At 47.5% G+C, this 144179-nt stretch overlaps 1 protein-coding gene across 1 annotated transcript; it reads left to right on the top strand.

Moving 5' to 3' along the window:
• Nucleotides 1-61710: 61710 nt before the first annotated feature.
• LOC127582109 (prostaglandin G/H synthase 1-like) lies at nt 61711-131820 on the top strand. The gene is made up of 11 exons (XM_052037134.1): nt 61711-61911; nt 62007-62054; nt 75017-75133; nt 77887-78030; nt 110670-110813; nt 114157-114338; nt 118340-118423; nt 120468-120714; nt 123331-123617; nt 129242-129389; nt 130868-131820. The coding sequence occupies exons 1-11, from the start codon at nt 61905-61907 to the stop codon at nt 131224-131226; spliced, it is 1767 nt and encodes a 588-aa protein (XP_051893094.1). The 5' UTR covers nt 61711-61904; the 3' UTR covers nt 131227-131820.
• The last annotated feature ends 12359 nt before the right edge of the window (nt 131821-144179 follow it).

Raw genomic sequence — 144179 nt, 5'->3', positions numbered from 1 at the left:
ACGTCCAGGGTGGGTGGGATCCTTGATTATGTCGGCTGCTTTTCCAAGGCAGCAGTAAGTGTAGACAGAGTCCACGGAGGGGAGGCTGGTTTCCGTGATGTGCTGAGCTGTGTCCACATCTCTCTGCAGTTTCTTGTGGTCCTGGGCGGAGCAGTCACTGGACCAAGCCGTGATGCATCCTTCAGGTGTATGGGAAGACCACCATCAGGTTCCCCTCCAAGCTGTGTACCATCCTCATCCTTCATTGTGGCTGGGTCTAAATCCTGGAACTCCCTCCTTAACAACACCAGGAGCATCTTCACCAGAAGGACTGCAGTGGTCCAACACCTCTTAAGGGCAGTGGGGATGACCAAGGTATGCTGGTCTTGTTAGTGATGCCCAGATCCTAAAACATAAATGAAGAGTGGAGCTGAGCTCCAGGATGAGTTGGGATCACACTGAATAGCAGAGCAACCAAATAGCCGTCTCCTGCTCCTGTTTCCTGATTGCTCGCTTGGACACTGGGACACCTGCTGTTCATAGGTGAACAGTTGCCGGGACCTTTGGTTTAACGTCAGGTTCCAGTGCGCCACCTCTCAGCACACTGCTCCAACCCCCACTCCCAGTGGAGATGGTTTCCAAGAATACATGAATACACGTAATTGTAGGGAAGATTTACAAGGTCGCTGCCAGGACTCAAGGGCCTGAGTTATAGGGAGAGGTTGGGCAGGCTAGGACTTTACTCCTTTGACTGTAGGAGACTGAGAGGTGATCTTCTGGAGGTGCATAAGATCATGAGGGACATAGATAGGGTGAATGTGCACATTCTTTTTCCCAGGGAAAGGTGAGGGAGAAAAGATTTAAAAGGGACCTGAGGTGCAATGTCTCCACACAGATGGCAGCATTGTGTGTGGAGTAGGCTGCCAGAGGAAGTAGCAGGTACAATGTCAACATTTAAAAGACATTTGGATAAGTTCCCAGATAGGAAGGTTTCGGGGGATATGGGTCAAACACAAGCAAATGGGACCAGCTTAGGTGGGCACCCTGGTCGGCACGGATGAGTTGGGCCGAAGGGCCTGTTTCCGTGCTGTACAACATCTCTGCTTCACCAAAGCACCAGTCAATGAGACCACTCAGAAGCTGCTGCTATGGTCGGTCAGGGTCACTCTGCCGATGTCAATCTCCTCCCCACGATTCTGTCGTGCTGGAATTATTTCCCCTTTCTCTGCCCTCTCTTTGTCCATTAATCACCTCATGCAGCATATAAAAACTTACATCAAACCCTGCTGTTTCGTTTAAAGTTCAGCCCATTCATTTAAATCAATCAACACCACTTTTGGAAAAACGATTTGATGCAAACGGCCATTTAATATTAAATAATTTCCAGCTGATAGTTTCTAATGGATCTCCCATCCTGTGTAAGAGAGCAGGGACCCTCTGTACAGAAGGAGCCCCATCACATTGCCATCTCACAGCCCCCTGTCTGCTCTCCGTACTTGCTCAGTTTGGTTTCTCAATTTAAGTCTTTCCCAGTGTTTATTTCTTGCCCAGTTAGCGGAGATTCAATCCATAAAGGAACTGGCCTCTTGCAAACCTGATCCAAGTTCTAATAAAACCCTTCTCTTCCTCCTCTGCCTCTCATTATGACTAATTTCCTGTTGAGTCTGTCAAGGTTGACGGGAGACCAGAACATTGCATTTCCTTTAACTCATTGTCTTAAAAAGCTTCTCCCCCCCTTTCCATCTCTCTGTATCTCCTCAGGTTGCTGCCAGTGCCCACAGTAACCAGAGGGCTGCTGTTTTCAGCAGTAACTCCTACCCAGGCTGTTGGGAACTATGGGACCATAGTCTCATATCCACTGACCTCATGGTTGACTTTCCCATTTAGAATATTGTGAGGAATTTTGTGCCCGGTATCTGAGGAAGGATGTGCTGGCCCTGGAGAGGGTCCAGAGGAGATTTACAAGAATGATCCCGGGAATGAAAGGCTTAACCTATGAGGAGCGTTTGATGTCTCTGGGCCTGTACTCGATGGAGTTCAGAAGAATGAGGGGGGATTTCATTGAAACCTACCAAATACTGAAAGACCTGGATATAGTGGATGTGGAGAGGATGTTTCCATCAGTGGGAGAGTCCACTATCCGAGGGCACAGCCTCAAGATAAAGGGACGTCCCTTTAGAACAGAGATGAGGAGGAATTTCTTCATTCAGAGGGTGGTGAATCTGTGGAATTCATTGCCACAGATGGCTGTGGAGGCCAAGTTATTGGGTGTATTTAAGGCAGAGATTGATAGATTCTCGACTGGTAAGGGGGTTAGGGGTGTTGGGGAGAAGGCAAGAGAATGGGGTTAAAAAAAAATCAGCCATGACTGAATGGCGGAGCAGACTCAATGGACCGAATGGCCTCATTCTGCTCCTATAACTTATGGTCCAATGATTTTCCTTGATCTGGGTACTAACTCCTTCCTTCCAGCTGTCCCACACCAGATGTCTCCAACTCCTCCATCTTGAGGCTTCAGTGGTCAGTTCTCTGCCTCTTGCCTCCAACGCCCAAACCTCCCCTGTTGACCACTGCACATCACCTACTTGTTTATACTCCTGCCTCTCACCGAGAGGACTGAAAGTTACCAATTCGACAAACAACTTGGGAGAGAAAAGTCAAGTGAATTAACCACCAGAAAATTTAGTGACGATTACATTCCAGGTCCAGCAGAACTGGGAATCAGATATGTGTTCAGTGAAGTTTCCTGAAATGGTTGGTCACCAACACGGCTGGGATGGTAATGGGAAATCTTTCCACTGGAAACTCTGCCATGCTCCACAAACTCACCCCAAACTCTGCAGGCAGTGTGCCGTCTACATTGTCCCTTCCCGAACCTGGTTCCACAAAATAACACTCATCCTTGTAGTTAGATCCCATCATTGCCAAGTTCCGTGACTCTGCCACATCCCAGAATTCTCTTCTTGATGGTCCTGCTGACAGCTGCATTACTTGATGCCACCACCTGGCAGCAGTAGCGAGCACATCAAGGTCTCAGTGAGATGGTGGTTATGGAGGGGGATGGGATCTTAATCGTTAGGAGTTTGAGGAGATTTGGTATATCACCAAACACTCTTACAAACTTCTATAGCTGTACGGTGGAAAGCGTTCTGACTGGTTGCATCACCGCCTGGTACGGAGCCTCCAATGCGCAGGATTGCAAGAGGCTGCAGAGGGTTGTAGACTCAGCCAGCTCCATCATGGGCACAACCCTCCCCACCATCGAGGACATCTTCAAGAGGCGGAGCCTCAAGAAGGGGACATCCATCACTAAGGACCCTCACCACCCGGGACATGCCCTCTTCTCGTTACTACCATCGGAGGAGGTACAGGAGCCTGAAGACCCACACTCAGTGATTCAGGAACAGCTTCTTCCCCTCCACCATCAGATTCCTGAATGGTCCATGAACCCATGGACACTACCTCGTTATTCCTTTCTTTTTGCACTATTTATTTATTTTTGTAATTTATGGATTTTTTTTGTCTTTGCACTGTACTGCTGCCGCAAAACTACAAATTTCACGTCATTTAAGTCAACGATAATAAACCTGATTCTGGTTCTGGTTCTGAGTCCTTCCATCTACAAACAAGGCTGAAGTTCAATGTCAGCTGCAGGTGATTGGTCCCGTGCAGAGATGGGTCCTTTGCTACATTGTGGCCATCTGGGATGGTCAAGAGACAGAGTTTACCCTGATGCTGACCCTCCAGTAATGGGTGTGTCTTCCCATCAGGAAGTGTGCACCATGGTCAGTGAGTTTTGTTCAAGCCATCCCCTGCCCCTGTTGTTGGGGCAGAGACCAGGACCGAACTACAGTGTTTATTGGGAGACTCCAGCTGGCCTGGTTTGTGTACAGAGAATCTAAAAGGCAAATTTTACAGATGCTAGAAACCTGAAATAAAATATGGAAAATGCTGGAAACACTCAGCAGGTTAGGCAGCATCTGTGGAGGGAGGAACAGAATTAACCATTCATCAGAACTTGCATCAATCTACAGAAGCAGATTACAGAAGCCCCTCCCTCAGTACCGCCCCTCCCACAGCGTGCCCCTCCCTCGGTGACCCTCCTTCAGTACTACCCCTCCCTCAGTGTGACCCTCCCTCAGTACCGCCCCCCCCCACACGCTCTGTCAGCCTGGATTTTCCGTGCTGGTTGGGCTTTGAACCCCTGACCCCCTGGCTCAGTGACCTGCTGAGGCAGGGTCAGAGGCTGCAAACAGCTGAAGTTGGAGCTGATGAGTCGGGTGGACATTGTGCTGCCTGTAGTGAACAACCGAGCCCAGGCTGAGAGCCCAGACCCAAAACATGGCCACTCACCTCCACCTTCAACCCTTGCCCATGGGTCATTTTCAGGAGACTTGCACGGCTCAGGTACCTGTTCAATGAGGGGCTTTGGTGGGTCGTTTACAGTGAGCTGATGGACTGGAGACCTGTTGGCTGAGGTACCTGTTCAGTGGTGGGCTTTGGGTGAATAGTTCATCTTCAATCACACAGCATTTCCAAAGAGACACCTGGCTCCCATTTACTGAAGAGCTGTAACTGTGGTAGGTCACACAATTCACCCACCTCTCCGTGGATTTGGAAGAATTCCTTACATTAATGAAATAAACTAATTCACACAAAAAGGTCTGGAAAGTTTTTTCTAATGAATCTGGTAAGTGTAAATGATGAACAGTTCATCCACGTACCTGCTGTGATGTGTGGCACTGGCTGACCTCAAGGAGCTGCCTCCTCCCCTGAGCTCCCGGCTGCTCCACCAGCCTGACTCTCAGTGTTAAACACCGTGAAATCCCAATAAACCCATTTGAGTGTTCATTAAACACTGCAGGGTTCCAATACAGCACAATATTTAAACTGGTTAAATTTATCAGTCTGGGAACAGCTGTGTTCACTGGTGCAGAGCTCTGTGCAGTTAGAGAAGAAACCAAGTTGTCACGACATTACTCAATCCTTCCATCAGCTCCAACAAACTTCCCATGGGAGTGGAGCTCATCTCCAGGACTAGTGGGAAGCAGTTCAATCTGCAGAGGCTATAGTCCAGCACTGAGGTCACTCCAACCTCAGGAGTCAAGCTGCAGTCACACTCGCTGAGGCTGAGCTCCAAGGTGTTGGTGACTCCCTCGTGGAAGCGTACACAAAGATGGGCCTTAAACTCAACATCCACGGGAGCAAAGGTCCTCTACCTACCTGCACCCACTTTACAATAATAATGGTTCACGGTGAGACCCAGGAAATCATGGACCACTTTTCCTCTCTCTGGAAGCAGCTCTTGGTGAAGGCAGATGCAATGATGACATTCGCCACCATCTTCAATGCACCAGCACAGCCTTTGTCAATTGAGGAAGAATGTGTTTGAAGATCAAGACCTCCAACATGGTACAGAATTGATGGTCTACTGGGCAGCAGTCATCCCTACCATCCTGTTTGCTCTGAGACCCAGACTACCTACAGCAGCCATCTCCAGGGACTGGAAAGATATTGCCAATGTTCCCTCCACTAAATCCTCCAAGTTCACTGGAGGATAAGCAAACCAGAACAACATCCCCAGTACTGAGGCTCTGGTTATTCTCAGTTAGCTCCATGGGACTCCCGAAACACTCGATTCCAGCTCTGGGATGGAATGGGATTACCAGGCAGAGGTTCCTTGTAGAAATCCAATATCCCCACTGACTCCAGGGAACCTCTGCCCTGTGACCACTCAAAGTGGAGAAGGAATGTTTGGGATGGTGTTGAGAATCTGAAGTCCATGCATCAGGCAATGGGAGTGCACCAGCTCACAAACTACCCACCTGCCCCACCAGTAGTTCCCACATCAGCCACCTCAGAACCCAACCAACCAGAGTGGAAGCAAGTCAACATGGGCCGATGGGACTAGTTTACATGGGCATCTTGAGTTGGCATGGATGAATTGGGCTGAAGGGCCTGTTTCCCTGCTGGATTACTCTATGACTCTAAGTCATCCTCAGTCCTGAGGGAATGGCTGAGAAAATAAGAATGGCCAATTTATATTGCTACTGCAGTACGTATTGAGCAGTTCTCAACTACTGAAGAGAATCAAACTCACTCACATTTTTGTTAGATTCATTCAAGGGGCGTGGGCTTCACAGACTGAGCCAACAGCTATTTGCCCGTCCCTAGTTGCCCTCGAGAAGGTGGTAGTGAGCTGCCTTCTTGAACCACTGCAGTCCTTGAGGTGTGGGTGTCCCCACGATGCTATCAGGGAGAGAGTTCCAGGGTTTTGACCCAACAGTGGGGAAGGACGGCGATGTATTTCCCAGTCAGGGCGGTGTGTGGTTTGGAGGGCAACTTCCAGGGGCTGGTGGTCCCCAGGCTTCTGCTGCCCTTGTCCTTCTAGCTGGGAGAGGTGGTGGGTTTGGAAGGTGCTGTCTGAGGAGTCTTGGTGAGTTGCTGCAGTGCGTCCTGTAGACGGTACAAACTTCTGCTACTGTGTGTCAATGGTGAAGTAAGGGAACAGTTGTGGATGAGGTGCCCATCAATCCGGCTGCTGTGTCAAAGCCATAGTCAAAGTCGAGTTTATTGTCATCTGCACAAGTACATGTGTGATGAAAAACTTACTTGCAGCAGCATCACAGGCACAGAGCATCAGATACACAACCTCCACAAGAAAAACATAAATTAAACATAAATTATATAAAAATGATACAAGAAAGAACACAACTAGAACAAAAAAAAAGTCAAAGAAAAAAATGAAGTCCTGTTTGGTGTTGTTGAAACTGCAAATCTGGACTTGGTGATGACTAGACTGTAAATTTAAGGAATGGTTAGGAGACGGCAGGAGATGCAGTGCTCACACTTGTGTTTACCACTAGATAACTCTGGTCCAATCCATTGATGAACTCAGGAGCTATAAATGGGATCCACGACACCATATGTAGCAGCATCTTAAAGGCTTAAATCTTCTTCTCTTATTGGGGTCCAAATGTTTTTGTGACATTTCAAAGGATCCAGCAATGTTGGTGAACCATGAACCAGGAGGTCCCTTCTCAGTGTGGTAATTCCCGACAGAGAGAGTCAGGTTCTGGCAAACCACAGTTACTGTGACCCTGTAGGGTGGAGCAGCAAGACAACAAACTACATGATGAAGGAGAACCTTCTTGCTTTGAGAACACCCAACCCTGAGTCTGAATCTACCAGGAAATGAAAGCTTATACCACATCACATCTCCAAGCACCATCTGCCATCTGAGGAAGAGCCTTGAACATTTACATCAAAGTACAGAAATTATTTGAAACTTTTTGAACTACATACCCCAAATATTGGGTTACAAATGGGACAGAGATTGAGAGCTTCGCTCAGGACCTTGTACATGGCGGTCAGTCTCACCTCTCACTTGTCACTGTCTCAGAGATCATCCCTAGATCCAGCAATGGAATCAACTGGTTATTTTCTAATTCAGAAAAAATATCACTGGAGTTACCATCAATGGTACAACACTAATCACTGCTTTGATCACTTTGCACTAAAATTGACTTTTTTTGTTCTAATTGTGTTCTTTCTTGTAAAAATTGTGTTTAGTTTAATTTGTTTCTCTTGTGAATGCTGCTTATCTGATGCTCTGTGGCTGTGATGCTGCTGCAAGTAAGTTTTTCATTGCACCTGTGCATACATGTAATTGTGCATCTGACAATAAACTCGACTTTGACTGTCGTGGAGAATACTTCAGATGAAAGGGTTCAGTTTGAGAGTTAATCTCAGAGTAGCCTTTAATTTCTTTACATAATGTAAAATATGAGACAAGTGTAACCTTAAGAATTGTACTCAGTGACCAAGTGCTCTCTGTGTTCACTCAGGGCAGAAAGTTCAGCCTATTGGGGAGAAGCTGCCTGTGTGCAGTGAGTAAACAGTGGGGAAGTGCAATCATCTCTCTGTATGTTCCTTTGTTTAAAGTACCATCTATCCTCCAGTGTCTCAGTGAAAGAGTTAGCGAGACACACAATACACTGCTGCCCTTTGCCAGCACTCTACATCCCAAAGCACTAAACCTCTGTGACAGTGAGGGAAATATTCCATAATTAATAAAGTGGGAATTTCATTTGCCTTTTCCTGTCCTCTGGCTCTACACGTCCTCCTCAGTCATCGAGTTTATTGTCATGTGCAGAAGTACGGTGAGGTACAGGTACAATGAAAAACTTGCTTGCACATAGGTACAGACAACATACAGAACATAAATTATACAAGACAATGAAGAAAGAGAGAAAAAAAACTGTGCACAGACAAGACCTAGGTGCAAAAACAAGATACAATCAGAGACAACTCCATGGCAGTGCAAGAGGTGGGCTGTAGTGTTCCATTGCTGAGGTAGGGTGAGGGTCGTGCAGGTCGGTTCAAGAACCTGATGGTTGTAGGAAAGTAGCTGTTCCTGAACCCGGTGGTGTGGGGCTTCAGGCTTCTGTACCTCCTGCCCGACGGTAGCAGCAAGAAGATGGTATCTGCACAGAGCTAACATTTCACAATAGCCCATAACATCTTACAGCCAATAAACCGTTTACAGTGTAGTCACCGATCTGATGTATTATCACCAAGTTAATGGAGCAGGCAGTGAATGGTGCCAGTGTAATGCACACACCTTCCACATATACTGCTTCATTCCTGAAAACACTCCCTCAGGAAGGACTTGGTATTGGTTTATTATTGTCACTTGTACTGAGGTACAGTGAAAAACTTGTCTTGCATACCGATCGTACAGGTCAATTCATTACACAGTGCAGTTACATTGAGTTAGTACAGAGTGCATTGAGGTAGTACAGGTAAAAACAATAACAGTACAGAGTAAAGTGTCACAGCTACAGAGAAAGTGCAGTGCAATAAGGTGCAAGGTCACAGCAAGGTAGATAATGAGGTCAGAGTCCATCTCATTGTATAAGAGAACCGTTCAATAGTCTTATCACAGTGGGGTAGAAGCTGTCCTTAAGTCTGGTGGTACGTGCCCTCAGGTTCCTGTATCTTCTACCCGATGGACGAGGAGAGAAGAGAGAATGTCCTGGGTGAGTGGGGTCTTTGATTATGCTGGCTGCTTCACCAAGACAACGAGAGGTAAAGACAGAGTCCAAGGAGGGGAGGCTGTTGTCCTTAATGCACTGGGCTGTGTCCACAACTCTCTGCAGTTTCTTGTGGTCCTGGGCAGAGCAGTTGCTGTACCAAGCCGTGATACCTCCAGATAGGATGCTTTCTATGGTGCATCTGTAGAAGTTGGTGAGGGTCAAAGGGGACAAACCAAATTTCTTTAACCTCCTGAGGAAGTAGAGGCGCTGGTGAGCTTTCTTGGCCGTGGCATCTACGTGCTTTGACCAGGACAGGCTATTGGTGATCTTCACTCCCAGGAACTTGAAGCTCTCAATGCTCTTGACCTCAGCACTATTGATATAGACAGGTGAGATGCAGAACACAGTTGTTGCTGGAAATCTGAAATGCTGATCAGGCTCGTGGTATCCGTGAAAAGAGAACAACTGAATTAACTGTACAGGCAGATTTGTATTGGTATTGGTTTATTATTGTCACTTGTACCGAGGTACAGTGAAAAACTTGTCTTACAAACCGATCTTACAGGTCAATTCATTACACAGTGCAGTTACACTGAGTTAGTACAGAGTGCATTGATGTAGTACAGGTAAAAACAATAACAGTACAGAGTAAAGTGTCACAGCTACAGAGAAAGTGCAGTGCAATAAGGTGCAAGGTCACAACAAGGTAGATCGTGAGGTCATGAGGTCATAGGTTATAGTCCATCTCATCGTGTAAGGGAACTGTTCAATAGTCTTATCACAGTGGGGTAGAAGCTGTCCTTAAGTCTGGTGGTACGTGCCCTCAGGCTCCTGTATCTTCTACCCGATGGAAGGGGAGAGAAGAGAGAATGTCCTGGGTGGGTGGGGTCTTTGATTATGCCGGCTGCTTCACGAAGACAATGAGAGATAAAGACAAGAGTCCAAGGAGGGGAGGCTGGTGTCTGTGATGCGCTGGGCTGTGTCCACAACTCTCTGCAGCTTCTTGCGGTCTTGGGCAGAGCAGTTGCCGTACCAAGCTGTGGTACATCCTGATAGGATGGTTTCTATGGTGCACCGGTAAAAGTTGGTGAGAGTCAAAGGGGACAAACCAAATTTCTTTAGTCTCCTGAGGAAGTAGAGGTGCTGGTGAGCTTTCTTGGCCGTGGCATCCACGTGGTTTGTCCAGGACAGGTTGTTGGTGATGTTCACTCCCAAGAACTTGAAGCTCTCAACCCTCTCGACCTCAGCACCATTGATCTAGACAGGTGCATGTACACCGCCCCCTCTCCTGAAATCAATGACCAGCTCTTTAGTTTTGTTGACATTGAAGGAAAGGTTGTTGTCATGACACCATTCCACTAAGGTCTCTATCTCCTTCCTGTACTCCGATACATCACTGTTTGAGATACGGCCTACAATGGTAGTATCATCTGCAAACTTGTAGATGGAGTTAAAGCAGAATCTGGCCACACAGTCATGAGTGTATAGGGAGTAGAGTAGAGGGCTGAGGACGCAGCCTTGTGGGGCACCAGTGTTGAGAATAATTGTGCCAGAGGAATTGCTGCCTATCCTCACTGATTTCGGTCTGTTTGTTAGAAAGTCAAGGATCCAGTTACAGAGGGAGGTGTTGAGTCCTAGGTCTCGTAGTTTGGTGACAAGCTTGCTTGGTATTATTGTATTGAAGGCAGAGCTGTAGTCAATAAACTGGAACTTGTTGAGTTTGGATTCAGCGCTCTCAAAAAATGAACCTTTCTCTTTCACCTTCTGACTCGGATTTGGCTGTTATTTTTCATGTTTTTTCATATAATCACAGAAATTTACAGCACAGGAGGACATTACTCAGTCCATTGTGTCCATGCTAATCTCAAATTGATCAGTTTAGATTCCTTCCACATCCCTGCTCTCCACCTGGAGTCCTGTAGCTCACAGCACTGCCAGTGCTTAGAATCATCAGGTCAAAGAATCATACAGCACAGAAATGGCCCTGAACACAGTTTAAATGTGTTCAGGGTTTCAGGCAACAAGTTCCAGACCCCCAGAGTGACATAACTTTCCATCATACGAGGTTTTCCATAAATATATTCTACTTCCCAATCTCAAACTGCTACACCACTTTGGTTCTCTGATACAAAAGCAATGCAGTATTTAATCGACAAACAATCTTCTGGAGGAACTCAGCGGGTCAAGCAGCATCTGTGGGGGGGTGGGAGCGGTGTGGAAGGAATCGGTGATGTTTCGGATCCAAATCCTGTATCTGTACTCGGCCCACTGAGTTCCTCCAGCACACTGTTTATTGTTCCATAGTTTATAGTCATTCATGTCCCAATTATCCTTTAATTGTATTGTTAATCTTTTGTCTAGTTAATCAGTTGTCTGTTTAATTGGTTGTGTGGTTAAGCTGTTGTCCAGTTAATTGGTTGTCTAGTTAATGCATTGTGTGATTAAGTTGTTGTCCAGTTAATTGGTTGTCCAGTTAATGCATTGTGTGGTTAATCGGTAGTGTGGCTCATCTGTTGTCCAGTTAATCAGTTGTCTGGTTAATGCATTTTGTGGTTAATCGGTTGTGGGCCACAGAATCAAATCAACTGCAGAATCAAAGTCCTGACCTTAAATGAAGACAAATTCGTCTTCTGATAAAGACAGCATCTGACCTAAAGTTGCCCATTCCCAGAGGCAGAGATCGTTAAACTCTGGGTTTGGGGCTGGCCACCAGCAGACTCCTGTACCTATGACCAGATTTCCCTTTAACCACCTCTTCATGTCTGAGCTTTTAATTCAACCTTCCATCAGTTGCGAGGGTTTGCAGAGTACGTGCTGGGGTCTGGATGTGACTGCTGGTGATCCTGTAATCCACACTGATCAACGTGCCTTTGGTTTGTGGCAGGACCCACAACCACCCATGCTGACACCAAAATTTGCTGAGCCTCATTTTGAAAGTTCAAATAAGAAACAAATATAGAGGCCGGTCAGGAAGTCTGTTAACCAGTAATCTAATACGAAGGAAGGAAGAACACAGGAAAAAGCTTTCAGAGCTTTCACCAGTCATATTCATCATTTTCCACCATCCAAGCTCACCAGCCACACACTGCTTCACTCAACTAAACATCTTTCTTGAGAGAATAAATGCTTCCAGGTTCTTTCGAACAAGGGTCAAGGAAGCATCTGCTGCCAATTATCGGGGTGATGCTGTGCTGCTTTGGGCTGGTTACCACGGTAACCCAGTAACAAACAGGAAGTGATCTGAATCCTGCTCTGGGATGTCTGCGGTGTCCTCCTTTAGCCTGAGGGATCTGTGAACTTGACTATGCTGTGCACCTTTGGGATGGGTATTAGGCCGCACTGTGCGCCCTGTCCTGAATTAATTGAAGCCACGTGACACATGGGCAGCGCAGTGGCACAGCTAGCAGGGCCACTGCCTCACAGGTCCATTGACGCAGGTTCGATCCTGACCTCTGATGCTGTCTGTGTGGAGTTTTCATGTCCTCTCTGTGACTGCGTGGGTTCTCCCCGAGTGCTCGGTTTCTCTCCTGTAGGTTGGTAGATTAATTGGCCGCTGTAAGTTGCCTCTAGTCGTAGGTGAGGGGTAGAATCTGTGAGGGGAATGTGGGGAGAATAAAATGGGATTGGTGCAGGATTAGTATAAAATAAGATGTTTTCATTAGTCACACGTACATCGAAACACACAGTGAAATGCATCTTTTGCGTAGAGTGTTCTGGGGGCAGCCCGCAAGTGTCACCACACTTCCGGCGCCAACATAGAATGCCCACAACTTCCTAACCCGTACGCCTTTGGAATGTGGGAGGAAACCGGAGCACCCAGAGGAAACCCACGCAGACACAGGGAGAACGTACAAACTCCTTACAGACAGCAGCCGGAATTGAACCCGGGTCACTGGCGCTGTAATAGCGTTATGCTAACCACTACACTACCGTGCCTGCCGTCAAGCTTGACAGCTGGAATGAACTCAGTGGGCTGAAGGGCCTGTTTCCATGCTCTCTCTCTCTCTCTCTGTGACTCTGACTGATTCAACAAGAGAATCAGAATTACTCTCCAGCCAGCTGAGGACAAGGATCCCACATCTCCACCAGGGTAAGTGTGGAGGTGATTCTCTCAGCTTAGCCTGAAGAAACCTACAGACCCCCCCTTCACATCACAGAGCAGTGTCCGAGTACCTGCCCCATTTGGGCCGGCCAGTGTCCAGACACTGAGTACAAGGGACACGGGGCAGAGAGGGAGGTGGGAACCAACGTGTGTAGGTCGGTGCCCAAGTGGAGTTCAATCGCCAGCACTGAGTGGCCTATCATTTGCTGCAGAGTCCGTGTTGAAATTACTGCCTGACGCCGGTGTTAGATGTTCCTCTTATGGACCCCCGGTGGCTAACCTGAGTTTTGAACTGATCTTCTGTATTGCTGTTTGATATCTTAAAGTCTGTCGGACGAGAAACACTCGTTGTTGACAACCTTTCAGATCTGGAGGGAACTAGACCAGCCCCAGAAAGCCACCACTTTACAGGGAAAATTGTAGGCATTTTCCCACAGAAAGTCTGCCCAAAAAATATATCAGTGGGATTGTGTATGCTCCTCATTCTCCCTGTTTTCTGCAGTAACTTTGATTTTCTTGTTGAAGAGTTTATAGAGTCATACAGCACTGAAACAGGCCCTCCAGTCCACTACCTCTGTGCAGACCATCAGACACCCAAGTTGGGCCCCATATCTAAGGAAGGATGTGCTGGTGTTGGAGAGGGTCCAGAGGAGGTTTACGAGAATAATCCTGGAAATGAAAGGGTTAACGTGAGGAGCATTTGATGTCTCTGGGCCTGTACTCGCTGGAGTTCAAAAGGATGAGGGGGGATCTCATTGAAACCTATCGGATACTGAAAGGCCTGGATAGAGTGGACGTGGAGAGGATGTTTCCATCAGTGGGTGAGTCCAGGATCCCAGGGCACAGCCTCAGAATAAAGGGACGTCCCTTTAGAATTGAGATGAGGAGGAATTACTTTAGCCAGATGGTGGTGAATCTGTGGAATTTGTTGCCACAGACGGCTGTGGAGGCCAAGTCATTGGGTGTATTTAAGGCAGAGATTGATAGGTTCTTGATTAGTGAGGGCGTCAAAGGTTACGGGGAGAAGGCAGGAGAATGGGATTGAGAGGGAAAAATAAATTAGCCATGACTGAATGGAAGAGCAGACTCGATGGGCTGAATGGCCTAATTCTGCTCCTATATCTTATGGGTTTATAGACATTTACACTGATCCTACATTAATCCCATTTCATTCTCCCCACACTCCCATCAACTCCCCCCAGATCCTACTCCTCACCTACAACTAGGGGCAACTTACAGCGGCCAGTTAACCTATCAGCCTGCGTGGCCTTAGGATGTGGGAAGAAACCGGAGCACCTGGGGGAAAACCCACGTGGTCACAGGGGGAACGTGCAAACTCCACACAAATGACACCCAAGGTCAGGATCGGACCCAGGTCTCTGGAGGTGTGAGGCAGCTTTTCAACAAGATGCACCATTTGCCACCCATGTGTGTCCGGCCAGAATGTCTGTGAACTTTTAAAGAACATCGAGTGTTGGGGAAACATGTCTATCACCAGTGAGGTAAAGTGGGTGGGACCACTCTGTTGGACTTGGCTCTCACTGGCTCTTTGGACTGTGTTGCAGAAGTGCAGTTTGCTTTGCCATTGTTACATTGATACCCTGATGCCAACAAATTTGCCGCCCCATTTGTCGTTTTGTCTGCCACTCATTATTTAGCCCTGCCTCAGTGGGTAGACATTGTGGGCATTGCTAAAACAATAGAGAGGCAGGGCAGGGGGGGATGGCATCACCATCGAGGGACATTGCTTGTCCAGTAGTCTGGTGAATTTATATATCAAACATCTCCAACTACTCTCCTGGAAGTCACTGGGTTTATCACTAGTCACTTTTGACACAAATTGTGACCTTGACAACAATTAAACTCACCAGATCTGGGGACAACTTGGCTAAACAGCCCATACTGGAAGCAGCAGTTTCCCATTGTCCTTCAGGACTGGGGACTTTCACTGCTCGACTCTCTCCAGCTTCCATCTTGGTGACAAAACTGGACACAGTTCTCCAGCTGTGCTTTAGTCCTGCTGAGCTGTGGAACACTGAGGAACATGTATTGGTACTGGTATTGGTTTATTATTGTCAAATGTACTGAGGTACAGTGAAAAACTTGTCTTGTATACTGATCGTACAGGTCCATTCATTACACAGTGCATTGAGGTAGTACAGAGTGCATTGAGGTAGTACAGGGTAAAAACAATAACAGAATACAGAGTAAAGTGACGCAGCTAAAGGGAAGTACACTGCAGGTAGACAATAAGGTGCAAGGTCATAACAAGGTAGATCGTGAGATCAAGAGTCCATCTCATCGTGTAAGGGAACTGTTCAATAGTCTTATCACAGTGGGATAGAAACTGTCCTTGAGCCTGGTGGTACGTGCCCTCAGGCTCCTGTATCTTCTGCCTGATGGAAAAGGGGAGAAGAGAGAGTGACCCGGGTGGGGTCTTTGATTATGCTGGCTGCTTCACCGAGGCAACGAGAGGTGTAGGCAGAGCCCAAGGAGGGGAGGCTGGTTTCCGTGACGTGCTGGGCTGTGTCCACAACTCTCTGCAGCTTCTTGCGGTCATGGGCAGAGCAGTTGCCGTACCAAGCTGTGATGCATCCGGATAGGATGCTTTCTATGGATGTAACATCAACTAGTGAACAGGTTTCTATTTAATTCAGAAATTATTTTGTATCTCACAATAAAATATGTATCACCTGCTTGTGGACTATTCAGACCAGCTAATGATGTGTGATGGTTGTTGGCTGAGGGATGGGAAGACATTCAAGCTTCCTGATCAACAGCCTGGGTAGATGATACCTGTGGTGCATGCCCTGTAAAAACCCCCTCAGAAACCTTACATCCCATTACATAGCAACATGTGCGACCCAGCTCTCCTGGTGCAGTGTGGAAGATGCTCTCAAACTGTGCACTAGCTTACATAGGGCCTACTGGATCTCATACACTTTGGGGCAGCACACTGGCGCAGTGGTTAGAGCTGCTGTCTCACAGCGCCTGAGACCTGGGTTCAATCCTGACCTCCGGCGCTGTCTGTGTGGAGTTTTCACGTTCTCCCTGCTACTGTGTGGGTTTCCCCGGGTGCACAGGTTTCCTCCCTCAGCCCAATGACGTGCATGTCACTAGGTTAATTGGCTGCTGTAAATTACCCTAGGTGAACGACAGAATCTGGGGGTAGTTGATGGGAACATGGAGAGTATAGGATTAATGTAACCGTGCTGTATAACTTTGTGACTCTATCTCGGTGCCACTCAATGTCTGGGACTGAGACAGAGACAGAGTTAATAAACAGTTGATGGAGGTCCAGTTGATTTGGATTCAGGCTCCTGTTATAAACCAGTAATGGTCCCCTTTGTATTCCAGAGTCTGCTGCCAGCCATCCCCACCACTCACACGACCATCAATCTTCCATCAATGTGCAGAGAGGGAATCAAGGGATACGGGGTTAGTGCAGGACAGTGGCGCTGAAGTAGAAGATATGGAGTGATACAGCATCCAAAACAGGCCCTTCGGCCCAACTCATCCATACTGACCTAGATGCCTATCTCAGCCAGTCCCATTTGCCTGCATTTGGCCACATCCCTCTAAACCTTTCCCATCCATCCAGTGATCTATCGCAAGGGGACAATTGGCCTCCTCCTGCCTCTGTTGCTTATGTCAGCTGCAGCCCGAGAGCACAGATTGTAGGCACTAGCCACAAATCCTTTCATTTCTTCCTCTGTGGTGAGACTGTCCACCTGGTCAATGTACCGGTGTCACCTCAGGGGGCTCATTACAGTCACTGGCAACTTCACCGCCCAGTCACCATGATATTAAAAGGATGTTATTGGCTGTTTAGAGGGGAGATACACTTTGAGTCTGCACATAGGAGAGATGATTCTAAATTTAAATCGCGCCTTAATTTAGTAGATGGAAAAATAACACAGATTTTTGTTGTAGATTTAAAGGGATAACACACCAGGTTCACAGATGTACTGAATACTTGATCTGGGGGAAAGAACACGTGAGAGAGAGAGAAGGTGTGAGAAAGAGAGTGTGTGTGTGTTTGTGCGTGTGTGTGTTTGTGCTGTGTGCGTGTTTGTGTGTCTGTGTGTGTGCAAGAGAGACAAAGTGTCTGTGAGAGAGATGGGAAAGGAGAGGTAGATACAACAAGAGTAGGAGAGAGAGAACAACAGAGAAAAAGCAACAGATTGTGAGCAAGAAAGAAAATGGAAGAGACGGGGAGTATAACAGTCCCCGTTGTGTACGTAAACTGTACACAACCTGCCCCTGTATCTTTATAAAGTGATGAAAGCAGAGTCCAACAAATTTGACCACATTTGATGTGACTGCCCCAGATCCATGATGTTTTAATATCTGCTGAAACTTGGAAACTGTTAGAAATGACTTTGAATCTTTGGTATGTTAATAAACAGATTTTGTTTCTCAGGAAGTGACTGAGTGCTTTCTAAGGACAGGGGATTGTAGTTACACAGACAGACAATCCGATGTGTTGGTCACTGTGGGCAAACTTCACTTGCCCTCTGGCCCAGACATTAATCATCCATGCTGTCGAAGGTCCACGTTGGCACACCGACTGCAGGGAGATTTCAACATTTCTCTCCAGAATATCGCACGTCATTTAAAAGTTTAATCGGGTTAACAAACTCTCGGCTTTGCTGCAGCTTTTCGTGTTGGTGCAGAATAGCCTGCACGCTACAGGAATGTGCGTGCACAACATGCAGTGGCCTCTCCGAAAGCAGAGAGCTCTGGAGTGAAATGGGGCCAGTACAGGAGCAGTGAACCCACACCACAAGATAAACATCAGTGAAGACACAGTTATTTCTTCTGGTAAGGTGTGATCACAAAAAGCCACATGTTTTACATAGTTACCTATTATGCAGTGAGGGGACCCACAGGCTGGCCTTCCTCTCTGAGGATGCTTTTATTACATTGGGAAATGATGTGGGAGACCAGCTTTGTACAGGCTTCTAAGCTTGAAGGAGGAGACGCCTACTTTGTTATGTCTACTGGAGAATAAGTGGTGGCATAAAAGGCATCAAAAGGCTTCCCGAAATAGCTTGGTGATAAGCCATATGTTCCTTCCCGATTCAAAGACAAAATGCTTTGAAACTCTTTACAAAATTGCCTTTACGACCTGTCTCCCTCACTGTTTTGTTGTATGTGGAGGAGAAATACGATAAGCTTATCAGATCAAATTGGGCAATACTGCATTTCTATGGCCATGGGTTTGGAGTTTGTGGGTCACCATTGTGTACGTTGATTTATCATCCATTATCTGGGTCACTTGAGAGAGACACGAAGATAAATATGCAGCACGTTATCGATGTCCCTTTCCAGGGAGAGTTGTGGCAAAGGTATTGAAGTTCCAGAGGAACTACAGAAAGGTTTGTTGTTAGTTAAAGAGCGTTATACAGAAATAGGTGTAATGGTAGTGAGGGGGACAAGCAGCGACTCTGCACTCTTGGGTCTGAGGGGATGTGTGGTGTTAAATCTTTGGCAGGTTATGAGCTGATACCTGGGTGGGTGATGTGAAGGAGTCAATGCCCCATTTGGATGGACCTCTTGTGGGGTCAGTGTCGGACTGCAGTATGAAGGAGCTGCCTAGAAATCGGGGCTGAATCATGGTCCTAAAACAAAATACCACAGATGCTGGAGACCTGAAATAAAAGCAGAACAAGCTGGAAACACTCAGCAGGTCAGGCAGCATCTGTGGAGGTAAAATCAAAGGCAACGTTCCATCACCAAACCAACACAGCCCCCGCAGTGATGAGTGTTGGTGCCCAATAATCCAAATGCACGTCTGCAGAGTGATTTCTGGTCTGACTGACCCAGGCCTGCGGGCAGTGATCTGAACCTTATTGTAAAGTGGTGGAAAACGGGACCAATTGGGCACAGCCTCCTGTGCACAGCCTCTGTTCTGGTGAAGCTGGTGGGTCCCGGTGTTCGGTGACAGAGACCTTTTAAGGATATCTGGCCAGAACTCGGTCACAGGATGGCAACGGATCCACCACCCATCCAAAGGATCGGCGCCCCGTACAAACTCAGGTGGAGAATCCCCGCAGTACGACCCTCTGCTCAGTGAGAACACACCAGCTCCAGAACCATTGTCAACAAATATTCTTTCCTGCTTTCCCTCCTAGGTCTCAACCAAAATCATCCAGAGGACACTGTACCCATACCAGCCCTAAAACCACAGGCGTTGGTCATCTCTACAGCTCAGCTCTTCTGCTGCTGAAACTCTGACCTGTGCCTTAGTTACGTCCAGATGTGGCCCATCCAGTGCACCCCTGGCTGTGCTCCCTTACTACACTCTCTATAGATTTGGGGACCTGAAGCCTGCTGTGGCACCCCCTTCCCCCGGCACCTCCATGCTTGCTGACGCCCTGACTCCAATCCTTGGTTTCAAATCCCTCCATGGTTCTTCGCCTTCCCTGTCACTGCCCTCTGCGATCTCTGGTCTCCTCCCTTCCTATAACCCTCCAAGGGCTCTCCTCCTGCCCTCTAACCTCACACTTCCTGCCCTCCTGCAGGATGTGGGTCCATTGGAAAGTTTGGGACCCTGCTGTGGTACTGACAGATGGACCAAGCCCATTCAGATGATTGATTCTACCTGAGCTAATTCCACAGAGCAGACCAAACAACACAACAGAGATGTGTGTCAAAACTGTCCTGACTGCCTTTATAAAAAGAGAGCCTGAGAGAGTCCTAAGGCAACCAGTAGGACAGCGCAGTCATAAACTCAAACACTCAGGAATCCAGGACACTAAACTGCGGTACACAGGCACTGCCACAGAGCCGTGGCTGGTACTTCTTGTGTCTTCGTCCTGTAGCAGTTTGTGAGGAAGGCATTTCATTAGTGTATGGACAACAACCTTGTGGCAATGGATAGTTCCTGATGTAACAAGTTCAGCTGGAAAGACAGACTTACATTGCTATAACATCTTCCACATCTCTGGCAGGGTTCTTGAAAAACAATGAAATGCTTTTCAAGTTCCCACACGCAGCAATGTGCCAAAGACCAGGTCATGTGTTTTTTTTTACTGGGGCCTTGATTGAGGAGAAAGCATTGGCCAGAACACAGGGGACAGCTCCCTATTTTTCTGCAAAATATTGTCAAGGGACCTTTTACGTCCAACTGAGAGAGTTCAGGACCTTGGGTTGGGATCTCATTCTTACCAAGGGATCTAGATGGAACACAGAACACAGAACAGGACAGCACTGGACAGGCCATTCGGCCCACGAAGGTGTGCCGATCTTGATGCCAATTTACACTAAATGTCCTCCTGTGTATCATCCACATCCCTCCTTTCCCTTCAGATTCATGTGTCTGTCTAAAGACCTCTTAAACTCCACCAAACTGCCCGCCTCCCTGGTGACCCGTTCCAGGCACCTACCACTCTCGGCGTAAAAACTTGCCCCTCACATCACCTTTAAACTTTCCTCTGGTATTGGACATTTCCTGGAGAACAGATTCTGTCTACCATATCTATCTATGCCTCTTATAACTTTAAAAACCTCCATCAAGTCTCCCCTCAGCCTTCAATGCTCTCGAGAGAACAACCCAAGTTTGTCCAACCTTTCCTTATAGCTCTGCCCTCTAATCCAGGCAGCATCCTGGTGAACCTTTTTGCACCCTCTCCACTGTCTCCACATCCTTCCTATAATGGGGCGACCAGAACTGCACACAGTCCCCCAAGTGTGGTTTGACAAAGATTTTACATAGCTGCAGCATGACTTCCTTATTCTTATACTCAACACCCCAATCAATGAAGGTAAGCATGCTGTACGCCTTCTTGGTAATGGTCCATTCTTGGTGATACGACTTCACCTGTGATGGTGCATTCCCTCTGTCCTCTACTGGACCATTGGCTGGGATTTCCCTGCTCATTCACTGGAGTTATGACCCGCCGAAGGTGAAGGACATAAGAGACTGGATCAGGAGTCGGTCGTTCAGTGTTGAATGAACTCAACGACTCCCGCACCCTCCACGGGAAAAAATTCTGAAGGTTCACCATTTCTGGTGAAGAGACTTCTCCTGATCTCAGTCCTCAATGTCCTGCCCTTACTTTAAGACCATGATTCCTAGTTCTAGAACCCCAACCAAGGCAGACCCTCCCCTGCATGCACCCTGATGTATGTTTTGATGAAATCACCTCTCATTGTTCTAAACTCCAGAAAGTACAAGCTTAATCTGCATAACCTTTCCTCTTCTGTCAAACCTGGCATCCAATCTGGTGAAGCTTCACTGCAGTCCTTCCATCCCAAGCTCATCCTTCCTCGGGGCAGAGACCAACCAAAGTGGAGCTGCTCCAACATCCTGATGATGTGAAAGGTGCTATACAAATGCAAGACCTTTTATTCTTATCTAATTCCTTTTGAACTTAAAGGAGGTTCGGCTTGTCCCTGAACACTCTAACAAACTTCGACAGATGTACTGTTGAAAGTATCCTAACTGGTTGCGTCACGGTCTGGTATGACAATTCGAATGCACAGGAAGGTAAGAAACTGCAGAGAGCAGTGGACTCAGCCCAATACATCACGGGCGCATCCCTCCCCACCATCAGGAGTATCTACAGGAGGCGCTGCCTCAGGAAGGCAACATCCATCATCAAAGATCCCCACCATTCGGGCCATGCCATCTTCTCGCAGATCCCATCGGGCAGGAGGTACAGAAGCCTGAAGTCCCCACACCACCAGGTTCAGGAACAGCGACTTCCCTTCAACCATTCGGTTCCTGAACCCACCGGCACAACCCTAATCACTACAGTTTAGCAACACTTGACCACTTTGATCACTTTGCTCTAAAATGGACTTTTATTTGTTCTAATTGTATTCTTTCTTGTAAAAATTGCATATAATTTATGTTTAATTTCAGTTTTTCTTGTGAATGTTGTGTATCTGATGCTCTGTGCCTGTGATGCTGCTGCAAATCAGTTTTTCATTGCACCTGTGCACACATGGACTTGTGCAGATGACAATAAACTCGACTTTGACTTTGAAGGTTTCCTTCCTTGTGACAGAACGAATTAGGGGAGACAATTATTGACAAAGCTTTGGCCATTTTCAGAAAGCACTGAGCTTCCTTCTCCAACTGTCACTGAGACGCCATCTCCCCTGTCCTTGACATACAGATTGTTTTAAATTCCCCTGGCTAGCGGCAGAATTGGAGTGAGGGGCTTGGAGAAAGCCTGGACCATTCAAACTCAACGGGCCAGGAAGGAGTCAAGCCGGGAATTAGTGAAGTCTCCCGTGGATCCTCAGACAATGCGTTTGATGGTGCAATCTTCTAGCCAGACGAAAGAAAAGCATTCTCTAAAGGAACCCCATCAGGTAGAACTTGTTATCACAGAGTGAAAGGAACAATTGCAAATTTGGAGGAGGTTCTCCCTGAGCGAGAGTGCTAGGCTGTCATTCGGTGTACTGAGAGAGTGACATGATGGCAGGTACAAACACCAATCCTTCAGGCACTGGGAACTACCTGGGGGGTGGTGGAGACTGGCTCCTCGCTCAAAACACAGCCTCAACACAGTCCGGCACAGGACACCGAGAACCACAGGACACCAGGGAACCACAGAGAACAACAGGAGACCGTTCGTGAAGGGAAAGGTGGTGAAGGGAAGGTCTCTCCCCCAACACTTCCTCGAAGTCCTACAGTTGTTGTCAGGAGCAGCAGAAGTGTTTCCACTGAGGATCTTGGTTAAGGGGGTTCCCACTCCCCACCCCAACTCAACACTGGCCCAAGTCCAACACCTCAAACCTCCTGCACTACCATCCCTCTCCTGCACTACCACTCAGGAAGTACTCCAGTATCCGTGGCCAACTTTAATTGGTCAGAATTTCAGCTCCAATCAACCTGCTGCATTTGCATTCACCTGTGTCATGTCACGGACAGACCATCGACCATATGGAGAGGTTGTACAACACCACCATTCTGTCTTCACTGTGATTTCTCTGCAACACCGCCAGCCCCAGGGGCACAGTCTGAAGACGGAGCAGGGTGGGTGTCAGGATGTGAGGGGAATCGGGGATGTGGAGAGAGGGCAGGGAGTCTGTGCCACGATCAGCCATGATCTTACTGTGTAATGGAGAAGGTTTGAGGGGCCGGTTACCAACGTTTTGCAGCTTAAGTATGAAGCAGGAACATCTTGTCTGCTGGACTTAATTCCCCACATTTACCAGATCCACTATTTCACGTCTATGGTCAAAAACTGTTTTTATTTATTCATTTTTGGCATCTAAGTATCACTGACATAGTCGATCCCAAACTACCCTTGAGAAGGTGGGGGTGAGCTGCCTTCTCGAACTGCTGCAGTCCCTCTGCTGAAGGTGCTCCCACGGTGCTGTTGGGGAGGGAGTTCCAGGATTTAGACCCAGTGACGGTGAAGGAGCTGTGATGTGCTCCCAAGTAAGGACTTGGAGGGGAAGCAGCAGTTGGTGGTGCTTCTTGCCCCCTGCTGTCCTTAACTTTCCCAGTGGTGGTGCTCACAGGTTTCGGAAGTACCGACAGAATAGCCTGGACAAGTAATTGCCGTGTATTTTGTGGATAAGATAAGTTTTCTTTATTATTCATATGTACATTGAAACACACAGAGAAATGCATCCTTTTGCATAGAGTGTCACTGTTCTCTGGTGGTGGAGAGAGAGAGAGTGTTTAGGACGGTGGCTGGGGTCCCAATCAAGCAAGCTGCTTAGTTCTGAATGGTAAATCGGTTTATTATTGTCACGTGTACCGAGGTACAGTGAAAAACTTTGTTTTGCATGCCATCCATACAGATCATTTCAAAACATCAGTGCATTGAGATTGTACAAGGGAAAACAATAACAGAATGCGGAATAAAGTGTTACAGCTACAGAGAAAGTGCAGGCAGACAGACAATAAGGTGCAAGTTCATAACGAGGTAGATTGTGAGGTCAAGAGTTCATCATATCGTGCTAGGGAACTGTTCAATAGTCTGATAACAGTGGGGTAGAAGCTGTCCTTGAGCCTGGTTGTACGTGCTTTCAGGCTTTTGTATCTTCTGCCCGATGGGAGGTGGGAGAAGAGAGAATATCCAGTGTGGGTGGGGTCTTTGATTATGCTGGCTGCTTTACGGAGACAGCGGGAAGGATAGAAAGAGTCCTTGGAGGGGAAGCTGGTGTCCGTGATGTGCTGAGCTGTGTCCACAACTCTCTGCAGTTTCTTGTGGTCCCGGGCAAAGAAGTTGCCGTACCAAGCCGTGATGCATCTGGATTGGATGCTTTCTGTGATGCATCAATAAAAATTGGTGAGTGTCAATGGGGACATGCCAAGTTTCTTTAGCCCCCTGAGGAAGTAGAGGCACTAGTGAGCTTCCCTGGCTGTGGCGTCCACGTGGTTGGACCAGGACAGGCTATTGGTGATGTTCACACCTAGGAACTTGAAACTCTCAACCCTCTCGACCTCAGCACCATTGATGGAGACAAGTGTATGTGAACTGCACCCCCCTTCCTGAAGTCAATGACCAGCTCTTTTGCTTTGCTGACATTGAGGGAAAGGTTGTTGTCATGACAACATATCACTGGGCCCTCTATCTCCTTCCTGTACTCCAACTCATCATTATTTGAGATCCAGCCCACTACATCAAGCTGCTTGGGAGTTGTTGACATTGCAGTCATTGAGGTCAGTGGTGAGTATTCCGTCGCAGTCCTGATGTGGCTTGTAGCTGGTGGAAAGGCTTCAGTGTGTCTCAGTGAGTCACTCAATCACCCAGGATAGTGATGGTGGGCGACCTGGCAATGGTAGTGCCAGTGAATGTTGAAGTAGTGTGAAGGTTAGTCACCGCTCATTAGTCCAGGTTTGAATGTTGTCTGGGCCTTGCTGTGTACCAGATGGGTTGCTTCATCTTCTGAGGAGCTGTGAATGGAACTGAACATTGTGCACTCATCAGCGAACATCCCCACTTCTCCAAAGGGGTAGTTACGTTGCACGGCGAGGATCTCAGAATGCAGAATGATTCAGTCCACAGTGGCAATCAACATCTGGTTAATTCGAGGAAGTTGGGATGGTGGCTCCGGTTATGTGGGGAGGGGGGTGGGGATGTATGAGGGTGTGGATCTGTCCAGCGGGACATTCTCTGTCAATCAGTAGACCTGCCTCAGCTAAACGCGCTGCATTGATTATAAAGTCACATTAGGTTAATCAAACAGAGTAGACACTGAATGTTTTTTCCAAGGAATATCTGTAGTCTCGACTTATTTGAATGGTTCACCACGACGTTTTATCTTTTGCTTAGAATTTTTCATAAATATTAATTGCAATTGCTATTTAATATAATTCCTCCTCTATTACTGGAACACTCTTGTAGATCTGAATAATATAAAACATCTTTTTCCTGCTTCTGACGTTGACTCCTGGTGCAGGAGACGCAATCTCCAACATTAAAGCCATTCAGTTCAAAAAGGAAGGTTTACAGCTCTGTGTTACCGGAGCAACCCGCTTAGGCACAGAGATGAAAGCAAGCAACTAATGCACTGGCTCTCTGCAAGGTGACTGAGCCTCGTGCATGTCCTTTGTTGTACGGGACCAGGATCAGTGTCAGAGAGCTCCCATTCTCTGGTTATTGGGCTGCTCTTCACTGGAGCCTTTCGTGAGTAAACTCCTGAAAGGAGCTATAGAAGTGCAGTCAATAAAGAAAGAATTGCATTTTTATAGCATCTTACACAGCCTCAAAATGGCCAAGGAGTTTTGCAGCTCTTGAAAAGCATTTGGATTGGGTTATTGTCATCATCACGTGTTCTGAGATGCAGTGAAATGTTTTTGTTTTGCATGCCATCTAGTCAGATCATTTCGTACATCAAGGTAGTGAAAAGAAAAACAGAATGCAGAATATAGTGTTGCAGTTACAGAGAAAGTGCAGTGCAGGTAGACAACTAAAGCACCAAGGGCCACGGCGAGGTAGATTGGGAGATCATCTCCATCGTATGAGAGGTCCATCAAAAGTCTGAGAACGGCGGGATTGAAGCTGTCCTTAAGCCTGGTGGTATGTACTCTCGGTCTTTTGTATCTCCTGCCTGGCGGGAGAGGGGAGAAGAAAGAATGACCGGGGTGGCATGGGTCTTCGATTATGTTGGCTGCTTTTCCTAGGGAGCAGGAATTGTAAACGGAACCTATGGAAGGGAGGCTCGTTTGCGATGGGCTGGGCTGTGTCCACAACTCTCAGCTATTTCTTGTGGTCTTGGGTAGAGCAGTTGCTGTAGCAAGCCGTGATGAATCTGGATTAGATGCTTCCTATGGTGCATCTGTAAAAATTGGGAATTTGAATTTGTGTAGAAACCGCCACAGTGTAGGGAACTAATGCAGGACATTAAGTGCATTTGGAATCCAAAGCATCAGTATCTGGACACTGATTAGGAGGGGAAGAGAAGCTGTCATGTAGGTCAAGAGATTTCCCCCTGTTCACTGAGGAAGCCAGGAAACCAATCTCATAGACCCCAGCCGAACAGGTATGGAAAGGAAGGGTCCATCCCATCAGACACATCAGAACCAAATGTACCAGAAGGGGTGGGGGAATTAGTTAACAAGGAGGATCCACTGTTACCTCCTGTGCCCCCTTCACCGTCATTGAAACAAGAGCTCTGAAGGAGGGAGAGGATAGGGGTGCAGTCATATCTCCAGTGAGCATCTGGAGAAGATCAGAGAGATTTCCTGGCCACAGGTAGACAGGGTGGTAAAGAGAACTTTTGGCACTTTGGCCTTCATAAATCAGGGCACTGAGTACAGGAGTTGGAATGTTATGTTAAAGTTGTACCAGATGTTAGTGAGGCTGAATTTAGAGCATTGTGTGCAGTTCTGGTCACCTACCTACAGGAAAGATATCAATAAGCTTGAAAGAGTGCAGAGAAAATTTACACGGATGTTGCCGGGACTTGAGGACCTGAGTTATAGGGAAAGGTTGAATAGGTTAGGACTTTATTCCCTGGAGTGCAGGAGGATGAGGGGGAGATCTTGTAGAGGTATACAAAATTATGAGGGGTATAGATAGGGTGAATGCATGCAGGCTTTTTCCCCTCAGGTTGGGTGAGACTAGAACTAGAGGTCATAGGTTTAGGGTGAAAGGTGAAATATTTAAGGGGAATCTGAGGGGAAACTTCTTCACTCAGAGGGTGGTGCGAGTGTGGAACGAGCTGCCAGCGGAAATGGTGGATGCGGGTTCAATTGTAACATTTAAGGGAAGTTTAGATAGGTCCATGGATGGGAGGGGTTTGAAGGGATATAGTTATGGCAGAAGATCAGGCAGTATGGACTAGATGGGCCGAAGGGCCTGTTTCTGTGCTGTAGTTCTCGATGATTCTAGTCCCACACGCTCACATTGCACGTACTGTTAAAGTGCTTGCACATGAGGGGTTATAGCCTGGTGGGCAGGAACTCCCACTGGTGATTTATTCAGCTCTGTAGGTGGGCCAGCTTCCAGGGGCCGTTCCCTAACCCCAGTGAAAGGGATTGTGGAGCAGAGTTAAAATTAATGATCTTTTGCAACAGTTGCTCCGATATGAGGATGTAACAGTGTAATTGAGTGTAAATTGCTGCCCTCGCTATGTCTGGGTATAACATTTCATGCCTGCAGATAAAGAATTGAAATAAACAGAACCCGATTATCAACGATCTCAGCTTAGTTCAGTCCTTTCTGAATGGATGGGTTAGGCCCAAAGGCCTTTTGTTGAGTTATAATTCTCTTCAACACTAATTGTGCCAGTATGATTTGAATCATCTTTCCAACACTTTGCTGCTCACCGCCTTTACCTGGGACACATTTTTCAGCTGTTCCTGAACCACAGTGACTTCTGTCACAACTGAAACAAACCTTCCTGCAGGAACAGACAGTAATAGCCAGAGGAGTTGTTAGCGATGAATGTGGGGCTTATCGAAGGAGGGAACATGAGGATAAGCTCAGATCCCCCAAACTATGTAAAGGTGAACAAGTCTACAGGAAAAGTATAGGAGCCTGATGTTCCTTCAGTGAACAGAATCTGGAGTTTCACAAGTCAAAAAATACAAGCAATTTAATCTGATTCAGAGAATTGGTTTATTACTGTCACCTGTACCGAGGTACAGTGAAAAACTTTGTTTTGCATGCCGTCCATACAGATCATTTCATCACATTAGTGCATTGAGGTAGTACAAGGGAAAACAATAAAGTGTTACAGTTACAGAGAAAGTGCAGTGCAGGCAGACAATAAGGTGCAAGGCCATAACGAGGTGGATTATGAGGTCAAGAGTCCATTTTATCGCACTAGGGGACCGTTCAATAGTCTTATAACAGCAGGATAGAAGCTGTCCTTGAGCCTGGTGGTACGTGCTTTCAGCTTTTGTATCTTCTGCCCAATGGGAGAGGGGAGAAGAGAGAATGTTCTGGGTGAGAGGTCTGATAATCTCCGAATGGGACGGGGATCCTCTGTCGGGCCCTGGCCAAGAGCTTGTTATTTTTCACGTTGTACCCTTGATAAATCAGTCTAACATGGAGGATGATGCTTGGTCTGCTGGCCGTTTGCACAGCTCTCAATAACTTAATAGTTAAAAGTTGAAAGCTCTGAGATACCTTACCATTGCTCCCTTAAACTCCATTCTTTAGTAAAATGGGTGGAGGTTCTATCATCACTTTGAGATTTTGTATTTGTAGATCTGGCTGCAAGACTTGCCCCAGGCAGAGTAAAGTTCCGTCGCCCTCTCAGGGCAGTTATGAGGCACAAAAGGAGCAGAAACTAACATCAGGTGATGTGAATCATGATTGTCTGTTCAATGTTTTTCTGCACCATTGCAGATACAATTACAAACATTTAACAGTCACTTGAATAAGGAGGAGGGGTACAGGCCTGATGCAGGCAAATGGGATCAGCATAGACAGGCATCATAGTTGGCATGGACAAGGTGTGGGCTGGGAGGTGACGGGTGGAGGTGACAGAGGGCTGCAGATGGCAGAATGAGATTTCTTTTGTTTACTGTTTCCAGTAACCCAGGTTCATTTCCAGCCACTGTCCGTAAGGAGTTTGTACATTCTCCCAGTGTCTGCGTGGGTTTCCTCCAGGTGCTCCGGTTTCCTCCCACATTCCCAAGACATACAGGTTAGGAAGTTGTGGGCGTGCTATGTTGGCACCAGAAGCATGGTGACACTTGCAGGCTGCCCCCAGAACACTCTACACAAAAGATGCATTTCACTGTGTGTTTCAATGTACATGTGACTGATAAAGAAATTTTATCTTACTGACTAATGACAGCTCCTGCAAACAGCTTTTTTAAAAAAAAATATACTGTTTCACAGGCTGTGGCAGTGCTGTCAGTCCCAGCACATTGTCCATCCACAATTGCCCCCACACCGAGGATGCTTAACAGTTGATGGCATCGGTGGAGGGGAGTCACCATTGTACCAGCCCAGGTTAAGGTGACAGACCTCAAGCCCTGACAAACAAGAGTGGGTGAGTAGTTCTGCAGGCACTGTTACTGAGAATGGCTTTTTATTAATTCCAGATTTATTTAATGAATTGAATAGAATACAAATACCCCAGCTGCTGTGGTGCAATTCAACTTCATCTCTTTGGATCAATGCTGCTCCCTGGCTGTTGTCCAGTAACTGAACCACAGCATTCATCATGTAACATCCCATAAATCACAGAACCTCAAATCCAGGGAGATCTCGTACATGGTTGAATGAAGTGAAACAGATCACAGGTTATGTGCTTGCACCCAGTCTCCCAAACTCCATGGGTAAAGTCTCCTGCTCAACTCTCCCAAAGTCCACACACAAGAGTCTAGTGATCTGTGTCACCAGCTCTTCCCATTGTCAGCTTGGTTACCATAAGATCATGAGATATGAGCCATTTGGCCCATTGAGTCTACTCCACCATTCAATCATGGCTGAATTTTCTTCAACCCCATTCTCCCAGTAACCTTTAACCCCCTTAACAATCAAGAACCTATTAATCTCTGCCTTAAATACACCCAATGACTTGGCCTCCACAGCCCTCTGTGGCAACGAATTCCACAGATTCACCACCCTCTGTCACAATGTCACATGAGATCGCAGAGAACCCAAATGCAGAACCCCAGTACAAGACTGGAGTCAAGATGCTTCCTCAGAACTGAACACAGGCAACAACCAGAAGGAATCTTGTCTCAGGGCTCTGAGACAGAGTCCCATCATACAAACAGGATTCTCAAGGAGACACAGCAAAACCAGGACTGCTCTAGAGTTACCCACTCCAAGCAGCCAGGAGACACAGGACACCCTGAGATGGACCAATACACTGGCAACTAGTGCTAGTGAAACCAGGGTTCTTATGCTAGTCTCCTGATGGGACTCAGATGTGTGTCATTATGCAATTAGTGGTGCATGGAATCCATGTGCTGCACAACGGGGCATCGTCAATGGGGCTGAATCGAGGACCAGCACTCAGAACCATGACACCCTCTGGCTGAAGAAATTCCTCCTCATCTCAGCTCTAAAGGGACGTCCCTTTATTCTGAGGCTGTGCCCTCGGATCCTGGACTCTCTCACTGATGGAAACATCCTCTCCACATCCACTCTATCCAGGCCTTTCGGTATCCGGTGGGTTTCAGTGAGATTCCCCCTCATCCTTCTGAACTGCATCGAGTACAGGCCCAGAGACATCAAATGCTCCTCGTACATTAACCCTTTCATTAGTGGGATCTTTCCTGTGAACCATTCTTGTTACTGTCAGGTGTCAATTCAAAACCATCCCTGACGTCCAGAATAGGGACTTAATTAAGCAAAATGAACAGTCAATCAGATTGAAGACTTCTGACAGATGGCAAAATTCAGCTTTTAACCAACTTATAAAGTGTCACAGTGCAAAATAAAGAGAGGAACACTATGTGAAGTGAGGTAAAAGCTGGAACATCATAACAAGGCTCAAAAGGTTAAAAAAAATTGAGGAATCATAGGAGTTTATGGCAGAGAAGGAGGCCATTTGGCCCATTGACTCTGTACTATTTCCTGGTCATTGTCAGTGTTTTGGGATTTGCAAGATCACTCTTGATTCTGAGAGGCTGTGATGGGATAGAAACTGGGGGCAGATTTGTGAAAGAAGTGGTCAACCATTTCAACTGGAGGTGAGGAGGAATTTCATCCCTGAGAGGTTGGGAACTTTAGGATTCACCCAGAGAGCTGTGGAGACAGAGTTGTTGAACGTGTTCAAGGCTGCGAGAGAGAGGGAGAGAGAGAGAGAGAGAGATTCTCGGTCTGTAGGGGAGTCAAGGTTATGGGGATCAGGCAGGAAAGTGGAGCTGAGCCAAGATCAGGTCAACCATGATCCCATTGATTGATGGAGCAGGATTGATGGGCCGAATGGCCCATTCCAGCTCCTATTTGTTACATTTACAGTTAGCAGCCACTATTCAATACACAGTTGCATTATTGGTAATTGGTTTATTATCGTCACATCCACAAGTTTACAGATGACACCACCATTGTAGGCCGTACCTCAAACAGCAATGATTTGGAGTACGGGAAGGAGATAGAGAGCTTAGTGGAATGGTGTCATGACAACAACCTTTCCCTCAATGTCAACAAAACAAAAGAGCTGGTCATTGACTTCAGGAAAGGGGGCGGTGTACATGCACCTGTCTACATCAATGGTGCTGAGGTTGAGAGGGTCGAGAGCTTCAAGTTCCTGGGAGTGAACATCACCAGCAGCCTGTCCTGGTCAAATCAGGTAGATGTCATGGCGAAGAAAGCTCACCAGCGCCTCTACTTCCTCAGGAGGCTAAAGAAATTTGGTTTGTCCCCTTTGACTCTCACCAACTTTTATTAATGCACCATAGAAAGCATCCTATCTGGATGTATCACGGCTTGGTACGGCAACTGCTCTGCCCAGGACCGCAAAAAGCTGCAGAGAGCTGTGGACACAGCCCAGTGCATCACGGACACCAGCCTCCCCTCCTTGGACTCTGTCTACACTTCCCGCTGTCTCAGTAAAGCAGCCAACATAATCAAAGACCCCACCCACCCGGGACATTCTGTCTTCTCTCCTCTTCCATCAGGTAGAAGATACAGGAGCCTGAGGGCACGTACCACCAGACTTAAGGACAGCTTCTACCCCACTGTGATAAGACTATTGAACAGTTCCCTTATACAATGAGATGGACTCTGACCTCATGATCTACCTTGTTGTGACCTTGCACCTTATTGCACTGCACTTTCTCTGTAGCTGTGACACTTTACTCTGTACTGTTACTGCTTTTACCTGTTTTTCATCAATGCACTCTGTACTAACTCAATGTAACTGCACTGTGTAATGAATTGACCTATACGATCGGTTTGTAAGACAAGCTCTTCACTGTACCTCGGTACAAGTGACAATAATAAACCAATACCAATACCACTACCACATGTACCGAGGTACAGTGAAAAACTTGGGTTTGCATGCCATCCTTACAGATCATTTCATCACAACAGTGCATTGTGGTAGTGCAAGGTAAAACAATAACAGAATGCAGAATAAAGTGTCACAGTTACAGAGAAAGTGCAGTGCAGGCAGACAATAAGGTGCAAGGGCCAAGATGAGGTAGATTGTGAGGTCAAGAGTTCATCTTATTGTTCAAGAGGTCAGTTCAAGAGTCTTATAACAGTGGGGTAGAAGCTGTCCTTGAGCCTGGTGGTATGTGCTTTCAGGCTTTTGTATCTTCTCCCCGATGGGAGAGGGGAGAAAGAATGTCCCAGGTGGGTGGGGTCTTTTATTATGCTGGCTGCTTTACTGAGGCAGCGACAAGTGTAGACAGAGTCCATGGAGGTGAGGCTGGTTTCCGTGACGTGCTGGGCTGTGTCCACAACCCTCTGCAGTTTCTCGCAGTCTCGGGCAGAGCAGTTGCCGTACCAAGCCGTAGAGCATCCGGATAGGATGCTTTCTGTGGTGCATTGGTAAAAGTTGGTGAGGGTCGACAGGGAATTTTGGAATTCATTAATTAAAGCTTGGGGTTTAAAACATTAAACCAAGCTGATAGAGCAATGGCAAGAAATAGTTTTCTCTGGTGGGGAACGATCGAGAAGGAAGGGACATTATGTGATGGATTGAGGTATCAGGAAATGAACGAGTGCCAGCCACGATCTAACTGAGCAGCAAACCTGACTGCAGAATGGTGTCCTGTTCCTTTGTTCAAAGGTGTTAGATAAGATAAGATAAGATCTCTTTGTTAGTCACATGTACATCAAAACACACAGTGAAATTCATCGTATTGCATTGTGTGTTCTGGGGGCAGCCCGCAAGTGTCGCCACGCTTCCGGTGCCAACATAGCACGCCCACAACTTCCTAACCCGTACATCTTTGGAATGTGGGAGGATACCGGAGCACCCGGAGCAAACCGACGCAGACACGGGGAGAACATACAAACTCCTCACAGACAGCGGCCGGAATAGAACCCGGGTCGCTGGCGCTGTAATAGCGTTACGCTAACCACTGCACTACCATGCCTGCCTACTGTAAAGCAGCAAAGCAGAAGGTGCATCTGATCGGCTAATAATTTGCTGTTGTCACCAGAGTACTTTAGAGGAATTGCAAGTTTTAAAACCATATGTGAGCAAAGTAAAGCAGACCTCCCTCTAACCTCTCACAAAGAGAGCCCGTGATGTTTTACTCTGCACCTCAGCTCAACACTGCAGTCATATCTGAACTAGAATGTTAATTGACAGTTCAGTTACTGAAAGCAAAAGGTGAATGGTTGATGTCAGATCAGTTGAAGCCACAGAAGCTTTATTACAGCAAATGTGAGACATTTTACTCAGACTATAACCACCTTGATCCCAAAATAATACAAGCTTGATCGAACGGCGTGGTTCTTCTAAGGAACTGTCATCAGGTAACAACGAACATAAGGGGAGTGCAATATTCTAATAAAGCTTCTGTATTCTCTCTCATCTGATGTGTACAACTGGGCTGATCGAACACAAAGAATTCAACCATTTCCGGTCCACTTGGCTACAACTTGCCCAAACAATCCACCCAGCTACTCTGACAGCTCCTCCCAAACACAAGACTTCTGCCACCAGACAGAACAAGGGCAACCAGATGAATGCAGCCCCATAAGCAGCACACGTCCCTCCGCGTGGCACACCATCTCCTCTTGCAAATACATCGTCCCTGGGCCTAAATCTGGAATTGCCTCCTCAACAGCACCTTCACCAGAAGGACTGCCACAGTTCAAGAGGGTAGCTCATGGGTAACTAAGGACTGACAATACATGCTAACCTCACCAGTGGTGGTGACAAAACTGAAAAATAGCAGCACTGTTTCAAACAAGGCAAATTGTTCCTTCGTCCTAAACACTTTAACACCCACCCTCCCCACCTCACCTTAAACCATTTCTGAAAACCAATTCTTTGAACAATTTCCATCATCTCTCCCAAAAATCTCCTTCTCTCCTTGACAACGTATTTATTAACCCCAATGGCTCTGTCTGGCTTGGGGATATATTTCCATACAAGAGGTGCTACATGAATGCAGTGTCTAACCTTTGGTAGGCTGTTTGAGGAGGTCATTGAATAGCAAAGGAAACTGATTGTTTTTCATACCTTTCCAACTTTTACACGTCAATGTAAAAGTTGGAATATATTTAGCTAAAACATGTCTGGGTAATGGATTTAGTTTCAGGAGAAACCTGATGTTCTGTTTGTAAGTGACAACGCAGAGTCAGAGGCCATTCAGCCATTCATACCTGTATGAGTTTTTCAAATAATCCCACTCCCCTGCTCTTTCTACACAGCTCAGCCAAATATCTAAATTGGTAAATTGGTTTATTATTGTCACATGTACCGAGCTACAGTGAAAAGCTTTGTTTTGCATGCCATCCGTACAGATCATTTCATCACATCAGTGCATTGAGGTAGGACAAGGGAAAACAATAACAGAATGCAGAATAAAGTGTTACAGTTACAGAGAAAGTGCAGTGCAGGCAGACAATAAGGTGAAAGGCCATAATGAGGTAGATTGTGAGGTCAAGAGTCCATCTTGTCGTACGAGGGGACTGTTCAATAGTCTTATAACAGTGGGATAGAAGCTTTCCTTGAGCCTGGTGGTACTTGCTTTCAGGCTTTTGTATCTTCTGCCCGATGGGAGGTGGGAGAAGAGAGAATGTCCACTGTGGGTGGGGTCTTTGATTATCCTGGGTGCTTTACTGAGGCAGCGGCAAGTGTAGACAGAGTCTATGGAGGGGAGACTGGTTTCTGTGATGTGCTGAGCTGTGTCCACAACTCTCTGCAGTTTCTTGTGATCACAGGCAGAGCAGTTGCCATACCAAGCTGTGATGCACCTGGATAGGATGCTTTCGATGGTGCATCTGTAAAAATTGGTGAGTGTCAAAGGGGACAAACCAAATTTCTTTAGCCTCCTGAGGAAGTAGAGGCGCTGGTGAGCTTTCTTGGCCGTGATGTCTACGTAATTGGACCAGGACAGGCTATTGGTGATGTTCACTCCCAGGAACTTGAAGCACTCGACCCTCTCAACCTCAGCACCGTTGATCTAAAACAAAACCCTTTGGTCTGAACTGATACTTACTCTGTGAGCGATGCCTTGCTTAAAATCACAGAAGCGGGCTGTGATCTTCTGGAAGAATCCATCGGTTCAAGAACAGAGGATCACCTTCCAGTTTGAGAAGATGGGGCTGAGCCCCCTTTTCAAACCCCTGTGGTCCACGCATGAGGCCCCTCGCTCAGTCCTGTTGGGCAAGGAGTTCCAGGATACCAGGAGTTCGAACAGATACCAGTCTGGAAACCCCTAATCCAGACCGAGCTGAGGAGGTAAGTGGACTCAGACCTGGATGTGAGAATACCCGGGAGGAGCTGAAGGTCTGCCTCACTAGGAGGGGCTGATTAGGGCCCTGGATGGTGGTGAGGGAGGAGGTGTAGGGACAGGCGTTACTCTTCTTGAGGTTACAAGGGAGAGTGCCTGAGGAGGGAGGGGGTGAGTGGGGAGGGAACAGTGGACCAGCCTCCCCTCCATCTTCCCTCTTTCATTCCAGATGAAGGGTCTCAACCTGAAACATCGACTGTCCATCTCCCTCCACAGATGCTGCCCGGCCCGCTGAGTTCATCCAGCGTTTTGTGCGTTGCTGCGGGTTCCAGTCCCTTGTGTCTGCATAATTACTGAGTGTTGGACAATCCACCCAGTCCAATGGATGGAGCTGCAGCCTCTCTCCGTGCGTACCGGAACTAGGGAGTGTTGTAATCAAGGCTTCGCTGGAATTAGAGAAAAAACAAAAATAAATCTTTTGATGTCTGAACTGGTTTGTGAAACATTTCAGGATATTTTTAAAAGGTCATCGAAGTGTCACACAGATCCTGCATGCTGCAAAACATGGACAACTCTTTCCGCAGGATGACTCTTGCAACAGGAGCGTTCAACTCACCAGCAAATACTGATCCTGGGCACGACTGGAAGAGGTTTTGCTGTTTCCTACCTGTCTGTTGTTTGTGGTGGCAGGATGTGGGCATCAGTGGTAGGGACATTTACCGTCCATCCCTAATTGCCCCTGAGAAGCTGGTGGAGACATTATCATCCTTCTGCTGACGGTGCTCCCACAGTGCTGGTGGGGAGGGAGAATGAACTGTGGTGGGTGAGTTGGGGGAACCCACAGGTCCTAGTGCTCCCTGCCACCTTGTCTTCTTGGTGGTAGAGGTCAAGGGCTTGGGAGATGCCGTCAGAGTAGCCTAGACAAGTAACGGCAGTGTGTTTTGCAGATGTCACTCAACACAGGATACCCAGCTTCTCAGAATCAGAATCAGGTTTATTAACACTGACATATGCCGTGAAATTTGGTGTTTTGCAGCAGTGGTACAGTGCAGGGACATAAAAGGCACAAAAGCTACTGACCTGATCTCGTAGCCACAGAGTTAGTGCCGGTCCAGCTGAGTTTCTGGTCACAGGTGACCTCCAGGATGTTGGTGATGGGGGCTCAGGGATGGTAATGCCACTGAATGCCAAGGGTAGGTGGAGACTGAGGGGAGACCTGAGCAAAGTTTATAAGATTATGAGTAGACAGCCGGTATCTTTTCCCCAAGGTCGAAATGTCTAATACCAGAGGGCATGCATTTAAGGTGAGAGGGGGAAAGTTCAAAGCAGATGTGCGGGGCAAGATTTTTTACACAGAGAGCGGTGGGTGCCTGGAATGTGCTGCCAAGGGTGGGGGTGTAGGTAGATATGATAGAGGCACCTAAGAGGCTCTTAGGTAGGCAAATGGATGTGCAGGGAATGGAGGGATATGACTGTGTGCAGGCAGAAGGGATTAGTGTAATTAGCTTAATTAGTTCAGCACAACATCGTGGGCCAAAGGGCCTGTTCCTGTGCTGTTCTGTGTTCTGTGTTCCATGTCCTAGGTGCTTTGAGGTGGCCACTGGGTGGCACTTCTGTGGCACACAGGTAACTGGACTGGCCACATCTCAGCCCAGCCCTGAATGTTGTCCAGGTCTGGCTACACTCAGGCTGATTCAGGGCTGCAAACATCCTGACTCCTGCCCTTTGGACAGACGGAATGTGAGAATGGACGATACGGAAAGCAGAGCCAAAGTTAAACCGTTCCTTCCAGTACGGGTTGGAAACTGATCCACACCCTGGGCTGTAGTGACCGGACCCCAGTGGGGAGAGCTCCATACTGGGGGAGCTCCCTGACCAGTGAGCTGATGCAAACGCTCAGCTTGCCTGTCCCAATATTCTCTGCACACAACCTTTGGTCTTTAATCCGACAGTTTTTTTAAAAGAAATCCTTGTAATTAATTAATTTGCAAAAACAATAATCAATCTTCTGAATTGTGCTTCTGAGCTTGAACCTAATGACATCCAGTGTGGATGAGTGGGGCCCCTCTCTCCCCAGTCTCACTGACCCCTCTGCCACCTCTGGGACCCATTGACCTCCCACACCCAGGCTTTGCCCTACAGCCACCTCTGGGCCACCGCTCAGACCTGGCACCGAGGGAATGCATGGCGCTGCCTCTCCCTTTGACCTGCCCCTCCCCCCCGAATTCTCCCTCACTCCCTTCCCTTGTCTCCTGATGTACAGAATCCTACGATTAGCCCAAGGATCATTGCCACAATTCCGACATTCCCTTCTCATTCAATAATCTGAATAAATCAAACGTCAGGACATAGGAAACAGACACGGGAGAGGCATTTCACCCCCTTGAGCCTGCTGTTATTTCAGGAGAATGTGGCTGGTCTGTTCCCTCAGTGCCACTCAAACACAGACCCCTTACCCCTTCATATCCAAAAAGCTATCAATCTCTTTCTTGGGTACACTCAGCAACCAGGTCTCTGTGACCATTCAGGGTGGAGAGTCATAGAATCATAGAGTTATACAGCACAGAAACAGGCCCTTCAGCCCAACTCATCCATGCTGACCAAGGTGCCTTCCTGAGCCAGTCCCATTTGCCTGCATTTGGCCCATCTCCCTCTAAACCCTTCCCATCCATGGACCTGTCCAAGTGTCTTTTAAATGTTGTTGTACCTGCCTCACCCACTTTCTCCGGCAGCTCGTTCCACACACCCACCACCCTCTGTGTAAAAAACTTGCCCCTCAGGTCCCCTTTAAGTCTTTCCCCTCTCACCTTCAACCTCTGTCCTCTAGTTTTAGGCTCCCCCTACCCTGGGAAACAGACTGTGACCTTCCACCCTATTTATAAGGTCACCCCCTCGGCCTCCTTCACTCCAGGGAGAACAGTCCCGGCCTGTCCACTCTCTCCTTATAACTCAAGCCCTCCGGTCCCGGTAACATCCTGTGAATCTTCTCTGCACCCTCTCTGGTTTATCTCTCTAGCCTCATCTCTCATTCTTCTAAACTTGAGAGGACGGAGCCCCCTTCTGCTTAAGGACAATCCCTCCATCTCAGGATTTGACCTTGTGAACCTTCACCGCACTCCCCCTCATCTCCCGTACATCCTTCCTTAGGGTTAGGGGACCGGACTGTACACAGTCTTCCAGACATGGACTACCAGGGTCTGATTTAATTGGAGGAAGGTGGCGTTACTTTTTGTACTCAAGTGCTCTTGCAGTATAGGCCAGGGTTTCCCATCCTGACTACCACTGAACATTAACTTTCAATGACTCAGGTACAAGGTGCCTCTGAACACCAACACTGTAAATCTCTTGCCATTCCAGAAACCCCACCTTTCTATTTTTACTAAAAGGCTGACCTTGTAATTTTCCATGTTATATTCCATCTGCCGTGTCCCTGTTCACTCACTTAGCCTGTTCATATCCCCTTGTGGCCTCTCTGCGTTCTCCTCCCAGCCTACACTGCAGCCCAATGTTGCATCAACAAACTTGGATATATTATACTTGGTCCCCTCATTCGAATCATTGACGCGGATTGTGAACAGCGGGAGCCCCAGAACTAATCCCTGTGACACCCCACTTGTCACAACCTCCCAACCTGAACGAGTCCCATTTATTCCACCTCCCTGTTTTCTGTCTGTTAACCAATCCCAGTCAGGGAACTATGTTACCTTGAGTAACGTGCACTCCACTTTGTTCAATAACTTCTTGAGTGACACCTTACTGAACACACAGCATCTCCTGGTGCCTCCTTATCTAGTTACAAACTCAAATAATTCTAACAGATCACTCAGACTTGATCTCCCATAAATCCACGTTGACTCTCCACGGTCCTATTCTTATTTTCCAAGTTAGTCATTCCCTAATAATAGGCTCCAGCAGTTTCCCTGCTAATGCTGTCAGGTGTGTCAACTCGACACAGAAGGTCGAAGGATCCGCTGAGACGGTGTGGTTAAGGACAGACATCACTTGGTGGAAAGCAGGAGCACGCTCGATGGACCGGGTTTCCTCCCCGCCCCTCTTCTGTGGAATGCCTCGACTGATTCACGAGCTGTGGCCAACGCCAGCCTTTATTGCCCATCCCTAGTTGCCCCGAGGAGGTGGAGGAGAGCCACCTGCTTCAATCACTGTGGTCCTTCTGGTGAAGGTTGATGAAGGAATGATGACAGATTTCCATTCAAGGGGTGTGGGTGTCACAAGCTGAGCCAGCATTTAATTGCCCGTACCTAGTTGCCCCTGAGAAGGTGGTGGGGAGCTGCCTTCAGCTGCTGCAGTCCTTGATGTGTGGGTGCACCCACAGTGCTGTTGGGGAGGGAGTTCCAGGATTTTGACCCAGTGACGGTGAAGGAACGGCGATATATTTCCAAGTCAGGATGGTGTGTGGGTTGGAGGGCAGCTCCCAGGGGGTGGTGTCCCCAGGCTTCTGCTGCCCGTGTCCTTCTAGCTGGTAGGGCTGGTAGGTTTGGGAGGTGCTGTCTGAGGAGCCTTGGTGAGTTGCTGCAGTGCATCCTGTAGATGGTACACACCACTGCTATTGTGTGTCGGTGGCGGGGTGAGCGATTGGTTGCGGATGGGATCAATCAGGCTGCCGTGTCCTAGATGGTGTCGAGCTTCTCGAGTGTTGTTGAAGTTCCCTCATACTCCTGACTTGAGCCTTGGGGTGGCGCGCACCTGGGAGGGGGTAACCTGCAGGTGGCGGTGTCATCTACACCTGCTGAGATGTGAAAACTTGGAAAAGGATGGAAGCTATAAGAACTGTGCCGCACAGTTTCGCAGCAGGTAGTGCCGCTGCCTCACAGCCCCAGTGACCCAGTCCCAATCCTGACCTCAGGTCCTGCAGGTTTTACATTGCACCTGTGCATACATGTACTTGTGCACTTGGCAATAAACTCGACTCTTTTTGATTTTGAGCCACCACAGATGCTGCCTGACCTGCTGACGATTTTGAGCATTATTTGTTTATATTTTGGAGCCTGGAGAAACTTGTTTGAAAGTTGGAGAATGGGGATTGTTGGTGCAAGTATCAATAATTTAGTGCTCCCAGTGAGATGAGGAATTCCAAGCACCAGTAATTTCCTTCATGCTGGAAAAGGCTGGGATGTTTCTCCAGGTCAGGGGAAGTTTGCCTTCAGTGACACACCCGATGGTGGATGTCTCCCTCCTGTGGCAGTTCAAGATATTACAGAAATAAAACTCCGTAGAATCTGGATATTGGAAACAAAAACAGAAAATGCTAAGAGAATTATTTGTGGGAAGAGAAGTTGAGTTTAATGCTTCAGGTCATTAAATTAAATCATTTGTCAGAAGTGGGAAAGTGAGAAAACAAGTTAAAATTGCAGGGATGGGTTGTACGAAGGGAATATCTCTGATCGGGTGAGGACAGGGCTGCTGTGGAGATGAGTTGTTGATCAAGCTGGCTGATGGGTTAATGAGGAAACTCAGAGAAAACAAGTAAACGGAAAGGTGAAAGGTGTGAAATTCATGTCAGATCTGGAGGAAATGCCCAGCAGATCGGTGCCAGACTCACCCTTGAGAGTGTTTCCCAGCTATGTGGATACCAGCTTCAACAATAACATTGTTCAAATAATGTGCATTTTGGTTATAAAACTTCCAGAAAGACTCTGGAGAGCATTTGCGAACACTGCAAGGAGTGTTTACAGTGCTGTCTTTGCTCAGTAGCAAGCCTGACAGAAAGTGGAATGATCCACTTGTCCCGATGAAGGGTCTTGACCTGAAACGTCGACTGTCCATCTCCCTCCACAGATGCTGCCCGACCCGCTGAGTTCGTGCAGCACGTGAGTCCCTCCACTGCCTTTGTGTGTTGCTCCAGATTCCAGCATCTGCTATCTCTTGTGTCTCCAAGTGGAATGATGTCTTGCGTTGCCCCAAACTTCAATACCGCACAAATTCTTGTGGGCCACAGACAGCTGGGCAGACCTGTCTCTACACCTTTGCTTCTGTGAACCATTGTACCAATCACCTGCTCCACAGGATTTACTATCAAGTGCTTGATCGCTTTGTGCGATAAGGTTGCTTTCTTTGCTGCCTTGTCTGAATCTGCTTCCTGTCACTCACTGGCTCATTATCTCCAGCAGGATACACAGTGTAAAAATACAGGAGCAAACAACACAGGTGTCGCCAACAGATTTATTTCTGCAGGCACGAAAACCCTTTAGTTAATTCAATGGCACAGAAAACATTGGAACTTCAAAGAAACCCTGTTTCAACACCCATCGTATTTAACCCTGTAATTTCCTAGGCTTTCTATGGATTACAGATGTTAGACAGTGATAATTGAGTCTGCACCTGATCACAAGACATCCAGGCCGGTGGGATCGGCAGGGTCAGAATGAATGAGAGCAAAAGCCATTTATACTAACCAGGAGGAAGGAGGGAGGGAGGGAGGGAGGGAGGGAGGAGGGAGGAGGGAGGAGGGAGATAGATATCAAGACACTTTGGAAAATTGAAGGTAATCAAGTTTGGTCGGCATGGCCTTTGAGAGAAACCATGGAAGTTCTGTGGAGGAATGTCACGTGTTGTGGATTGAGGGGAACCGGAGGCCACTGTGACCTCCTGACACCTAAGGGCAGCAGAGAACATGGAAACGTACAACACAGAAAGAGGCCCTTCAGCCCACGATGTTGCGCCGAACTAATTAAACTAGTTATTAAACGCATAACTAAACGAATCCCTTCTGCCTACACAATGTCCATGCTCCTCCATTCTCTGAACATCCATGTGCCTATCGAAGAGCCCCTCAAACCCCTCTATCGTATCTACCTCCACCTGGCAGCCCATTCCAGGCACCCACCACTCTCTGTGTAAAAACCCCACGCATCTCCTTTGAACTTACCCCCTCTCACCTTAAATGCACGCCCTCTAGTATTAGACATTTCAGCCCTGGGAAGAGATACTGACTGTCTACTCTATCTACGCCTCTTGTAACCTTATAAACTTCTATCAGGTCTCCCCTCAGCCTCCACCGCTCCAGAGAAAACAACCGAAGGTTGTCCAACCTCTCCTTGTAGCTAATACTCTCCAATCCAGGCAGCATCCTGGAGAACCTCTTCTGCACCCTCTCCGAAGCCTCCACACCCTTCCTGTAACGGAGGCGACCAGAATGGAATGTGATACTTCAGATGTGGCATAAAGCTGCAACATAACTTCCTGACTCTTGAACTCAAAGCAAGTTTTGGATGATCTGAAGCTCATGGAGGAGGGAAAGAAGGAAAGAAGGGGGAGGAGGGAGGGGAGAGGGAGGGGGGGAGGGAGGGAAGAGGGAAAAGAGAGGGAGGAGAGAGGGAGGGGGAGGGAGGAGAGAGGGAGGGGGAGGAGAGAGGGAGGGAGGGGAGAGGGAGGGGGAGGAGAGAGGGAGGGAGGGAGGAGAGAGAGGGAGGGGGGGAGGGAGGGAAGAGGGAGGGGGGAGGGAGGAGAGAGGGAGGGGGGAGGAGAGAGAGAGGGGGGAGGGAGGAGAGGGAGGGGGGAGGGAGGAGAGGGGGAGGGGGAGGGGAGGGGAGAGGAGGGGGGAGGGAGGAGAGGGGGAGGGGGAGGGAGGGAGGAGAGGGAGGGGGGGAGGGAGGGGAGAGGGAGGAGAGGGGGAGGGGGAGGGAGGAGAGAGGAGGGGGAGAGGGAAGAGGGAGGGGGAGGGAGGAGAGAGGGAGGAGAGGGAGGAGAGAGGGAGGGAGGGGAGGGAGGGGAGAGGGAGGGGGGAGGGGAGAGGGGGGGAGGGAGGAGAGAGGTGGGGGGGAGGGAGGAGCGAGGGAGGGGGGGGATCTAGGGAAGAGGGAGGAGGGGGAGGGAGGAGGGGGAGGGAGGAGAGGAGGGGGGAGGGAGGGAAGAAGGAGGGGAGGGAGGAGGGAAGAGGAGGAGGAGGCGTCTAGGGCCCAGGAATAGGTTGGAATAGTCCAGTTCGAAGACTCATGGACGATGGCTTCAACAGTAGATAAGCTGAGGCAGGGCAGAGAGGACACTGCTGTGGATCACAGAAGGGGAGGAGACAGAAAGCCAGGAAACTGCAGGCCAGGGGTTTTTGCTGAACATCTGTCCATCGGGAAAGTGTTCACATATAATTGTTGCAGACGTTATCTCAATGTGCTTTGGAAAATTCAAGGTAATCAGGTGCGGTCAACATGTGGGAAATCATGTTTGATGAATCTATTGGAGATCTTGAAGAAGTAACACGTGCAGTGGATGCAGGGGAGCTGGTGATGAACGTACTTAGGTTCCCAAAGGCATCTGATAAAGAGCCAATCAAAGGTTCATCGCATCGGCTGCATAGAAGGTTGGTGAACAGGAAGCAGAGGGAAGGCATAAGTGGTTCCTTTTCTGGCTGGCAAGGTGCAGTGAGAGGTGTCCACAGGGAGGGGTACTGCGGCCACACTCCTCACGGTCTGTATAAACCTTTAGAATGAGGGCCTGAAGTTTTTGGTCGCTAAGCTTCCTGATGACTCCAAGGAAGGGGGGAGAGTAAGTTGTGAAGCGGACACAAGGAGACAACAGGGGGATAGGGATCGGTTCGGTGACTGGGCAAAGAGCTGGCAGATGGAGCGCAATGTGGGAATATGTGAGAATGTCCATTTTGGCAGGAAACAGGGTCCCATCGAATTGGTGGGAGATGCAGGGTCTGAAACGCAGAGGGACTGGGAGACTCGGTGAATGATTCACTAATGTAGGCCCTGCAAGTAACTTGGAAAGATTGCAGAATACTGTCATTTATTGCAAGGATTTCAATACAAAAGTAGGGACATTAAACTTCAATTACATCTCCTTCTTCTTGGTATTGGTATTGGTTTATTATTGTCACTTCTACCGAGGTACAGTGAAAAACTTGTCTTGCAAACCGATCGTACAGATCAATTCATTACACAGTGCAGTTACATTGAGTTAGTACAGAGTGCATTGAGGTAGTACAGGTAAAAACAATAACAGTACAGAGTAAAGTGTCACAGCTACAGGGAGTGCATTGCAGCTAGACAATAATCTGCAAGGTCACAAGGTAGATCGTGTGGTCAGAGTCCATCTCATTGTATAAGTGAACTGTTCAATAGTCTTATCACAGTGAGGTAGAAGCTGTCCTTGAGCCTGGTGGGACGTGCCCTCAGGCTCCGGTATCTTCTACCCGATGGAAGAGGAGAGAAGAGAGAATGTCCCGGGTGGGTGGGGTCTTTGATTATGCTGGCTGCTTCGCCAAGGCAGCGAGAGGTAAAGACAGAGTCCAAGGAGGGGAGGCTGGTGTCCGTGATGCACTGGGCTGTGTCCACAACTCTCTGCAGTTTCTTGCGGTCCTGGTCAGAGCAGTTGCCAGACCAAGCCGTGATACATCCCCCTTGGGATCAGTGGTGACTTGTTTCCACTTGGGTTCAGTGGGTTTTGAGGTGACTGATGAGATCCATGTGGGAACCACAAACTGTTCCAGGGACGGGGCAGGAGGTGCCTGAAGGGATGGGTCACTCCTTCGCTCAGTTACACAGGACCTCTGTGTGCTCCTGATGCACAGGCTCAAGGTTCTCTACTTCCAGCGGTGGTGGGCCGGGGGCTCAGTGGGGAGACTGCATTTCCTCAAGGAGTCCTTTGAACCTTTCCCCCAGTCCACCCGCACCCGGTGCTCTCTTTCCGTGACACAACGTGGCTTGGGGAGTCTGGTGTCGGACAGGCGAGCGATGTGGTCTGTCTAACAGAGCTGACTGAGTATAACTAACATCTCAGTACTGGTCCAAGAGAGAACCCTGACCTTGCTTCACATCCTAATGAAGGAATCAGAATCACTATCAGAATCAGAATCAGATTTATTATCACTGACATATGACATGAAATTTGTTGTTTTGCGGCAACCGTACTGTGCAAAAACGTAAAAATTTATAATTACAAAAATTAAAAAAAAGCGCTAAAAAAGGTGCACTAAAGAGGAAGTGAGAGCAAACTAGTGGGCCTAAAGTAGACAAATCCCCTGGTCCTGATGGGATGCATCCCAGGGGACTGAAAGGAATGGCAGAAGTTATAGTAGAGGCGTTTGTTTATTTACCAAAATTCCTCCTGGACTCTGGGCAGGTCCCGGCAGATTGGAAACAGCGAACGTCACGCCACTGTTTAAAAAAGGATGAGACAAAGGAGGCAGGTAACTATAGCAGTTAGCTAACATCTGTAGCTTGAAAGCTATCATTAAGGAAGAAATAGCGAGACATCTGGATAGCAGTGGTTCCATCAGGCAAACACAGCATGGATTCAGCGAGGGCAGGTCCTGTTTGACAAACTTACTGGAGTTCTTTGAGGATGTAATGACACAGTGGATAGAGGGGAACAGGTGGATGTTGTATACTTGGATTTCCAGAAGGCGTTCGATAAGGTGCCGCGTAAAAGGACTCAGTCCATTAGATAAGGATGCATGGAGTTGGGGGGTAATGTATTAGCATGGATAGAGGATTATTTAACCAATAGAAGGCAGAGTTGGGATAAATGGATGTTTCTCTGGTTGGCAATCAGTGGTGAGTGGGGTGCCAGCAAGGGGTCAATGCTGGGTCTGTAACTGTTCACGATATACATTAATGATTTGAAAGAGGAGACAGTGCAGGCGGATCTAAATTTGCCGATGACACTAAATGAGTAGATAAACAAATTGTGCAGAGGATGTGGGGAGTCTGCAGAGATAGATAGGTGAAGTGAATGGGCACAGGTCTGGCAGATGGAGTATAACTGTCGGTAAATGTGAGGTTATCCACTTTGGAGGAAAAATAGATCAGATTATTTAAATGGTGAAAGATTGCAGCATGCTGTTGTGCAGAGGGACTTGGGAGTGTTTGTGCATGAATCACAAAATGTTGGTCTGCAGGTGCAAACAGGTTATCAAGAAAGGTAAATGGAAGGGTTGGCCTTCATTGCTGGAGGGATTGAATTTAAGAGCAGGGAGGTTATGCTGCAACTGTAGCAAGGTACTGGTGAGGCCACACCTGGAGTACTGCGTGCAGTTCTGGTCGCCTTACTTGAGAAAAGATATACCTGGCTTTGGAGGCTGTGCAGAGATGTTCACCAGGTTGATTCCGGAGACGAGAGGTTTGGCCTATGAGGAGAGATTGAGGTCGCCTGGGACTATACTCACTGGAATTCAGAAGAATGAGAGGGGAATCTTATAGAAACATAAAATTATGAAAGGGACAGATAAGATAGAGGAAGGAAGGTTGTTTCCACTGGTAGGTGAGACCTAGAACTAGGGGACATGGCCTCAAGATTCGGGAGAGTAGATTTAGGATGCAGATGAGGAAAAACTGCTTTTCCCAGAGAGTGAATCTGTGGAATTCTCTGCGCAGGGAAGCAGTAGAGGCTCCCTCATTAAGTATATTTAAGACCCAGTTAAATGGATTTTGCATAGTAGGGGAAATTAAGGGTTATGGGGAAAAGGCAGGTAGATGGATCTGAGTCCACGGCCAGACCAGCCACGATCTTATTGAATGGCGGAGCAGGCTCGACGGGCTGGATGCCTCCTCCTGTTCCTATTTCTGATGTTCTTATGTCAAAAGGAATAATGAGGAAGTGCTCATGGGTTCATGGACCCTTCAGAATCTTATGGAGACAGCATCAGTGGGATCTTTCCAATGGTTTGAAGCTCCCCCTTCAGGTAGTCCAGCTCTCAGAAGCACACAGGAGGGTGGGGATCACCGCTGCCCTGTAGACCACGAGCTCTGTACCAGGTCTGAGGAACTGATCACCAAACACCCTCTTCCTCAACCGAGCAAAGGTTGTGCTGGTGCATCGAAGGCACTGGTGAATTTCATCATCGGTGTCTGTCCCTGCTGAGAGGCGGCTCCCGAGGTACAAGAAATATTTGTCATGTCTCGTTGGGAACATCAGGAACATGCCTTCTTCTCGTTACTACCATCGGGGAGGAGGTACAGGAGCCTGAAGACCCACACTCAACGATTCAGAAATGGCTTCTTCCCCTCCGCCGTCAGATTTCTGAACGATCCATGAACCCATGAACACTACCTTGTTATTCCTTATTTTTTGCGCTATTTGTTTATTTTGTAAACAAAAGTAATTTTTATGTCTTTGCGCTGTACTGCTGCTGCAAAACAACAAATTTCACATCTTATAAGTCAGTGATAATAAACCTGATACTGATTCTGATTGCTCGAGTGCAGTTATGTACAGCAAGCATGGTAGTGTAGCGGTTAGCGTAACACTATTACAGTGCCAGCCACCCGGGTTCAATTCTGGCCGCTGTCTGTAAGGAGTTTATACATTCTCCCCGTGTCTGCATGGGTTTCCTCCAGGTGCTCCGGTTTCCTCCCACATTCCAAAGACGTACGGGTTAGGAAGTTGTGGGCATGCTATGTTGGCACCGGAAGCGTGGCAACACTTGCAGGCTGCCCCCAGAACACTCGACGCAAAAAGATGCATTTCACTGTGTGTTTTGACATACATGTGAATAATAAAGATACCTTATCTTAGAGGAGTGGGGATGTCATGTTACAAGATGTTGGTAAGGCCACAGTTGGGGTCTTGTGGATGGGTCTGGTCACCTGGGATGTCATTAAACTGGAGAGGGTACAGAAAAGATTCACGAGGATGTTACCGGGACTGGAGGGTTTGAGTTACAAGGAGAAACTGGACAGGCTGGGACTCTGTTCTCTGGAGCATGGGACCTTGAGGGGTGACCTTATAGGGGTTTATAAAACCATGAGGCGCATAGATAGGGTGAATGGTCACAGTCTTTTCTCCAGGGTAGGGGAGTCCAAACTAAAGGGCACAGGTTTAAATAGATAGGGGAAAAATTTTAAAGGGACCTGAGGGGCAAGTTTTTCACACAGAGGGTGGTGGGTGTGTGGAACAAGCTGCCAGAGGAAATGGTGGAGCCGGAGATTGTGGTTTCCCAGAATCCCAGAATCCATGGAACTATTAACCATCCAAATGTTGGTTAATTCATGCAAGTCTCTCCCTGTTGCAGGGGTGCCTGGGCTCAGAGGTGGGTACACATACAACATTTAAAAGACATTTGGACAGGTACACAGAGAGGAAAGGTCTAGAGGGATACGGGCCAAACTCAGGCAAATGGGACTAGCTCAATTAGGCAATTCGGTCGGCATGGACGAGTTGGGCCAAAGGGCCTGTCTCCATGCTGTGTGACTCTATGACTCTGAATCCTGGAACGAACTCCCTCGCCAACAATTCTGTCAGTACCTTCACCACACGGACTGCAGTGGTTTAAGAGGCAGTTACTCCACCACCTTCAGGACAGTTAGGGATGGGCAATCAATTTGGCCCTGTCAGTGACCTCTAATCCTAGACCAATGACAAACCTTCCCTTTTGCTCCCCTCACCCATTTACCCTGAATCTTAAAACCTGTGTTTTGGCTCCATCTTCTCCCAGACCCGACGTTACCCTCAAACACCACCAGGTGGGGACAGAGTGCAAGTTTAAACACTCCATGGCAAATGTTACTCGAAAGAAGATAAGGTTCCTTTATTAGTCACACGTACACCGAAACACACAGTGAAATGCATCTTTTTGTGTAGAGTGTGCTGGGGGCAGCCCGCAAGTGTCGCCACGCTTCTGGCGCCAACATAACTCGCCCACAACTTCCTAACCCGTACGTCTATTTTTGGGGGGTTTCATGAGGGCTTGGTGTCACATTAGCTCGGTGCTAAACCACAGCAGCGCTGCAGATATATTCACGCTCGCCTCCAGCTTGGCCTGAAACCTTCACACTTCAGAACAGAACCAGACCCAATCTGTTCCCTTGAAGGACATGCAGAGGCTTCAAACTTCTAAGATGTTTACTCATGCTGTGGAGACAAGTACCAACACAGAGAAGAATCCTTATAGCCAGGTGTAAAATACCTGATGCGTCGATTGAAAAGGCATAGATGATATTAGGATTGATTCATGCCAAAAGCAGCTAAAGTTTCCTGGATTCCCAGAATCCATGGAACTATTAAGATTAAGACGATATTGGTGAGCCATCCGAATGTCGGTTAATATATGGAAATCTCTCCCCGTTGCAGGGAAGCGTGTGCTCAATACTGCGACACAAGAGCTGGATTCTTCTCCATCCCTCACTCCTGGATGACATTGGCCGTTCTTAGGACAGGGCTCATTTGGTTCAATTCCAAGGTGAAGCTCGTGCCTCTCGTCCCAGCCCCAAATGAGTAGATAAAAATAAAATCCAACCCGACCCCAGTGCTGCCAGGAGAGGTGTTGGGCGGAGGTATGAGAGTGGCATTTAAGAGGCATTTAGAGAGACACACAAAGATGCAGGGAACGGAGGGATACAGATTACGTGCAGTCAGATGGGATTTGTTTAATTTGACATCAAGGATGGCACAGATATGGTGGGCCGAAGGGCCTGTTCCTCTACTGAATTGTTCCATGAGTAGGCCATTCAGCCCCTCCTTTCTAGTTAACGTTTTCTGTTGGGTATTGGATCTATATTTGCTGTTTGTTTTACACGATGGCAGGTAGCAGGAACGGGCTGCCAGAGGAGGTCCCAGGAATGGGCTGCCAGGGCAGGTACCAGGAACGGGCTGCGGGGGGGGGGGGGGGGGGGGGGGGGGGGTCCCAGGAACAGGCTGCAGGGGAGGTCCAAGGAACGGGCTGCGGGGAGGTGGGGGGGGAGCCCCAGGAACAGGCTGCCAGGGCAGGTGGTAGGAGCAGGTGTGATAGAGGTTTTTACAGGCACGTGAGCAGGCGGAGAGTGGAGGGAGTTAGACTGTGCACAAGCAGAGGAGGTTAGATTAAATTGGCATCATGGTCAGCGCAGACTGACAGGTCCGTTCTGTGCTGTACTGTTCTGCGTTCTGTTCTACCTTCTAACTGGACGACAACCAATCCCAAAACAACTCCTCTGTGGCCAATCCAAATCCAGCCCAAACTCTGCAGTTGGGTCTCGGCCAATCCCAACCCTGCCGAGTCTAACCTAGCCCAACCCTGAACTCAGCCCAAGCCTGTAGCTGTGACACTTTACTCTGCATTCTATATTGTTTTACCCTGTACTACCTCAATGCACTCTGTGATTGATCTGTATGAACGATATGCAAGACAAGTTTCTCAGTGTACCTTGTTACAAGTGACAATAATAAACCAATTCCAATGCCTAGCCTGAGGACATGGATTGTTGGCCACAACCACCCACCCACCGCAGCGAATGCCACAATCCCAGACGTGCCATTGACCTGTTTGAGGCTGAGGCGGCCAGAGTGACCAGAAGACACGGTGATACTGAGCAAATCCCCTGCTCTGGGTAAAGTCCTGGGCTGGGCTGGCAAAGAATAGGCTGAAGGCTTTATCCAAATATACACCCCATCGACTGAAACTGACCCACTTGGCCAAGTCCCATCGGACTCTGGTCAGGGAGCCTGGCTCCAGTATGCAGACGGCCAGTGTCTCCCTGACCCCTGACATCTGTGATAGTCATAGAACATGGAAGCAGGCCCTTCGGCCCAACTTGTCCATGCCGACCAAGAATCCTATCTAGGTTAGTCCCATTAAATATCCCTTTAAACCTTTCCTATCCATGTACCTGTCCAAGTGTCTTGTAAATGTTGTTAATGTGATCCTGCAATTCCCTGAACTTTGGGCAGTACGTCTCAGCTCCTCTCCCACTGGAACATGAAGGCAGCGACTTGCACTCCAGCCAGACTGGACACACTGGTTGTCAGTTGGTGTGCGGCAGGCCAGGTCAGTGGGATTGGAGCTGGGACCAAACCTGGTACCATTCCAGTGGTCGTGAGGTACCACGGATCTTGGGATGGTTGGAAAAGCAGAAAAACAAAATGGGAAAAATGCTTGGATTTATACATGGTCACAGGACACCACAAAGTGCTGCACCACGTTCTTCCTTCACAGCAGTCCCCTGGGATCGAGTGCAGACCCTTCCACGGATGGGGCAGGAGGTGTCTGATGGGGCGGGGGGGGGGATAGTTTGTCAAGTGGCAGTCCTTCCGTTTAAGCTGGGCTTTGTGTGCTCCCGGTGCATGGATTCAAGGTTCTCTGTGCCATCCTGAGAGCTCAGTTTGGCAGCACTTACATTATGGCCGTACATGCTGGTGGTCAGCAAGGCCCCCGCCCGAGGGGGAGAGCATTAAGGTACAATTGGGTTGTGGTCAGTGACGCCATCCAGGAACCCTCCTCAGGCAGGACAGCAATCCTCTCCTGTCAAACTAGTCATAACTCTTCCCCACGGCAATAACCACCCTTCCTTTTCCCAGAGGCAGCCTGTCCAACTTGTACCCTCCTCTCCTGACCCAGTGCCTGAGAGCCAGCCCACGTATCCAGGTGGAACTCCCTTCCCGTTTGTACACTCTCTGGTGAGACCACACCCCGTGGTGTCCTACCAGAGGAACCTAGCAGGGTCTCGACCCGAAGCATCGATGTTTCCTTTCCCCCCCACAGATGCTGCTCGACCCGCTGAGTTCCTCCAGCAGATTGTTTGTTGCTTGAGAACTTCAATCCCTGGAGTGGGACTTGAACCCAGAATCAAGAGGGGGTTGGGGGATTTGAATTGTTTGGAGAACATGCCTGTGCCACACAGACAACACCTGAGGTTGGGATCAAACCCTGGTCACTGGAGCTGTGAGGCAGCAGCAGTGCCACCTAAAGGGTGCTCTGTATCCCACAGGGGAACACAATAACCTCCACCATGCACTGAGCCAAATACAACACAGGGTGTACTGCAAATCGTGTTGGTGTCAGAATCAAATTCCCACACAACTGGAGCACACTGCCTCAACATTCCACGGAAACCTTCGGAAATCAATTGAAAAGAAATAATTGGTTAATTAATGATGTCATTTTTGGAAGACGTTGGCAGTGAATTGGTTGGTGCTTTCAAAGAGCCAGTAGCAGGGTAATGGACTGAGTGGCCTTCCTTCTGCACTCTGTTGTTATGATTATATGCTACTGGATGGAATGATCCTCTGACCCAGAGGATGTGCTGTCAGACAACGGGGCAACAAGGGCAGGGGCAGGGGTGGGTCATACTGTCCCTCAAACCTGATCCATTGTTCTTTATGATCACGGCTGATTCTGTGCTGTGTCCAAACTCCTGCCCAACCTTCATAACTCCTCTCCAGCCCCCAAAAATCTGTTGACTCCAGCTTTGGTGATGGTCCATGACTGAGCTTCTACCGGTCAGTGGGAGAGAGAGTTCTGAAGATTCACAGTTCTCTGTATTCGGAAATTTCCCCTCATCTCAGTCCCAAGTACCAATCCCTTGTCCTGAGACTGTTACCCCTACTTCTGGCCTCTCTACTGAGGTAACTGCCCTGTGACCTCTCCCTGTCCCTCTGACCCAGAGCAAGATCCAAACTGCTGGAGGAACCCAGCTGGTCAGGCAGCGTCTGTGGAGGCAGAGGGCTGGTCAACATTTCAGGATTGATGCAGGGTCTCGACTCGAAACGTCGACCATCCCTCTGCCTCCACAGACGCTGCCTGACCCGCTGGGGTCCTCCAGCGGTTTGTTTTTTAACTCTAGATTACAGCACCTGCACGGTAGCATAGAGGTTAGCATAACACTATTACAGCGCCAGCAACCCGGGTTCAATTTCCGCCGCTGCCTGTAAGGAGTTTGTATGTTCTCCCCGTGTCTGCGTGGGTTTCCTCCGGGTGCTCCGGTTTCCTCCCACATTCCAAAGACGTACAGGTTAGGAAGTTGTGGGCGTGCTATGTTGGCGCCGGAAGCGTGGCGACACTTGCGGGCTGCCCCCAGAACACTCTACGCAAAAAGATGCATTTCACTGTGTGTTTCGATGTACGTGTGACTAATAAAGAAATCTCATCTCTTGTGTCTCCATCCCTCCTAGAACCTTGAATGACCCTATGAGATCACCTTCTGAACTTCTGTGAGCTTAGGCTAAGCTTCCTCAATCACTCTTCATTGGAGAGCATCCTCTTCCCAGGAATCCCTCCTGTTTGCCCTGAATGGTGGCCAGCAGGGTGGTTGTATCTGCCACTCTTCCTTGACTACCACCATTAACAGTACGGTTTCTATGCCTTTCACTGATTTTGGCTATCCATGTCAATGTCGTCCTGGTGATCCAGTTATCCTCTATTGGCCTTTACAGACGTGTGTGCCTCCTGTGACATGCCTGGCTGTGTGCTACCTCTGGTACAGGCTGATCTGCCTGAGCTCTCTCTATTGCTTCACCTCTTTGCACATCAGCAGATAGAAGGAGTTAGAAACTCTTCACAACAAGGCGGTGCCCCTGTGGATGCGAACAGCCAAAGAAAAAGGCCAGTGAAACAGAGGTTCCTGAGCAACTTCACACTTGGAGATAAAATAGTTCCAGAAAGTTAGGGAGAAAGAAATATTAGAATCTGAGACAGCATTCTCAAATTACAGAGGCAAACATTCTTTAAACACAATTCCATCCACTGGATATGCTGCAAATCCATTTAATAACAATTAATTTACAACTCAGTTATACCCTGCAGCAATATTTATGTAACAGTAATATTCTCTCATTAAATCGATTGTCTAAGTTCATTTGTTCATGGGATGTGGCATCACTAGCATTTATTGACCATTCCTCGTTGCCCCTGAACTAAAGAGCCAGTTAAGCGTCAACCACTCAGCGGTTTAGGAACCAAAGGTCAGCCAGACTAAGTGGGGAAAGATATTTTCTTCTCTCTGGTTGTTTCATGGTTACTGTCATTGAGCTATTGTTTTTAAATTCCAAATTTATTTATTTACTTGAACTTGAATTCCCCAACTGCTGTGGTGAGGTTTGAACTCTTGTCTCTGGATCCATGGTGCAACATGCTGACAGCTGGTCTGGTAACCTGACTCCTCCGTGACATAAGCAGGAATTTACCTCCAGTAGACTGGAGAACTGAATCAGACACTGAGTTCTGGGCTACCTAATCTCTTTCCACCCACAGATTTACTGGGACTGATCTTGGCCAGTTCTGTTGGATGTGAAACTGCTGACATGTCTCGGCAGCGGTTCCATCGAATTTGGGGCAGAGCCAGGAGAGATGAGAAGATACAAGCCCAGTTCTGCTGGCACTTTCCTGGCTGTGCTCCACCGGCAGACTCCACACAGAGCCCGAGCTTGCTGAGATTCCCCTGCACCTCCTCTGACCCTGTATTTCACTGTGTGTTTCAACGTACAAGTGACTAATAAAGATATCCTATCTCATCATCTCACCAGTTCCTCACACCTACTGGACAATCAACAACCCCATTCACTTTGATGGGGATTGTGGGGCTTCGGGGGGCAGAATCAGGTATGTTGCAGTTTTTAGTGTTTCTAATAGTTTAAAAGCACTTTTATTTTATTTTATTATTTCTATTTTCTTAAATAATTTTTATCTGCTGATTATTTATTTCAGTTTTTTTATTTAAAAAGTCAGATGCAAATGTGAAAACCCTTGATGATTTGACAGCTGGCTAAGCTGGTTGGTGGCTTCACTTTCTGTTCAAGGTTTCCCAGGGAGTTTTGTGGGCAGAGTTTGTTCTGGCCCACCCACTTCGCCCCATGACATTGTTGTGTCCCTGCTGCTGTTGAAGGTCCTGCCATGTTTTCAGGCAAATGAGATCCATCTTCCAGATCCAGAGAGGGTAGATTTGGGGGACTGGGGAGCATCGCACCTGTTGAGGAAAATTTGTATCCATGACTTGTGTACACTCAGTCTCTGTTTATGTAATCAAATCAATTGGATTGAATGCTTGTGAGACATTTCCAGAATTGTGCATTCTCATTGTTGTCTCTATAACCTCCTTTCTTCTCATTGCTCATCATCTCTGTAATCTCCTTGATGCTTTAATCTGGAGATCTGTGCCGATATAAAACCCAAGCCCATCTCATCAAATCCAAATGTGAGCAGTCCAAACCCTAGCCCATCCCATTGATTCTGACAGATGAGATATACGTGCATTAGGGAAAAACAAAGGTTGATTAGAGGTAGTCAGCACATTTTATGTGTGGGAGATCACGTATCGTGAATTCATTTGAGTTTTTTGAAGGAGTAACCAAAAAGGTCGACGAGGGCAGGGGAGTAGACGTAGACGGGACTTCAGTAAGGCCTTTGATGGGGTTCCATTTGTTAGCTGCTGTGGAAAGTTAGATCGCATGGGATCCAGGAAGAGCTGGCTGATTGGATGCACAATCATTTTGATGGCGGGAAGCAGAGGGGGATGGTGGAAGGTTGTTTTATGGACTGGAGGCCCGTGACCAGTGGTGTGCCCCAGGGCTCGGTGCTGGGCCCATTGCTAATTGTCATCTATATCAACAACTTGGATGAGAATGTACGAGGCATGGTGAGTGAGTTTGCAGGTGACACTAAACTAGGTGGTGTTATTGACAGTGGAGATGGTTATCAGATCTACAGAGGGATCTTGATCAGCTGGGTCAGTGGGCCAAGGAATGGCAAATGAAGTTTAATTCAGATAAGTGTGAACTGTTGCATTTTGGGAAGGCAAATCAGGGTAGGACTTTCACAGCGAAGGGCAGGGCCCTGGGGTGTGTGGTAGAACAGAGACACCTTGGAGTGCATGGTTCCCTGAAAGTGGCATCACAGATAGACAAGGTGGTGAAGAAGGCTTTTGGCACACTGGCCCTCATCAGTCAGGGCACTGAGTATAGAAATTATTATGTTATGTTGCAGTTGCACAAGAAATTGGTGAGGCTGCATTTAGAATATTAAGTTCAGTTTTGGTCACCCTGCTTTGGGATTAAGCTGGAAAGAGCTCAGAGAAAATTTACAAGGATGTTGCCAGGACTGGAGGGCCTGAGTTAAAGGGTGGGGTTGGCCAGGCTAGGACTTTATTCATTGGAGTGTAGGAGAATGAGGGCTGATCTTATAGAGGCATCTAAAATCACAAGGGGCATAGAGAGGGTGAACGTCCACAGTTTGCAGGTGACACTAAACTAGGTGGTGTTAGTGGTTGGGATTCAGGAACTGGAGGGCATAAGTTTAAGGTGAGAGATTTAATAGGAACCTGAGGGGCAACTTTTTTACCCAGAGGGTGGTCCATATATGGAACGAGCTGCCAGAGGAAGTGGTTGGGGCAGGTACATTAACAACATTTAAAAGACACCTGGACACGTTCATGGATAAAAAAGGTTTAGAGGGATATGGGCCAGACACAGGCAAATGGGACTAGCTCAGATGGGCATCTTGGTTAGCATGGACCATTTGGGCTGAAGGGCCTGTTTCTGTGCTGTAGGACTCTGTGACTCCACCTCGTTCAGATTTCCAAGATCAGCATTGTTCACTTCCATAATTTGCTGTTGTTGATAGAGAGACATTCGTACAACCGTTGAGGCATTGTTCCATCGAAAAGTTGCATTCTGATGTTGACAGGCAAGAGCAAGAGAGTCCGCACACCAAGGACTGGTTCAGACAGGACTGTGGTTGTTTTAACTGGAACACACGGAGCTGAGGGAAGACTTAATCATAATGCAGGGGCCCAAATAGATCAAATGGGGAGGATCTATTTTCCTATGTAGGGGGGTCAGAAACCAGGATGGGGAGAGAAGGAAAGTTTCTCATCCTGAGTGTTGTGTGGTCTGGAACTCCCTGCCTGGGAGGGTGAGGAGCCTTGTCACACTTGGATTGTACCTGGATGTGAAGATGAAGAGCCGTGATCAGCTGGGCCCCAACCCAGTGCTAGATGTGGGATTCGGCTGCACAGCTCCTTTTCAATTGGACACATGATCCCATTTGGTGGAGTGAATTTTCTGCAATTCTATGAGCACATTCCCACAGGTAGTTATCGGTGAACCTTCAGAAGCCCAGCCTAATCCAGCCACCGCATTCCTGCCGTTTCCCCAATGAACCCAACATGAAGGAAAGATGGACCAAGTTAAAAATCAGATGGGGCTGGTGTGAAACCTTCTGATGGATTGGATTTAAATAACCCTGGTGTCGAGGGATGAGATTTACACATCAGCAGCAGTATCTCCTGAATCAGAACCCAATTACACCAACATTGAGCCTAATTTTGAGAAGCTGCTGTATTTTTTAAAATTTGAATCAGAAGTGTGGTAGAGTCATGGAGTTATACAGTACAGAAACAGGCCCTTCAGCCCAGCTGGTCCAAGCCGCCAAGATGCCCATCCAAGCTAGTCCCATTTGCCCGTGTTTAGCCCATATCCCTCTAAACATTGCTTATCCAAGTGTCTTTTAAATGTTGTTCACGTACCTGCCTCAAGCACTTCCTCTGGCAGCTCGTTCCACATACAGACCACCCTCCGAGTGAAAAAGTTGCCCCTCAGGTTCCTATTAAATCTCTCCCCTCTCACCTTAAACCCGTGCCCTCTAGTTCTTGATTCCCCAACCCTGGGAAAAAGGACTGAGTGCATTCACCCTATCGATGCCCCTCATGATTTGATGCACCTCTATAAGGTCACCCCTCAGTCTCCTACGCTCCAGTGAATAGAATCCCAGCCTGCTCAACCTCTCTCCATAACTCAGTCCCTTGAATCCTGGCAACATCCTCATAAATCTCCTCTGAACTCTTTTCAGAACAGCATCTTTCCTATAGCAAGGGTGAGCACAATTGGTGGGTAATTGTAATTGGAGAGTCCATTGATCTGGAGTAAAGCTTGTAATCAATATTACCATTGGAATCAGTTTGAGGCAGTTCTGGGACATCCCAGCCCAGAATTGGACAGGTGAATTTCCTACTAAATCATAGACTCAATCATAGAGTACAGAGGGAGACTGTTCAACCATGCCTTCCCTCACCAACTGAAACAATGAACCATTTGTATCTGTACCTGTCCGAACTTCAGAAAAATGAGGGGTGATCTAATTGAGATCCTGAGGGGTTTGACAGGGTGGGTGTCAAGATTTCTCCACTAGTGGGAGAATCTCCAGCGAGGGGGCTTAGTTTCAAGATTAGGGGTGGTCACTTAACACTCAAGTGCATAAGAACTGCTGGCAATCTCTGGAATTCTCTCCCCTGGAGGGTTGTGGAGGCCAGATCATTGGGTGTATTTAAAAAGAAGGCATGTAAAGTTTCAAAAGGGCAGGGAATTGAGGGCTATGGGGAACTGGGAGAGGAGATGGGACCAATCAGCCATGATCGCATTGAAAGGCAGGGCAGGTCTGAGGGGGCGAGTAGCTTACTCCTGTCTTATGTTCTTGTAAGCTAGCTCCAGTTACCAGCTCCCGCTCCATGGCCTCAGAACTTACAGCTCTTCCAGTGTCATTTTACCACTGTTTTATTGCCCGGTTATTTTTTGACAATGCGGCTCGGGTTGTTCAGTTGCTGCTGCATTACCAGGGAAGGGATGAGTGAGCCACGGCAGGAGGAAGGAGCTGGCACCAAATTGTCCGACAGTCCAGCTCTGTGGCAGACAGGTTGGTGATAGAATAATCAGATAATGTTATAACACCAGAGGACTGCCAAAATTTACCTAATCAGTCACAGAGTTCATACAGCTCAGAAACAGGCCTTTCGGCCCAACTTATTCATGCCAATCAAGGTACCTACTTAAGCTACTCCCGTTTCCCCATGTTTAGCCCATGTCCCTCTAAACCCTTCTTATCCATGTACCTACCCAAATGCCTTTTAAAGGTTGTAATTTGTACCCACCTCTACCACTTCCTCTGGCGGTTCGTTCTACATACCCACCACCCTCTGTGTGAAAAACCTGCCCCTCAGGCCCATTTTAAATGCTTCCCCTCTCACCTTAAACCTGTGCCCTCTAGTTTTAGAGTTCCCTAACCTGGGAAACAGACTGTGCGCATTCACCCTACCTCTGCCCCTCATGATTTTATAAACCTCCACAAGGTCACCCCTCAGCCTCCTTCACTCCAGGGAAAAAGTCCCAGACTATCCAGTCTCTCCTTACAACTCAAGCCCTCCAGTCCCAGTAACATCCTTGTGATTTTTCCCGCACCTTTTCCAGCTTAACGACATCCTTCCTACAGCAGGGTGACCAGAACTGCACACAGTACTCTGAGTGTGGTCGCACCAACAACTTGTACAGTTGTAACATGATGTCCCAACTCCTGTACTCAGTGCCCTGACTGATGAAGGCAAATGTGCCAAACACCTTCTTCACCACCCTGTGTCACCAGTTTCAGGGAACTATGTACCTGTACCCCACAGTCTCTCTGTTCTACAACACTCTCCAGGGCCCTACCATGTTCTGTGCAAGTCCTGTCTGGTTTAACTGACCAAAATGCAATATCTCGCACTTGTCTGAGTTAAACTCCATCTGCCATTCCTTGGCCCCCTTCCCCAGCTGATCTAGAACCTGTTGCAGTCTAAGACAACCTCCTTCACTCTCACCCACGCCATCAATTTTGTTTTCATCCGCAAACTAACTGACCACGCCAGCTACATTCTCATCCAAATCATTAATATAGTTGACAAACAGAGGACCCGGCATCGACCCCTGTGGCACACCACTGGTGACAAACCTCCAATGTGAGAAACAACCCTTCATTATCCCCCTCTGACTCCTTCACCAAGCCAATTCTGTATCCAATTGGCTGGCTCACCCTGGATCCCACATGTGACAACCTTCCACACCAGCCTACCATGTGGGACCTTGCCAAAGTCCATGTATATAACATCTATCACCGTGCCCTCGTCAGTCCTCTTGGTCGCCTCTTCAGAAAACTCAACCAAATTCCTGAGACATGATTTCCCACACACAAAGCAACGCTGACCATCCCTAATCAGTCCTTGCCTTTCCAAATGCAGATAGATCCTGTCCCTCAGAATCCACGCCCACCCCTATCCCCCCCCCCCCCCAGTTACTTTCCCACTGGGCTCCCCGACTTGTAATTACGATCATGTAACTTTATTTCTCGGTGTGCATCGGTCGTCTGTCTGAGATACTGGCTCGGCCTGTTTGTATTTTCTCTCTGGGAGTGGAGGATGTGCCCATCCTGACCTGCTGGGCATGTCTCTCTGCTCTGCATTTCACAGCTCCCACATTCCCAAGTCCATGTTCTCACTCCCGAACTGCTCCCATTCACTCACTGACCGGATAACATAATTCTCAACTTGTCCCTGTGGTCACCCCAGAGACACCCCCTCTCTCCCACCCTCCCTCCAGCTTCACAAGCTTCTATCCTCTTCAGTTCTGAGGAAGTGTTTCTCAAATGTTTTTCATCCCACAGATGCTGCCTGACCTGCTGAGTATTTCCAGCATCTTCGGCTTTTACTTTAGATTTAGAACATCAAACAGTACAACACAGGAACAGGCCCTTCAGACAACAGTGTTGTGCCAAATTAATTAAACTAGTAATTAAATGCCCAAGTAAACTTATCCCTTCTGCCTGCACACTGTCTATATCCCTCCATTCTCGGCACGTCCATGTGCCTATCCAAGAACCTCTTAAACCCCTCTATCGTATCTACCTCCACCCCCACCCCTGGCAGCACATTCCAGGCACCCACCACTCCCTGTGTAAAAAAACTTGCCCCACACATCTCCTTTGAACTTCCCCCCCAAATGCATGCCCTCTGGTATTAGACATTTCGACCCTGGGGAAAAAGATACCGGCTGTCAACTCTATCTGTGCCTCTCACCATCTTATAAACCTCTATCAGGTCTCCCCTCAGCCTCTGCCGCTCCAGAGAAAACAACCCAAGTTTGTCCAACTCTCCTTACAGCTCATGCCCTCTAATCCAGGCAGCATCCTGGTAACCTCTTCTGCTCCCTCTCCAACGCCTCCACATGCTGTAATGGGGTATTGTTCTGGGATTTCCTCACATTGGAACCCGTCACGTCACTGACCACTCTGGGGGTCTTGAGCGTCTGGATAAGGCGCCATAGAAGTGCAGCCCACTCTCACCTCTCCAACCTCTGCCCAGCTGGAGGGGGAAGGGGGAGGGGAAGGGGAGTGACTCTCGGGGTGACATCAAGATCACGGTCCACTTAGACGGGACGCATTTGCAAATCAAAGTGTTTGCAAATAGGAGAGCGGGGGCCTCGCCTCGCCGCCGCTTTGGCCGCTCGTCAAGTGTCGTGTCGCGACTTGTTGCTGGGACCCGCTTGCGGGCTGACGGCGGGTGCAGTGAGTGCGCCGCGGACTTGGTGTCCCATGGACGGTGAGCTCCCTCTCTCCGCTCCCTCCGGGGGCAGCCGAGGGTCGGGCGTGGTGGGACCCCTGTTCTAACCCCCCCCTCTTTGTTCTGTGTTGCAGCTGCCAGGACCGCGCTGCTGTTGTGCCTGCTGGAGGTGTGCGCAGGCGGTAAGTTCATCGGCGATCTTATCCCGTCCAGCGACGGGCTCCGAGCAGATCCTTCACCGAGTCCGGGGGTGCCCCACATCTGGGCAGAGGCAGGGAGCAGGGGCAGCGGAGAGATTCCCACGGAGACCCGCTGGGACGGGACAGCGGGGAGCCCGGTCCCGGGGTAGGGTCCGGTAACGGGTCAGCCCGAGGGAGCGTCTGTTCCAGGACCCACCTTCCCCCCACCCGTCCCGGGACAGGACTGCGGAGTGCCGCCGTCCAAGCGGCCGGGGCTGCCCCTCTCTGTGGCGCTGGGAGAGAGCCCGCAGCTCGCTGGGACCATCGGTATCCCGTGCTGAGGGAGCGCCGCGCTGTAGGGGGTGACGCTGATGGAGCACAGACGGTCGGGGTGTGATGCTGAGGGAGTGTTATACCGTTGCAAGTACTGAGGGAGCGCCGTACCGTGTGAGGGGCAGTACTGAGGGAGCGCCGCATCGTGGGAGTGTGGTACTGAGGGAGTGTTATAACGTTGAGGGTCGATACTGAGGGAGCGCCGCACTGTCGGAGGGACAGTTTTTCTGTATGAGGCATTAAACAAAACCTCTTTCACTTTTAAAATCACCATTGACCCCAAACCCGGTGTCCTTCTCCGATAGAACTGAATGAAACATTGCTCAATAATAGCGAATATGTCACAGGTATAAAAAACAGAAAACGTTGAAACACTCGGTAGGTCAAGCAGCATCTGTGGAGAAGGAAACACAATTGATGTTTCGGGTCTGGGACACTTGGATAGAACTGACTGTATCACAGCCCTCCTTCCAGCTCTAACTGGCACCCTAGCGGTGTTGCAGCTTCAGACCAGGGACACACTGTGGTTCTGGCCACACCCGCCGAGGGACATTGGGTCGGAGGGCGATGTCCTCTGGCTGCTGTTGGTTAACGAATGTCAGCCATCTCATTCCTTTGGGGTCAGCATGTTCACAAGGTGCTGACCCGACAGGTGAGCAGGGTGAGCTCTTTCCATTGGTCGGGGACTCTGTGAGTCTTGGGGAGAGGATAAGGAAAGGGCCAGGTCTTTCATCAGTGAAGTAAAACCCAGTCATGATGAAATCCCTTCCCTCTCTCCAGAGACGCTGCCTGACCTGCTGAGTGTTTCCTGCGTTTTCTGTTTTTAATTCAGATTTTCGGCATCTGCGGTATTTTTGCATTTGGGAGTGAAGTTCGGAGATTCATGAATGCAAATGTGGTGGAGATTTGGAATTCTCTCCCTCCAAAGGCACTTGATTGAGCCAAGTCAATAATTAGTTTTAAATCTGGGATCACTGGATCTTTGTTAATCAGAGGTGATCATCCCTGACCTTACACGAGGGCAGAGGCAGTTTCCTCCATTCCTACGCCCTGTGTAATGTCTAATTTCATTGTTATTTTGGACATTAAGTATCCATGAAATGTAGAAAGATAGTGGACCTCAGGTATTTGGTCAGATAAACGTTATGAGTGATTTGTTGGGGAAAATTTGACAGCCACCACATTTTGCACCGGTATTTCTAATATTGAGAGGGAGATGAGGTTTTCTAAAGACAAATATCTAGAACAATGGATAATTGTGTGGGAAAAGTACATTCCAAAGATGTACAGGTTGGGCATGCTATGTTGGCGCCGGAAGACTGGCGACACTTGTGGGCTGCCCCCAGAACACTCTACACAAAAGATGCATTTCACTGCGTGTTTCGATGTACATGTGACTAATAAAGATCTTATCTTATCTTCTTCTGTCAACACAATAGTGTATTCACTAAGGAAAGCATGCAGGAACCATGGCTGATAGTCCCAGAGATATTGACTCATTAAACTTTTCCCCTCTATTCTGTGTGTCAGTTTTGGATTTAGCTTCCTAGCCTAATTTGCATTTTCACATTGCAGTTACAAATAATTTGGATATTCCAAGGGAACAGATCTGGCACCGAGTCCTGTACCAGGAAGCAGTGTGACTATCACAATGAGCCCAGTCCCAGAGAGAGAGAGAATAAATTATTTCAGTTTGGGGTGGACCACGTGGAGGATGTTAGGCTCTACAGTTATCCCCAGACAAGCATCAGACTCAAAACAAAAGTGCCGAAGGAATGAATACCAGTTTCCTTTGTCAGTGTAGTGTAGGATTACAAACTGGTCAGTACATGCTTTGAATTCCATCCTTCTAATTTGCTCTTTTCTTTTTAACTTTCTCTTCCAGTAACCACACTCCTTCATCTCCTCCTCTAGCAGTCTCTCGGGATGGAGAGTAACCTGCTCCCACTCTGTTTCTGCGGAGTGGGAGATGCCCGTGCGTGGACACAGATATGTGGTTTTGCTCACATCTCTAACCCTTGGCTCACCCGGTCCTGTCTTGTCTCCTCTCCCTCAGTCTCCCTACTCTCCAGCTAGCTCCCTCTGTCTGCCCCTCCATCTCAGCTCCCTCCTTCCTCACTCACCCCTCTTCCATCTCGGCCTCTTCCTTCATCCTTTCTTGACGCCTTTCCCCGCTCTCCAACTGCAGGCTGACCACTGCCTCTCACGGCTCCAAGTGCGTGTCCCACTTGTGCATTGTCCTCTGCGCCTGTCCCAGCAGCAACCCCACCCAAGGCCTGCCATCTAGTCCAGAAGCCCCAGATCCCGAATGACAACTCCAAACCATTGGCACAAGGCTTGAGGTCTAATTAAATGAGGCCTGGTCTCGGGGTGGGCTCGATTTCCTGAATGACAAGGTTTGAGTAGCAAGAGGATGTTTCTGTCCTTTGGGAAATAAGGACTGTTAGCCTTGTAAAGAGTAAGGCTTGTTATTTGCAGGGATACAGGCCGACTCTCCCACAGATGGGACCCAGCTACATTCAGGGGTGTCTCCTGATCACAGAATTATCCACAGATGCTAAAGGTGGTACGATTGACTCCTTGATTTCTGCGAACAATGTACTTCCCCAGCTCCTACCTGGGCCCCCTGTGTTTTATCATTTTGATAGTTTCAGCTGTATTAATTCAATCTCCTTTGAATCATACTGAACATTTTCTTGTTACCAAGGCTGGAAGGTTACCAATGTGTGATGCATCAGTTATTCACATCCTGAATTCTGTTTGCTATCAGGAGGATATTGGCACCCAATTGACTATTGTGATTCTTCAAATGATTACTTGGGCTATCAAGATATCACACAGAAGGAGGCCATTCAGCCTAATAAAACCATGCTGGGCAAACATCTGCCTAGCAATAAAAACTGAGAAAGCAGGAAATACTCAGTAAGTCAGGCAGTGTCTGTGCGGAATGGAACAAGTTGATATTTCAGGTCCATGAGCTTCCATCAGAACCAAGAGGGTTGGTTGTCCCTGCTTTATGGGGCTCTTAATGTTTGATGAGATTGTTAATCCATTGACATTTTGGGCTAGCAATTGGCCCCTTTGCTAGTTTATATTTTTCTGTAACATCTGGGCATTGAATGCACTGCGCAGAACATTTCATGGATTCAATAATCACAATGTAATTGAAGAAAAGAAAAATATTGTCTGCTTAGGACCAGCCCTTTTCTTTCTGATGAAAGGCCATTAACCTGATATGCTGCCTCTGTTTCTCTCTGCACAGACTTGCTGAGCATTTTAGGCATCGACAGTTTTTTGCTTTTTGTCAACACAATGATGTCTTATTTTGGTGTTTGACTGTGATATGCATCTAATATCTTTCTGAATCCCTGCTTTTTAAATGTTTCCTGTTGTATTAAGTGATAAAACATTTAACTCTTCAGTTCAATGTTATATTTGCAGAATTATAATTGGAATTCAAATTTGTTTTAGCAGAACAACATAACTTGGTTATGTACATGTGGCTACATCTGCCCATCATTCCTTACCCCTCCTTGGTCCACCAATCACCTCCTGGCCCCTGTCTCACCCCTCCCCTCTCCTCTTTATACCAGCTACCTCCCCTCTCCACTCTCAGTCCTGATGCAGGGTCTTGACCTGAAACGTCGACAATTCCTTTCACCTCCACAGATGCTGCTTGACCTGCTGAGTTCCTCCAGCAGTTTGTTCTTTGCTCGGTTACTTACCTGGTGTTTTGTAATTATCGTAAAGAGAGCGGCAGTGAGTGGGAGGTCACATCCATTATTAGTGTGGATTCAGGGACATGGCGTCAGGGACTTGTATGGCACAGAAAGAGGCCACCTGGCCCAACACATTAATGTTGACCAAGGAAGAGTTATCGTGACTGGTTCCTAGCCCTGCAGGTCACAGCTCCAACTCCACATCCAGGTACAGTCCAAACATGGTGAGGGTCTCTGTTGCTCCTGTTCTGCCAGCCTGGTCTAATCCTTTTACTTGTGACCTAATATCTGTGTACCACAGGTATCAATGTCCCTGGTAAGGGAAATGGATCCTCCATTCAGGTCTCTCATAGTGTTGTACCTCTCACTTAAATCTGCTCTGAGTCTTTTTGCTTCAAAAGAAGGAATGTTAGCCCAGGCAGCCTCTTCTGATAACTCTACTCCAGCTCTGGGAGCATCTTCTTTACGCTCTGTCTAATGTGTCACCGGAACCATACTCTGTGCTTTATCTGTGGCCCAAGTAAAGCTTTGTAAAGTACTTGCAAGGACTCTCTGCCTTGTCCATTGAGGCAAGACTCCTTTGTTCCTGCCTAACCACCCAATCTATGTTTATGGACATGCTACCCCGAGGTCCCTCTGTTCACAAACGCTTCCTTTGTACAATTTGTCATTATTCTCTCTCATTGTTTGTTCTCCCCATAAGATCACCTCACACTTTGCTGGACTGGATTCCATTTGCCACTTTTTGACCCACTAACCAATCCAGCGATCAACAAGCAATCTGCTGGAGAAACTCAGCAGGTCGAGCAGCAAAGGAATTGTCAACATTTCAGATCAAAACCGCTCCTAAATAACTTATTCTGTCCCCCATCTCTTTTCCCAATAATTTGCCTGTTGTTCCTGTCAGGCTGACTGGCTTGTAGTTACTCAGTCTGCTCTTTCTCCCTTTATAAACAATGATGTCCCATCAGTAGGCTACTGGCCTCTGCCACTGCCTCTGGGTCCATGGTGACTGGCCATCGATGGTCAGAGCCCCTGTAATCCCCCGTCGCTTCTAACAGGTCTGGTTATTTACTATAAAATAGAGGGAGATGGGCTGTGTAGGAGGGAAGGGTTCAATTGATCATGGAGTAGGTTTATATAGGTCGGCACAACATCGTGGGCTGAAGGGCCCGTACTCTGCTGTACTGTTCTATGTTCTAAAAATGGTACTGCACTCTTAATGCTCCTCCCTCTATTTTTACCTTATCTAATATTTCACAGTCTTCCTCCTAAGCTAACAGTGGTCAGTGTCGTTCCTTTCTTTTGTTAAGATAGGCTCAAAGTATTCAGCTGGATACTCGTCTCTGACCTTGAATCATCAGTTTGGCCTCAAAGGTCCAGCTCTTTCCAATTTCCTCCTCTTGCCCTCTGTATTCATGAAACATCCTTGTGTTTCCCTGGGTTCTCTGTCCCAATTCATCTGCATGCCTCCGCTTTGCCTTGCTAATTTTTTTTTTAACATTTCTCCACTTCTGCAGCCTGGTAAGTTGCCCATTTACACCTTCTCACCCAGCGAGACCTCGATTTCCAGTGGTGGAAGGGGACTGATGGGGCGGTGGGTGAGAGATCTAGATTCAGGAGGAATATATTTGGTCTGAATGAACAACACTATGACACTGGAGGAACTCAGCAGGCCAGGCAGCATCCTTCTGCACCTGTATTATTTCCTCAAATAACCTCTACAGCTCTGACAATGATTTACCTGCAAGGAGTTGTTTCCAGTTCACTGCTGAATCATAAATTAGTCTGGTAACACTGGACTTCTGTCTTTGAATTTTCCCTCCAGGTCTGCCTGCTTTTCCATATCTAGGCTAAATTTAAATGATCACTGCTTTCAATGTGTTTCACACTGAGCCTTTTCACTAGTTGAGGTTCATTCCCATTCGGAATATTGTGTTCAGTTCTGGACACCCTGCTATAGGAAAGATGCCATGAAGCTGGAAGGAGTGCAGAGGAGATTTACAAGGATGTTGCCAGGACTTGAGGGACTGAGTTATGGAGAGAGATTGAGCAGGTTGGGTCTTTTTTCATTGGTGTGTAGGAGAATGAAGAGTGACCTTATGGAGGTGTATAAAATTTTGAGGAGTTATAGATAGGGTGAATGCACTCAGTCTTTTTCCCAGGGTTGGGAAATCAAGAACTAGAGGGCATAGGCTTAAGGTGAGAGGGGAGAGGTTTAATAGGAACGCGAGCGGCAACTTTTTCACCCAGCAGTTGGTCAGTATGTGGAATGAGCTGCCAGAGACAGGTACATTAACAACATTTAAAAGGTACATGGATAGGAAAGGTTTAGAGGGATATGGACCAAACGCAGGCAAATGGGACTAGTTTAGATGGGAATCTTGGTCAGCATGGACCAGTTGGGCCAAAGGGCCTGTTTCCATGTTGTATGACTCTGTGATTCTGATTCCAGAACCAGCCCTCTCTTGTGCTTATTAATGTAGTAAACTTAAGGGCACTAGGTCCCAGTACATTGTTCTACGGTCAGTGGATTTAGTACTTATTTGGAATAGCACCATCTTATGTTCAGGAGCTATTCGATAATCATAGTGCAGATGCATAACTGACCTAGTTACACCTCTTCATGAAGAATCAGGGCTTGGTCTTGTTTCTTTGGGTTTGGTGATCTTGTGATAATTGGCGATAAGGACTAAGCATTTGTTTCTTTCCACAGCAAGACTCGTCTCCCTTTCATGTGATTTAGGAAATGTTGAGGCCTGGTTGCGATTGTTATTAAAGAGTAGGGCTTTTAAATCTACTGCATTCACTTTGGTAGAAAAATAGAAAGGCAGAGATGTTAAATAGTGAAAGATTGAACTGTGTTGATGCTGAGCGATTCGTACACAGATTACTGTAAGTTAACATGCGGCTACAGCAAACAGTTTGGAAAGCAACCAATTTGTTGTCCTTTAGTGCAAGAGGATTTGAGTACAAGAGAAGAGGTCTAACTGTAAGGGCCTGATGAAGCCAAATCTAGAAATTGTGAAGAGATCTAATCTCCCTTCCATATACTTGTTATGGAGAGAGTGCGCAAATATTTACCAGATCGATTCCTGGATGTGGTTTGTTGCATGAAGAAACAGTAAACAGGCTGGGCCTACACTCTGTAGAGTTTAGAAGATTGAGAGGTGATCTCATTGCTGACAGGGTGAATGTGGGAATGACGTTTCTCCTGGCTGATGAATCTCAGAATCAGGGGTCAGCCATTCAGGGTTGAAATGAGAATTTTTTCACCCAAAGGTCAGTGGATCTTTGGAATTCTGTACCCAAGGGGGCTGTGGATTCTCGGTCAGTGAATAGATTCAAGACTGAGGTCAATATATTTTTGATTATAAGGGGACATAGGGTTAGTGCAGGAAAGTAGTACTGAGGTAAAAGATCAGCTGTGATCTCACTGAATGTCTCCAGCCAAGTCAGAAGGCAAGATGAAGGATGAGTTAACTGGACCCACAGCATCATTGCCCCATGGTGTTCAACAGTGTAAGTTTAACAGTGGCAATCAGCATCCATTTGAAACTGCTGCAGGTTCGGACAGATTGTTCAGCATAGATAGAGTGGACAGCCGGTATCTTGAAATGTCTAATACTAGTAGGCATGCATTTAAGGTGAGGAGGGAGAAAATTTAAAGGAGCTATGCGGGGCAACTTTTATTTTACACAGAGTGGTGGGTGCCTGAAATGCGCTGCCAGGGGTGGTTGTGGAGGCAGATACGATAGAGGCGTTTAAGAGGCTCTTAGATAGGCACATGGATGTGCAGAGAATGGAGGGATATGGACATTGTGTAGGCAGAAGGGATTAGTGTAATTAGGTATCATTAGCTGAATTGGGTCGGCACAACACTGTGGGCCGAAGGGCCTGTTCCTGTGTTGTAGTGTTTTATGTTCTGTTGTTGAACTCTGCAGTCTGGTACACGTTTGGAAGAGGTGTTTCTGAATTGCACAATTTGTGCTGTCCAAGATGTGTGTACTCAGAGGAGGGTATTTGGAAAGGAGAAACCAGAAGTTTATGTTGCCCAGGTGATGGAGACAGTGGTGAAACAAGCTCAGCATTTGTAACATTACTCAGTGATGCCTCAGAGTGTTGACAAGACACAGCCTAATGCTGTGGAGAAATGGAAAGAACCAGGTGTTGGGAGATGTCATCATTGTGTCAGCACACGTCAGAACATTGAGTGCAGATACCTAGAATTCATTTGTCATAATTGTGGCTTTGGGGAACATCTGTCAACAGCTTGCTTGAAAACAATGCAAGATGACAGCAAACTAAAGCAAAGTGAAGCCTGTGGGGAAGGATTGTAAAGTTTATGGAACACATGAATTAGGTGAAGGTGATGGTGACCGAGAAAGTTTGTATAAACTGTTCGTGCTAAATCAAGGAAGCTGACAGTTTGGCAGGTGACCTGGAATAGACTCTTGTGAAGAAATGTCAGCAAGGTCAAGAACATCGCAAAGATTACATCAGTTCCTCCCAACCCACGTTACTGCTGAAGCAAATCATGATTGAGGACACATACGGATTTTGCAATCCCATTTGTGTGAAAAATAATCATGAAGATAGTAGATACACATTCAATGTGGATACCCAACCAGTTCCTCTGCATATTCTACATATCAAAGCTGAGAAAGATCTTTGCTTGTGGATTTCCAGAGTTTCTTGACAGACTATGGAAGCAACTCCACCAGTGTTGAATTTGTCACATTTCTCAGCAATGGAGTCAAGTATGTATGAACAGCCCCAGCCCACCCATGCTCATATGGAGATCTGAAAAGGGCAGCGTGGACTGTGAAAGGACAGTTGTAATGAGAAGATTAAACTTTCTCGAAGCGATATCTGATTCCTCCTTCGCATGTGCAGAAGAGTGGATGGAAAAGTAACTCCTGAAATGGATTGTTATATCTGCTCGTCCTGGCTGGACGTTAAATCACTGGTCAGTCCTGTACTGCGCATTGTGGTATCTTCCTGCCCCCTCCCTCCCCTCGCCCTGCTACCTGCTTGCTGAAGGAATTGACAAGCTGTGAGGACAACTTGGCTGCCTGATAATGGTGGAAAACGTGTCTTACTGCAAAATGGGCCGTCTCTGTTTTTAAATCATGTCTAGGCTGAGAAGTCACAAGAGATAAGAAGGTGCCACCTGGTACCATGGAAACGTACAGGGATAAGGGGTTTTGAGAGTATAAAAGGGGCAGGGATACCCTGGCTCTAGGCTGGAGATGTGACCAGACCCAAGGGGCAGACTTGGAGAGAGAACGGCAGAAGCGGCTGTTGGACACCTGGGGTTCCCTTCAGCACTCTGTAGAGCAGTTCACTGAGTGGTGGATCAGTATTCCTTGTGTCCTATCCCTCCGGAGCAACACACACACAAAATGCTGGAGGAACTCAGCTGGAGGGTCAGGCAGCATCTGTGGAGGGAAATAAACAGTCGACATTTCAGGCCGGGACTGGAGAGAAAGAGGGCAGGTCAGGGGCGGGGGGAGGGGAAGGAACACGAGCTGGCGAGTGTTAGGTGAGTCCAGGTGAGGGGGGGGGGTGAAGGTGGGTGGGTGGGGATGTGGGGGGGGCGGGAATGAGGTGAGAAGCTGGGAGGTGAGAGGTGGAAGTGACAAAGGGCTGAACAAGATGGAATCTGATCGGAGAGGACAGTGGACCATGGAATAGAGGGAAGGAGGTGGGGAACCAGAGGGAGGAAGGTGTGGGTGAGGAGCAGGGGAGGGGAAAGAGAAGGGGTGAAGGGGCCAGAGAGAGAAAGGAGAATCAATGGTGGGGGGGGGGGGGGGGGGGAAACAGGGGGGAGTAGTTACCAGAAGTTAGAGAATGTGATGTTGATGCCATCAGGTGGGAGACTCCCAAGACAGAATATGTGTTGTTCCTGTGTTGCTCCAGATTTCCAGCATCTGCAGTCTCCCCTGTGTATCCTATAGAACACAGAACAGTACAGCACAGTACAGGCCCTTTGGCCCACAACGTTGTGCTAACCTATATAAACCTACTCTATGATCAATCGAGCCCTTCCCTCCTACACAGCCCATTTTTTCTTGCTTCCATGTGCCTATCTAAGAGTCTTTTAAATGTCCTTATTGTATCAGCCTCTACCACCCCTGGCAGTGTGTTCCAGGCACCCACCACTCTCTGTGTAAAGAGCCTACCTCTGACATCTCCCCTGAATATTCCTCCTCTGACCTTAAACTGATGTCCTCTGGTATTGGCTATTGCTGCTCTGAGGAAAAGGTGCTGGCTGTCCACTCTATCAATGCGTCTCATAATCTTGTACACCTATATCAAGTCACCTCTCATCCTGCGTCGCTCCAAAGAGAAAAGACCTAGCTCACTGAACCTTTCCTCATAAGACATGCTGTCCAATCCAGGCAGCATCTTGATAAATCTCCTCTGCACCCTCTCTACAGCTTCCACATCCTTCCTTTAATGAGGCGACCAGAACAGAACACAATACTCCAAGTGTGGTCTAACCAGAGATCTATAGAGCTGCAACATTACCTCATGGCTCTTGAACTCAATCCCCTGACTAATGAAGGCCAACACACCATACGCCTTCTTAGCCACCCTACTTGCGTGGCAACTTTGAGGGATCTATGGCCTTGGACCCCAAGATGCCTCTGTTCCTCCACACTGCTAAGAATCCTGCCATTAATGTTGTATTCTGCCTTTAAGTTCATCTTCCAAAGTGTATCACCTCACACATTTCTGGATTGAACTCCATTTGCCACTTCTCCGCCCAACTCTGCATCCTGTCTATATCCTACGACAATCTTCTACACTATCCACAACAACTCCAACCTTCGTGTCATCTGCAATCAAAAACTATCCTAGATTTTTGATGTGGTTACTAAGTAGTTTTTAATATAATTTTCATGAAGTAGTTCCTGTAACCTTTAACACGAGTATTGTCCTTCCTTATTTCATGAACACCTCTTGCTGCTAGATCAGAAAAGAACAGGGAAGGAATTTTAAAATATTTTCATTACATCAGCACAGTAGTTTAGCAGAGACAGAATAAGTTGCAAGGCTACAGGGAAAATAAGAGGGGGATTGGGAGTGATGTGATTGTTCTGCTGGGAGCTAGCATGGACCTGATCAGATGGGCTGAATTGCCTCCTCCTGTGTTGTAATAGGCAAGTAAAAAGGTGACAGGTGAACTTGAGACAGAAGTTGCATGTTTTGTATCTCATTGTCAGGAAGCACCAGCCAGGTCAGATACCTGCTGAGCAGATGAGGCATGATGTATCTGGATTTGATGAAGCCAGAAGTTAATGCCACTGGATATTTAAAACCGGTTTCATTTGGAGATTGTCTGGATGATGGTTGCATGTTGAAGCATGAAGTCTACCTCAGCATGTGTCCATCGCAGGGTGTGCTGGAAACAAGGGTCTCCCTGCCTTCTACCACTCCCAGCAGAGTGAAGGAGTTCACAGCTGAGATGAGGGTCAACCATTCAGTGGTGACGTTTCAGCAGGATCTGAGAGGTTGTTCTCGCTGAGCAAGGTGGGTTACATTTGTGAACAGAGGAATCATTCATCATCAAGAGCAGAATAATCTTTGCTAAGTGATGGCAATGAACAGACCAGCACAGTCAACTCTCTATCTACTGTTGTTGACGTGCCAATAAATTTTTTGTTTGACAGTTGTACACATTTTCCAAAGTAAGGGAGGAGAATTCCATGGTAACCTGTGGGGAGTAAGGTATAGTGTTGTACTGTCACTGAATATGCTATTGTATCTGGAGTGGCAGGATGTTGTGTGTGTAGGACTGTTAGATATACCACTTAATTGATAAATTGGTTCATTATTGTCACATGTACCAAGGTCCAGTGAAAAACTTTGTTTTGCATGTTGTCAATGCAGATCATTTCATTACAACAGTGCTTTGAAGCTGTACAAGGGAAAACAATAACAGAATACAGAATAAAGTGTTACAGTTACAGAGAAAGTGCAGTGCAGGCGGACAATAAGGTGAAGGTGTCTCCACACAGCCTTCATATCTTGGCCCAACTCGTGATGAATTGGGACACATTTCAGTTGAACGTCATGAAGAAGTTCTCCTCAGTACTTTTTAAGAATCCTGTACTTTCTCAACCTTTAGTTCTTCCCCAGTTAATGTTGGTACTGCTGAAAGCAAAAGAGGCAGCAGATGCTGGAATCTGGAGCAAATAACAGAACCTGGGCTGATGTCCTGATGCAGGGTCTCAACCCAAAACATCGACTTACCACCTTTTGCCTCCACAGATGCTGCTTGACCCGTTGAGTTCTTCCAGGGTGCTGTTTATTTTTTGTTAACATTGTTGAAGTTGCCTAATATTATCGCCCTGTTGTGATTGTACCTCCCAGATGTTCGCCTACACACCTGTTGTACTTGCCCAGCAGACTCCGGTTGCCGTTAAAGTTTCTTGTGCATTAAATTTTTAACAATACGGTGAATCATCTGATGTCCTGGATTTGAGACTGGCCTTTGGGAACTGAGTGAAGAAGCTCATTTATAATGATCTTCTCTCTGCCGAGGGCCCCATAGTTAGACTTCAGACACAAGAAATTCTGCAGATGCTGGAATCTGGAGCAATACACAAAAAGTGCTGGAACTCAGCAGGTCAGGCAGCATCCATGGAGGGAAATAAACCGTCTGACTTCAGTTAGACTTCAGTCTGGTTTCTTGGTTTCAGTGAATGCTGAACCTTAATGCTTCCACAAAAGCTTCCAAGCATTAAGATTTCCAAAAACAATCTTCCTCAACGCATTCCATAGTTTTACCTTTTTCTGCACTGTAGGATTTCATAAAGAGTGAAAACTCGCAAATAGATTTTTTTGCCAAATGCTATGTTTCAGAACTTAAATTGACCTGTAACTTGGTTTGTCCTTCTGCAGTAAACCCCTGCTGTTATTGGCCCTGCCAGAATAAAGGAGTGTGCGTTAATGTTGGCCTGGAAGGTTATGAATGTGACTGCACACACACCGGCTATCATGGAGTTAACTGCACGATGCGTAAGTTGTTTACAGATCACTTATGATGCAATTGCATTCAATGTGCTGAGCTTGAAAGTCAAGCGCATGAGTTTGATGTTTGTGACCTTAAATAAACTCCAGAAGGTTTTGCTCTACAACTGAATGTTTTGTCTTTGGAGTGTAGTCACGATGGAACTGTGTATTCAGGAAGAATTCTCTTTTCCTGAATTGTTCTTTCAATGTTCCAAATGGAAAAGCAGTTTCCATGATACGATTCATCTCCATGTCTAAATCCTGGATCTCCCTTCTTGCAGCACTGTAGGGGTGCCTTCTCCACACAGACAGCAGTGGTTCAAGCCCCTGTCTCTCCCCACCTCCCCTGTAGTTGGGGAAGAGCAATAAATACCAACGTGGTCAGCAATGCCCACATCCTGTAAGTGAAGAGATGTCTCTCATGATGGGTACATTTGGTGGATAGTTAGTGCTACTGCGGAGATGAATCTCATTTCCCACCCCTGGTTGTGGTGAAGCCATGAACCAGTCAGCGTGAGTCGCTGTGGGCCAGACAAGATGGACAGGTCATGTGTTCCTATTTCTAAACTGACATGTAACAACAAAAAGAATCTGCTTCATTCACAGATATTTCCTGGTGGCAGCTCCCAAATTCCAAATGAGTGGATTATGTCTTACTGTCCTTGTGACACAGGTAGACAGGGTGGTGAAGAAGGCATTTGGCACGTTTGTCTTCATAAGTCAGGGTACTGAGTATGGAAGTTGGGATGTGATATTACAACTGCGTAAGTTGTTGGTTTGACCGAACTTGGAGTACCGCGTGCAATTCTGGTCACCCAGCTATAGGAAGGATATCATTAAGCTGGAAAGGGTGCAGAAAAGACCTTACCTCCTGGAGCGTAGAAGGTTGAGGTGTGGCCTTATATATAAAATCATGAGGGTTATAGGTAGGGTTAATGACACAGTCCTTTGCCCAGGGAAAGGGAATCAAAAACTAGAGGACACTGGTGTAAGGTGGGAGGGGAGAGATTTAAAGGGGACCTGAGGGGCTTCACACAGAGGCCGATGGGTATAATGGACCATGCTGGCTACATGAAGCCGTAGAGGTGGGTATGTTTGAACACGGACATGGATAGAAAAGGCCTAGAGGAATTTGGGCCAAACACAAGCTCAGATAGACATCTTGGTCAGCATGGACGAGTTGGGCCGAAGGGCCTGTTTCCTTGCTGTATAACTCTGGCTCCTCAGTTTTGCAGCTGTCAGTTCCACTCCCGTTGCAAGGAAGGTTCTTCTTGGGACATCAGTTAAAACACTGCTCACAAGGGCAATGGTGCAAATGCTCTATTCTCGTAATTTTTTTGATTTGTGAATTTAATTTTGTAGAACTTTTTTCACAGAAATCAGCAGAGTGATAGGGTTCAGTTATCAGTGAAGGTTCAGATGTTCTGAAGATTAAAGCTGTGTGCTCAGGAGTAGTCAGCAAAGCGACAAACCATCTCGTCCAACTAGGGGAAACAAAACCACCAAAGCGATTTCTCGGTGTCACTGTTGGTATTGGTATTGGTGTTGGTTTATTATTGTCACTTGTACCGAGGTCCAGTGAAAAGCTTGTCTTACAAACCGATTGTAGAGGTCAATTCATTACACACTGCAATTACATCAAGTTAGTACAGAGTGCATTGATGTAGTACAGGTAAAAACAATAACAGTACAGAGTAAAGTGTCACAGCTGCAGAGAAAGTGCAGTGCAATAAGGTGCAAGGTCACAACAAGGTAGATCTTGAGGTCATAGGTCATAGTCCATCTCATTGTATAAGGGAACTGTTCAATAGTCTTATCACAGTGGGGTAGAAGCTGTCCTTGAGTCTGGTGGTACGTGCCCTCAGGCTCCTGTATCTTCTACCCGATGGAAGAGGAGAGAAGAGAGAATGACCTGGGTGGGTGGGGTCTTTGATTATGCTGGCTGCTTCACCAAGACAACAAGAGGTAAAGACAGAGTCCAAGGAGGGGAGACTGGTGTCTGTGATGCGCTGGGCTGTGTCCACAACTCTCTGCAGCTTCTTGCGGTCTTGGGCAGAGCAGTTGCCGTACCAAGCCGTGATACATCCTGATAGGATGCTTTCTATGGTGCATCGGTAAAAGTTGGTGAGAGTCAAAGGGGACAAACCAAAGTTCTTTAGCATCCTGAGGAAGTAGAGGCGCTGGTGAGCTTTCTTGGCCGTGGCATCCACGTAGTTTGTCCAGGACAGGTTGTTGGTGATGTTCACTCCCAGGAACTTGAAGCTCTCAACCCTCTCGACCTCAGCACCATTGATGTAGACAGGTGCATGTACACTGCCCCCTTTCCTGAAATCAATGACCAGCTCTTTAGTTTTGTTGACATTGCGGGAAAGGTTGTTGTCATGACACCATTCCACTAAGCTCTCTATCTCCTTCCTGTACTCCGACTCATCGCTGTTTGAGATACGGCCTACAACGGTGGTGTCATCTGTAAACTTGTAGATGGAGTTAGAGCAGGATCTGGCCACACAGTCGTGAGTGTACAGGGAGTAGAGTAGAGGGCTGAGGACGCAGCCTTGAGGTGCACCAGTGTTGAGAATAATGGTGCCGGAGGTATGCTGCCGATCCTCACTGATTGTGGTCTGTTTGTTAGCAAGTCAAGGACAGTGGGTGGGATTAATAAAATGGTCAAGGGTAAAAAGTGTTCTTCTCTAAGGCATTGCCTGCTGTTATCCAATGTGATCATTGCTGTTTTCTGAAAGATGTATTTTTAATTGCAGCTTACTTCTGGACCAGCGTTTACACTTTCTTGAAACCAAGCCCTGCTTTCTCGCATTATCTGCTGACACATTATAAATGGCTGTGGGATATTATAAATAAGATTTCATTCCTCAGTGACAACTTGATGCGTCTGGTTTTAACAGGTTTGTGGACTTCTTAAATTTAATATCTAAGCTTTGACAAGTGCAAGAGCATTGTTTTTTGATTGGTTTACTTGCTCAGCAATGGTGTACATGGGTCAAACCAGCATGAGGATTACAGACAGGTAACCAACTTGAGGGTAGTTAGTGGGTCAGGATTTGCACATATAACTTAGCTTCATTTTGAAACATTTACCCCTTTCATGGTGCCCAAAGCACCTTACAACCAGTGAAGTATATCTGAAGTGTTGTCACCATTGTAATGTAGGAACTGCAGCAGCCAATTTGTGAATAGTAAGCTCCCAAAAGCAGGAACATGAGGATGTGTAAGCAGTTTGGTTTAATGATTTGGATTGAGGGGTGAATGTTGACAGATGCTGGGGAATTCTGACAGTCAAGGATCCATGACAATGTTGTACTCCACCCAAGCCTCTTCCCCTTCTAATAACTCTTCCCCACGTGCTTCTTCTCCCTGCCCCGAGAATCGTACGATTTCCACAGTAGAGAGAACGGTCGTGGTGCAGAAAGGTTCACCTTCACTGAGTGCCCAGCCAATGCTCCATTACCATGTGGCTGCAGTTCCTGTCTTCCAACTCTCTCTGTACAAGTACCTTCATTGTTTCACGTGTTGGTTGCCCTTGTCCTTTGGATCCAGGCTTCGCCAGTGAGAAATGGTTTCATGCACAGAATTTAGAGTGATGTTGTTGTAGTTTGATAGTGTTCAGGAATGCAGCTAAACTCTTCTGGAAGATAAACTACATGCAAGGTTTTAGGGTCAAATTGTTGCCCTAAGATTTTGGACTTTATCTTGTGGAAGGGTCTTAGTTTGTGGAGTACAAGTCCAGAGGGAGTCCTGTGGGATTTTCCATGATTTAGCCTGGCAAGGAATTGAATGATTTCCTGAATGTGTACATCGAGCTGCATCCTGAGCAGCTCAATTGGCTGTGCAGGAGCTGATTACAAACAGGATACTGGCTGACCCAAGTCCACACATACACTATTGGCCAGCACAAGATTGCCTTGAGGTATTAGTGTGGTGTGGGAAATTCACTCTAACAGAGTTATTCCCAGAATGTCTTTGCAAAGGCTAATGTGGAGCAATGTGTTCGTGAATAGATCCTCAAAGGTCCTGAGTCAAGTGCCCCCAAGTGAAGGCAGTGCACTCCCTTATAGTATCCTATGTCAATGCTATCAAGTGTGTACCTCTAACTGAATGAGAAATACGTGAAACAATGTTTGCCACTTGGTATTGGTTTATTATTGTCACTTGTACCGAGGTACAGTGAAAAACTTGTCTTGCATACTGATTGTACAGGTCAATTCATTACACAGTGCAGTTACATTGGGTTAGTACAGAGTGCATTGAGGTAGTACAGGTAAAAACAATAACAGTACAGAGTAAAGTGTCACAGCCACAGAGAAAGTGCAGTGCAATAAGGTGCAAGGTCACAACAAGGTAGATCCTGAGGTCAGAGTCCATCTTATCGTATAAGGGAACTGTTCAGTAGTCTTATCACAGTGGGATAGAAGCTGTCCTTAAGTCTGGTGGTACGTGCCCTCAGGCTCCTGTATCTTCTACCCGATGGAAGAGGCGAGAAGAGAGAATGACCCGGGTGGGTGGGGTCTTTGATTATGCTGGCTGCTTCACCAAGGCAGCGAGAGGTAAAGACAGAGACAACTGAGATTAATCCTACAAATAAAGGCAACAGGCTCAGCAGTCAAACACCATGAGCTCAGTGTTCAGAGACTGAATCAGCAGAAAGGTCTACTGAGGTGTGAGGCTGCAGTTGAATCCACAGAACATTGTTTTAAATAAAACCAGCAACTGGCTTCTCCAGATGTAATGTTTATTGTCATGCAGGATGCCGGGAATATTATTAAAAAGCTCTTCCTTTTATGGGTTCCTCACAATAATAACTTCAGTGCTTTTAGCTGCAGATTTGCACTACCTTTGTGCCTTGCTCATCGCTTTTGGGATATCCCAAAGTGTTTTGTAGACGATGAAGGGCTTTTAGAATGTAGTCACTGCAGTTATTATAAACTGGCAACCAGTTCATACACAGCAAACTCCCTCAGAAGGGTATATGGAGCGAGCTGCCAGAGGAAGTGGATGAGGCGGGTACAATAACGGCATTTGAAAGACATTTGGACAGGTACATGGATAGGAGAGCTTTAGAGGGATATGGGCCACACACGGGCAAATAGGAGTAGCTTAGATGGGCATCTTGGCCGGCATGGACCAGTTGGGCCGAAGGGCCTGTGTCTGTGCTGTAGGACTCTATGACTATAACAGCCAGGGCAGGGTGTGTAGTTTCACACTGCCTGCCTCTGGGGATGTGGTAGTTATTGCTGCACCACTCACATTGAGAGGTTGCTGGGAACCGCAGGGGGCTGTGAAGAGGTGAGCCCTCGGTTGTGGAGTCACATATAGTTCCCACCAAGTGGGGTCAGTGGCTTTCCTCGCTGAAGGACCTTGGTGGTAAGGGAGGTGATTTCACACTGTCGTACTGCTAACACTGCCAGGTGACCCATTGGTACTGACTGCATCTACCACACTCCTGCTGGTGGGTTGTACCAGCTGGCTCTGTGAGCTGCCAGCTGAGCTTTTGAGGTTCCTGTGGGATTCAAACCATGTCCAGATGCAGCTGCTGGATGCTCTTCATTGCTGCCATTGGCTACAGGCTTCCTTTGGGATTAGGCCCCTGCTCCCAGACCGGGCGGGCATGTTATCAGCATTGACTGGGGTTTAACCAGGGCACCTCTCTCTCCCCCTCCTCCCCACTGCATCCCCCTCAAATCTATGCTGATGCAGCTCTCTATAACTCTGGTTAGACTACACTTGGAGTATTGTGTTCGGTTCTGGTCACCTCATTATAGGAAGGATGTGGAAGCTTTAGAGAGGGTGCAGAGGAGATTTACCAGGATGCTGCCTGGATTGGAGAGCACGTCTCATGAGGATAGGTTGAGTGAGCTCGGGCTTTTCTCTTTGGAGAGAAGGAGGATGAGAGGTGATTTGATAGAGGTGTACAAGATGATAAGAGGCATCGACCGAGTGGACAGTCAGAGACTTTTTCCCAGGGTGAAAATGGCTAACACGAGGGGGCATAATTATAAGGTGATTGAAGGAAGATATAAGGGAGATATTAGGGGTAAGTTTTTACAGAGTGGTGGGTGTGTGGAATGCACAGCCGGTAGAGGTCGTGGGGGCAGATACATTAGAGACATTTAAGAGACTCTTAGACAGACACATGAATGATAGAGTAATGGGAAGGTATGTGGGAGGGAAGGGTTAGATAGGTCTTAGAGCAGGATCAAATGTCGGCACAACATTGTGGGCCGAAAGGCCTGTACAGTGCTGTAAGGTTCTATGTTCTAAATCGGCCCTTTCCCTTGGCTGGGGTTGCAGGCCCAAAGTCCCTGGCCTGACAAATTGCCCTGAGGAGCTCAATTAGCACTGACTGTGATGTCCCGGGATGGATCTGATCTGTGGGTGCTCCCGGTCCAGACCATCTGGTCTCCCCCCATGCCCCTCCCCCCACCATCCCAATGCCTTTTGTTCAATGTCAACACCAGGCCAGTTGTGGAGGTTACAGTTAATGAAACAGGAACCGTGAAGGGGAAACCCATTATAGAAGTTCAGGAAGTCCAGATTCTGTAGGCGGAACCAAGTGCAGAGGAGCCTCTGGTTAGAGCATCCCATCTGGCTGGGATCTATTGAACACTGCCAAAATCCTGCTCTGTCTGTTCAGGAAGCCTCACTTTGTGTTGATCAGACCTGCAGGAATTGCTTGGAGAACTGTCGAAACTGCTTGATAAAAATACCAAGAATCAAACGTTATTTTCCTGGAAATAAATTGTAGTGGAAGGATGTTCCAACTTCTCCAACTATGTTCCTTTCTCAGGTTTCAGACACCTTCGACAGCGTCTCCCGCGCGGCCTCTCTCCACATGGGATAGAGTGCTGCGCTCCCAGGTTTAATCCGAGCTCGGTTGATGCCTATCAGGGCAGTGTCTGGGTCTCCCACGGGCGTCAGATCCCTAGGGCCAGGGAGGGGCAGGGTGGCTGATAACCTTCACTACCATGGGCCCCTTTCAGGGTTGGGAGCAGGACGCTGGCTTAGGTCCAAGTGAAACTGCAGTCGCTTAACACCTCCTGCAGTGAGAGACCAGGTTTGCAAATTAAATCCTTTTATTTGTTGGGATCCTTGGCTTCTGCATTGATATTTGTTATGTAAGAATTAGGAGCAAAAGGAGGAGATTCAGCCCCTCATTCCTGTTACTATTTAATGTTCCTGTTAATATGTCCTGTTTAATATTGTGTTCAGTTTTGGTGAGCCTGCTAAAGGAAAGATGCCATTAAGCTGGAAAGAGTGCAGAGGAGATTTACGAGGACATTGCTGGGACTTGAGGGACTGAGTTATGGAGAGAGGTTGGGCTTTTTCATTGTGGCGTAGGAGAATGAGGGGTGATTTTCTTTTAATAAGGGGTGATCTTGTAGAGGTGTATAAAATCATGAGGAGGATAGATGGGGTGAAATGCACACAATCTGTTTCCCAGGGTTGGGGAATCAAGTACCAGAGGGCTCAGGTTTAAGGTGAGGGGCAGAGGTTTAATAGGAACCTGAGGGGCAACTTTTTCACCCAGAGAGTTTTCAGTATGTGGAATGAGCTCCCAGAGGAAGTGGGTGAGGCAGGTACATTAACAACATTTAAAAGGTATTTGGACAGGTACATGGGTAGGAAAGGTTTAGAGGGATATGGGCCAAACACAGGCAAATGGCACCAGCTTAGATGGCAATCTTGGTCGGCGTGGACCAGTTGGGCTGAAGGGCCTGTTTCTGTGCTGTGTGACTCTGTGACTCTACAATACGTCCTGCTTGGTAATAGATATACAATTGTTGTAAATTATGTTATTTCTTTAAATGCCAGCAGTTGCTCGCCTACCGTCAATACCTTTTAATGTGCTTCCTAATCTACCAACATGTGTCTCCTACCTCAACTGTTTTTTAGATTTAAGACCCTGGTTTTGAATTGGACTAAATCATCTTCAGTCTTCATGTAAAATTCTGTTATATTGGATCACTTTTCGCTAAAGATCTTTTAACAATATTATTCATTCCCTTAATAAGATTACTCCCTTCCTTGGGAAGAGAGAGTATTCAAGGCACTGTCTCACTAGGGTTCTGCGCGAAGATATCTTTAGTCTTGCACTCAAATCCTCTTGCAATAAAACATAACATTTTTCTTCCTAATTACCACTGCACCCGCACATTGGCTATCAGTGATTCACGTACAAGGAATCCCAGGTTCCCACAAACACCTACAACTTTCAACCATTCACCACTTGAAAAGCACCCAACCTTTTTTTCTTCTCTCTACCATAGTGGTTGACTTGAAGTTTTCACACTTTATACCTTATCCTTCACTGAGCCTGCCTCTATCCCGCTGAAATCATTGCATCCTCCTCGCGCCTCACACTGGTACCCTGCTTTGTATCATCAGCAGGGTTATTACACTTGATCCCTTCAACCAAATTGACGATGCATAACAATTGGGGTCCTAGCACTGATCCTTGAGGCTGTTAACTCTTCAATGCACCCCCTCGCCCCACCACCAAGTTGAAAATAACCTGTTTATTTCCACCTGGTTTTGTTCCCTCCATCAGAGCCGGTATATCAGCCCTGTCCCATTTGCTCTAATTTTGTTTCTTGTGTGGGACCTCATTAAAGGCCTCCAAAGTCTGAATATACCGCATCCCTTATCTGTTCTAAGTATAACTCCTACTACTGATATCAAGCTAACTGGCTTTCAGTTACCCACTTGCTTTCTCCTTCCTTTCTTTGTGGGGTTACATTTGCCACTATTCAGTCTGTGGGAACGACTGTAGCAGCTGCAGGAATTTGGAAGATGACCACCAGGACATCCAATACCTCCACCCCATCTCTTTTAAACCTTGCAATGCAGGTCATCTGGTCCTGCGGGTTTATCAGCTGTCTGTCCCATTCATTTCTCCAGTCATTTTTTTCACTGATGCTAATTCTTTTCAGCTCCCCGTTCTCTGTGGACCTGTTCTCCTTTACCATTTCTGGGGGATTTCCTGGCTCCTGTGTGAAGGCAGAATCAAAATCTTACTCTAGTTCAATTGAGAAGTTAATGGTGAGATTTCTTCTTCGAAGTGGTTTGATACAACTGAGTGATTGCTCAACCATTTCAGAGGAAAGTTGAGAGTCCACGTTTGTACAGTGCTGGACTGATGTTTAATGTCTCTACCATTCCTCATCGTCCACTGTAGTTTCTCCTATCTCAGTTCAGGAGTGGCCAACATTAACTTTGGCTAATCTTTTCCTTTTCCGATATCTGCAGCAGCTTTCGCAGTCTGTGTTTCTCTAGATCCTTCTCATATTCTACTTTGTCTTTCATTATCGATTTCTGGGTGGTCCTTTGCTGAACTTGAGGATTTACCCAACCTTCGGGCTTACTGCTTTTGCTTTGCAACACTACAAGCCTTTTCCTTTGATCTAATAGTGTCTTTCACTTCTCTTGCTAACCACAGCTGGACCAGTTTCCCTGCTGGGTTTATGTACCTTAAAGGGATATATAGTTGTTATAAACTATATATTATATCCTAGCTGTTAGCTGTTGCTTGCCCTTTGTCAGACCTGACCCAATCGGCCAACTTGTGCCTCATACCTTCATTGCTATGTTTTTGGTTTTAAGACCCTGGTTTTGAATTGAACTTAATCACCTTCAGTCTCTACATAAAATTCAATTATATTGGATCACTCTTCCATAAAGGCCCCTTAACAGGATTATTAATCATCCCCTCCTCATTATGCAGTGCAGGATCTAAAGTAGCCTCTTCCCCCATTGGTGCCTCAACGTACTGTTGAAGGAAACCATCTAATGCGGACTATGAATTCGTCCTCTACACTATTTCAGAATCAGAACCTTGTAACGAAAATATTTAAAAATACCTTCCCTCTTTTTTTCTGATTCAGCAGCAAGAGGTGTTCACAAATAAAGGAGACACTGTACACGTCAAAGGTTATAAAGACACGACTTTATTAGGATGATATGAAAACTACTCATTAAACACTTAAGCTACAGAATGATAAAATACGAGCATGTTTTCAACATTACTCTCAAGGCTGTGCACTGGAACCCTTTTACTTTCTCAAAACATTCCCACATTCCAAGCCGACACCATTTTGTCTCACAACCACCATTTTATGTTACATATTTTTGCACAGACCAAGGAGGAATCAAATGACTTCAGGCAAATTTAACTCTTTTCTTACAGAATCAGAATCAGGTTTATTATCACTGACATATGGCGTAAAATTTGTTGTTTTGTGGCAGCAGTACAGTGCAAGGACATAAAAATTACTATAAGTTATAAAAATAAATAGTGCAAAAGAAGAATAACGAGGTAGTGTTCACAGGTTCATGTACATCTGTAGAAATTTGCAAGAGACTTTGGTGACCTACCAAATCTCCTAATGAAGTAGAACTGCTGGCGTGCCTTCTTCGTGATTGCATCAATGTGTTGGGCCTTGATTTGTTACATGCATCTCTGATTCCCTGATTGATACTGTTGCCCTACGGCACCAATGCTGTCCAGATCAACCCCACCAATGTTTTCGGCCCCTTGCTGTTTGTTTGCTCTGCCCAACCTGATTCTACTTCATGATTTTCTGAGCTGAGATCTCTACTCTCTCTCCCAGTCAGGGCTACCACATCTTTTCTATTTTGTCTGTCTCTTCTCAAAGTAAAGTATTTGTGGAGGAACAAAGGGATCTTGGGGTCCACATCCATTAGATCCCTCAAGGTTGCCGCGCAGGTCGATAGGGATGTTAAGAAGGCGTATGGAGTGTTGGCCTTCATTAGTCGGGGTATTGAGTTCGAGAGCCACAAGGTAATGTTGTAGCTCCATAGAACTCTGGTTAGACCACACTTGGAGTGTTGTGTTCAGTTCTGGTCGCTTCATTATAGGAAGGATGTGGAAGCTTTAGAGAGGGTGCAGAGGAGATTTACAAGGATGCTGCCTGGATTGGAGAGCACGTCTCATGAGGATAGGTTGAGCGAGCTCGGGCTTTCTTCTCTGGAGAGAAGAAGGGTGAGAGGTGACTTGATAGAGGTGTACAAGATGATAAGAGGCGTAGATCGAGTGGACAGTCAGACTTTTTCCCAGGGCGAAAATGACTAACGGGAGGGGACATAATTTTAAGGTGATTGGGGTAAGGTATAAGGGGGATGTCAGGGGTAATTTTGTTTTTACACAGAGTGGTGGGTGCGTGGAACACACTGCTGGCAGAGGTTGAGGGCAGATACATTAGGGACATTCAAGACACTCTTAGATAGGCACATGAATGATAGAAGAATGGAGGGCTATGTGGGAGGGAAGGGTTAGATAGATCTTAGAGCAGGATAAAATGTTGGCACAACATCGTGGGCTGAAGGGCCTGTACTGTGCTGTAATGTTCTAGGTTCTATATTGGATTCCCGGCCTTAATCATTGTACAACCAAGATTCCATTGTGGTTATTAGACACTGCCTGTTTACTGCTATGTACCATCAGCTTACAAACCTTGTTCCGAATGCCAGGCACAGTAGTGTAGCGCTTAGTGTGACGCTATTACAGCGCCAGCGACCCGGATTCAATTCCGGCCATTGTCTGTAAGGAGTTTGTACTGTGGTAAGAGGCCACTTGTCTTGGTAATGTCCTTCAGGGACAGAGATCTGCCACCCTCACCCATTCTGGGTGTGTCTGACTCCCAACTTCTCTCTGCCTTTTTATTCAGGAGCGAGTAAGGAATGGACAATAAATGCTGCCCACATCCCCCCAAAGTAGAAGACACTCTGTGTTGTATGGGGGGAATGGGCTTCACTGGCAAGGTCAGCATTCACTTCCACACTGCTGGAGGAACTCGGTGGGTCGAGCGGCATCTGTAGGGAGAATGGAATCGTCAATGTTTGGGTCAAGCTCCTGATGCAGGGTCTCGACCCAAAACATCGACTGTCCATTTCCTCCCACAGATGCTTCTCGACCCGCTGAGATTGCTTGTTGCTCCAGATTCCAGCGTCTGCAGTCTCTTGTGTCTGTATTCACCGCCAGACACTCAGCAGGTAGCAGTCAGTGGACCTGCTGTGTAGCCTGTCCCCACTGTGCAGTGCACTCCTCCCCCATTCCCCATCCCCACCCACAGTTCACAAGCCGGGCACCTGAGAGGGGGGTAATCCCAAGGAGTGAAGCTCGACATTTGGAGCTGGATCATTCTGTTCATCCGTAAGTCCTGGCCCAACCAAGCATCAGAACACGTCAAATGGAACACAAACCATGGATTGCACTGGAGGGGATGCAGAAGAGGTCTACATGGATGTTGCCAGATTTTGAATATAGCCCTGAGCAAAGATTGGATAAGCTGCGCTTGATTTCTTTGGAGCACAGCAGGCTGACGCAAAACTTAATTATGCGTAAAGATCCAAGGGCATAGATTTCAAGGAATTTTTAGCAGGATTAGACAGGAAATGTGGAAAGGAAAATTCACCCAAGTGGGCAGCACAGTGACACAGCTGAGCTGGGTTCAATCCTGACCTCCCGTGCTGTCAGCGTGGAGTTTGCACGTTCTCCCTGTGACCACGTGAGTTTTGCCCCAGGTTCTCCAGTTTCCTCCCACATCCCAGAGACGTGCAGGTCGGTGGGTTAATTGGCTGCTGTAAATTGCCCCCAGTGTAGGTGGGTGGGCAGGAGATGGGAGTTGGTGGGCATGTGATGTGATGATATTGAGTGGACTGCCTGATAGCTCTAAACTTAAGTCAAGATTTTAAGTTCTATATGGCATAAGTATCTACGAGTACCCTCACTATAGGGAGATTATACTGTATCAACCTACACTTCAAGGACTAGTTTACTTCACTACTTTAGTCCCTATGGAAAGGTCCAGCTGTCAATAATCACTATTTCAAGTGGTGGGTCCCTTCTCCCAACCAAGGAGAAGATACTTCCAGCTAATGAAACAGTTTAACCACAGTTTATTTTATTTTAAGTGAGACATGTTTAATTCTAATAAGTAATCCTTAACAACAGCTTGTAACTGACAAAGGATTTCCAAACACAAGTACAATTCTTACAAGCTAAAAAGTCAGACCAACAAGTTGCAGACGAACAAGTCATCCGTCGCAAAAACCAAAGGCTGAGGAATGAATTCTCGGTCTTCTCTCTGTCATCGTCCCCTCCCCTGACTGCTTTCTAACATTTATACTGTTTTTTCACTGAGTTGACATCATTGGCCTGTGATGTTTTTTCAACCACATTTTCAGGCCAGGTGACAAGTGTTTAAGTGAGTAAACGTGGACCCCATTGATCTCCTGTTGATGTGAAGAAGCTGAGCAGGGAATATTGGTTCGAAGTTTAACTTAGCAAACAACAAACATCTGGAGCCTTGAACAATCTCTGCTGTTTTTGCAAAAGGGATTTTAGCTTAATGAGCAACCACTTCCTGACCTTTGGACAGGGCATGCTGCTGTGCTGAAGAGCTGAGGTTAGCGATAAGCCGCTTTTGGGCCTGGGAAGTGAACATCCCATCACAGCAAGAGTGAATTGGTTACAGGGAAGTAAGCAAGGAATGGGAATGATGGGATTGCTCAGAGAGCCAGCATGGAGTTGATGGGCCGAAAGGCTTCCCATTATGTCGAAAAAAAATTAGAGAATGTAACGAGGGTGATGAAGGCCTTAGACTCACTGCCTGAGGGGGTGGTGGAGACAAAGACAACAATCACATTTAAACAAAACCCAGATGTGCGCCTGAAGAGTCCTGACCTGCAGGGCAGTGACCCAGTGTTGGTATTGGTATTGGTTTATTATTGTCACTTGTACCGAGGTACAGTGAAGAGCTTGTCTTACAAACCGATTGTACAGGTCAATTCATTACACAGTGCAGCTACATTGAGTTAGTACAGAATGCATTGATGTAGTACAGGTAAAAACAATAACAGTACAGAGTAAAGTGTCACAGCTACAGAGAAAGTGCAGTGCAATAAGGTGCGAGGTCACAACAAGGTAGATCGTGAGGTCATAGTCCATCTGATTATATAAGGGAGCCATTCAATAGTCTTATCACAGTGGGGTAGAAGCTGTCCTTAAGTCTGGTGGTACGTACCCTTCAGGCACCTGTATGTTCTACCTGATGGAAGAGGAGAGAAGAGAGAATGTCCCGGGTGGGTGGGGTCTTTGATTATGTTGGCTGCTTTACTGAGACAGCGGGAAGTGTAGACAGAGTCCAAGGAGGGGAGGCTGGTGTCTGTGATGCGCTGGGCTGTGTCCACAACTCTGCAGCTTTTTGCGGTCCTGGGCAGAGCAGTTGCCGTACCAAGCCGTGATACATCCAGATAGGATGCTTTCTATGGTGCATCGATAACAGTTGGTGAGAGTCAAAGGGGACAAACCAAATTTTTTTAGCCTCCTGAGGAAGTAGAGGCGCTGGTGAGCTTTCTTCGCTGTGACATCTACGTGATTTGACCAGGACAGGCTGCTGGTGATGTTCACTCCCAGGAACTTGAAGCCCTCAACCCTCTCGACCTCAGCACCATTGATGTAGACAGGTGCATGTACACCGCCCCCTTTCCTGAAGTCAATGACCAGATCTGGGAAGTGGGATTAGTCCTTTAACTGCCATAGAAATAATGGGTTGAATTGGCCTCTTGATTTGTATATTTTTTATGATCCCATAAGCCAGAAGTGGTACTTTCAAAGTGCATTTTCTTTCATGTAACTCTGAAATAAACAGTGGTGCAAGTGAATTTCTAGTCTAGCAGGGCTTAAAAGTTTTCAGTTAAAAGTGGTGGGTAGGGAAGCCATGATGACGAGGGCAAGGGAGGAGGGAAGCCATATTGAGAAGGGCATGGGGGAAGGTTAGCCATGATCAGAAGGGTTGGGGGGGGGGGGGGGGGCGCCCGGTAAGGGAAGCCATGATGAGACGGGTGCAGGGGAGTGAAGACGTGATAGGAAGGGTGCAGGGGGCGGGAAGCCATGATGAGAAGGAAAGTGGAAGACGACAAAAGATAAATAAGAGTCTTGTCAAAGAGAGGAGCAGTTTCTGCAAGGTGCCCTTTCCTGGAAGGGATGGCCACAAAAGAACAAAGTGCTGCTCCAGTAGTGTGAGAGATTTAGCCCAACTGGAACCTCTGCAGTGTGTTCACCCAGTCAGGCCACAGTCTCCATTTGGCACATGATATCAGGTAGTGACGTGCTGACTGGAACCTGGGTTTAGAATGGCCCAGAGTCCATGCGTGGGCCAGGGAAGTATAACCAAATACCCAGGGAAATGGCAGAAATTGCCCAGGAACTCCAGTTCAACCTGGACATTTCCAGTGAAGGTTGCCTCGTGAGTCGATGGACAAGGAACTGAATATAAAGCACGAGAAGCGTGATCTGCAGCATGTGCACATGACCAAGCCCCAACAAGAGATGTGAATAAATATTGGACAAAGACTCAGTTTCCTCAAAGCCGGCATATATCTTTGGCAGCCAGACATAGCACCCCTCCCTCTTCCTTCCTGCATAAACACTGAGTTCCCGACTCCATGTATAAACTTAGCACTGAGCAGCTACCACACTGCCTGCTACTTCCATTCCTTTCTGTCACACCCAATGGTGTGCCATATGACTGAGCAGCTGGCAAGGCCCTTAACGTCTGTAGTATGTGCTGTTCTGCATTTCCCTGGAATTGTGTGTGGTCATTCTATTGTCCTTCTATGATAAAGTGTTTTGCACGCCGTTTCCGTACCACTTTAAATTCAGCAGAATTAAACCCCGCAATGAACCTCAAATGATTAATTTCCCTTCTACCTTTCTTGAAGGCAAAAATGGAATAGTCACATAGTGATGTGAGTAACAGGAATTTGTTTGTACCTGTGTCTCCAGTGATGTTCAGACACATTGCTACGTCAGGATGTCCAACACAGAAGCCAAGACAATCCCAACAGTATGGTCTCCTATCTCAATTCCTTATTCCTGCTCTTTCTCAATAGTCCTTGACCCTTTTGTATGTAGAAACCTGTCCACCCCCTCCTTAAATATATTCAGCAGTTTGGCCTGCTGCCCTCTATAATAGTAAATTCTGCAGGTTCACCTTCCCCTCAGTCCTAAATGTTTTGCCCAGAGACTGTGATCCCTCATTCTCGGCCTCCCAAGCAGAGGAAGCATCCTCCACCCATCCAGACAGTCCACCTCTGCCAGGACTTTGTTCAATGACATCCCTTCTCCGTCTTCTAAACTTCAGTCAATACAGGCTTAGTCGACCCAATTTCTCCTTACGACTGTCCCACCATCCCAGGAACCTCCTCTGCGCTCCCTCTATGGATAGGATATGGGAAGGAGGTAAACTGTGCAGAGTACCCCATGTAGGGTCCTACCAAGGCCCTGTATAATTGAGACATGGCTCATTGCTGCTGTATTCAAACCCTCTAGCATCAGGTCAACATCCCATTTGCTCTCTTATTACAAATCACACAGTCTTTTATCCTCCTCAGCAACCCCCCCCCCCCCCGCCCCACCCCAAAAGCAGTTTCAAGTGGAAACCCCCTCTCTACGTCTACTCTGTCATTTTATGGATCACTCTCAGCTCATCCTTCTTGTCTTTTTAAGAGAAGGAAGACCCGGTCTGTGCATCCATTGGCTTGCGGCCTGGTGTCATCCTCATTAACCTGTACTTATCCTCTTTACACTGAGGCAAACAGAACTGTGTACATTGGGGCAAGCAAGGCCTAACCAATGTCTGAAATAATGTTTATGAAAATCAAAAAAAACTGAGCACTGAAGCAAAAACAGAAAGGTCATCAGAAGGGTCTTAAACCTGAAGCATTAGCCCTGTTTCTCTCTCTGCAGACACTGCCTGACCTGCTGAGTGTTTAGGCTGTAAGACCATAAGACATAGCAGAATTAGGCCATTTGGCCCATCAAATCTGCTCCACCATTCGATCATGGCTGATTTATTTTTCCCTTTCAATCCCATTCTCCTGCAGCCTTCCTGTGACCTTTGACACCCTCACTAATCAAGAACCTCTCAACCTCCGCTCTAAATACACCCAATGACTTGGCCTCCACAGTTCGCAGAATTTTCAGTGTTTGCTTGGTATAAATTTAGCACAACTTCTTCATTCCTCTCTCTCGAAGTAAAGCCTGTTGCTTGGTTTGATCATGACCTAACTGACCTGTGTTGGAACTTCCAGTGATGTGATTTTGCATGTCCAGATCCTCTCACTCCCCTACACTGTCTGGTTCTCACTCCCCAGTTACTTCCTGGCCTCAATGTTCTGTCCAAGACACAGTTATCTTCTTGAATGTCATTTTCTAAATGTATGACCTATTTTCACAGAACCACAGAGTCATCCAGCACTGAAACGTGCCCATACAGCTCATCTCATCTGAGCCAACTGTAATATCTAATTATGCTGGTCCCTCTTGCCTGCACTAGGCCCATATCCCTCTATGCCCTTCCTACCTAAGTACCTGTCCCAATGCCTTTTTAAGTTTATTATCGGGCCCAGTCTCATAAGGAAATAGCGGCAGTTCCCTGTCCTATCCCCGTCCTGTAAAAACCCAGCAAGTTCAGGACTTGGGTGAATGAGAAACACCAAGGTTGTGCAGCGTTCAGGGTCGGTTCTCCCAGAATCCACACTGATCACTGACTTGTTCCCGCTGAGCATCTCCCAGTGAACCAGCGACGGGAGGTTCTGTAGATCCATTTGGCAGGAGATCTGGCCCGGTGGTGTTGATGTTCCTGGTTCAAGGACCTGTCCCCTTTCCAAGTTCTCGCAAATGTAGAGGCTGTGATTTTGTCTGTGTCATTTAGTATTGATTTATTATTGTCACTTGTCCCGAGGTACAATGAAAAACTTGTCTTGCATGCCGATCGTACGGGTCAATTCATTACACAGTGCAGTTACATTGAGTTAGTACAGGTAAAAACAATAACAGTACAGAGTAAAGTGTCACAGCTACAGAGAAAGTGCAGTGCAATAAGGTGCAAGGTCACAACAAGGTAGATTGTGAGGTCATAGTCCATCTCATCGTATAAGGGAACCGTTCAATAGTCTTATCACAGTGGGGTAGAAGCTGTCCTTGAGCCTGGTGGTACGTGCCCTCAGGCTTCTGTATCTTCTACGCGATGGAAGAGGAGAGAAGAAAGAATGACCCGGGTGGGTGGGGTCTTTGATTATGCCGGCTGCTTCACCAAGACAGCGAGAGGTAAAGACAGAGTCCAAGGAGGGGAGGCTGGTTTCCGTGACGCGCTGGGTTGTGTCCACAACTCTGCAGTTTCTTGTGGTCCTGGGCAGAGCAGTTGCCGTACCAAGCCGTGATGCATCCAGATAGGATGTTTTCTACGGTGCATCGATAAAAGTTTGTGAGTGTCAAAGAGGGCATGCTGAATTTCCTTAGCCTCCTGAGGAAGTAGAGGCACTGATGAGCTTTCTTGGCCATGGTGTCTACATGATTTGACTAGGACAGGCTTGCAAATATTGTGAACAATCATTTCCCCGACTCTGAACACTGAGGATTTCAAAAGAGGAGGGATCATTTTGAAATGTGGGCTGCGTTTAGTTCTGGCAGAAATCTAACAGCAGCACGTACAGGCTGGACACATGGAACCACGATTTAGAGGAGGGTTTGTGTGAGGGATTGGCATGAGGTTCCTTGTCTCTGACACCTGCCTGGCCACGCCTGACCTCACTAACTGCTAGAAACCTCACCCTTCACTCCAGCGTGGGACTTGACTGCTTCAACCCACCTCCCTCGTTCCCCTCACACTTGGCTGCCTGTGTCCCAGCTCCCACTGCGTCGCCGACACTATTAACACTTTGGTTTTAACATCTGTGCTCCGACCTATCTCTGTGACCTCTCCGTCCCCGCAACCTCGTGGGATCTCTGCACTCTCCCAGTGCCGCGCTCTCCACCTTCCCTGAACTTAATCGCTCCCCATCGGCAGCCATGCCTTCAGGACCCCAAGCTCTGGAATCCCCTGAACCTTTCCTCCTTAGGACTTCCCTCTGATGGAGGTTGGGGTGACTTAACATCACCCTCCCCCCCCACCCATCTCCCAATGAGGCTTAGCCTCACCACTTTGTCTGCTAACAGCCTGTAGAGGACGTGGCTGGTTACTGCCAAGTTAGAGGCGCTGTGTGATTGGTGTGGTTGCCGTTGGTGGGTGGGTGGCTGATGGTTAGAAAGGAGTTCATCTGAGTGCTCAGGACCCCTGTCGGACTCTCCATCTGGGAGCCCATCATCTCAGCCAGAACCATCGAGAAAGGTGGACTGGTTAAACTAGGGCAGGGAGACCCTTGTGGAGTCCTGCACGGACTTATTCTTTCATCATTACACTGGTCACTGCCACGCTGCTGTCTGTGGGATCATGCTATGCACATCTCAGCTGCTGTGTTTCCAACATTACAACGCTGGCTCCAGGGCTGTGGGACCTCCTGAGCTTCTGCTACAGAAAACTAGAAAAGTGACCAATCAGCCGGTTACGGTTCTGCTGTTCTACAATTTGACAGTTGACTATCATCTATGACCTATATAAGAATGCTGTGTTAGCACTTCTCATTCCATCCTGTTATTCAATGATCTTCGGTGGTTTTGTGAGGTCTAGAGTGAACCTCAGCAGCTCTCCAAACATCAACTGAAAGCCCTGTCTGATCTCATCGACTGAACCAGAAGATAATGCAGAGAGAGCACCCATCCACCCAAAAATTTGACTTTTCACCCGAAACATTTAATGGTATGTGGAACTCACTGCCGCAGGAATGAGGCACACTTCCAGATACAATCACAACACTTAAAAGGCATTTAGACAGACACTTAAATAGGCAAGGTATACAGACCTAATGTGGGCAATTGGGTTGCAGTTGTCACTGTGAAAAGCTTTTGTTTATGTGCCATCCAGACAGATCATTCCATACATAATTACATCAGTGTAGTAAAAAGCAAAACAGAACGCAGAATAAAGTGTTACAGTTGCAGAGAAAGGCAGCACAGGCAGGCAAAGTGCAAATGGGATTAGTGTAGCTGAATGGGATTAGTATGGACAGAATGGGCCAAAGGGCCTGCTTCTGTGTTGTACAACTTGATGACTCAAACTTTTCTTTTGATGACTTTAGCAGAACTTTGCAGGTTTAGTGGGTTGGTTAATCTAGTCATCATTAATCAAAAGGCATCGACCAGAAGATTGGTGTGTTGCTGATAGTGAGGAAGATAATCATAGATTAGAGAATGGTATTGATTGGCTGATAAATTGGAGGGAGCAATGGCAGAACCCTGCAAGTCTCTCCTGCTCTTTCTCAGACACCCCACCGTCTCTCAGAGAGAAGACATTTATGGACAGAGAAACTGTCCCATTGGCGTCATTAAGCTGGAAAGAGTGCAAAGGAGATTTATGACAATGTTGTCAGGTCTCGAGGACCTGAGTTACAGGGAGAGGTTGGCAGGCGAGGCTTTACTCCTTGGAGCATAGGACACTGGGGGGTGACGTTATGGAGGTGTAAAAAATCGTGAGGGGTGAAGGCATGCAGTCTTTTTCCCAGGGTAGGGGAGTTTAAAACTAGAGGGCATCGGCTTAAGGTGAGAGGAGAAAGATTTAAAAGGGACGTGAGAGGGTGCTACATAAGTGGAACGAGCTGCCAGAGGAAGTGTTTGAAGCAGGTACAATAACATTTATATAGGTACATGGATAGGAAAGGTTTAGAGGGATATGGGCCAAATGCATAGAAATGGGACTAGCTTAGATGGGCATCTTGGTTGGCATGGACCATTTGGGCCGAAGGGCCTGTTTCCGTGCTGTATGACTCTATGATGGGAAGGTTAAGGCCCAGGGGTTGTCAAAAGAACCAAGAATGCCGAGAGGAAAAGACTTGGGGTAATAGTGGAGGCAGATTCGTGTGTTGTATTCACCGCGAGCTGGGTAAATATCTGAAAGGAAAGAGTTTTCAGGGCTGTGGGAGTGAGAGTGATGGGGCTAGTGGGTTACCACTGCATAGAGCTGCCACACACTCGGCAGGCTGAACGGCCTCCTTGTGCTGTAACCGTTCTGTGAGATGTGCAGCAGAATTACAGGCAGAGACTACAACCAACTGACCTGGGAAGACTGATTCATCCCCTCTGGACAACCACCGGGGAGGTGGGGCCGGACATTGTTCCTCAGCTGTGGATGCTTGACAAGGCACGTTGTCGACATTGTTGCGCTTTGTATGACAAAACACTTGGATGCCACCTCCAGCAATTACTCCCAATGATGTGCCTGAGCTGAATTTCAGAAGTAGAGTATTAATCCCAGTGAGCAAATTTCCGCCTGGATTTGGGAGCAATTATAAACAAAATTGTTGACGTATAGATTGATGACTCCTGAAACTAAGTTTTCTCTGAGAGATTCTACAAGTTACTTTGAAAACTGCCAAGCTGTCTAAACACTCTTTAAATGTTAAGCTTTGGACAAATCAGTTCACCGAAGGTTTTTATTCTCAAATGCTTTTAATTGCAGTCATTTTTGTGAATGCATTTTGGAGGTAGATTTTGCTTGATTTCCTCTCTCTGATGTACCAGGATTGTGATTAGTTCTTCAGGTATTGGGCCATTTAAGTGGGCCAGCCCCTGCATTGAACAGAGTTGGAGCAGATATCAGGACAACTGGCTGGCTGATTAACCTGCCAAAACCAAGAGATCCGTGCCTGTAGAATGGTCAGGGAAGACAAAATGATTAATCTCCTCTGGACAGATATCATCAGGGCAGCAGAGTGGTGCAGCTGTTAAAGCCACTGCTTCACAGCTCCGGTGATCCAGGTTCGATCCTGACCTCGGGTGCTGTCTGTGTATGGAGTTTGCACGTTCTCCCTGTGACCGTGTGAGTTTCGCTTGGGTTCTCCCACATCCCGGTGATGTGCAGGTTGATAAGTTAATAGGTCGGTGTAAATTGTTCCTGTTGTGTGGCTGAGTGGTAGAATCTGGGGGCAGCTGACAGGAATGTGGGGAGGATTAGTGCAGGATTAGTGCAAATGGTGATTAATGTTCAGCATGGAGTACGTGAGCTGAAGGGACTGTTTCCATGCTACAAGATACTGGGAGCTAATCATTTTTCCTTTGTTACTTGTGCTAACCCCGGGATAAAGCAAGGACTATGTGTAGGAATAAAAAACAGAAACAGCTGGAAATGTTCAACAGCTCAGGTGGCATCTGTGGAGAGACAAACAGAATTAATGTCTTTGACCCGAAATGTTCACATTTTCTGCCTCGCTGCAGAGGCAGCTCAATCTGCTGAGTCATCCCCAGTATTTTCTGTCTTCATTTGTAAAGCAAATGCCTTAAAGAATGCAGAAAAGGCTCAGCAGAGTTTGAAGAAAGGAGTTTGACTTTCATTATGACAGGGTCATGCCAGGGGGAAAGCTGTGAAAATATGTGGCAAACGCTGACCTGTTTCTTGTTTCACCGCCGCTGAGCCAGTCTGGAGGTTGAGTTTGCTTGTGAATGGGTGAGAAATTGGAAATGAGACTGCAGAAAAGAGTACAAGCTAAATTTAACTGGCCAATCCCCATCACTGCTATTTTATGCTGCTTTGCAAATTCTTATCAAATATCAGTGGTGGAAAATTACTGAAGTCAACTGTCAAGAAGAACATTAGCTCTTGCTTGGAAAAGTAAGGGTTAACAAGTGTTTGTTAAGGCATATTGTGCCCAACTAAACTTACAGATAAAGTGTAGATGATGGTAGATGTTCATGTGGACCAAGTAGAACCGTAGAACGCTACAGCGCAGAAAACAGGCCATTCGGCCCTTCTAGTCTTTGCCAAAACTTTATTCCGCTAGTCCCATTGACCTGTACTTGGTCCATAACCCTCCAGACCTCTCCCGTCCATGTTTCTATCCAATTTATTCTTAAAACTTAAGAGTGAGCCCGCATTTACTACATCAGATGGCAGCCCATTCCACACTCCCACCACTCTCTGAGTGAAGAAGTTCCCCCTAATGTTCCCCCTAAACCTTACCCCTTTCACCCTAAAGCCATGTCCTCTCGTACTTATCTCTCCTAATCTAGGTGGAAAGAGCCTACTTGCATTTACTCTGTCTATACCCCTCATAATTTTGTAAACCTCTATCAAATCTCCCCTCATTCTTCTACACTCCAAGGAATGAAGTCCTAACCTGTTCAATCTTTCCCTGTAACTCAGCTCCTGAAGACCTGGCAACAATCTAGTAAATCTCCTCTGTACTCTTTCAATCTTATTGATATCCTTCTTATAGTTAGGTGACCAGAACTGTGCACAATACTCCAAATTTGGCCTCACCAATGACTTATACAACCTCACCACAACATCCCAACTCCTATACTCAATACTTTGATTTATGAATGCCAGGATGCCAAAAGCCTTCTTTACAACCCTGTCTACCTGTGACGCCACTTTCAGGGAATTATGTATCTGAACTCCCAGATCCCTCTGTTCCTCCGCACTCCTCAGTGCCCTACCATTTACTGTGTGTGCCCTACCTTGATTTGTCCTTCCAAAATGCAACACCTCACACTTGCCTGCATTAAATTCCATCCGCCATTTTCTGGCCCACTTTTTCAGTTGGTCCAGATCCCTTTGCAAGCTTTGAAAGCCTTCCTCACTGTCCACAACGCCTCCAGTCTTAGTGTCATCAAAGTCGAGTTTATTGCCATCTGCACAAGTCCATGTGTGCATAGGTGCAATGAAAAACTTACTTGCAGCAGCATCACAGGCATAGAGCATCTACGCAGCATTCACAAGAAGGCATAAATTAAACATAAAGTATTACACAATTTTTACAAGAAAGGACACAATTAGAACAAAAAAAGTCTGTTTTAGTGCAAAGTGAAGATATTTAACATAGCAACTGAAAAGAATTATTCATAAAATAGAACCTGAGAGAATTGAAGGAAGAGTTAACAGCTGACTAAGAGACAGAAATGACAAGCAGATCTTTATCTAACTGAGCAGCAGGTGTTCCCCCAGACTCCCTCAGAGTCAGGACCCTTGCTTTGAAAGAGTAACAGAGCTTGGCAGGAGTTTTGAAGTTTATGCACAATATGAAACTTGACATGAGTAAACAGAAGGGTGAAAACAGCTGGTTTTTAGGAGGTCATAGGACTGGTGAAATGGGCAGAGATGGCAGGTCCAGTTTACAGCAGGTGAACATGAAATGGAGGATGAACAGGAAGAGGCACAGTAATATACTGAGGCTGGAGGGAGCCAGGGGTGAAACCTTGTATGTTGTCAAGAAACAGTTAATAAGGCAATAGAACAAACTACAAGGTGATTTCACTTAGTGCACAGAGGGGTTGAACATTAGATCAAAATAGCTTTGCAAGTCACTGATTAGTGTGACTCTGGGTGCTGCTCTGAGGTTGTCAATAGAGAGGGTGTGTGGACAAGGGTGCAAATACAAAATAACAGCAAAACCTGCAGATGCTGGAAATCTGAAAAAAAAGAAGAAAGTGCTAGAAACCCTCAGTATCTCAGAAACAAGAAACCTTCCTCAGAATTAGAGAGACACCACAGTGGACTTTGGTTTTTCCTCAAATTGTGTTCTTTCTTGTATAATATATGTTTTTCTTGTGAATGTTGTGTATCTGATGCTCTGTGCCTGTGATGCTGCTGCAAGTAAGTTTTTCATTGCACCTGTGCACACATGGACTTGTGCAGATGATAATAAACTCGACTTTGACTTTGAACAAGTTACTTTTCAGTAACAGAGGAGGTAGGGAAGGGATGTGCAGAACAAAGAGAGTACCTCTGGTAGGGTGAGACCAGATGAGTTAGTGTGGCGGTTTGAAACACATTACGTGTCTGTGTCTGGGTTACGTGTTACCAGAGCAAAGCTGTGGGGCATTCACTGCAGAAAAGTGAGGGAGAAAAAACTGAACCAAAATGACAATGGACAGAAATGACCAGTTCTGACACAGATTGAAAGAAAGAATGAGTTGCCTTGCATTGGAGAATGTGATATCGAGTCCGGGAGGCTGGAATGTGCCCAAGCGGAAGACGAGATGCTGTTCCCCAAGCTTGCATTGAGCCTCATTGTAACAGTGTAGGGAGCCACAGACAGGCAGGTGGGACTGGGGTGGTGAATTAAAGCAGCAGGCTTCCAGAAACTCAGTCTCTGCATACTGAGTGAAGGTGTTCCACAAAGCAATCACCCAATCTGTAGCTGGTTTCTCCAGTGTAGAGGAGACCACAGTGTGAACACCAGATGCACTGCACTGTTTATTATTCCTCTGGTGGAAGTGGGTTTGGAATCAGACAAATCTTCAGTACCACAGAAAGCAAATGCTGTTAAAGAAAGCAGTGCAAAAGTTATAGGTTTAATTCACAGCTCACAGATACCGGGGACAGCTCCAAATTTGGAACTAGGAATAAGTTGGGTGAGACTGTCGGTGATTACATCCTGTCACTGCAGGGCTTGTGCTGAGCCTGCAGCTTTGTACTTGAGATGGGCTAGCTCAGGATAAATGGTCAGTGACCGCAGACGTGGGCACAGGGAGTCAAAAATACATTCACCCAGTGTAGAAGACAAAGTCAAACTTGAGTTTATTGTTATTTGGACAAGTGCAATGAAAAACTTACTTGCAGCAGCATCACAGGCACATAGCATCAGATACACAACATTCACAAGAAAAGCATCAATTAAGCATTAATTATATAAAATTATACAAGAAGGAATGCAATTAGAATGAAATAAAAACAAAATTCATTGTAGTGCAAACTGGTCCCAGTGTTGCTGTACTGAGGTAGTGATCAGGGTTGTGTCGGTTGGTTCAAGAACCAAATGGTAGAAGGGAAGTAGCTGTCCCTGAACCTGGTGGTGTGGGGACTTCAGGCTTCTGTACCTCCTGCCCGATGGGAGCTGTGAGAAGATGGCACAGCCCGGATGGTGGGGATCTTCGATGATGGATGTTGACTTCTTGAGGCAGCGCCTCCTGTAGATACTCCCGATGGTGGGGAGGGATGTGCCTGTGATGTATTGGGCTGAGTCCACCGCTCTCTGCAGCTTCTTACCTTCCTGCGCATTGGAATTGCCGTCCCAGACCGTGATGTAGCCAGTCAGGATACTTTCAACAGTACGTCTGTAGAAGTTTGCTAGGGTGTTTGGTGACAAGCCGAACCTCCTCAACCTCCATAGAAAGTAAAGCCACTGGCGACATTAGCCGTTGGAATGTTTCGTGAGTGATGGTGGTCAGCCAGTTGTAGACAGGGCTTTAAACTAAATAGAAGGGGGAGGATTCCAACACCAGGATGTTTAACAAATCACAAGGAAATGAGAGATCAGTGGCGCAGGATAGGGAGGAGGGAATTGTGACAGGCTGGTGAACAGAGGTATGTCACAGAGCAAATCCAGAGTTAGAAAGAACTGTAAAAAAACTCAAAGCTTAATGGTCTTTACGTAAATGCACATTGTGTTTGCCATAAGGTAGATTTTAAATTTAAATTTTTATTTACAGTGTGGTAACAGGCCCTTCCGGCCCAACGGGTCTGCGCCGCCCATTTTAAACCCCAAATTAACCTACCTGTACGTCTTTAGAATGTGGGAGGAAACCGGAGCACCCAGAGGAAACCCACGCAGACACGGGAGAACGCACAAACTCCTTACAGACAGCAATGGGAATCGAACCCCGATCGCTGGTGCTGTAATAGCGTCACGCTGACCGCTATGCTACCGTGCCGCCCACAGATTCATTGACAGCACAGATAATAACACCTGTGATATGAAGGTAGAGTTGTCCAAGGTAGACTGGGAAAATGAGCTGTGACAGGTGACTGGATGAACAGTGGCAGATATTCAACACCTGGTCTAAACAATCAGCATGAACTTGTCCCGATTAGAAAGAGGGATTCTCTGGGAAAGAGGTACAATCTGTGTTAACGAAGGAGGTCAAGGCTAATGTTAAAATGAAAAGTAGGACAAGGGTAGGCCAGAGGACTGGGAACTTATAGGGTAATGGAGTTATACAGTACAGCATGGAAACAGGCCCTTCAGCCCAACTTGTCCATGCCGATCAAGATGTCTACCTGAGCCAGTCCCATTTGCCTGCATTTAGCCCATGTCCCTCTAAACCTTTCCCATCCATGTACCTGCCCAAATGTCTTTTAAACATTGTAATTGTACCTGCCTCAACCACTTCCTCTGGCAGCTCGTTCCACACACCCACCACCCTCTGTGTGAAAAAGTTGCCCTTTAGGTCCCCTTTAAATCTTTACCCTGTCACCTTAAACCTGTGCCCCTTAGTTTTGGACTCCCCTACCCGGAGAAAAAGTCTGTGACAATTCACCTTACCTATGCCCCTTATGATTTTATAAACCTCTATAAGGTCACCCTTCAGTCTCCTACACCCCAAGGAAAACAGTCCCAGCCTATCCAGCCTCTCCTTATAACCCAACCCCTCCAGTCCTGGTAACATCCTTGTGAATCGTTTCTGCCCCCTCTCCAGTTTAATGACATCCTTCCTATAGCAGGGCGACCAGAACTGTATGCGTACTCCAAATGTGGCCTTACTAATGTCTTTTACAGCCTTGCATGACATCCCAGCTTCTGTACTTGATATCCCGATCAATGAAGGGGAGTGTGCCAAACACCTTCTTCACCACCCTACCTACTTGTGTTGTCTCTTTCAGGGAACCATATACCTGTACCCCTAGGTCTCTCTGTTCTACAACACTCTCCAGGGCCCTAACATTTACTGTGTAAGTCCTGCCTGGTTTAACTGACCAAAATGCAACAGCTCGCACTTGTCTGAGTTAAATTCCATCTGCCATTGTTTGGCCCACTTCCCCAGTTCAGCTAGATCCTCTAGTAATCTGAGACAACCTCCTTCACCGTCCACTACACCACCAATTTTGGTGTCATCTGCAAACTTACCAACCACGTTTAACAACATTGTCATCCAAGTCATTGATGCAGATGACAACCAACAACGCCGATCCTTGCGGCACACCACCGGTCACAGGCCTCCAATCTGAATAACAACCCTCCACTATTACCACCTGTCTTCTTCCACCAAGTCCATTTTGTATCCAATTGGCCAGCTCATCCTGAATCCCAGACCAGCGTACAATGCAGGACCTTGTCAAAGGCCTTGTTAAAGTCCATGTAGACAACATCTACTACCCTGCCCCCATCAGTCCTCTTCATTTTTAGGATCCAGCAGCAAAAGACCAAACAAAACTCATAAGGAGAGAAAAAATTGAGTTCAGAGAAAGCTTGTGTGTAATGTTGAAACGAGCGGTAAATGTTTCTGTGGATACATAAACAGGAAGAAGGTGGCTAAGGCAGATCTGAGACCTCTAGAGATTGAGGCCAATGAATTAATGACAGGAAACAAAGAAATTGCAGATATGTGAAATCAATTTTTTGCATCAGTCTTCAGTGTGCAAATATCCCCAAGATAACAGAGGGACAATTTCAAATAACAGGTAGTAAAAATCCCGGTAGCAAGAGATATTAGAGAAACCACAGGGGTAAAGGTGGACAAGTCACCAGGACCAGATGGCCTACACCAAGGGTTTTAAAGGAAGTGACCACAGAGGTAACAGACCCATTGGTTGAAATTTTTGAAAACTGGCTAAACTCCAGGAAGGTACGAGAAGACTGAAAAATAACGACATGGCTCCTTTGTTCGAAAAGGGAGGAAGGTAAGAGGCAGGGTATGTAGGCCAGCTAGTTTAAAGTCTATTGTTGGCAAGATGCTAGAGTCAGTAATGAAAGAGGAAATAACTAATCATGTAGGATAGCTGAATGTAGTCAAACAGAGTCAACGTTGTCCTACATACTGGACAATACTGAACCCTCTTCTCAGCTGGATGTGGATCAGGAGAGTCACCAATTATTGCACATTAGAACCTTTATTCCTGCACAAAATTATCCTGAGGTGTGATCGCCAAAGATCTACCGACTACAGTGGACAAGGTGTCCAAGGTATAGGTCACTGTGCAGTCAAGATGATGTACTGAAAGCTGCAATTGCTGAAGAAAACCTTTGAATATTAGAAGTGTTGAGTGGCTACACAGTGTAACACTCAGAAGAAGGATGTATGGATTTGTAGGGTGCTATGTCGTTAACTTTGGGTCAGAAGCAGATGCAACCAGTTGAAGAAAAAGAAGTAATTGTGAAAGCTAAAGCAATCTGAAAACATTGCAGAACGTAGTTCATTCCTGGGTATGGTTCAGCACTCTGCCAGATCTTTGCCATCACCTCAGTCACTGATGAAATGGAATTGTGTAGGAAGAGTTTACAATACTGAGTCTTTGCTAATTAATTATGATGAAACTTGTATGAGATGTTCTGAGTTATGGAGCAGGCAATGTAGTCAGTCATGTACTGGACAGCGGCCAAGAGAAAATGGTCTCACCGCCTGCAGCACCAAAGAGTGAGGGAGACAATGTGCAAACTGAGAAAAGGCTTTTGGAATTGTCCTTACAGTGAAAACATTTCATCAGTTGCTGTTGGCAGATCTTTTCCCTTGGCCAGGGAAGAGCCTTGGAAAGAAATTCCTGGTCCTAATCCGGAAATAACAGCAATAGCTCGGAATGCCAAGGTGGCCGTCCTCTTATCTTATGTTCCAACAAAACATGTTGCCAAGGTCACCATATGAGGATTCAAACATCAGCTGTGAAAGCATGGTTTTCACATTGAAAATAGTAGGTGGTTTTCTAGCAGAAAGCTGGAAATGGGCAACGAGGTTTTTCCAAAGATAACATTGAACATTGAAGATAAAACATAGAACATTAATCATAGAACATAGATCAGTACAGCACAGGAACAAGCAAAGCAACAAATCAAAACCAGAATCAGATTTATTATCACTGATTTATATGACGTGAAATGTGTTGTTTTGCGGTAGCAGTACAGTGCAAAGGCATAAACTTACTATAAATCACAAAATAGTGCAAGGAAAAAGACGAAGAACAAAGTCGTGTTTATGGGTTCATGGACCATTCAGAAATCTGGTGGCGGAGGGGAAGAAGCTGTTCCTGAATCGTTGAGTGTGGGTCTTCAGGCTCCTGTACCTCCTCCCTGATGGTAGTAACGAGAAGAGGGCATGTCCCGGGTGGTGGGGGTCCTTAGTGATGGATGCTGCCTTCTTGAGGCACTGCCTCTTGAAGATGACCTCGATGGTGGGGAGGGTTGTGCCCGTGATGGATCTGGCTGAGTCTACAACCCTCTGCAGCTTCTTGCAATCCTGTCATTGGAGCCTCCATACCAGGCAGTGATGCAACCAGTAGAATGCTCTCCACTGTACATCTGTAGAAATTTGTAAGTCTTTGGTGACACACCAAATCTCCTCAAACTCCTAACAAAGTAGAGCTGCTGGCGGGCCTTCTTCATGATTGCATCAGTGTGTTGGGCCCAGGATAGATCCTCCGAGATGTTGACACCCAGGAACTTGAAGCTGCTCACCCTTTCCACCGCTGACCCCTCAATGAGGACCAGTGCGTGTTCTCCCGACTTCCCCTTCCTGAAGTCCACAATCAATTCCTTGGTCTTGCTGACCTTGAGCGCGAGGTTATTGTTGTGACACCACCCAACCAGCCTACCAATCTCACTGCTGTACGCCTCCTCGTTGCCATCTGAGATTCCGCCAACAAATTTCACATCATGTACGTCAGTGATAATAAACCTGATTCTGGTTTGTGAGCTTATCCAGGAGAGGATCCAGTGGAGACCGTGGAATAAACTTGTTCTAATATTCAAAGGTTTTCTTCAGTAATTCAGTACCTCACCCTGAATGCACAAGGATCTGTACCTTGGAGCAACTTGTCCACTGTCATTGGAAGATCTTTAGTGGTGAGTTCACACCTTGGGATAATTTTGTGTATGAATAAAGGCTGGAATGATTTGACTGAACTGAGTCAAGAGCTGGCGCCAACACTAAGGACACGGGCTCCTCCCAGAGGATCAAGGAAGCTCAGAACACTTGTGGAGAGGTTAAGCTTGTAAACAACATGAATGTGGGAATCGGTCTTTTCAATAAGGAGGAGATAGTGCAGTGTATGTGGGCACATAACATGGGCAGTGCAGGCAGAGAGAGCAGAGCTGGCGGTTATCATGTCTCACAGTGATTCGTTGTGTTCCTGGTGCTACAAGCAGGTAGAATAAAGATCACAGGGAAGGCCATCCACACAAGACTGAGGGAAGCAGTGGGATTGTGAAATCTGTATCCACAGAAGCAGGGCATAGCTCAGGTGGTTCTCGGGGACACCTGATTTCACTAGAAGGAGGTGTCAGGCTGGGTCTGTACTCAAAAGCGCGGAGGAGGTGGGTGGCCAGCTTCTTGTTTTGATTCACTGGACCTGGACATCAGTGGTTGATGGTCAGCACGGACTCAGTGGGCCAAAAGGCCTGTTTCCTTGCTGTATCTCACGATGACTCTGTATTTATTCCCCCTCACTAATTGCCCCAGAACTAAGCGCCTTGTTGGGTCATTTCAGAGGCCGTGCTCTGGATGGGTCTGGGGTGTCTGTGCAGACTTTGCTTAAGGACATTCATCAATCGGACAGATGCTGAGACTAGTATCTTTAATGCAGATTTATCTAATAAATTGAATTTAAGTTGTCCAGCTGCTGATGTGGGATTTGAACTTACACATCCACACATTCAGACCAGGCCTGGGATTACTAGTGCAGTGACAGAAGAGCTGTGTCACTGGACTGCTAAACCCAGGGGCTCACCAACAGTTCACTGGTATCCAGAACCTGCCTCCTTGCCCCTTTATTCCCACTGTGCCTGCAGAGTGAACTTGCTCAGTGCTGGGTTGTAATCGCTTGCACCATATCCCATCCTATGGGCGACGAGTCGAGTCCTGCAGCAGCACTCCAGTGTAAACATCGGCATGAATTTTTGATAAAAGCAGAATGTTGTAAATATCCCCCAGCTCAGACATTTGAAAGCTGCTTTTGCATTTGTTTAGGGAACATGCAGTGGTTGTGAAGGCATTCGTGGAATTTATTTCGTATTGGTTCCAATTACACCAGTAAAGCAGTTCATTCCCTGCCAATAGACCTTGCGATGTCTCACGTTCCCGCATGCACTCCCAGCCACTTTTACGTAGAACAGTACAGCACAAGAACAAGCCCAAAGTGTCTGTGGCGAGCACGATGCCAAACTAAGCTAATCCCTCCTGCCTGAACATGATCCTTTCCCTTCATTCCTGGCATATCCGTGTGTCTATCCAAAAACCTCGTGAACACCACTATTGTATCTGCCTCCACCCCCCACCCCTGGCAGCACGTTCCAGGCACCCACCGCTCCATGCGTAAAAAAAAACCTGCCCCGCACATCTCCTTTAAACGTTCCCCCCCCCCACCTTAAAATTGTGGTATTGGTATTGGTTTATTATTGTCTCTTGTACCGAGGTCCAGTGAAAAACTTGTCTTACAAACCGATCGTACAGGTCAATTAATTACACGGTGCTGTTACACTGAGTTAGTACAGAGTGCGTTGATGTAGTGCCTCTAGTATTCAACATTTCCACCCTGGGAAAAAGACTGTCTACTCTATCTAAAATCTCATGATTTTATAAACTCCAATCAGCTCTCCCCTCAGCCTCTGACGCTCCAGAGTAAACAAGTTCCACACTTTGGTGAATTTGTTTGAAAAGTTCAGCTGAATGCAGTGAACAATGACCAATGTGGCGCAGCAGTTATCTGCATGTGTGTAGATGAATTGAGAGGGGACACTCTCAGTAAACTGATAGCTTTTGAAAACCAATGAGACTGGTGCAGGGTAAGAAAGCGACATAGAGTCGCTGGGTACAGTGTGGGAGATGCAGTGTCCGACACATTGTCTGCTCCCGGTGAACACCCCACCTTCACACTCGGAGGCAGGCTGGATGGAAGCGGCCCAAAGGGGACTTACACTGAGGTCGTCTTCCGAGGTAAGGTTGGACGGGCAAGACGTTTTATCTGCCAGAGTTTAGGAGAGTGGAAGGAGACTTGATTGAAATGTGAGGGGTCTTCACAGGGTGGGTGTAGAGGGGTGTTTCCTCTTGTTGGAGAATCGACAACTAGCGATCTGTAAGGGTCGCCCAGCTAAGAGAGAGGAGAGACCAATTTTTTCTGTCAGTGCTGGAAGCCTCTTCCTCAAGTGATGGTGGGAGCAAAGTCTGAATATTTTTTAGGCCATAGGTTCTTCATAAGCAAGGAGGTGAAAGGTTTACTGGAAGGAGTAGGGAATGTGGGTTTGAGACTACAGGGTCGAGGGACTGAGTAGCCTCTTCCTTGTGACGCACACGCTGCTGTCGAGGCAGGACTGGAAAGTAAACTCCCCTGCCCCTTGTCTAAGTATCCCAAACAGACATCACTTCCCGTGTCACTGACCCACACTGACTCCCAATTAATCAGTGCATGGGTTGGATAACCCCTCCCTCCTTCACCCTTCCGACTCTGGAATCTCCTCTAGCAGGGCGACCCTCTGGATTTTGGCATTCCTCCAATTCCGGTCTCTCGATCATCCCTGAATTTAATCAGTTCACCACTGGCGGCCGTGCCTTCGGCTGTTGGATACCACCCTCTGGAATCCCCTCCCAGAACCTCACTGCCTCCTTAACACTCCCCCTCCTACCTCTTTACTTCTTCTCCTTATTTGGAGCTGAATGTTTGGCAATATTCCTGTATGCTAACTTAAACTAAATCTCTTCTGCCTGCACGTGATCCACATCCCTCCACTCCCTGCTTATTCACATCTATCCAAAAACATCTTAAACCCCTCTATCGTATCTGCCTCCACCCCCACCCCTGGCAGCAGATTCCAGGCACCCACCGCTCTCTGTGTAAAAAAACTTGCCCTGCACATCTCCTTTGAACCGTAATGTTTTGTGTTGAATGTGCTCCATAAATCCATCTGCAGCAACTCTCCCCAATAGGGGCCCAAGTAACACCGGCTCTGAGCTTGACTGTATGGCGGAGGAACTTTCCAGAACCATGTCCTGTTTGGCTGCACGTCCTAAATGCAGCTAACCCTTTCCCCACTGCCTGCAGAGGCTGACACTTAAGTTACCAGTGTAGAACCGGATAATGACGGGGATACTCGGCAGGGCAGGCAGCATCTGCGGAGATAGGAACAGAGGTGATGTTTCAGGTCAATAATCCTCGTTTCAGATTTACAGCATCTGCAGTTATTTTGCTTTTCGAGTGCAAGTGGGTGTTAGTCCAGCCCCCATCATGTGTACGTGACCCATGATTTAAGATGGGCTTTAGATAGGTTGATGCTCTGTTACAGCTCGGTGGATGAACATCCGTGGGAACTTTTGGCTGGATTCAAGAGCAAAGTCGAGTTTATTGTCAGATGCACAAGTCCATGAGTGCACAGGTGCAATGAAAAACTTACTTGCAGCAGCATCACAGGCACAGAGCATCAGAGACACAACATTCACAAGAAAAGCATAAATTATACAAAATTATACAAGAAAGAACACAGTGAGAACAAAATAAAGCAAAGTCCATTGTAGTGCAAAGTGGTCCCAGTGTTGCTGTACTGAGGTAGTGATTAGGGTTGTGCTGGTCGGTTCAAGAACTGGATGGTTGAAGGGAAGTTGCTGTTCCTGAACCTGGTGGTGTGGGGACTTCAGGCTTCTGTACCTCCTGCCCGATGGGAGCTGTGAGAAGGTGGCACGGCCCGGATGGTGGGGATCTTTGGTGATGGATGTTGCCTTGATGAGGCAGCGCCTCCTGTAGATACTCCCTATGGTGGGGAGGGATGTGCCCGTGATGTATTGGGCTGAGTCCACTGCTCTCTGCAGCTTCTTACATTCCAGTGCATTCGAATTGCCGTCCCAGACCAGTCAAGAAACTTTCAACAGTACATCTGCAGAAGTTTGTTGGAATGTTCGGTGATGTGCCAAACCTCCTTAACCTCCTAAGAAAGTCGAGACACTGGCGCGTCTTCCTTGTGATTGCATCTGTGTGCTGGGCCCAGGACAGGTTATCTGATATGTTAATGCCCAGGAGTTTAAAGCTGCTGACCCTCTCCACAGCCGATCCCCCAATGTAGACCGACGCATGTTCACCCTTCTTCCCCTTCCTGAAGTCATCAATCAGTTCTTTGGTTTTACTGACACTGAGCAAGGGATTGAGCGAAAGGACACACATGGGTCTTGAGGAGTTAGGTCTGGCTGTTAGTCAGAGGCAATAAGAGCAGGGAATGCTGGGAGATATTCTGCAGGTTGGGAAGTTTCAGTGTTTCAGGTCAATGATTCTTTGTCGGAACTGGGGAAAGTTTGGGATGAAGCAACCCTTACGATGCACAGGAGGGGAGGAGACAGCAGAAGGGGGTGTTTGTGATGGGACGGCAGGACTGGATGATGAAGGAGCTGGTGATGCAGGTATGAGGAAGGGCTGTAACAAAAGAGTTCAGTGGAAGTGAAATTGGCAACAGCAGAGAAGTTGTTTGAAAATAAAAGAAAGAAATTTGCAATGCAAAGGTGTCTTTCAAGTCCTGCTAGAAATGACTCAGGGATGAGGAAGTAAGGACTTAGTTATTCAACCGTAACTGGATACAAATAATCAGTCGTCAGCCCCTAATGACAGAAACAACAGTCAGGAAAGCAGCCCCACTTCCCAAGGTAAACAGTAGAATGTTTCTTCTCCCACAGTGCGGTCGAACCTGATCCCCAGCCCTCCAACCTACAACTCCGACTACAATTACCTGACCTGGGAGGGTTATGCCAACGTGAGTTACTTCACCCGCTTACTTCCGCCTGTGCCAAAGGACTGCCCGACTCCCGCTGGAACTAAAGGTAAGGACAGTGTCCGATGGCTCCCTGCCGGAGATGATCCTGGATGGAGAGTGCGTGTGGTCTAACCGAATAACGTTAATTCTGCTGTTCACATGGGCTATCCCAACAGTTTCTTGGAAAGGGTTGAAGCCAAATAGGAATGGTCTCCCTGACCCTGCCTCTTGCTGGAAGGGTGTGGGAGGTACCCAGAGCTGTTCAGGGGTAGAGCCAACTGAAAGCAAACCCTGGACAACATGTAAGGAGGTTTCAGTGGCTGATGTGACTCAGAGTTCCTTCCCTTTGGGGAAAAGTGTGTCCTGATCCACCATTCCCCAATGGCCAGGCTGTAAGTTTGACATTCCAGCCTCCAGTGTCATTACCCCTCCCGGGGAAGTAATTAATGAGTTGGTTTATTATTGTCACATGTACTGAGATACAGTGGAAAAACTTTGTTTTGCCTGCCGTCCATACAGACCCTTCCAAAGCATAAGTACAAGGGAAAACAATAACAGGATGCAGAATATAGTGTTACAGTTCCAGAGGAAGTGCAGTGCAGGCAGACAATAAGGTGCAAGGGCCACGATTTGCATTTCTAGACATTTTACAACATTGGGACATTCCAGTGGAAAACTTTTGAAGAGTAGACACTGTTCTAATGTAGAAAATCCACCTTATCAAATCTCCATATCATTTTATATACCTCAACGGATGTACAGAGGGATCTTGGGGTGCAGGTCCATAGCTCCCTGAAAGTCTCTCTATGATCTCCCAATAGTTCCATGAACTTTCAACAGCCAATGTTGTATTGGTCCTCCCTTGTACGCCCACCCAATTTTCCCCAGACTGGAGCAGGGATGAGGTTGGAACAGATGAGAAAGGCTCTCAGAGTCGGTTGGTCACAGGGATCCAGTGGGACAATGACCAGGGCCAACGATGGTGAGGTCCCACATAGGTTGGCTGCTGCGGAGGACTCCTGAACAAGACAGAAGGAGAAGAGGCAAAGAAAACAATTGTACAATGGATTCCATGGTAAGGTTGCAAGAAATAGGAGCAGGAGTTGGCCATTCAGCCCATTTCATCTGCTCCACCATTCACTAAGATCCCGGACCATGTCCCCTCTTCCACCCCATTCCCTATCCTCCAATTCCCTAGTCCTCAAACATCTACCAGTTTTAGCCTTGACTGTGTTAACAACACATCTCTTGAGTAGAGAATTCCAGAGGATTACAACTCTGAGTTGTGTCCACCTTCCCTCTCAGTACCTGAAGCCTCATTGAGGTCACGTCTCACTCCCCTGAACCCCAGGCAACAGTGGCCAGTCTCTCTCACTGAATCAATTCTGTACATCACCATAGAACAGACTCCAAGCCAAGTATGTCCCTCTCTGCTGTTCCAGCATCACAGAGCGACACATTGGAATTATCAAACACAACCCAAAAGAGTAAACAGAGTTGCAGATCTGAAGGGTTACGCCTGTTGTTTTACCCTTCTGTCTATGTCGTTCACTATTCTGAGAGGAGGATTGGCCTGGGATCTGTTCGAGGATCTGCCATTGATCTGTCGTTTGCTTCAGGAAGGGGGGCGGTGTACATGCTCCTGTCTACATCAATGGTGCTGAGGTTGAAAGGTGTGAGAGCTTCAAGTTCCGAGGAGTGAATATCACCAATAGCCTGTCCTGGTCCAACCACGTAGGCAACACAGCCAGGAAAGCTCACCAGCGCCTCTACTTCCTCAGGAGGCTAACGAAATTTGGCATGTCCCCTTTGACCCTCACCAATTTTTATCAATGCACCATAGAAAGCATCCTATCCAGATGCATCACAGCTTGGTACGGCAACTGCTCTGCCTGTGACCGCGAGAAACTGCAGAGAGTTGTGGACACAGCTCAGCACATCACGGAAACCAGTCTCCCTTCCATGGACTATGTCTACACTTCCCGTTGCCTCGGTAAAGCAGCCAACATAATCAAAGACCCCACCCACCCTGGACATTCTCTCTTCTCCCCCTTCCAATCGAGCAGAAGATACAAAAGCCTGAAAGCACGTACCACCAGACTCAAGGACAGCTTCAATCCCACTGTTATAAGACTATTGAATGGTCCCCTAGTACGATAAGATGGGCTCTTGACCTCACAATCTACCTCGTTATGGCCTTGCACCTTATTGTCTGCCTGCACTGCACTTTCTCTGTAACTGTAACACTTTATTCTGCATTCTGTTATTGTTTTCCCTTGTACTACCTCAATGCACTGATGTGATGAAATGATCTGTATGGACGGCATGCAAAACAAAGTTTTTCACTGTACCTCGGTACATGTGACAATAATAAACCAATTTACCATTTGCCAGAGTTTCCTTCTGTTGTGGCCAGAGGAGGAGCATAGATTGTTAGCTGGCAGTTTTCCTTGGCTGATTTAGTCTTCAAACCCACCTGTCATATGTGGACCATGACCCCCCCCCCCCTTCAAAACACTGTGCCTCATCTTTTGCTCGTTGGTGACTTAAATAAAGTTTCTTTAAGATCTTTATTTAAGACATGTACATCGAAACACACAGTGGAATGCATCTTTTGCGTAGAATGTTCTGGGTTTGTTGTCCAAAAGTTAGAATGCAGCAAGCCCTCTGAAGTTGTAATACCTTCTCGAATAAAGCAAAATGGCATAAGCAGGAATATCCAGCAGGAGAAAGCAGAGTCCCAGTGAGGAGTCAAACAAAATCTCAGGGACTGCACCTGGATACAGTGAGGGAACAGGGGCTTGGAACGGGAAAAGCCGCTAGCTTCTGCTGGGAATTGTGGACAGCTTAGCAGCTGTTTACTGCAGTGTTAGTCTTGCTCTCTGCTCGGTTACATCCTCTGATTCACTAGGTGTTGCCCTCGACAAGAAATATTGGGATTTCAAGCAAAGCACAGTAACCAAATGTTGTAAAAATCTCAGGGAAGGTGTATTGTTCTGTTCCACTTCTTCCACAGCCTAGACAAAGGTCGGATCATCCCTGACCCCGAGATATTGTTCAGCAATGATGTATATTCTAAGCTTTATGAGCCAAGTTTATGGATTGGCACAAATAGTTATTCCCTTTGGATTCTTGTGGGAACGACACTAATTAGAAAACAGGAAATTTATGTTCTGGGGCAGGAAAAGCTGTAATGGTTTTCACCATAATCTGCAGTGTTCACACTGAGGAGGCTCTGCACTGATTTTGCTTGTTCCTGTGTTGTTAGTGATTGGCTGTGTGCCTTTCAGGGAAGTAGGGATGACTTTGACGTCAGGCTCTTGGATGCAAACAGTTTCATGGAGTTAAAGTCGCGACGTGGTTTTTACAAAAGGCACAGGAGTGATGGAGCTTCCTGTGCTACTTGACAGGGTACAAGACGCGGCCAAATGCAACAGAATTAGCCAAGGAGTTCTTGCTGAGACGCACGTTCATTCCAGATCCCCAGCGCACAAACTTGATGTTTGCTTTCTTCGCTCAACATTTCACGCATCAGTTCTTCAGAACCGACTTCGATCGAGGGCCGGGGTTTACCAAAGCTCTGGGACACGGGGTGAGTGTTAACTAACCTTCCAACCACAGTGATACCAACAGAGAGCGTCGGAAACACTCGGCAGGTCAGGCAGCTCCTGTGGGGACAGAAACAGAGTCAATGTTTCTGGCTGGAGACTCTACTAGAACAGGGAGCGTGAGGAGACAAGTTAGTTGAGCCTTCGACACCGTAATACAACACCTTGGGTCTAATCTGGGCATGATACAACCTTTGGGACTCATTAGTTGACTCGTTTTCCTGTTTGTCTCAGAACTAGCCGGTTCTACTCCAAGGTTATCCATCTGTAATATTTCTCTCCTTGCGGGCACTGGCCATTACTTGGTTTTCCAGGATGCTGCCTGGATTAGAGGGCATGTGCTATAGGAAGAGGTTGGACAAACTTGGATTGTTTTTTCTGGAGCGGTGGAGGTAGATGGGAGACCTGATAGAAATTTATAAAATTATGAGAGGCACAGATAGCCAGAATCTCTTTCCCAGGGTAGAGATGTCAAGTGCTAGAGGACGTGCATTTAAGGTGAGAGGAGGAAAGTTTAAAGGAGATGTGCGGGGCAAGTTTTATACACAGAAAGTGGTGGGTGCCTGGAACGGGCTGGTGGTGGTGGAGGCAGATACGATAGAGGTGTTTAAGAGACACATGAATGTGCAAGGAATGGAGGGAGACAGATCGTGTGAGGGCAGAAGGGATTTAGTTTAATTCGGTATCGTGTTTGGCGCAACATTGTGGACTGAAGGGCCTGTTCCTGTTCTGTGTTCTACTTTCTATGTTCTATGTTCTATTTCTAGTATTTCCTTTTTTGTTTCAACAACAGCTCTGATGTACTTTTCACATTCTTAGTTATTTTCCCCTCTCTAACAGTCCTCGTTAATCTGTTAACCAGGCAATGCTTACCATTGAGGTCACCTGGGCAAGCCTGCCCTCAGCCAATCCGGGTTCCCTTTGTCTATTCCCCAACCCCCTCACCCCCACCCTCTCTGCCACTTAAATCCATTGTTTTCTCTCTTTCCCTGTTCTGACGAAGGGGCTTTGACCTGAAGTGGTCGTTCTAACAGCACAGATACCGCTGAGTGATTATCTCCAGCACTTTCTGTTTTTATTTCAGGCTTCCAGCATCTGCAGTGTTTTAATTTTGGACTACAGTCTGTGGATGGCGTTCAAACCAAAGATCCGAGTTTGAAAAGCAACAAGTTGCAGATGTTGGAAACCTGAAATAAAATCAGAAAATGCTGGAAAGACTCAGCATCTGAGGGGACAGGAACAGAGTCAATGTCTCGGGTCAACGGCCATTGGTTTTGCTTTAGGTGGATAGGGGATGATGGTTCCTTTGGCGGGAGTGTGTGAAGCCAGGAGTAACCATCTCAAAGTAAGGAGCTGACCATTCAGAAGAGAGATGATGGAGGTGAAACTTTGGAACTCTCCACCCCAGAGGCTGTGGAGACTCAGTCACAGAGTATATGTGGTCGGCATGGATCTGTTGGACCGAAGGGCTGTATCCGTGCTATGACTTGATGACTATATTCAAGGTGGAGGTGGATAGATTTTTGGACGTTCAGGGAATCAGGGGATTAGTGTTGGAAAGTGACGCTGAGGTGAGTGATGAGCTGTGATCTTACTGAACTACGGAATGGGCACGCTGGGCTGAGTGGCCTCCCTCTGCTTCCCCTTCCTATGTTGGCCACTCCAGGTTCTGCTCACACCACTCCCGACCATAAACTGCTCTTACTTTGCAGTATGAGGCTTCAACACAAATTATTACCCAAAACAAAGGTGCCATGTGCAGAGTCTGAGTCACCCAGGCTGTGCACGGATCTCACGGGTCAGGCACTGCACTACTGATACCCTCGTCCCTCCCAGAGGTGACAACCGTGCAAAAGTTTGCCCCAGCTATCTGTACCTTGGAAGTGCTTGGTAGGTCAGGCAGAATCCGTGGGGGGAGAAACTGAGTTACTGTTTCAGGCCAAGAACCCTTCATCCAAACTGGAAAAGTGGGAAGGAAGGGGAGATGGTGGGGAGAACGGAGGGAATGTCTGCGATAAACCAATGTTGGAACAAAATGATGCAGAAACAGTTTGATCCATGAACTAGAATCGAGCTGACAGCCACATCTGGAAGGAGTGGTTTTCCTGAAGTTGCTCAACTCAGTACCAAGACCCAAGGGTTGTAATGTGCCCAGTTGGGAGATGAGATGCTGTTACATAGAGCATAGAACAGTACAGCGTAGGAACAGGCCCTTCAGCCCCCGATGTTGTGCCGAACTAACTAAATTAGTATTTAAATGCCAAACTAAACTAATCCCTTCTGCCCGCACAATATCCATACCCCTCCATTCCCTGCACATAAGAGCCTCTTAAACACCTCTATCGTATCTGCCTCCACCCCCACCCCTGGCAGCACATTCTCTCTGTGTGTAAAAAAAGCTTCCCCCCGCACACGTCCTTTGAATGTTCCCCCTTTCACCTTAAGTGCATGCCCTCTCGTATTAGACATTTTGACCCTGGGAGAAAGATACCGGCTGTCTACTCTTTCTGTGCCTCTCAGAATCAGAATCAGAATCAGGTTTATTATCACTGACATATGACAGGAAATGTGTTGTTTTGCGGCAGCCGTACAGTGCAAGGCAAAATTACTATAAATTACAAAAGTAAATAAATAGTGCAAAAGAGGAATAACGAGGTAATGTTCACGGCTTCATGGACCGTTCAGAAATCTGATGGCGGAGGGAAAGAAGCTGTTCCTGAAACGTTGAGTGTGGGGTCTTCAGGCTCCTGTACCTCCTCCCCGATGGTAGTAATGTGAAGAGGCCATGTCCCGGATGGTGAGGGTCCTTAGTGATGGATGCCGTCTTCTTGAGGCGCCGCCTCTTGAAGATGTCCTCGATGGTGGGGAGGGTTGTGCCCGTGATGGAGCTGGCTGAGTCTACAACCCTCTGCAGCCTCTTTCGATCCTGTGCATTGGAGCCTCCATACCAGGCGGTGATGCAACCAGTCAGAATGCTCTCCACTGTACATCTGTAGAAATTTGCAAGAATCTTTGGTGACAGACCAAATCTCCTCAAACTCCTAATGAAGTAGAGCCACTGGCGTGCCTCCTTCATGATTGCATCAATGTGTTGGGCTCAAGATAGACCATAATCTTATAAACTTCTATCAGGTCTCCCCTCAGCCTCTGCCGCTCTAGAGAAAACAACCCAAGTGTGTCCAACCTCTCCTGATTGCTCATGCCCTCCAATCCAGGCAGCATCCTGGTGAACCTCTTCTGCACCCTCTCCAAAGCCTCTGCAGTCTTCCAATAATGGGGCAACCAGAATTGAATGCAATACTCCAAATGCAGCCTAACCAGAGTTTAAAAAGCTGTAATATAGCTTCCTGACTCTTGAAGTTAACGCCATAATTAATAAAGGCAAGCGTGCCATACACCCTTTACCACCCTATTTACCTGTGCAGCCAACTGTTGTTGAGCAATGTAGGAGAGCTTAGGTGGAGAGGGGAGTGGGACTGGGACCTCAGTAAATCCACCCTTTCACCATCACTGTGGAATTAGAAGTTGTTGTAGCAGTGAGCAGTGGGCGAGACCAGAACCTCTGCAGTCCTCCATGACAACACGTCGCAAGCCCGCAACATCTACCACCAGCACAAGGGCCACAGGCACAGGAGAACACCAGCACCAGCAGGTTTCCCTCCAAGATGAGGAAATATTTCTCCATTCCTTCACCGTCACTGGGTCTAAGTCCTGGAACCCCCTCCCCAGCAGCCCTGTGAGAGTAGCTTCACCAGAGGGACCACAGTGGTTCAAGGAGTCGGCTCACCGCCCCCCTCCTGGGCAGTTGGGGATGGGCAGTAGGTCCCACCCTCACCAGCATTACCCAGATCCTACAGCTGAACACGAGGAAATGATACTTTGAAGTTACCTTGGTCTTTGGGGGCTGAGCATAATCGTAATATGATGAGGTTGTTAAATATGTGGTGTATGGATACACTGGAGTGTTGCTGTTTGAGTTACGCAGGTGGACCTGAGCCATGTTTACGGAGACTGTCTGGAGCGGCAGCAACACCTGAGGCTTTTCAAGGACGGAAAGCTCAAGTATCAGGTAACCTCCCCGAAACCTTCGGTTACTGGGCAGTGGGGCAGATTCATCGTCACTGTAAGGTTCACAGTCTCAAACACACTCACTGGAGCTGCAGACTGTGGAGTCTTGACTCGGCTCCCAGTTCCTGTGACACAACGTTGCCGGGTCTGGACAGGCGAGAGGAAACAAGAATCTTTCCGTGGATGGTTTCCATTTGAGGTGCTGATGTCTTGGTGGCATTCGATATGTTCACAATCAGAATGCAAGTGAATCAATCCATTCCACATTTACAAAGGGACCTTCATGGGACCAGCAAAGGCCAGCGTTATCTGATACTGTTCCAGCACTGTGCCCTTACATAATAAAAAAATGAGTTGCATTTGCATGGCATTCTGTTATGGTGGGGTGCCGGCTACGATGGAGCAACGGGCCAGCACTTGAAGGAGATCGTGAAGGGTTTGGGGTCAGATCAGGAGTATCTGGTTTCAGGTGTGTTCTGTAAAGCCTGCTGCTCACTGGGATGCTGGGAATCTCTCGGGGTGCCCAGCAACACTGCGGGAGGGAGCAGTGGTTTAGCGCCATAAAACCATAAGATACAGGAGCAAGATTTTAGTTTCAACCCCATTCTCCTGCCTTCTCACCATAACCCTTAACCCCCTCACCAATCAAGAATCTATTAATCTCTGCTTTAAATACACCCAATGACTTGGCCTCTGTGGCAACAAATTCCACAGATTCACCACCCTCTGGCTGCAGAAATTCCTCCTCATCTCAGTTTTAAAGGGGACGTCCCTTTACTCTGAAGCTGTGCCCTCGGATCCTGGACTCTCCCACTGATGGAAACATCCTCTCCACGTCCGCTCTATCCAGGCCTTTCGGTATCCGGTTGGTTTAAATGAGATCCCCCCTCATAGGATAAATGGTTGCCATGCCAACAGTACTATGGCAATGTAAGTTCAGAACCCTTACTCAAGGAGCACTGTGTCTGTGGGACAATCAATGCTGGAACTGCTCCCAGAGCCAGGAACATCTTTAACCACTGCAGTCCCATCTCCTGGTTTGTGTCAGTCACGTTCTGGCTCCAGAGTTAAGGAAGTGGCAGTGACAACATGGACACAGGCAGGTGTGTTGTCGAGGGTTTCATGTTGCCTGGATATGGGTGAAAATGAGGTCGGCAACACCAACCTGGACATCAAAGTCCAGCTGAATCCCAGCCGCAGAGAGACAGAGGGCACACCTCCCCACAACAGGCTGTGTTAATGCGTGTACCTGGGCAAAACAATCCCCGCCGTCATCCTACAGCCAAGCTAGGACTAGACCACAGTCCGTGGTCGGAGAACACCCGGGCAGGCAGCTACATCCAGTGTCAGCAGAGCGGTCCACTGGTCTGAAATGGTGTATGTCACAGGATTGCTCCCTTGTGGGCTGCCATGGACATGATGGGCCAAATTCCCTCCTCCTGTGCCTGAGATGACTCACCACTGCCTCGGGTCTCCGAGGAACAGTCAGCACATTCAGTGTCTGTGGGTCTGAATTAAAGATGCAGTCCTCATCCGAGGGGATGGCTGTGAGAACCATAATGTGCACACACTTCATACCAGAGGGCCGGGGTGTGGGGATGTCCCAGAGTCTGTGGAAATGTGCTCTTTCTTCAGGCTCTGGGGTATGTTGGTCCCACAGCCCCAGGAGCTGTGTGTCAGAGGCAGGGAGCCCTGCTCTCGGTCCGTGGTGGGCTTACCTTGGGAGCTGGAGACACCAGAGACGGCAGACACTGGAACCTGGAGCACAAACAATCTGCTGGAGGAACTCAGCGGGTGGAGCAGTGTCTGTGGGGGAGGGAGCAATTGTCAACACTTTGGGTCAGGACTGATGCAGGGTTTTGACCCGAAACGTTGACAATTCCTTCCCTCCCACAGCTGCTACTTGACCCACTGAGTTCCTCCAGCAGAGTGTGTTGCCTTGGGAGCTCCCTCCTGACCGCACAGAGTTGCTTATAAAGACTTAATAAAAACAACACACTAATGGAATAAAGGAGGCGAGGTTTAATTATTTGATCTGCATTAAGGTGGTGAATGGAGAGATATACCCGCCGTCGGTGAATGACACACCCATCAAGATGAAGTATCTGAGTTCTGTCCCAGTAGACAAGCAGCTTGCCATTGGCCACGAGTTATTTGGGCTGGTGCCCGGGCTGATGATGTACGCCACACTCTGGCTGCGCGAACACAACCGTGTCTGCAACATCCTGAAAGAAGAACATCCGACTTGGAGTGACGAGCAGCTGTTCCAGACCACCAGGCTCATCCTTATAGGTACAAAGCCTTGCCTTGTCCCTCCCTTCCACCAGTGTGGCCGAGGTTGGCGTGTGCGTCCGAGAACTGGAGCCTGGTGTTGTCAGACATTCACCGGAGCACGTTCTCCCTCTGACATCACCAGTCCTCAAAGCGACTCGTGGATCTGCGGGTTTGGCTGCCTGTTTGCCGTTGTCTCGATCTTCCTGCACCTTCTTTTATTTTTTACTTGTGCCTTTTTTTGGAAGTTTTCCCTTGCCTATTCTCTCTCACAGGATGACCAGTCTTTTCATAGAGTCATACAGCACGGAAACAGGCCCTTCGGCCCAACTGGTCCATGCTGACCAAGGTGCCATCCAAGTTAGTCCCATTTGCCCGTGTTTGGCCCATATCCCTCTAAACCCTTCCTATCCATGTACCTGTCCAAGTGTATTGTAAATGTACCCGCCTCAACCACTTCCTCTGGCAGCTTGTTCCATACACTCACCACCCTCTGCATGAAGAAGTTGCCTCTCAGTTCCCTTTTAGATCTTTACCCTCTCACCTTGAACCTGTGCCCTCTAGTCCTTGATTCCCCAACCCTGGGACATCGACTGTGCATTCGCCCTATCAATGCCCCTCATGACTTTGTACACCTCTATAAGGTCACCCCTCATTCTCCTATGCTCCAATGAATAAAGTCCTGGTCTGCTCAACCTCTCTCCATAACTCAGTCCCTTGAGTCCTGACAACATCCTCATAAATCTCCTCTGCACTCTTTTCAGTTTAATGGCATCTTTCCTATAGCAGGGTGACCAAAACTGTACACAATACTCCAAGTGCGGCCTCACTAGCATCCTATACAACTGCAACATAACGTCCCAACTTCTATACCTAATGCTGGAGTATTGCTCAATGTAAGAGAGCGGAGTGAACATCCTGTGCTGTTGGACTGGTAACCTCAGTCTCGGAGGGTTGTCAGCAACAGGTTCTGTACCGGGATCTTGTTCCTGGAACCTGTGATGGGGAGAAGGTACAGTGGCTGGCAGGGACCTGTTGGGCCAAAGGGCCTGTTTCCATGACTCTGAAACTAAAACACTCACGGCAACACAATAGCCTAGACATGAGGGATAAGTATTTGAAATAATTTAATGGGTGGTATGTTGTCTAATACTAGAGGGCAGGCGTTTAAGGAGAGAGGGGGTAAGTTCAAGATGGATGTGCAGGGCAAATATTTTTACACAGAGAGCGGTGGGTGCCTGGAATGTGCTGCCAGGGGTGTTGGTGGAGGCAGGTACGATAGAGGGGTTCTCAGAGACTCTTAGATAGGCACATGGATGTGCAGAGAACGGAGGGATACGGACCTTCTGTAGGCAGAAGGGATTAGTTTAGTTAGGCGTTTAATCACAAGTTTAATTAGTTCAGCACAACATCATGGGCCGAAGGGCCTGTTCCTGTGCTGTACTGTTCTATGTTCTAGATGGCATTAAAGTAGAAAATATCCGAAAAGTGCCTTGAAGGGATACATTGTCCATCAGTTCTCTCAGGTCCTACAGCGGAGGAGCTCCCTCAAAATCCAGCCTCAATGTCCCCATACACATTCTCTAGTCATTATCGCAGTACCGTTTGTGGGATCTTGCTGTGTGCAGCTTGGCTCCACTGCAACAATGTTTTTGTATTTAGGGAGGCACAACGTAAATTCAGGATTTTTTCCTTCTTTAATCAGGAGATTGGAGCTCTAGCCCACAGTGAAGGAACTACTGGGAACGGCAACCAAGCACTTGGCCCAGGAGTGGGTTTAGTGCGGGAGGTGGGGGACAGAACGTGGGGGTGAGACATTGGAGAGGGGTGTGGGGAGGGAGCCGGGTATTGGGTGGGGAATGCACAGCGGGCTCGACACAGTGGCGTGGTCACTGGCTGGTGGAAGTCACAGAGATGGAGGAGGTTATAGGGGTCGTGGGGGGGCGAGAGTTTACGGGGTAGGCGGGAAAGCGATTTAAGGTTACGGTCAAATCAGCTATGATCTTATCTGAATAGTGCAGCAGCTGCAGGGGCTAGGGGCCTCCTCCTGCTCCTAATTTGTGTGTTAGTACGGCCAGGAGCCCTTGGTAATAGAGAGAAGGGGCTTCCAAACCCCAGCCCTGAGAGGTTGTGCACAACCAGGACACTGCTCGGCCAAAGGAATGAACAAGATTATCAAAAAATTCCAAAGCATAAACGTGACAAAGGAACATAGGAAAGATGCCATTAAGCTGGAAAAAGTTCAGAGGAGATTTACGAGGATGTTGCTGGAACTGGAGGGACTGAGTTATGGAGAGAGGTTGAGCAGGTTGGGACATTATCATTTGGAGTGTAGGAGAATGAGGGGTGACCATATAGAGGGGTATAAAATCATGAGGGGCATAGACAGGGTGAATGCGCTCAGTCTCTTTCCCAGGGTTGGGGAATCAAGAACTAGAGGGCACAGGTTTAAGGTGAGAGGGGAGAGATTTAATAGGAACCTGAGGGGCACACCATTTTCTGCTGTGTCCTGACTCTATGACACAGCAGAAAATGATTTGCAGACATTTGAACGGTGGATGTTGCTGTTTGAAGTTCTGGGGCTGGTAAACCCCACTAGTTTGATTTTGTACATTTGTTTACTTCCCGACCTCACAGGGGAAACCATTAAAATAGTGATCGAGGACTACGTGCAGCACCTGAGCGGTTACCACTTCAAGATGAAGTTTAAGCCAGAGCTCCTGTTTAAGGAGCAGTTCCAGTACAGAAACCGGATTGCCCTGGAGTTTAGCCACCTATACCACTGGCACCCACTCATGCCCGACTCCTTCAAGGTTAACAATCATGACTACAAGTATGAAGACTTCCTCTTCAAACCGGAGATCTTGCTGGACCTTGGAGTCGACACTTTACTGGAATCGTTCACGGCGCAGATCGCAGGCCGGGTAAAGACATCTTTCAGCTGACGGTGACTGAGGTGGCAGAGGCTTTGTCGTTAGATATCCTGAACTGGATATGTGTGTCCTCATCAGGAGTACAGTAGCACAGTGGTTATGTTACTGGACTGGCAGCCAGAGTATCTGGGCTAGTGATCCACCGACATTTGAATTCCACCACATCATACCTGGCAAATTTAAATTCATTTAAAAAAAAAGCAGTAACTGGTGTGTTGTGGGAAGCCATCAGGTTAACTAATGCCCTTCAGGAGAGAAAACTGCCTTCCCTGTATGTGACTACAGACCCACTAATGTGGTTGACTCTTCAGAAGGATTGAGGGGGGATCTCATTGAAACCTACTGGATACTGAAAGGCCTGGATAGAGTGGATGTGGAGAAGATGTTTCCATCAGTGGGAGAGTCCAGGATCTGAGGGCACAGCCTCAGAATAAAGGGACATCCCTTTAGAACTGAGATGAAGAGGAATTTCTTCAGCCAGAGGGTGGTGAATCTGTGGAATTCATTGCCACAGAGGGCTGTGGAGGCCAAGTTATTGGGTGTACTTAAGGCAGAGATTGATAGGTCCTTGATTGGTGAGGGGGTTAAGGGTTATGAGGAGAAGGTGGGAGAATGGGGTTGAGAAAAAACATATCTGCCATGGTGAGCCGAATGGCCTAGTTCTGATCCTACATAGAACCATAGAACAATACAGCACAACACAGGCCCTTCGGCCCACAATATTGTGCCGATCTTTAAACCTCACCTAAGACTATCTATCCCTTCCTCCCACATATCCCCCTATTTTAAATTCATCCTTATGCTTATTTAACAATCTCTTGAATTTGACCAATGTACCTGCCTCCATCACCGCCCCAGGCAGCGCATTCCATGCCCCAACCACTCTCTGGGTAAAAAACCTCCCTCTGATATCTCCCTTGAATTTCCCACCCATTACTTTAAAGCCATGCCCTCTGGTATTGAGCATTGGTGCCCTGGGAAAGAGGCGCTGGCTGTCCACTCTATCTGTTCCTTTTAATATTTTGTACACCTCTATCATGTCTCCCCTCATCCTCCTCCTCTCCAAAGAGTAAAGCCCCAGCTCCCTTAGTCTCTCCTCATAATCCATACTCTCCAAACCAGGCAGCATCCTGGTAAATCTCCTCTGCACCCTTTCCAACGCTTCCACACCCTTCCTATAATGAGGCGACCAGAACTGGACACAGTACTCCAAGTGTGGTCTAACCAGAGTTTTGTTGAGCTGCATCATTACCTCGCGGCTCTTAAACTCTATCCCACGACTCATGAAAGCTAACGTCCCATAAGCTTTCTTAACTACCCTATCCACCTGTGAGGCAACTTTCAGTGATCTGTGGATATGAAGCCCCAGATCCCTCTGCTCCTCCACACGACCCAGAATCCTGCCATTAACTTTGTACTCTGCCTTGGAGTTAGTCCTTCCAAAGTGTACCACTTCTCCGGATTGAACTCCATTTGCCACTTCTCAGCCCAGCTCTGGTCTTATGGTCTCTTAACTGCCCCATCAGTTCAGGGGCAATTGCGAGTGGACACTAAAAGCCAGCGCTGTTCCTAGCCCATGAGCCAATAAGTAAAGGTTCATTCTACAGGTGAGTCACAGCGTTTAGCTCAGGGACTGGAAGCAACGATAATTAGCTCTGTTTGCTTCTATATGACTTGATCCAGAAGAACCATGAATTGCACAGCTGACAGATATCTCTGTGGAAACTTCAGTAAAGTAACACACACAAGATCATTAAACTAATTAGAGCACGTGGGTCTGTGGTAGTGGACTGGCATGCATTGAGGGTTGGTTCAAGCATAGGAAGTAGAGAGTAGGAATAAACAGGGTATTTTTGGTTTGGAGGCTGTGGGAGGTTATTGGGGTGTCACGAGGATCAGTGCTGGGGCCCCAGTTCTTTGCAATGAATTGGATGAGGAGAGTGGCTGTAATATTTCCAAGTGCGCTGAAGACGATGAACTGGCTGGCAGTGTGAGTTGTGACGAGACTTTGGGGGGATATGCGTGGGTCAAGTGAATGGGCAAGGACATGTGTGAGGTCTTCCACTTTGGTAGAAAATACAGGAATGGAGGAGTTGTTGAATGGTGCCACTTGGAAAGGTGTTGGTGTTCGGAGGGAGCTGGGTGTCCGTATACACCATTCACTGCAGGTACAGCAAGCAGTGGGGAAGCAATGGGTATGTTGGCCTTTCCTGCAAGAGGATGATATAAGGACGGAGGCTGTAGCAGAAATATTGCACAGGTGGGGTGTTCCTGTCTAAGGTCCACTTATTATAGAGGGAATGTGACAGAACTTTGCCAGATTGATTCTGTGAGTGAAAGTGAAGTAGATCACGCCGACATTCTCTTGAGATAATGAAACGGTAATGTTGATATCCCAAACTGGAGGCACCTACCAAAGTGATTCAAAGCATAATGTTACATTTCAATACTCGCAGTGTGAAAGTTTAACCTTTAATGACACCACTTCTTTAAGGCCGTTCACGGACCAGGTGGGATGATAATTTTATGAACACCATTCTATAATAATTTGCTAAAACATATCCACTTAAAGGAGGCTACATACAAAGGTAAAACAAATCACAGGCAGGGTGGAGATGATTGGCTAATTGCCCTGTCACTCAAACCCAGTGACCACATGGCTGCAATCGACTGAGATGATTTTACGCACCCAATTTACGAGTAACAGTCCTTCACTCACTGAATCTCTCTGGAGAACTGACCCTGCGTGTATTGGGAAAAGTTGCTGTAGTTGCTCCCATCACTTCTGCCTACTCTGATTGTTCAAACAGACATTGTTTAGTGAGTTAAAAACAAGATACTGGAAGAACTCAGCGGGTCAGGCAGGATCTGTGGAGGGCAATGGACAGTTGATATTTTGGGTCCAGATGAAGGATCTCGACCTGAAACGTTGACAGTCCATTTCCCTCCACAGATGCTGCCCGACCCGCTGAGTTCTTCCAGTATATTGTTTGCAGCTCCAGATTCCAGCATCTTCCGTCCTTTGTGTGTCTGTTGTTTAGTGAGTAAATTGACAAAGTTCACTGTACAAGTGGCTGATTGGTGTGAGCCCAGGTGCCCTGTCCAGTCTCCGACTATCACCAGCACAGTCTGTCAACAGGCACTCTCAGCAGAAAACTGTACACTGGAACAAAGATAGCCTGCAATTTCCCCTAAAACAGTGACAGAGGACCGGTACTCAACTGCATGATGTGCACATTTGTGAGTATTTGCTGTGTATTGCAGTTACAGCTTCACCCAGTCCAGGTTTGAATACATATTTTTTAGAATTCATTTCTCCAGGATCTGGACCTCTCTGTAAGACCAGCATTTCCTGCCCATCGGGAAGGCAGCGGCTGACTGACTGGTGGGGTGTTGAGCAGGCAGTATTAAGAGTCAACCAGAGGGAGTGGGTCTGGAGTCACGTACAGGGCAGACCGGATAAGGGCAGCAGCCACCCTCCCCGAGGGCATTTGTGAATCAGGTGGGCTGTCACAACAATCTTGTGATCATCGCTAAGTTGTTGTTGCAAAATCCAGATTATTAAATGAATTTAAATTCCATGGTGGCATTTGAATTTAGTTTGTTGGATTATTAATCCAGGCCTTGGGTTTACCTGTGGGGGTTTAACCACCGTACTTTGACACTGCATTTCAATGTGATTGGCAGATGGGGGCCCAGAAATTCATTGGCGTTGGGGGAGCCACACTGAAGGGGAAGAAGGGGGGTGGTTCCAGACACCTTGTGGTTGTCATCTCACTGCAGCAGAGCAGAGCAGCATCTGAGGTCCAGGACGGGCATCTCCCTGCAGGACACCCTTGGGAGAGTCTGGGACAGGACTGGGTCCAGGATGTGGGGGCAACAGGGCAGGGATGGGGATTATGGGTTAAATTGAAGGTGGTGCTGGAGAGGCAGGGGGTTGGGGACTGACCCAAGAGGAGGGAGTGAGCTCCTTGTGGGGCTGTTAGAAACCACTGGAGGGGGAATGCCCAGAGAGGAGAGGTCACTGGGAACCTTCCTGTGGTGGGCTGGACCCACTCAGCAGAGCACAGTGAATGGGTGTTGTGGACGTGCCCAAGAGCAGCCTCCCCTCACTGCAATGGGATCCAGGTTTCCACCAACTCTGCAGCGCCAGGTGAATGCATCTGCCGCATTACTCACACCATCCTCGCAGTCAGATCTGCAGCCAGGAACGCCCGGTTACTGGTACAATTCAGCCCACAAACCGTCACAACTGCGCCCTCCCTGGTGCATCCATACAGCTGGTGTTACCGTTGACATTCACCTGCCCCAAACCTTGGACCTGCCCACTGTGCCTGATCCCACATCAGGACATAACTCAAAAGCCCCGTGACTGTTCATCAGAATGAACAGGCTTCCTGTCTGCAGTTACACAGGGATGGGTTCTGACGTACTGCCTGGTTTTAAACGTTGATGAGGATTTAAGTATTATATGAAACCACATGAAATTATTATTTGGCTGTAACTCAAATAGCTTATATCCCAGAATATCCTTTGCGAGCTGCTTCTCATGGGCTCAGCTGAGGGAGTAATCACAACACAACCGACACAACTTTCCCACACCAGCCATTAAACCAAAATCCGTCTCTCCCATGGTTTACTTCGGGAAGAGTTCTCTTCCCGTAGTTCCCTCCCAGACATCATCAGTGGAACAAATTACCTGCTCAATGTCAAGTTGCTGCCATTGTGTTTATAGAATCATAGAGTCACAGAAACAGGCCCTTCGGCCCAACGTCCATGCCGACTGTGTTGCCCAGTGAGCTGGTCCCATCTGCCCACATTTGGCCCACAGCCCTCTAAACCTCCATTATCCGTGTACTTATCTAGATGGCTTTTAAACGTTGCTAATCTGCCCGCCTCAACCACTATTTCTGGCAGCTCATTCCAAATATGCATCACCCTTTGTGTGAAGAAGCTGCCCCTGATGTCCCTTTTAAATCTCTCGCCTCTGATCTTAAACCTGTGCCCTCTTGGTGTTAACACCCCCTCCCTGGGGAAAAGACTGTGTGCCCCTCATGATCTTATACACCTCTATCAGGTCACCCCTCAATCTCCTACATTCCAGGGAATAAAGTCCTCGTCTACACAACCTTTCCTTGTAACTCAGGCCCCCAACTCCAGGCAACATCCTGGGAAATCTTTTCTGCACTCTTTCTAGTTTAATAACATCTTTCCTATAACAGGGTGACCAAAACTCTACACAATACTCCAAGTGCGGCCTCACCATAACTTCCCAATTCCTACACTCAGTGCCCTGACTGATGACGGCCAGAGTGCCAAACGCCTTCTTCACCGCCCTATCTGTGACACCGCTTTCAGCAAACTCTGCACTTGCGCTCCCAGGTCCCACTGTTCCAAAGCAATGTTTCTTGCATTACATAGTGACTGCAGTTTAAAAGGGCTTCATTGGCTGTGAAGCACTTTGGGATTGGAAAGGAAGGCCAGGCATTATAGAAATGTAATTTACAACATGACCATACAACTCGCTGTCAATCTATCCAAGTTCCGTTGTAAGAAGCAAGCAATACAAACATTTCCAATGAATCAATTTAAAAACGGTCGACTTCTTGCCGCAGATTGGTGGAGGGCGAAACATAAATGGAAATATTCTGCACGTGGCCATCTCAGTCATCGAGCACGGCAGGCAGCTGAGGCTGCAGCCATTCAACGAATACCGCAAGTGGTTCGGTCTGACTCCCTACAAATCCTTCCAGGAGCTCACAGGTAAGGATTCCAGCGGTGGGCTCCACAGGTTTGTCAGAGCCACTGTTGGCTGAAGGAGAGGCAGGACGAGGTGAAGGTGAGGTGTACCTGTGTTTAACGGGTCTGTCACAAACAGGTTCACGTCGGCAAATTCCAGTTCCTCAGAATTCAGGAACTGGGGTGGGGGGGGGGGGGTGGGGGAAGGGAGTGGGAGTGAGTGAGGAGATGGGAGGGGAAGGGGTGATGGAGGGGCTTGAGGGGTTAGGAGGTGGAGGGGGTGGGGTGGAGAGGGGAGGGCTGAGGGTGGTAGGGAGATGGGGAGGGGGTTGAGAATTGGTGGGGGTGGGGGATGGAGGGGGTGCGGAGTTGGGGAGGGGAGGGGGTGGTGGATGGAAAGGGTGGGAAGGGGGTCAGGATAGAAGTGGTGGGGAGTCAGGAGTTGGAGGGGGTGGGGAGGTGGGGGGAGTGGGGAGGTTGGGGGGGGGGGAGTGAGGTGGTGGAGTGTTCACCTTGCAGACAATGGCCAGGACATGCGTCCCTGTGCTGTACTGCGGTGGACCTGTGCCGTACTGCGGTGGACCTGTGCCAAGCCCGGACCTTCACCAGGACCCAGCCAACCACAGACAGGTTCACCAGCAGCTTTGCAAATGACATTTCAGCCACAGTGTTGGACCCCTGTGGGACGGCTGTGTCCCAACTCCATCAGGGCAACCCCAGCTGTAAGTCTGTACAGGGCGACATGGTAGTGTAGCCGTTAGCGTAACGCTATTACCGCGCCAGCAACCTGGGTTCAATTCCCGCCGCTGTCTGTAAGGAGTTTGTACGTTCTCCCCGTGACTGCGTGGGTTTCCTCCGGGTGCTCCGGTTTCCTCCCACATTCCAAAGACATCTGGGTTAGGAAGTTGTGGGCATGCTATGTTGGCGCCGGAAGCGTGGCAATACTTACGGGCTGTCCCCAGAACACCCTACGCAAAAGATGCATTTCACTGTGTGTTTTGATGTACATGTGACTAATGAAGAGATCTGATCCTATCTACAGTCCGTACATTCATCTTCCTTTATCTTCCACTTCACCCACAAGAGGTTGCAAATGATTGTCCAGATGCAGGGTTTCCACCCAAAATGTCGACAGTTCCTTCCTCCCACAGATGCTGCCTGACCCACTGAGATCCTCCAGCATCTCATGTGTGGCTCCAGGTTCCAGTATCTGCCGTGTCTCCCACAAACGGTTCTGCCCCCACCTCCGCTATTCCTTTAATAAACCCTTTCACCCTTTACTCTAGAGCTGTCTTCGATCCAACATTTTTGCTCACCTCCCCCCCCGCCATGTCCCCAAAATTCCCCTGCATTGGCCAGCAGGCCAACCTCTTCCTCTCATCCAAACACCTTGGATGCTGAAGGTGCCACCTAAATGCAACCATTTGAAATAGACAAAGCCCATTCATTTGCTGAAACTTCAGGAGTTCTTACTCAAGTGATGGTCACGTTGCTCTCCATAGGTGAAACAGAAATTGCAGCTCGACTGGAGAAACTGTATGGACACATCGACGCCATGGAATTATATCCTGCATTGCTCCTGGAGACTCCGTACGAGAATGGCATTTTTGGAGAAAGCATCGTGGAAATGGGAGCTCCCTTCTCCCTCAAAGGTCTCCTGGGAAACCCAATCTGTTCTCCCCATTATTGGAAGCCAAGTACGTTTGGTGGGCAAACAGGGTTTGACATTATTAACACTGCCACACTTCAAAAACTGGTTTGCCTCAATACCAAGAGGTGCCCAAGCGTGGCTTTCCACACACCCGACAACCTGGGCCACGAGTCCAACGAAGGCAGGGAGAGGCCAAAGACTGAGTTCTAATCAATCACGAACACACTGGGGCTGGCCAGATTTATTGGCTGCCTTTTACTTTGGTTCCCTGTAATCCTAGCTTCAACAGGGATGTTGACCAGGTCATGAAATAATTTTCTTTGGATCTGGATTAGGTTTTAACAAGAATACAATGCCATCCTGCAGTTTATTACAAAAGTATAATTGGAATTCATTGAGGACATTTCACCCAGATTGGCACCATCCAGTTAGCTGGCTTCTCTCCGATGCACTCTTTCAATTGGACACTCCAGACCCTGGTGGTGGGATAATCGCATCCACTCGGCACAAGAACAGTCCAACTTCCAAATTCACTAGATCCATTCTTTTCACATCTGGCAAATGCAGATGTTGGGTTCTCTGAACATCCATCCACTCTACCCAGGAACTAAGTGGATTCAAGATCCTTAGGTCAACAGTAAAGCTTTCAAAATCCAAAGAAGAAGATTTAGACTTTATTGTGTCCAAATAAAAACAAGCGCAGTTTCTTTGCTCATCCAGAGACAATTGCCCACAATTTCTGCATATCTCCCACCAACAGTGCCTCCATTGTACACGGTCAATAAATTAGTGGTGTTTGTCTCACCTTTGGCTTGTTCATTTTTGTGTCTTCTTCACAACCTTGATTCAATGCATCTCCCATCTTGTTCCACATCTCTGGACTTGGGTATATTCCACGCTCCTTAGGATTGACCCTTGACCTTCCCCCTTGATTATCAGTCACCTCTGACCTCACTGTGATTCTGTGGATAGGTCTAACCAGTCCTCAGCCTCGTGAAACCCTCCAAGGACTTCTGGTTTCTGGATTTGCTTTGGAGAAATTTGAGTTAGCAGCACTAAGACACTGCATATATGAAGGATGACGCCCATTGGTTCTAGCTATTAATATATATTAAGAGAAGCAGTGGTCCTGGTAATGATCCCAGGGAACTCCACATTCCAGTCTGAAAAAACATCCTTCACTGCTATTCCCTGTTAGTATCTAGCCCCTTCTATTTAATGGCCTTCAGTCTTGATGAGAAGCTTATTAAGTGGAATCTCATCACTCTATATATACCACATCAACTACATCTCCCTCATTAACCCTCCCTGTTACTTCATCAGGACCCTTTATCAAGTTAGTTGGATCCTTTTTTACACAAGAGGACAGTACCTGCGACTTGCCAGACCCCAGGCACACCCCTGAAGCTGAATGTTGGGAGATTAGGGCCAGGGGCTTTGCAATGTCCTCCTTTATCTCCTGACTGACCTGGGCTGGAGGATGTTCCACTCCCGGTGAAACTAACCTTTATCACACCACCTCCATGAATTTTCAGTCCACCTCGTGTCTCGGATCCAGCAGAGTCTGCGTTCTAGCTGAAGGCTGGGGTCAAACACTCACTTCGTCCCTTACCCAGGTCTCCTCCTCTCGGAATAAGGTTCCCGTTTGGACTCTGACCAGCCCCGTTTCGTCCACAACACTCTTCCTGTTCACTTGCCTAGAGAATAGCTTCTGATTCCCTTTTACATTTTCTGCTAGTCTTAATTCCTTGACTGCTCCCTCTCTGAGCTTCCAATAATCAGCCTGTACCATTGGGATTAATAACATGGCATATATCACACGCTTGTTTTCTCTGCTCTGTTTTGTTAATCCAGGGAGCTTGGCTTTAATTTCCTTTCCCTCCTTGTCCATGGAAATGTACTCAGACTGTAACTGGCACGTCCCCGGCTTGAAGGCTCCCCATTGTTCTATTCCAGCCTTGCCGGCCAACTTTTTATTTATATTTACCCCGGTCATCCTGTTGGAATGATCGCAAATTTTTTTTAAAAATTTGTAGTGATCTATATCCTTTCCGCTGCTATTCTAACCTCTCTGATACGATTGCTGATTCCTACAAGTTCCCCTGCTGATACCTGCTCCATTTGATCGGGACCATTTCCTGGAACCAAGCCCAGCAACGCTATTGATGTCAGGGCAGACGAGCTGGTAAACTCAACCTTTGGCCAGAGGAAAGGAAAAGGCTGGCAGTACATAACACATGGTGGAGCACCTGGGAAGTTAATCCTGCTGCTTAAGAACATAGAACATCACAGGAACAGGCCCTTCGGCCCACAATGTCTGTGCCGACCATGATGCCAATCTAAACTAATCCCACCTGCCTGCACATGGTCCATCTCCCTCCATTCTCTGCCTGTTCATGTGCCTGTCTAAATGCTTCTTAAACCTTGCTGTCGTATCTGCTTCTACCATTTCCCCTGGTAGCACATTCCAGACACCCACCACTCTCTGTGTTAACAACTTGCCTCGTAAATCTCCTTTAAACTTTCCCCTTCATAAAGCTATAGCCTCTATATTTGATTTTATACCTTGGAAAAAAGACTCTGGCGATCTCCCCTATCTATGCCTCTCATAATTTTATATACCTCTATCAGGTCTCCCCTCAGCCTCCGACACTCCAGAGAAAACAATTAAAGTTTATCCAACCTCTCCTTATAGCTAACACTCTCCAATCCAGGCGACATCCTGGTGAACCTCTTCTGCACCTTCTCCAAAGCTTCCACATCTATTCTGTAATGGGGTGACCAGAAATGCACACAATCTTCCAGATGTGGCCTGACCAAAGCTTCGTACAGCTGCAACATGACTTCCCAACTTTAATACTCAATACCCCAACTGATGAAGGCAAGCGTGCCGTACATCTTTTTTACCACCTTATCTACTTGTGTTGCCACTTACAGAGAGCTAAGGACTCACATCCCAAGATCCCTCTGTACATCAACACTTCTATGGATCCTGCCATTTACTCTTACATTTGACCTCCCAAAGTGCAACACCTCACACTTGTCTGGATTAAACTCCATCTGCCATTTCTCTGCCACAGTTCCAACTGGTCTATATCCTGCTGTATCCTTTGAAACCTTCCTCACTGTCCACAGCTCCACCAATGCTTGTGTGATCTGCAAACTTACTAAATAGACCGTCTACATTTTTGCCTAAGTCATTTATATACATCACAAACAACAGAGGTCCCACCACTGAACCTTGAGGAACACCACTGGTCACGGACCTCCAGGGAGAAAACCACTCCTCAACTGCTGTCCTCTGTATTGTATGGCCGAGACAATTTTGTATCCAGCTTATCAACTCACCATGAATGCCATGTGACTTAATCTTCTGGACCAGAAAACCATGAGGGACTTTGTCAAATGCTTTACAGTATTTGGCATTTATTCAGATTATTGTCTGACATCAGCCCTGACCAAAGATGATCATGGCACATCTGTGGCATCTGAAACAATCCTCCACTGTTACAGCAGGAACAGAAAATGCTGGAAACACTCAGCGGGTCGGGCAGCATCTGTGGGGAGAAACATTTCAGGATGGAGACCCTCCATCAGAAGTGAAAAGGAAAAAACGAAGCTTGTTGAGCTTGCAGGAAGGGTGGGAGAGGGGATGTCTCTAATAGGGTAAAACTGGGGAGACCATGGGGATAAACTGGTGGCGCGTTATCTGGACAGTGAGTGAATGGGAGCAGTTGGAGAGTGAGAACCCGGACAGAAGAACGTGGGAGCTGTGAAATGCAGAGCAGGAGGACACACCCGGCAGGTCAGTCTGGGAACGTCCTCCACTCCCAGAGAGAAGAAAGGGGACAGGCTGAGCTGATGATGTGGTCTGACCTGCTGATTTCCAGCAATTTCTGATTTTTGTTTTAGATTCCCAGCACCTGTAGCTTTATAAAAGAACATCGAACAGTACAGCACTGGACAGGCCATTCAGCCCACCATGTTGTGCCGTTCTTGATGCCCATTAATACCAAATGTCCTCCTCCTGAGTATCATCCACATCCCTCCATTCCCTGCATATTCATGTGTCTATCTAAAAGCCTCTTAAACTCCACCAAGCTCCCCGGTGACCCATTCCAGGCACCTAGCATTCTCGGCGTAAAAAACTTGCCCCTCACATCACCTTTTTGATCTTCATGCACTTTTACAGCCTCTGTTACCAAAGTTGTTGCCACTGGTTGCAAATGTTTTTGTCATTTTAGATGGAACTTTCCAACAATCCAATGACCTCACATCCCCCTACTGACACAAGCATTTAGCATGCTTATTTATTTGAATTTTAAATTCGCCAGTAGCCGTTATGAGAGTCGAACTTTGAACTATTATTCTTGATTTATTTTACTTCTTAGAATCATAGAGCCATAGGGTCATACAGCAGGGAAACAGGCCCTTCGGCCCAACTCGTCCATGCTGACGGGGTTGCCCAGTGAGCTAGTCTGCCTGCATTTGCCCAGTAGCCCTCCAAACCTCTCCTATCCATGTACTTATCTAGATGGCTTTTAAATGTTGCTAATGTGCCCGCCTCAACCACTATTTCTGGCAGCTCGTTCCAAATACGCACCACCCTTTGTGTGAAGAAGCTGCCCCTGATGTCCCTTTTAAATCTCTCGCCTCTGATCTTAAACCTCTGCCCTCTTGTATTTAGCTCCCCCTCCCTGGGAAAAAGACGATGTGCTTTCACCCTGTCTATGCCCCTCATGATCTTATACACCTCTATCAGGTCACCCCTCAACCTCCTACGTTCGAGGGAATAAGGTCCTCGTCTACACAACCTCTCCTTGTAACTTAGGCTCCCAAGTCCAGGCAACATCCTGGGAAATCTTTTCTGCACTCTTTCTAGTTTAATAACATCTTTCCTACAACAGGACGACCAAAACTGTACACAATACTCCAGTGTGGCCGCACCAACATCTTATATAACTGCAGCATAACTTCCCAACCCCTGAGTGATGAAGGCCAGCAAGATCACAAGATCACAAGACAAGGGAGCAGAAGTAGGCCATTTGGCCCATCGAGTCTGCTCCATGAGCTAAAGGAGAAGAAAAAAAGAAAAAGAAATGAGAAATGGGAAAGAAACACTATTCCTTTCTAGCCCCAATTTCCGGCCTTATCCCCACATCCCTTGATGCCCTGACTAATTAGATACCTATCTATCTCCTCCTTAAACGCCTCCAATGATCGGGCCTCCACTGCTGTACGTGGCAAAGAATTCCGTAAATTCACTACCCTCTGGCTAAAGAAATTTCTCCTCATCTCTGTTTTAAACCTGTACCCTCTAATTCTAAGATTGTGCCCTCTGGTCCTGGACACCCACCAAGGGAAACAGCTTGGCCACATCTACTCTGTCCAGTCCTTTCAACATTCTAAATGTTTCTATGAGGTCCCCTCTCATTCTTCTGTACTCCAGTGAGTACAGTCCAAGAGCCGACAAAGCTCATCATACGTAAGCCCTTTCGTTCCGGGAATCATCCTCGTAAATCTCCTCTGAACCCTCTCCAACATCAGCACATCCTTCCTAAGATGTGGGACCCAAAACTGCGCACAGTATTCCAAATGAGGCCTCACTAGTGCCCTGTAGAACCTCATCAACACTTCCCTACTTTTATAGACTATACCTCTGGAAATAAATGCCAACATAGCATTCGCTTTCCTTACCGCCGATCCGACCTGGTGGTTAATCTTTAGGGTGTCCTGCACGAGTACCCAAAGAAGTGCCAAACGCCTTCTTCACCACCCTATCTATTGATGGCACAGCCTTTAGCTATTATGCTGTCCTGTGGATGCAAGCAAGTTGCTTCATTCCAGTTCTAATGAGTGGGAAGGTGTCTACTCATGAGTTCCTGTAACACGGCTATTCAGTCGTTCATCAACTCCCGAGCAATGTCTTGGTCTAATGGCGTGGAGCTCTGCATCCGTGTCAGCTGCACTGATTTAGCACACACATATGTGGGTGAAAATATGCATGTCAAAGTGCACACACACACACACACACACACACACATGCACACACTCACACACACAGACACAAAAGCACACAAACACACACATGCACACACAAACACTCTCTGGGCACCCCCAGACACCCTCTGCCACAACATACACACAACCACACACACAGAAACACTCAAACACACAGACAAAGACACACACACCCACATACACACACACACACACACACACACCCCTCTTGCACCCCCCCCCACAGTCTCCCCCTTTCTGCTTCCCCTCTGATCCATCTCCCTCTCTAGCTCCCTCCTCCTTCACTCAATCCCTTCCCTCTGGACTCCCCTCTCCTCTCCTCCCCCACTCCCCAGCTGCTGGCCAGAGTGAGGCCTCCTCTGCCTCCACCCTGACCCACCACCACTCTCCCTTCCCAACCGTTCTCCCAACTCCCAACCACCGTCCCCGCCATCCCAGCAAAGCCCGGGGTCCAGGACACCTTCGGGAGGACCTCACGGGAACCTTCAGGAGATTGCAGACTCTCCAGAGGGACTGGGAACCTGGCGCACAACTTCCTGACCAATGGAGAAGAATGCACCTTCCGGGGGAGGAGATCCCCTTCAGCCACCACCACACCACACCAGACCCAGAGCCTCTGGCTCCTGCCCCACCACCGGAGAGGACGAGATCACCAGGGCATCTGACGGACGTCAGAATGGGATAAAATGCCAAATAAAGACAGGAGCATTTCCTCTGGGCAATGAATTGGGACACACAGGCAGATACTTTGAGATTAGATTTTCCTAATGCAAACGATAAACTGAGTTTCCTTTTTATTTTTTGTTCCTCTGCTGTCACAAAAAACAACAATCTTTTCCAAGGGAAAGGCCACTGCAGGTCAAAGTTATTTTTCTAAGCTCTGAGGTGGGAAGAAGAAATGAGAAGTCAGCTGATTGATATCAAGGCCTCTCCCCTGGACCGGCTTTTGATCAGATGATTGGCCCTTCCATTTCCACAGAGCAGTGAAGAGGTCACTGATTCAAGTGGCTTTGATAAGAAATTTAGAGTCATTTTCCCCTAGAAAATGTCAAATCAGATCCTAATCTGACAGCAGTAGCTTGCACTTGCACGTTGCTAGAGCAACTTTAGGGCCCTGCGTCACTCACAGGCTGAGCGTCGAGGCTCAGGTACACTCGCTGCCGTGTGGCCAGAGTCTGCTCCAACTCCATCTACAAGTTTGTAGATGACACCACCATAGTGGGCCGGATCTCAAATAACAATGAGTCGGAGTACAGGAAGGAGATAGAGAGTCGAGTGACATGGTGTCATGATAACAACCTTTCCCTCAGTGTCAGCAGAACAAAGGAGCTGATCACTGACTTCAGGAAGTGGGACAGAGCACATGCCCCTGTCTGTATCAATGGTGCTGAGGTGGAGATGGTTGACAGCTTCAAGTTCCTGGGTGTAAATATCACAAAAAATTTGTCCTGGTCCAACCATGTAGATGCCACGGCCAAGAAAGCTCACCAGTGCCTCTACTTCCTCAGAAGGCTAAGGAACACATGACCCCAATGACCCTCACCAATTTTTATAGATACACCACAGAAAGCATCCTATCCAGATGCATCACACTTGGTACGGCAACTGCTCTGTCCAAGACCATAAGAAACTGCAGAGGGTTGTGGACACAGCCCAGCGCATCACACAAACCAGCCTCCCGTCCATGGACTCTGTCTACACTTCCCACTGCCTGGGGAAAGCAGCCAACATAATCAAAGATCCCTCCCACCCTGGACATTCTCTCTTCTCCCCCCTCCCATCAGACAGAAGATACAAAAGTTTGAGAACACGTACAAGGACAGTTTCTACCCAACTGTCATCAGACCCTTGAACAAACCTCCCACATGTTAAAGATGAACTCCTGATCTCCCAATCTACCTCATTGTGGTCCTTGCACCTTATTGTCTACCTGCACTGCACTTTCTCTGTAACTACAACACTATATTCTGCATTCTGCTTTCTTTTTACTATGTCGATGTACTTATGTACGGCATGATCTGTCTGGATGGCACACAAAAATTTTTCACCGTATCTCGGTACACGTGACAGTAATAAACCAATGTTACCAGTGTTACATTGGGCAGGCCACAACTCATGAAACACATACTCTATTCTGTGTCCTTGTCATGGGAGATTACCGGGCTGACAGAGGAAACGATTCTGAGATGTGCTCAAAGCCTTTGTGAAGAAATGCAACATCCTCACTGAGTCCTTTGAACTTCTGGCCCATGTCCACTCAGTGGAGAAGGAGTATTCAGGATGGGATTGGGAGAAGGTCATGCATCAGGAGATCAGGAGCACACATGTCCTGTGGAAATGGTGGAAGGAGTACATCCCGTCCCCCTCACAAGCTACCCAACCCCGCTCCATCAGCCATCTCCTGCCCCATCTGTGAACGTCTGCAGGTCCCACATTCAACCTCATCAGCCACCTCAGAGAACCCACAGAAACAGAGTGGAAAAAGTCATCCCCGATTCCCAGGGGCTGCCTGAGAAGAAGCCCACCCTTATTATTGTTTCTTGTACTTTCAGTCCCACTCTCCCTGCCGTTCCCAGACCATGTCTGCTCTCCAGCCCCAGCAGGTATGACAACCTGCCTGCCCCCAAGCACTTGGTTTGTGCTGTGAAGCCAGGTACTGTGTCAGATCCCATCCCCAGTGAATTCGACCCTCCATTAGAAAATGCACAACAGTAACTGGAGCAGGCAAACCTTTCACTCATTCCCTCCCTGTCCAAGCGCCAGTCGTTCCTCTTCATTAGGAGTTTGAGGAGATTTGGTGTGTCACCAAACACTCTTACAAATTTTTATAGATGTACGGTGGAGAGCATCCTGTCTGGTTGCATCACAGCCTGGTATGGAGGCTCCAATGCACAAGATCGCAAGGGGCTGCAGAGGGTTGTAGACTCAGCCAGCTCCATCACGGGCACAACCCTCCCCGCCGTCGAGGACATCTTCAAGAGATGGTGCCTCAAGAGGGCAGCATCCATCACTGAGGACCCTCACCAGCCAGGATATGCCCTCTTCTCGTTACTACCATCGGGGAGGAGGTACAGGAGCCTGAAGACCCACACTCAACGATTCAGAAACAGCTTCTTTCCCTCCGCCATCAGATTTCTGAATGGCCCATGAACCCATGAACACTAGCTCGTTATTCATTTTTTTGCACTGTTTAGTTATTTTTGTAATTTATGATCATTTTTGCCTTTGCCGCAAAACAACAAATTTCACGTCATCTAAGTCAGTGATAATAAATGTGATTCTGATTCTGATTCCCACATCCCAATTTCCTCAAGGTTCAAACCCTATCGATCCCAGCCTGGAATGTCTTCAGTGACAAATCTTTGTCAATCATTGCTGTGACACTGATCCTTCCAGCTCATCGCACCAGAGGCAAACTGTTCAGCAAACCTGCAGGGGACACTAAATGAAGAGGTGTTGTTGATAGTGGGAGGAGGTTATCGCAGGGGGATCTTGATCAGTTCAGGAAGTGGACTAAGGTGTGGCAAATGGATTTCAATGCAGATAAGTGTGAGATGATGCACCTTAGAAAGTCAAACCAGCGTAGGACTTAAACTATGAATGGTTGGGCACTAGGAAGTGTAATGAAACAGAAGGACCCAGGACTACAAGTGCAGAGTTCATTGAAAGCAGCGTCACAGGTAGACAGGGTGGTGAAAAAGGCATTTAGCTAGCTGGCCTTCATCAGACAGGGCACTGAGTACAGGAGTTGGGACATTATGTTGCAGTTGTACAAGTCATTAGTGAAGCTGTATTTGGAGCACAGTGGACAGTTCTGGTCACCCTGTATAGGAAAGACATGGTTAAACTGGAAAGAGTGCAGAGAGGATTTACGAGGATATTTCCAGGACTCGAGGGCCTGAGTTATAGGGAGAGGTTGACCAGGCTGGGTCTTTATTCCTTGGAACGTAGGAGAATGAGGGGTGATCTTATAGAAGTGTTTAAAATTATGAGCGGCAGAGATAAGGCGGACAGTAAGTCTTTTCCCCAGGGTAGGGGAGTCCAAAACTAGGGAGCATAGGTTTAGGGTGAGAGGGGTAAGATTTGAAAGGGACCTGAGGGGCAACTTTTTCACGCAGAGGGTGGTGAGTATATGGAACGAGCTGCCAGAGGAAGTGGGTGAGGCAGGTACAACAGCATCATTTAAGAAGCACTTGGATAGGTACATGGAGGGGCGGGGCTTGGAGGGATATGGGCCGAACGCAGGAAATTGGGACCAGCTGGGTGGGCACCGTGGTCAGCATGGACTGGTTGGGCCGAAGGGTCTGTGTCTGTGCTGCATTGCTCAATGGCTCTAAATAATAAAACAACGGATACATTATTCCACAAGAGTTGGTATTTGTGGAATTACACAGAATTCATATGAAACCTGCCAAAATTACAGCCATGTTTTCAGAATGACATCCTTCATCACTAAAACTTCCTGTTTAGTTGAACGCACACTGAACAAGGAGAACAAAAGCAGAATCTCTTCCTTCTGCAGGCTAATGGCAGCAGATTCTGTTTCTTTAAATATCTGTTTGGATGAAGCTAATTCAGTGCAGACGTTCTACAGATTCCAGTAACACCTAATATAAAATGGAACAAAAAACAAACTGCTGGAGGAACTCAGCGGGTCAGGCAGCATCTGTGGAGGGAAATGGACAGTCGATGCTTTGGGCTGAGACCTTCATCTGGACTGAAACATATTGAAAATGTACCCAGTCCAGATGAAGGGTCTCGACCCGAAACGTGGACTGTGCGTTTCCCTCCACAGATGCTGCCCGACCCGCTGAGTTCCTCCAGCAGCTCATTTTTACTCCAGATTCCAGTATCTACCATCTCTTATGTCTCCAAAGTAAAATGAATGAGTTGTGCTTCATTTTATGCTTCAGAATTATGATGAAAACAGGGTGTTGGAACGGCCTCGGAAGGTGGTTACAGGAGCCTCAGAGGGGTCGGTTATCATAACGATCCCAATAATGGGATCAATATTAGGGGAGGAAATTCATCCTGGGTCATTCCAAAAGCAGTGTGGGTCACTGAGAGGACACATTACTCAAAGGACCAGCAAAGGTTCTGGGTGGTGAATGGGTTATTGGGGAGGATGAAGTTTTCTTGAAGTTTAAAATTAATAACCAAAGACATCACCCATCTGCCTTAAACATGGTGCTAGTTTGTCACCTCTTGTCAGTCCTTAGCTGCCAATATTGTGAAGGGTGCACTTTGTCCTTTAACTGAAGTTCCGGAGAAACACCCTCATGAAAACATCCACTCACCAGCCTTGTCAGTTCCGAGAAAGGGCGATCCTGTCACTACTATTATTCCAGGCTTTGTTCCGATACTTGACTCTGGGTCCCCTCTCAGTACTTCACACACACTCACGTACACACTCTCTCCCTCTGTCTCTGTCTCTGTCTCTGTCTCTCTGTCCCTCTCTCACACACACACACACACACTCATACACTCTCCCTCACACACATACACACACTCACACACATATAAACACAAGCACACACACACTCACACACAAACACAGACTCACACACGCACACTCCCTCTCTCATACACTCATACACTCTCTCACACACACACACACACACACACACACACACACTCTCCCTCACACACATACACACAGACACACACACAGAGAGTCTCAGGAAGTTCAGACTAACCCTACTCTGACCCAGCAACAAAGAACAAAGGGATGATAAGGACGGGGGGCAAGGAATAAACATTTCAGCAATTGCTCTTGAACTGAGGATCAAATTCACGAATGGCTTCTGGCTCGCTGTGTGACTTCAGACCCACAGTAAGATGGCTCAGTCCCCCCCCCCCCCCACTCAGCAAGGCCCCCAGTTGTAGCGTACCTCCTGAGACTGTGCGAGCACCCTCACCACTTGAGCTGCAGAGGTGAAGAAGCTGACTCACCACCACCTTCTCCAGGGCAGTCAATAACTGCTGGCCCTGCCACAGATACCCACCACATGGGTGAACAGAGAAACCTATCGATCCAGTTGCTGTTGTAGAACAGAACCTGGATGTTTACTGTGGGGAACATGTCCTGGAGGTCACACGTGTCCTGGAGAAGGGATTTCCTGCCTAATCCCAGTTCTTGTTGCGTAGGTAACCCAGGGGGGTTGGGCAAGGGTGGAGTTGTCAGGTTCCTGGGACCCTGGTTCTGGGAACCACTGGAGGCTGGGGAGGGGTAGGGTGGGCTTGATTTAACAGCAGACCCAATTGTACCTCCCTGTGCACCAGCCCATGTTACCCCATCGCTCACACAATCCTCCTGTAAGAAAGGACACAACCTGCCCAGATGCACTTAGAAGGAAGGACTTGGATCTCTACCACTTCTGTTGGGTCCGAAGGCACTCGGCAGCCAATTAAATCTGTTCAAACTGTAGTCACTGCTGTGATGTAGGAAACACAGCAAGATCCCACAAACAGCAGGGTGGGGATGACTCAATAAACTGGCTGAGTGATACTGTGAGGGATAAATCTTGGTCCCAGAGCACTGGGGAGGTCACCCCTGGCCTTCCTGGAAACCCCGTCATCGGATCCCAACAACCTGGAATATTGTGTGCAGTTCTGGTCACCGCACTATGGGAAGGAAATGATCGGAGCAGGAAAGGCTTGCAAGGATGTTGCCGGGACTTGAGGTATAAGGAGAGGCTGGATTGGCTTGGACTGTTTTCCCTGGAGTGAGGGGTGATCTTGTAGAGATTTATAAAATCATGAGGGGCATGGATAAGGCGGTCGGTCACAGTCTTTTCCCTAGGGTAGGAGAATCTAAAGCTAGAGGGCAGAGGTTTAAGGTGAGAGGGGAAAGATTTAAAGGGGCAACTTTTTCACACAGAGGGTGGTGAGTATATGGAACGAGCTGCCAGAGGAAGAGGTTGAGGCTGGTACATTTACTACAGCTAAAAGATACTTGGACAGGTCCATGGATAGGAAAGGTTTAGAGGGATATGGGTCAAACGCGGGCAAATGGGACTGGCTCAGGGAGGCACCTTGGTCGGCATGGACGAGTTGGGCTGACAGGCCTGTTTCTGAGCTGTGTAACTGAGTGAGCATCCACCCAAGAGGCCGAGGGGTCTTGCCTCAGCACCTGACCTAAT

Source organism: Pristis pectinata, chromosome 23, assembly GCF_009764475.1.
Source record: "Pristis pectinata isolate sPriPec2 chromosome 23, sPriPec2.1.pri, whole genome shotgun sequence".
NCBI lineage: Eukaryota > Metazoa > Chordata > Chondrichthyes > Rhinopristiformes > Pristidae > Pristis > Pristis pectinata.
The sequence above is the reverse complement of the archived record's forward strand: the minus strand, read 5'-3'. Positions and strand labels throughout refer to the sequence as shown.

What these genes read in the sequence shown, in the direction of transcription:
- LOC127582109 (XM_052037134.1), top strand. An exon ending in GACTCCCGCTGGAACTAAAG is followed by an intron (nt 110,814 to 114,156) that starts GTAAGGACAGTG and finishes GCTACTTGACAG; the next exon opens with GGTACAAGACGCGGCCAAAT. An exon ending in CACCAGGCTCATCCTTATAG is followed by an intron (nt 120,715 to 123,330) that starts GTACAAAGCCTT and finishes CCGACCTCACAG; the next exon opens with GGGAAACCATTAAAATAGTG.